Genomic DNA, 144,179 nt, shown 5'->3' on the forward strand with positions numbered 1-144,179 from the left:
CACATTGACTACATGTATCCTCAAGGGCTACCTCTAAAAGAAACTCTAGCTAACCTTCACTTGGCTGCAAACCTTTTCCATGCTACTAATCCTAAACATCCTCAACCTTCATGCACTACTATACCTAATCCAAGTACTACTCCATTCACTCTTCATTCTCCCTTATCCTTAGAAGTGGCTCCATGTCAAGAGGACTCTCAAAAAGAAAAAGCTATAAATGTCAAGAAAGATCAAGATCAAGCACCCTTTCATCTCTTTCAAGATTTTTCCCCTCCATATCCTATATCTTGTCCAGCTCCTAAGTATGATGAAGATATCACTTCCACTATCTCCCTTGAGCTTACTGAAAATTATGAGAAAAGTTCTCTTCATATGCTATCCAAGGCTACTTGTCAAGATCAAAGCATCCCCTCATGTTCTACTTCTCTACATCCACTTCAAAATTGTGCTCAAGCTTCAAGTGTTTCTATTAAAAATGTTGTTCCTATCAAAGGTACTTATGAGTCTATTGATGGCTTTGACCATGTTGCTCATTCTAAAGATGTTGATATCCCTTCCCACTATCCCTTTGCATCTTCCAAATCTATCCTTGGTCCTTATCCATCTAAGCTAAAGCATTCAAACCTTCCATCCATTTTGGGGTCTTATGTTCCTCCATCTCCTACATTCACTCCTAGCTCATTTCCTAGCTCTCCTATAATACCTCAAGATCAACAAAGACACTCATCCTTGATGAATTTTCACCCATCTATCCATCTAAACCAGTCATATCAGCCTTATTCATCCACAAATCCTAAGTCCTTTGGAAGTGAGAATAAACATAAGAATCCATTGAAAAAGAAAGATCACTATGTCCAATCTAATCGACATGTGAATGCTAAGGAGAATGCACAAAAGAGACCACAAAGGTCCACTATTCAAAAAGCTAAATCAAAGAAAATATGGGTTCCTAAACCCATTATTGAAAAAATGTGTTTTGAAGTATCCAAAGGAAAATCTAAAGCTATATGGATTCCCAAGTCTCTTTTAGAAGACTTGATTATTGAAAATACTTCAAAGTTGACATTCAAGCTTCCAAAGGCTTCCATTCCATCTTCTTCCAAAAATCTTCCTAAAAATATTCTAAAGCCTTTCACTCCACTTTTTTCCAAATCTTTTCTACCACCTCATACATCTAAATCTCAATCTATTTCATCCATGATTCCTCCATTGTTCCAATACCCTTCAAGGTGTGTGTCAATGTTGATCTTGTCCAATATTTCAACTACCCTTATGAAATCCTCCAAAGCTTACACTTACTTTCTATACATGAACTATTATCCTCAATATATTCTTCCTACTACCATTTCCCTTTCATCACCCTATCAACATCTTTGAGCATACCTTTCTATGGTCTTGGCTTATCATGACTTATCTTTTCTATAGGAGCACTATCTACATTCAAACAGCTTGAGCTCTTTATAAAAATTCAAAAGAATTTTATTTTTTTTTAAACATGAAAAAAAAAATGAAAATGTGCCTTGGTGAAAACCACTTCTTGTGGCACCTTGGTAGCAAAAGTAAAGAGAAATAAATCCATCTTATGGTGAAAACTACTTCTTGTGGCACCTTAGATAAGTACCATGATGAAAACCTGGCAAATAGGCATCATGTTTAATTCTTCCACCATCCATCTATCCCCTCTTCTCTCTTTGATCTTGACAATGTTGAGCTATCTTTGCATATTGGCTATCTTATCCACCAAATTTTCTATTGTGCTCTCCCATTCACTCATAGCCTCTATCTTGAGCTTTATTCTTATTGCTCTATCCCATTGCTATACTATCTAGTTGACCCCTTGGTCTTGATCATAATAAATGAAACATGGTTCTCATAGGTCTCTTGACATGGCTACTCTTTTGGACTACACACTTCATGCTATCTCACTTGTTGGATTCATTGCTTATTCTGCATGCTATCTTTCTCATTACTTCCATTGCTTATCCAAAACATGCTACATATGACTATTTCACCTCTTTCCCTAGCTTGGGTACTCTTGAGGAGTCAATCCTTGAGGATCACTTTCACTTGCTTCACATTCCTTTCTTATGCATCTTTGCTTATCTATCGGCTTGTTTCTCCATCGTGTCCTATACCTTGCTAGACATTGGGAGAAAATGATGTGATCTTGCTCGAGAACTAGTAATCTCTAAAACCTTCTAAAAAATCCTAAAAATCAAAAAATGTCCTGAAAAAAAGATCATCTTAGTGAAAACCTAGCAATAGGCACTTTGATGTATCACCAAAAAAATCAAAAATACAAAAATACAAAAAAATTGAAAAAAAAAGTCCTAAAAAAATCTGTCAAGTGGTGAAAACCTGGAAATAGGCGCTACTTGAAACCCTCGCACCTATGTCTATCAGTCTCAATCACCTCCTTTGCTACACATTTCCTAGCTTGGAATTGTTTCTTGTCCTCATCTTGGGGGCATAGCTACTTATCCTATTGAAGTATTCTTGTGCATTAGGGTTTCTTTGACAACTCACAAAATAGTGTTTCTCAACACTACCCCCACTAGCTTTGACATCAAGTGTTTCTCAACACTTTTCAGATAGTTTACCTACGATCTCCAATGTCACGATATTTCTCACTATCAAAATCAAATCTAGAAGAAATGGCCAAGTGACTTACACACATGCACTTTAACACTTAAACGACTGAGCTATGATGATCTTTATCTACTTTGTGTGTTGTCTATGATGATTTCTTTGCCACATGTTCTCTCCCTAATAGTCTTTCAAGGATGTCATTGACTAGAAGACTGGGGGCATGGGGCATGTCTTCTTGATTTCTGTTTGTGGGTATACTTTGTTTGTCTATAGTGTTGTAAGCATTCATGCTTGTCCTATTCAACACTTTGACTTATAAATGTATCATCCTTGACTATTTTGCAAGATCACACTTGGGGTTTATCTTGGCACTTATGCCTTGATATAGGTATAATCTTGCTAAATTAAACTTAGGGAATCTAATCACGTAGTTATCTTGACTTACATGTCTTTGATGCTTAGATTGGATTTCCACATACCTATCTGATATCGATCATATTCATATCCTCATAGTTATACTAGTGATGGTTGTATGATCTCATGATGTCCCTAATAAATGCTTAATGATGAAATTAAGAGTCTAAATGTTATGTGCTTCTTTCTGGTAAACCACTTTACATATTAGCTTGCATTTTAGGTTCATTTTCTAGCTTAGTCTTGCATTCTTGCATATGGGGAGAGCTCTCTCTTCATTTTTTCATGGACATATCGGCTAACCCCTTTCATATATTTCTTTACTTTCTTCTTGTTCATGTCTTTTCACCTTCTTAATCTTTCGCTTTATCGCTTTTCTATCTTGTCATCACATTATATAAATTTTTGACCTCTTAAATAATTTCAACGTTCTAGATTCATTTTCAAGATTGAAATCCAAATTCGAGTTCATCTTGATGGTCAAAATTGACTTTTAAAATTTTACTTTCTTCTGAGTAGTTAGCTTACCTTTTGAGGTCTAATATCTGAATCATCACTAGGGCATCTTCATTTCTTCATGTCTTCATCATTTCCATACTTCATATCTACTTCAATTCACTATTTCATGTCTAAAATCATCTTTCTACTAGATTTGACCTAATTTTACACTGTGTCCTTCATGGTCAACTCTAAGTCAAATTGGGGCATTTAATCACTTTCTTATAGTCATTCTTGGGCTCTAATCATCTATCTTTCATCTTGGACATTGCTATATTCTAAATTTTCTCATATCTAGCTACTTTCTGCTTCCTCTTACCTCATTTCGATTTCAATCCCGAGGGGACAAATATACTTTATTGCTGATTGTTACAACTATCTATTTCTTAGGAGCATTTGTTTGATCTTCTCACTTGTTCTCGATCCATCGACTTTGCTAAGTGTTAGCATTCTTCTTGAATTCTAACATCATCTTTTCCTAGTGTTCAGTACTACCACTATCAGGCTGTACATTTAGGACTTGCTATCTTTTTCTACATTTTGTTCTTCAAAATCAAATATCTATATCTATCACCGCCTACTTGGCTTTCTATTTTCTTTGACATAATGTGTTCCTAGATTGATCACGCATTAGTCAAAGAGGGGCAAATGTAATCACCTAAAAATGGTCATCTAGACTATTAGCCCCTTTTTCAACATTTTGGCTAAATTAATTTAATCATTTACCTAGACCAAATTGCTAATAATTAATTAATTTGATTATAACCTATAGTTTGACTATGCTATCCTAAGTTCATTATTTGATTAAAAGAACATGTCCCCTTTTAATTAAATAAAAGACCCCATTCTTCTAACCTACTTAAAGTGCACACATAAAGTCCTTTTTCTATTTTACAATTAAAAGAAAAGGCTTGTGAGACTTTTGTCTTATATGACAAGTCAACTTATATTCTATTGGTTGACTTGTGTATGCACATGGATCACTCCTCTTTTTGAATTCCACCGTTGATCATCCACCATCTTCATCTTGATCTCTACCGTCCATACATCTTTAAAAGGGAGAGAGCTTTCCTCCTCAATCCATCCTCATTTTTTAATATTGTTATGTTGCAAGTTTTCTAATAGGTTTCTTTGGAGCTTTGTGGAGAACTTCTCTTTCTTGTCTAAATTCTCTCATCCATGGCATTCTAGCTTAGCTTAGCTTTCATTTTTACATGTAGCTTAATCTCACATAGCTTAATAATGGTATTGTAACACTCTCATCCATGCTTAGAATAGCTACACTTTTCATATTCATTATAGTTTAATCTTTAGTTGCATTGCATTCTTGAGGAACTCCTTGGGACATTTGCATTCTTGCATCTTGTCTTTGGAACCTCTCATTGCATGGTTTACTAGCAAGAAGAGTATCTCTAAGGCTCATTTGAGAGCTTTCTTATTCTTGAAATATACTCTCTTGCACTCCGTGGATAGGGCGCTCTAAGATGGCATCCAAGCATTCCAACTCATGGAATCGTTTGGATAGAAGGGTTTAGAGTGGGACACTTTCAAGTGTACATTTTTGGCGCCCACCAAAGGACTGTAGACATACTTTTGAGAGAAATTTTACTCCCTTGGGGAATTCTTATGATGACATTTTGAGAACACTTCTTGGCAATAAGATCATCATGTTACCTAAGTCTAGCTCCTATGGAAATCCTTTCTTGGATGATTATTGTGCTTATCATCAATCTAATGACCATGCTACTTTTGATTGTATAGCTGAAACATAAAATCCAAGATCTCATTGATGATAAGATTGTTGATCTTGGAACCTCTAGTGACTCATGTGGTGAAGATACTTCTCTTGAGCAAGATTACATTAATGAACCTATGTCTAGTAGCAACTCTATTACATCTTCCACTTCTTTCAACACTCGTGCATCTCCCAACACTTCAAATCTTTCCAACATGCCTCTATCAAATAAAGAACCTAATGCTTTCCACATTGACTATGTGTATCCTCAAGGGCTATCTCTAAAAGAAACTCAAGCTAACCTTCACTTGGCTGCAAACCTTTTCCATGCTACTAATCCTAAACATCCTCAACCTTCATGCACCACTATGCCTAATCCAAGCACTACTCCATTCACTCTGCACTCTCCCTTGTCCTTAGAAGTGGCTCCATGTCAAGAGGACTGTCAAAAAGAAAAAGCTATAAATGTCAAGAAAGATCAAGATCAAGAACCCTTTCATCTCTTTCAAGATTTTTCCCCTCCATATCCTATATCTTGTCCACCCCCCAAGTATTATGAAGATACCACTTCCATTATCTCCCTTGAGCTTACTAAAAATTATGAGAAAAGTTCTCTTCCTATGCTATCCAAAGCTACTTGTCAAGATCAAAGCATCCCTTCATGTTCTACTTCTCCACATCCACTTCAAAATTGTGGTCAAGCTTCAAGTGCTTCAATTAAAAATGTTGTTCCTATGAAAGGTACTCATGAGTCTATTGATGGATTTGACCATGTTGCTCACTCTAAAGATGTTGATATCCCTTTCCAATATCCCTCTGCATCTTCTAAATCTATCCTTGGTCCTTATCCATCTAAGCTAAAGCATTCAAACCTTCCATCCATATTGGGGCCTTATGTTCCTCCATCTCCTACATTCACTCATAGCTCATTCCCTATCTCTCCTATAATACCTCAAGATCAACAAAGACACTCATCCTTGATGACTTTTCACCCATCTATACATCTAAACCAGTCATATCATCCTTATTCATCCACAAATCCCAAGTCATTTTCAAGTGAGAATAAACATAAGAATCCATTGAAAAATTAAGATCACTATGTCCCATCTAATCGATATGTGAATGCTAAGAAGGAAAATGCACAAAAGAGACTGCAAAGGTCCACTATTAAAAAAGCTAATCAAAAAAAATATGGGTTCCTAAACCCATTATTGAAGAAATCTATTTTGAAGTATCCAAAGGAAAATCTAAAGCTATATGGATTCCCAAGTCTCTTTTAAAAGACTTGAATATTCAAAATACTTCAAAGTTGACATTCAAGCTTCCAAAGGCTTCCATTCCATCTTCTTCCAAAAATCTTTCTAAAAATATTCCAAAGCCTTCCACTCCACTTTTTTCCAAATCTCTTCTACCACCTCATACATCTAAACCTCAAGCTACTTCATCCATGATTCCTCCATCATTCCAATACCCTTCAAGGTGTGTGTCAACGTTGATCTTGTCCAATATTTCAGCTACCCTCATGAAATCCTCTAAAGCTTACACTTACCTTCTATACATGAACTATTATCCTCAATATATTCTTCCTACTACCATTTCTCTTTCATCACCCTATCAACATCTTTGAGAATACCTTAGCATGGTCTTGGCTTATCATGACTTATCTTTTCTATAAGAGCACTATCTACATTCAAATAGCTTGAGCTCTTTCTGAAAATTCAAAAAAAAAAAAAAAAAAAAAAGAAGAAAAAATCCTAAAAATAAATAAAATGTCCTGAAAAAATGATCATCTTAGTGAAAGCCTCGCAATAGGCACTTTGATGTATCACCAAAAAAATCAAAAATACAAAAATACAAAAAAAATTGAAAAAAGTCCTGAAAAAATCTGTCAAGTGGTGAAAATTTGGAAACAGGTGCTACTTGAGACCCTTGCACCTCTGTCTATCAGTCTCAATCAACTATTTTGCTACACATTTCCTAGCTTGGAATTGTTTCTTGTCCTCATCTTGGGGGCACAACTACTTTTAGCCTATTGAGGTATTCTTGTGCATTAGGGTTTCTTGGACAACTCACAAAATAGTGTTTCTCAACACTTCCCCCACTTTGACATCAAGTGTTTTTCAACACTTTTCAGATAGTTTACCTACAGTCTTCGATGTTGCGATATTTTTTTCACTATCAGGATCAAGTCTTGAAGAAATGGCCAAGTGACTTACACACATGCACTTTAACACTTAAACGACTGAGCTATGCTGATCTTTATCTACTTTGTGTGATGTCTATGATGATTTCTTTACTATATGTTCCATCCCTAATAGTCTTTCAAGGATTTCATTGACTAGAAGAATGGGGGCACGGGGCATGTTTTCTTGATTTCTACTTGTGGGTATACTTTGTTTGTCTATAGTGTTGTAAACATTTGTGCTTGTCCTATTCAACACTTTGATGTATAAATGTATCATCCTTGACTATTTTGCAAGATTGCACTTGGGGTTTATCCTAGCACTTATGCCTTAATATAGGTGTAATCTTGCTAAATTAAACTTAGGGAATCTAATCACGTAGTTATCTTGACTTACATGTCTCTGATACTTAGATTGGATTTCCACATACCTATCTGATATCGATCATATTCATATCCTCATAGTTATACTAGTGATGGTTGTATGATCTCATGATGTCCCTAATAAATGCTCAATGATGAAATTAAGAGTCTAAATGTTTTGCACTTCTTGTTGGTAAACCACTTTTCATATTAGCTTTCATTTTAGGTTCATTTTCTAGCTTAGTCTTGCATTCTTGCATATGGGGAGAGCTCTCTCTTCATCTTTTTGTGGACATATCGGCTAACTCCTTTCATATATTTCTTTACTTTCTTCTTGTTCATTTCTTTTCACCTTCTTAATCTTTCACTTCATCTCTTTTCTATCTTATCATCACATTATATAAAGTTTTGACCTCTTAAATAATTTCAACGTCCTAGATTCATTTTCGAGATCAAAATCCAAATTTGAGTTCATCTTGATGGTCAAAATTGTCTTTTAAAATTCTACTTTCTTCTAAGCAATTAGCTGACCTTTTGAGGTCTAATCTCTGAATCATCACTGGGGCATCTTCATTTCTTCATGACTTCATCATTTCTATGCTTCATATCTACTTCAATTCACTGTTTCATGTCTAAAATCACCTTTCTGCTCATTTTGACCTAATTTTTATGCTATATCCTTCAAGGTCAACTCTAGTCAAACTAGGGCATTTTATCAATTTCTTATAGTCATTCTTGGGTTCTAATCATCTATCTATCATCTTGGGCATTGCTATATTCTAATTTTTTCATGTCTAGCCAATTTTTGCATCCCCTTACCTCATTTCAATTTCGATCCCGAGGGGGCAGAAATACTCTATCACTGCTTAGGAGCATTTGTTTGATCTTCTCACTTGCTCTCACTCTATCCGCTTTTCTAAGTGTTAGCATTCTTCTTGAATTCTGACATCATCTTTTCCTGGTGTTTAGTACTACCACTATCAGGTTGTACATTCAGGACTTGCTATCTATTTTTGCATTTCACTCTTCAGAATTAGACATCTATATCTACCACTGCCTACTTGGCTTCGATTTTCTTTGACATAATGTGTTCCCAGATCTATCATGCATTAGTCAAAGAGGGGCAAATGTAATCACCTAAAAATGGTCATCTAGACTATTAGCCCCCTTCTCAGCATTTTGGCTAAATTAATTTAATTATTTACCTAGACCAAATCGCTAATAATCAATTTATTTGATTATAACCTATAGTTTGACTATGCTATCATAAGTTCATTATTTGATTAAAAGAACATGTCCCCTTTTAATTAAATAAAAGACCCCATTCTTCTAACCCAATTAAAGTGCACACATAAAGTCCTTTTTCTATTTTGCAATTAAAAGAAAAGGCTTTGTGACTTTTGTCTTATATGACAAGTCAACTTATATTCTATTGGTTGACTTGTGTGTGCACATGGATCACTCCTCTTTTTGAATTCCACCATTGATCATTCACCATCTTCATCTTCATCTCTACCGTCCATACATCTTTAAAAGGGAGAGAGCTTTCCCCCTCAATCCATCCATCTTTTGAATATTGTTATGCTGCAGGTTTTCTAACAGGTTTCTTTGGAGCTTTGTGGAGAACTTCTATTTCTTGTCTACATTCTCTCATACCATAGCATTTTAGCTTAGATTCATGTTGCATGTTAGTTTAGCTTCTATTTTGCAATAATCTATCTCACATAGCTTAATATTTGGATTGTAACACTCTCATACATGTTTTAGCATAGCTGCATTTTGCATTCTCATCTTAGCTTAATCTTCATTTGCATTGCATTCTTGAGGAACTCCTTGGGACATTTGCATTCTTGCATCTTGTCTTTGGAACCTCCCATTTCATGGTTTACTAGCAAGAAGATTATCTCTAAGGCTCATCTAAGAGCCTTCTTATTCTTAAAATATACTCTCTTGCAGTCCGTGGATAGGGAGCTCTAAGCTGGCATCCAAGCATTCCAAACTCATGGAATCATTTGGATAGAAGGGTTTAGAGTGTGACACAAATCGAGTGTACAAATTGAACAACATTCATATAGATTGATTGCTAGATAAAGTGATTCATAGAGGGAAACCATGAGGGAGTCCTAAGAGATCTCAACAATACTATCTTGCATAAAGACTTCAAAATGCTAGCCCTTTCTCCACATCTTGGGAATCCTTAAATAGAAAAGTATTGCATAAAGCTTCAAATAGGAGGGGCACATGTTAGAAAATTAATGGAAGAGTACAAATATTTCCAGAGAACTACATGCATATTAAGTTTTGCATCTTACCATTATGGATAACACCAAGAGAATAATCATGAAATTTCTAGGTGCTACACACCATAGGAGTACCTTAATTCTCTTTTTCCTCTTATTGTGTCCAAAGATAAAATCTACAACCACCCATGTTGGTACAATCATTAACAATTACAACTACCTCTATAATGAATCATATTTCTTGGTGATCATCCCACGGGATCAATCAAATCTGATCTCCATCATCTTCATACTTAATTACAAATCAAATATTCATTAAAACTAAGTTTCTTGGATCACCAACCCATTCCTTTTATCGATGCCAATCTATACTGCTCTATCTTTATATTAACATTTTTCCATCCTGAGGTCAAATTATAGATGATCACCAATTCATACCCATATTTATGCATTTGATAGGTCACACCTACCATCTTTGAATTGATATATTATTACACTAGCCTAGTTGGCCAACAATATAATGATATATGATCTTATGATTAGGTGATACCCTTTATCAACCCTTTGCTTCCTTTTGAAGATGTGCCACATGTTACCCATTGATTCGCTACACCTATGTTGGCTTGCTTACTGGATCCATTAGGACACATGTTGAACTGTCACTTTGTCAGTATAGATATTGAGTATGCATCTTTCATTAGTGATAAAGAGATAACCATAGATCTTCCAGAGATCTATGACATAAAATATCACTAAATCCTCTCTATGCCCTTGGAATCTTCAACCAATGGGAATGCATCTATATGCCAACCTATTTTGACATTGCCTTTGTCATATTATGTCCCATTAACTAAATTCAAGCCCACATATCCATGTGGAAAGTGCTCACTATGTCACATAAATTAAAGTACTTGTAGCTTTCCATAAAAACATACTGAGGACCATTGATCCTAGGAAGATCTGATGGTAGAGAATCAATAATACTAAAATAACTAGGATGGGCCCACAAGTACACGTGTCATACCTTTACACCTTCGTGGCTTAAACCATGGTTTAAGAACTTAAATCTATGACCCTATAAACAAGGAGGAATCACACCATCACAATCTTGACCTTGAGTGAGACTTAACTCTATGCGACCATGCAAACACATTGCATTCTAACCATTCAACTAACCCCTTCACCCGATCATAGAATAAAATGTGACTACATCCCTTACCCCTATGAAGTCACGCCAACTATTATAACACTGATCGCATGGTTGCAGCATAAACTTATCATTTTGCCATAACTATTGTGAACCTGTGAAGACCATACATGTGACATTTTTCACCCAGTCACACCCACTTTAAGGGTTAGTATAAAAATATTAACAAACCTACACCTAGGGTGTTCATGAGGTCGTGACTTAACATATAGAGACAAAATATTTAGACAAGGCATTGATCGAAGACTTAGGGATAAAAATGGATAGGAATGCTTTCATGTATCGCTAATTTGCATGGCATTTAATGAGTTAAATATATTAGCCACCACCTTAGATGAAAAAGACTAGTTAACCTATCCATTTTGTGCATGGTGATAAAAATGGGTAACACTTTTGGTGACTTCTACTAAATGGCTACCTGCTAGACATCAAACCAGTAGCCTTACGCAATCTATTGGCCACAAAGTCACCAAGGAATGATAGTGGACTTCAAAATAGTAGTCACACATGCTCGAATACATGCATTTGGATCAATCATCACCATGGAAGGATACTGGGAATAAAGATGCTCTGTACTAGTAGATGTGCAATAGCTTGCTTGCTTAGATATTTGGAACCTTAAGAACTTATTGAAAGCATGGAAGACTACAACTAAACACACTTGTGCTAGAAAACACTTAGGGGAAACAAAATAGGGAAATATATATAGAATCTATAGGAAACTCATACCTCGAAATAGAGCTTGAGATGTATCCCATTCATAGGGATTGGTAGAATTTCTCCCTCCATAGTTAAGAGTTGGTAAGCATTGTGTTCTTTACATTTTGAGATCATGAATGACCTATTCCACATATTATCAAACTTATTATGATGGCCTAGGTTACTTTTAAGAAAATCCCATTATAGAACCAATTCTCCTTCTTTGAATAGCTTGAGTTTAGACTTCTTGTTTAACACCCTCTTGATTTTCATCTACTAGTGTTCCATTATTCGTAATGATTTACTTCTTTCTCCTTCAAGCTCCAACAACTTGGCATACCTTAACTACAAAAGATTATCCATTTCAAGGAGCATCAGATTGTCAAAAAGCTCTAATGATGAGAACTCTATAGAGATAGGTAGTTTGGCTTTTTTCCCATACACTAAAACATAAGGTAAGTTGCCCAGAATCTTCTTGGGAGTGATCCCATCAAGCCATAAGGATGATCTCAACTTGGAATGCCAGTCTCATTTATTATCTATTAAAGTATTCTTCTGTATCCTCAGTAAGTTCTTGTTTTTACTCTAATCCAAGCCATTACCCTAAGGATAATAGTTTGATTAAATATTGAGATAGACCCCATTCTTCAGTGCCTATTTAGTTATTCTTGTCCCCACAAATTCCAAGGCATTATCAGATACAATGGAGTCAGGAACTCCAAATCTCCAGATTATATCATCATAAAAAATTAGAACATAAGTCTCATTGGCCTCCTTCAAAGCTATTGCCTCTGTCCAACATGTGAAATAGTCTATGGTTGTTAGAATCCATTTGTGGCTAGAACTACAATTTGGATTTATGGGGCCCACAAAATCTATACCCCACTTCATGAATGGTTGATCAATCAAAATAGGGTGTAGGGGTAAGGCAACCAATCTTTCCTTCATAGAAAATAATGCACATTATTTACACTTTCTTGCCCAAGTGTGAACATCTTTAAATAGATTGGGCCAATAATATCTAGCCCTCATAATTTTATATGTTGTTTCTTTTGGAGAAAAGTGACCTTCTGCATCATGAAACTACTCCAAAAAAATTCTAGTATCATCATTGTCAATACATCTAAGGAAAACTCCATTCATATACTTTCTTAAAAAAAGGCCATCCTCTAATATATAAGGTACAAACTACAATCTAAAATGCCTTCTTTTGGTGATGTCAAGTGATTGAAGGCATTCTCCAGTTTGTAGAAAATGTGTCATATCCTGTAGCCAGCTTTCTTGTTGACCTTGTTGGGGAACATCTTGATTGGTTAGGATACCTTCTATTATACCATCTATGGTCTGATCCTCCTCATTAGCTATCTTCTCATATAACACTTTTCCTCTAATAATTTTGGTTACTTGAATATCCACATCATATTCCATGACCCTAGTTATCTAACCAAATCTTTTCTCATTGAGGTCCTTTCTCAACAAGCACTTTATCACACTAGGATGGGCCATCATAAGATGAATCATGTTATTAGACACTAAGTGACTGAACTGTTGTAGGCTTTTCATCACATGAAGCACATGCTTCTCAATGAAGCTATATCTCTATTCATAGTATTCTAAGCCTTTACTAAAGAAAGAAACATGATGTTCTATGTCTTGATCATTTTTTTGAATCAATAATATAGAAATTATATCCATACTATCATATGCATACAAGATGAAATCTTTTGAACAGTTAGGATTTACCAAAGTAGGAGCAGCAGATAATGCTTCCTTTATTGCCTCAAAACTATGTTTGGCTTCCTTTGACCAACTAAAAACAATGTTCTTCTTAAGCATTGAGGTCAATGGCTTCAAAAGATTAGCAATATCTGGAATGAAACATCTAACAAAGTCAATTCTTTCAATGAAACATTATAACCTCTTCTTATGATGTGGCAAAGGAAACTCTAGGATGGTTGTAACCCTTTTAGGATTAATGGTAATGCCTTGTTTGGATACAACATACCCCAATAATTTTCCATCATGGACAAAAAACACACACTTCTTTGGATTAAGAGATATACCAAATTCCCTACATCTCTCTAATATTTTCCTCAAATGTTCAATGTGATCTTTAGCATGCTTGGAGAAAACAATGATGCCATCTAGATAAAGTAGACAAATTTGTATATTTAATTGTTGAAAACTATCTCCATAACCTTTTGAAAGGTTTCCCCTACATTAGAAAAGCCAAAAGGCATCATATTATAAGCCATAATACCCCATTTGGTGGTGAATACAATCTTGAACTTGTCTTCCTTTTTAACTAGAATTTGATTATAGCCAGAATATCCATTGAGGATCAAAAGCCTTTTTAAACCTGAAACATATTGGAGCATCTTGTTGTAGATGGTAAGGGATAACGATCCTTCAATGACACTCTATTGAGGTCTCCAAATTCAACACATAGCCTTAGCTCTCCATTCATTTTTCTAGTAAGAACTAGAATTGACACCCAGCTAGTGTGTTTAATAGGAAATATTATTCCACTCTCAATGAGCTTGAAAACCTCCTTTTGCATTAAGGGCTCCAATTTCGAGTTAACAAGCCTTTGCTTCTACCTTGTGGGTTTAGAATTGGGCTCCAATTCAATAGTATGTTGGGAAAGGCATGGATCAAATCCTTCAAGATTAGCATATCCCCAAGAAAAAACATCATTATATTCTTGGAAAAGGTGAACATAAGATTGCCTCTCTTTAGTAGGAATTGCTTTGTCAAAATTAAAGTTCTTTCCCTCTACAATCTCAGGGTCCTCATAATGATCTTGCTAAACTACCAAGCTGATTTTATTCTTCTTGAATTGGTCATCAGTGTTAAAGATAGACTCTAGAGTGACCAACCCCTTGGGAAATTTATTATAACTTAGTTGTATAATCTGATCACCATATTGCTCCTTCATTTTTTGTTGATTAAATGTTGAATGTAGGTCTTCCTCAAGTAGAAAGTTCAAGATTTGTTTATCACTATTGAAGACTTTCCAGTTAACATCATTTTTAGGTATGGAGGGCCTAACCACAACTTTGATATGCTTTTGTACATCTTCTTTGCTAATATTGTCAACTATATCAAATTGTGCCCCTATAGCAGCTAATCTATCAGCATGTTGATTTAATTTTCTAGGGATATCAACTATGTTAAAAGAATGAAAGTATTCAATTATGTCCCAAACTCTTTGTTTATAGCTTTCTAACTTGTCACTTTTGGTCATGTGCAACCCTCTCACTTAGTTGACAACCAACTCACTATCTCTTGACACTTTTATGTATTTGAGACCTCTAATCCTAGCCCATTCTAATCCTTTAATTAGACCTTCATATTCAATAGTATTGTTTGTGCATGCAAAACTAAACCAAAAAGCTACATAATATGTATCTTCATTAGGTGACATCAACATTTCTCCCCCACTCGAAACATTCCTGCTTCTAGAGCCATCAAAAAATAACTCCCACACTTCATTTTGTTGTTCATCAAGATCAATAATATCCTTGACAAGGTTTGGCATTACTAATCCAATCTCTTGGAAGACATAATTCCCTAGACCAACATCTATGATATCTTCAATGATGACATCATTGGTCTATTTTGGATGGATGTTTTCTATTAACCACTCATTTAGCAAGACATCAAGGGTGTTATCAACATGGCTATTTGTGTCTTGGGAAACAAGGTGCTTTTCTTGATCAAGTGCAATACAATTGGCATTGATAGCACTAGATGTATAAGATTCAATATGGTCCTTGGCAAGTATTTCAAACTTGATTGTTACTTTGGTTCCATATCTAGTCCTAAACTAGGGTAAACTTTAAGAAACCCCCCTCCAGAAAAAGATATAAAACATTGGCAAATCTTTCATTAATTTGAAAAAACAAATTATTTTTATCAACAAATCTCTTAATTTTTTATTTTGAATATTATTTACATTGGCGATTATTTTGGAATCATAATTTTTTATTAGAAAATATTTGTGAATCTCAATAATAATAGGAAGTCTACTAATTGTCATGGAATATTACAAATCAAAATTGAACATGTTTTATCTCATGGAAATTATGAGGATAATTACATTATATTTTAAAGAAATAGTGAAAAAAAAATATTGGTGATAAATCCCTAAAGTAACTAATAATTATGATAATTATTGGTGAATTAATTTTAATTTCTTTAATAATTTATAATATTTAGGTGAATCAAATCTAATCATATATCGAATATTGTGGCAAATCTTTGAGTTTAATTTTTTTAATAAAATCAATTAATTAGTGATTTTAAATATTTAAGAACTAAATTCAATAAAAATATGGTGATTTAGGTTGCATTAAATCTTAAATTATTAGCCAAATTACTATCAAAAAAATCTAAAATTAGCCAATTTATGAATATTAGCCACTAAAACACACCTTGGTCCTAAACAACATATGTGACCAATCTACAGATAAATAGCCTCCTATTTTGGTTGTGAATTCTCTTGACTAGCAAAGGGAAAAATATGGGGGCAAATCTATCACAAATATTTTTTTGGGAATAGAAAAGGTAGGGCACGCAAGGAGTGTTAAGCTTGCATTTTTTATGATACCTAAGGTGTTAACACATGAACCATCTAATTGGACTACACCTCTTTTACAAGGGTTCACATTTTAAACCTAGTTGGTCTACTATTTTATTGGGCATGACAGAGCTCATAGCCCCACTATCCACTATATAATTATGCAACAAATTATTTCCTATAATCAATGAAACATAAAATAGTGGACGCTTAAAATCCTTACCTTGGATTTGATTTCTTTTTTTGTTGTCATCTTGAGTAGTAGCTACTTGATTTGTAAATATATCCTTCAAAGACTCATCAACAATTTGGCTTGGAACATCTATTGTCAAAGCTTCCTTCAAAAAGCTAGCTTGTCTTGGAATAGATAGAGAATCCCACATGGACATGATGATGTTCATCCTTTTCATATTTTCCACAATATTAAATGGCATAGTGGCATGCACCTTTATTTGAGCTTTAGGGACAGCAAGGTGTGCCGACTATTGTGGATGTTCTTGAGTGGCAATAGGAGTACCTCTTTGTTGCTCTTTCTTTTCTTGGACTAAGGATGAATTTTTAGGTGACACTTCTTTGTTGGCCCCTATATAATTCTCTAGGGCTATTTTCTTTGCTCTAGTATAGACACCACTTGTGATATTATCTCTATTCACACCACAATGTTCTTCTACTTGCTAGTTCATGAATGTAGTATTCATAGGAGGAACCTTTGGTTGTCTCTCAACATTAGCATTATATGTGGGTTGTCAGCTAGAAGTGCCTTGAACCATTAAGGCTTGATTCATCATTCTATTGGAGCATGTAGCCTAATTATGTTTCTAATTACAAGGGTAACACCACTTGTATTCTACCACTAAGTTATTTTGAGTAGGGACCATATCTCTGGTAGTATTTGGAAGAGGAGCAGTATTCAAAGGAATAGGATTATAATGCCTAAAAGGTATTTGATTATAGTTTTTCTTATTAGGTTGATATTGATTCTGAAACTATTGTTGAGTAGGCTGATTTGAAACTTGGTTCTGAGATTGAGGTGGCTTCCTAGCTTGATAGCCTCCTTTCTTATTATTCACCAACTCATTTGGAAGGCATTGCATGAGAATTTCAATTCTTTTATGGCTATCTCTTAGCTCTTGCAGTTCTGATGAAGGACCTATAGTTGCTACTTCTTGGCTTGGAATAACTAGTATTGAATTTAGAGGTGGTACAACTAGGGGTGAATTAAGTTGGATATCTAGATATATAGGCATTAGAGGCCTAGGGGAAATTTTACCCATTTTAATAAGACTATTCTCATTCTTATGGCTATGTCATAACCTTGTGGTAATGATTAATCTCTCATAGATTGTAGTATAATAGAGATATCACTATTCAAGTTTCTTAAATAGTACAAAAAAGAATATTCTTTTGAAGACCTTTCCTAAACTGGTATTCTACTCCATGTTCTTTGAAATCTGTAGTTGAAGTCCATCATCTACTCATAAGGATCCCATTTGATGATTGTGAGTTGCTCAACAAGAGATAGAATGTCTAACTTATCTTTAAAGTGTTTTGTTAGGACATCTCCCAATGCATCCCATAAAGTAATTGAGCCCACAACAAGGCTTTGAAACCATTGCAAATCTTTCCACTTAGATGAGGATGCAAGAAACTTCACAGCAACATCCTCCTCTATGATATGGTGTATAATGTATAACATGGTAATGTCTCTAATATGCTCAAATTTTGTTGTCTAGCCCTCTCCAATAAAGTCTAGTAATATTTTCAAGGTAGGTAGAGGAATATCATGATGTTGAACAAATAGTAGTGAGCTTCCTTGATTAAAGGAACAAAAGAAAACTATCTTTCCATTGGTTCTTGAAAACTTCTTCCTCTTGGGACAGTAACTTGCCTTACAACAATAGCAGAACTTGATGGTAGAGGAGTAGATTGGGAACCTCTCTTTTGAATGAGAGTATCCTAGATTCTTTTTAGTTGTTCTACCTCTCCTCCTAGGTGGGGATAGTTCTTTATATTCAAAACTTTTAGAGCTACTTCTTGTCTACAATTTTCTCATAAATCATGTGCACTTGTTTCTTTCCATAGTTAGAATCTCCAGATGTGTATATTCTTTAGATCTACACATGTAGATTTACTATTGCACACACCAATAACAACAAGAAAAGTAATGAGAAAAGGTAGAAACACTTTTCTCTATCTATCCCATTGGGTGTGCTGGAATTTTTATCTCTAAAAGTTGCACCTTGACTAAACCATAACTCTCATATTCAATCACTTTGAGTAACATGGAAAAACTCCTAGGTAGTGGGAAGTACCAAAGTTAGGAATAAATCTATAGGTTATAGGCTAGCTCCTCTTGATGTTTCACTAGTTTACTTCTTCAAACAGGAAAAATAAACTTGAAGGGGAAAGGGTTAAAAGGATTTCTTGAAAAGAAATACTAAAAAAGTAAAATGAGGTGATATACTAGATTGTAGGATAAAGATATTGCCGACCTAACTTGATGAAACACTTCTAGATATCTAATAAAAGCACAACATTCTAGGAAATCATTCACATATAAATATTTCACAAGAAGGATATACTTTAGACAAGGAGTTGAAGGGAATGACAACATTCACAATGTCACAATTTGAAAGAAAGTAGAGTATCTTGACTTGCAACCTATATGAATAATTTGAGACCTTTCTTGCACCTGAAACTAAGACATAACCCAAGGATTCAAAGACTAAACCACAAGAAGTTATATCTGTATGCCTAAAATGTGGGCACACTTCTATGAGTCATTATATCCAAGATTTCTCAAAAATGAGGTCTCGAATGGTGACTCATAGCTCTCTATTCATGGTTTGTAATGGAGGCCCTCAGTTTGACCTAGTTTGTGCCCATGCAAGTACACCATGAAACAAGAGATTCAAAGATCCAAATATGAATGCAAATGAAGATGAAAACTAATCTAAATGATAAAAATGCAAAACAATGCAAGAAAGGAAATGTAATAACAATGCAATACTAATATATGAAAACAAATATGGATCTAAGCTAATATGAAAATGCAAGGATGAAACTTCATGATGGAAGCCATAGAAGCATGAAAGAAGAAGACAACAAGATAGAAGTGCTCCACAAAAAGCTTTAGTATTCAAACTCTTTCAAAAATTGCTCTCCAAACCTGCAACATAACAATAGCATAATAATGGATGTATAATCATGGATCAATTGTGGATGTATAATCGTGTGGATGTATAATCATGGATTAATCATGGATCTATAGTTGTGGATGTCTAAAATGAGGAGACGACTCTCCTTATAAAGAAAAATATGGAGATGAGAGGCTTCTCACAACCAATATGGGATAATAGAGTTTGATCCATGTGAGACAAAATTCCACCAATGAGAAAAGAGGAGTATTTCAGAAGAAAGTGGAAAGAGGAAAAAGAGGACTCCCACTTAGAGATATGTGCATTTAAGTGTAGAAAAAATAAAAAAAGATTTATTTTATTTTATTTCTTTTTTCAAGTGGGTTTAATTGTCCTTTTTCATCACAAAGAGATATAAAATTGGGAATTTTATTTAATTAAAAGGAAGCAAGTTCTTTTAATTAAATAGGAAATATTTAATTATATTAAAAGAGAGGTTTTCTTTTAATTAAATGGGGACTTATTTTATTTAATTAAAAGGGAGATTTTTCATTTAATTAAATAAGACTTAGGATAAAATGATCAACCTTAAAAAAATATTGAAATAATCAAATTTGATCAAATAAATTGATTTAAATTGATTTAATGAAATATTGCAAACCATTGATTTAGAAAATTGATAAATTGAAAAATTGAATAATGGGGTCCCATAGTCTAAGAAACCATTTTAGGGTGCATAAATTTTCCCCTCTTTGACTAATGTGTGATCGATTTGGGAACACATGTAGTCAAGGAAAGAAATTGAAGTGTGAGGTTGATTTGGGATCACAAAACAACCTAGATGTGTGGTCAATTTGAGAACACATTAGGACAAAGAATAAAAATAGATTTTGGACTTCAAAAGAGTTGAGGATAAAATTGATACAACTAAATCAAGGATTAAAGTTGATAGGTACTACCCCCTCATGATCAAAATTGAAATGAGATAGAGCAGAAACAACAAATTGATAAATTTGATCAAATCAAACAAAAGATAAAGTTCTTGATGTAAGATGAAAGATATAAGAATCATAGAACTAAGGTAGATCATCAAGCATGAAACATGATGCCCCAAAGTTAAATTAGACGAAAAGAAGTGGGGTAAAATAAAATGGAAGATATAATTTTGGACGAGATGAAAAGAAATAGAAAGAAGAAAATAATTTTTTTCATAAGAAATAGAATGCTCCAAAATCAATCAACTATTTAAGATAGAAATGTTGATTGAGATCATGAAAGAAGATAAGGAAATGAAGATCAAAACATGACCACAATTGATTAAAAGTCTACAAGAAAGATGAAGGGAAAACCCTCTCAAACTCATAATGCAGCCTAAAAATGAAAACTAACATGAAGTCTAATAATGCAAGCTACATGAAAATGCAATGGTGTATTTGCAAAAGAGAAACAATAACATAGGATTTTGTATTCATCATTCATTGCAGAATGTAAAAGAGCTTATTTTCATCATTGGTTCATTATTAACAAAAACTAAAAAATTACACAATTGTCACTAGTCACAAGCACAACTATGAAGATATGAATGTGATTTATATCAAATTGGAATGTGGAAAGATTCTAACATAAACATCAAAGACATAAAGGTCAAAATGAGTTTGATGTTAGCTTGCCTAATTTAATGTAGCAAGACCATGCTCACATCAAGGCATAGATGCCAAGATGACCATATGAACTGTTGTGCAAATAGAGTCAAGGATGATGTCTCAAATCTCCTAAGTGTTTCAAGGGGACAACAAGAGACACTCTAGAGTTTCAAGACCACACCCACAAGCAAAAAATAAATAAAAACATATCCCATGCCCCAAGTCCTCTAGCTATGCATCCCAAAGAGAATTATCAGACAAGGACACTCAACAAATATCAATAATAAGTAGCACACAAAGAAAAGATCATGACATAAGTCAAGCATTAAGTGTTGCATTGAAAATTTAAGTGTGTGAACTAATACTGAGTTCCGAGGATAAGTGATGAGTCTTAAAAATGCCTTTATTTTGTTATGTTTAAGATACTTTATGATTCTCCGTTTATCCTTGTTTTAACACTTATAAGCCTATGTTTGATAAACCTTTGATGATTTATGGGGTAGAAAAACTATGTCATCTTTTGCCTAAATTATATCTAATATGCAGTATTTCATATAAATATCCAAATGTGCATTCTTATGCTTGAATTTAGTTTGATGGATGTTTATTTGCAAATATGTCTTATATCATAACTAACCTGATGATAAGGATTAAAGGATGAGCGGAAGAATCTAGAAGTTCGTTGCCAACAACATTCAAGGAGAAACGAGCATCAAGGAACAACCACGAAAAGGAAGTTATAACCACTCCAAGAAACATGGCAGCGAATAAGGAAGAGTTTTTACGAGCCATTACCTTCTCTACATTTATGTTGTAACAAGTGGATGTCGCAATTTCATTGCTCCCTCCTCAATTCCATTATCCTTCCTTTTCGCTTTTAGTTGTTCTCCTATATTCTCTCCTGAAGACTTAATTTAGGATAGTTACTTTTCTTTTATGTAATAAAGAGTAGATTCCCTATATATGTCGGGATCGACTCCTGTGTGTGAAGTTTTTTTTAGTTTTTGGTTTTGATAAGTTTTATCGAGTAAGAGAGAACACTGATTCACAGTTTGTTGCAATTTTGAATTATGTAATGACTAATTAATGAAAATGAATTAGTTCTCTTTAGTTTCTATCCTACGTTGGTAGATTAGAGAAGCCAACCAAGGGGGCCCACTTGGAAGGTGGATTAGATTAGGATAGAATAGATTCATTTTACTAAGCATTAGCAGTATTTTAAGTAAGACGTAGCTAGTTAATTCCTTCTTGTAGCATCACACTTCATGAACGTTCCTGCAGCATCTGCGAGAATAGTCTAATGGATGAGTCAAGATGGAATCTCTGTTATCTTGTCATTGTGTTTTCAACATTCATAGATTTAGTAGTTTCCTTTCCACAGCAGTAGTGTAGTTTCCTTCCTTTGCATTTTTACTTTCCTACAGCACACGCATAATGACTCATCAAGGTACCTAGAACACGTACTGTGCTGACCATTTCAAGTATACGTCCCTAGGTTGACAATCTAAATGCACCTCATGGTAGGGGAAAAGTAGTCCTTAGCTTAAATAGATTATTCCTAAGCCAGGCCTCGTGCATGACTACGGAACACCTATTGCGAGGCAGTTCATTTTTGGTGCCGTTGCCGGGGATGGTGTCAAGCTAGGAGCATTTTTGACTCATAGTTTTTAGATTAAGTTCTTTTTACCAATGTGAAAATTTTTGTTGCATGCATCGAAGAGGAAGATGACGAGATGAATATGGAAGATTTCTTCCATAAGGATCTGTTAATTTGAATGAAGAAGTTAAGTTGCCCTTTGAAGACACAAGTCCTGTTTTCCCCACAGTATCATCATCAAGAGCTAAATCCCTACATATATCTGGTCTCCAACCTTTCACTGAAATATTGACCAGTTTTCTCGATAACACTACCTCGAATCCACCAGTTGTTAATCACCCAGTGCCTAACATTCCTTTTTAGCAGCAACCTCATAATCTAGTCCCACCAGTCATGGCACAACCCACTTTTCCATTTCCACTTCCAAGTCTCATAACCAATGCCAATCTCAAGATTATACCTCCCACTGCTCTTTCGAAGTTCTATCGCCTTGCAACTGAAGACCTTGATACGTTCTTGTTTGAGTTTGACATCCTTTATCATATTTTTGACTACAACACTGATGCCCATAAGCTTAAATTATTTCCAGCCACATTGAAAGAATTAGCTTTACAATGGTTCATGGGCTTAGGAGCCAATGCAGCTATAAATTGGGATGAAATGCAAGCCTTGTTTTTGGAAAAATATAAAGAATATTGCAAAGCATCTGGCACAAGAGGAGATGATATCTTTAGGATATCATAGAAGGAGGAAGAGACATTAGAAGACTATGTTTCTCGATTTTTATATACACTACAAAAGAATCCTCAGCACACATTGTCCGAAGATTCCCAAAAACTAGTCTTTCTAAGAGGAGTGAATGAAGACTATTTGGAAGCATTAGACCTGATGGCCGGTGGAGATGTATATCAAGCTCAATGGGATGACCTCAAAAAGATATGTCAAAATTACTCAAGGTCAACCATGAAGAAAGGTCAAGGAGCCCGTTCTACGATTACAAAAGGAATTAGTCAAGGCATTTCAAAACTTGAAATATCCAATTTGTTGTCATATTTCAAACAAGACATTAGTAATGATGTCGTTACACAATTGGATACAATGACTGCAAAGAAGAAGCAAGTAGAGGCTGAGTTGTAACTAGCTGAGTACTATCCTCATTGTCGAAAGAAAAAGAAGGATTGCCACTGTAAATTGGTTGCAAGCATGGAGAACCAGCATCTTCCAACTGAATATGTAAAGATAGATGGGGATGATGAGCAAGTATTCTTTGTTGCTCAATGCCGAACATGGGCTCAACGTCAAGGTATGCCTCAAGACCCCATGCAAAATTTAAATTCATATGGTAATCAATGGAAAAATTGCAATACCCAAGGTCCTCCACAAAACCAACCCAATTGGAATAATGCTAGGCAAAATAACCCACAATAGTCTCAATGGTCTCAAAATTTCCAACAACCTTGGCCTAACCAGTAGAACCAATGGCAACCACCCCAAGGGAATTAGCAATCTCCAAACCAAGGGAATTGGAAATCTCTAAACCAATGGAAGGGATCTCAACAATGGCCTAACCAAAATACTGGTGTTCCACAATTACCCCCTCCAACTCAACAACCTACTTTAATGCCACCACCTACAAATAGTGGACTTCAAAAGAAAACATAGCTACCTGCACAGCCCATAGCCAAATCCAAATAGTAAACCACAGCAGCCCATGTATAGTATTGATATCCAGCAGTACCCTACTTATGCCCTAGATGTCGCAGATATACATTTGAGATCTGGAAGGACCTTACCAGCACCAAGGCCACCTCTTATAACTAAAGTATCAGACTCTCCTGCAGCATCAGAACCTTTGGTTGATGAACCTATTGACCCAACTAATGTTACCATACCAATTCCAGATCAACCAGTAGTAGAGCCTCCTTTTCCAGACCAACTAATACAAAAGGAACAAAGCAAGGAACAACCCTTTGACATTGTTAACCAGTTGAAGAATATGCATGTCTGAATACCTTTGTTTCAAGCTATTAAGGACATTCTTTCTTATGGAAAAGCTATAAGGGAAGCTTTTCTAAAGAAACCTGGAAGGAAGAAGAAGGATCCTACCACAATTCATGTTGTTGGACATATAGCTGATATCATGTTAGGAAGAGTGATTTCACCAAAATATTCTAACCCAGGGAGTCCAGTAGTAAGTGTCAGCATCAATGGTCAATTTGTTAAAAATGCCTTAATAGATTTGGGAGCTGCTATAAATGTGATGACTAAAGAAACCATGAAGAAGTTACAAATAGAAGGATTAAGGCCCACACCAACTATTCAGCAGCTTGCAGATAGTTCAACTGTCACTCCTGATGGAATGATAGAAAATATTGTTGTGACCTTAGATTCCCTAGAATATCCTATAGACTTCATGATTTTTTCCCCTAAAGTAAACCTATCTGGCTATCCTATCATTCTAGGTAGACCATGGTTGGCCACAGCTGATGCAAACATAAATTGCAGATCAGGGAATATGACCATATCAAATGGCCAAGCAACCAAGCAATTTGATCTATATCCTCCTACACAACCATTACCAGATTTGAGTACATCTTTTTGGCCAGATTTAGGAGATGAAGAAGAAGAGATAAATTCCATAGTACAACTTATGATGTTACATAGGAAATCTTTTCTAAAGTTGCAAGAAGAAGATTTAGTAATCCAGAGCATCCTTACCAACACCTGTGTGGTAGGAAAAGATGTGTCTGAAAGCTCTGTATTAGAATTGATTACATATGAGGAGTGTGATACAAGTTGTACTTTACTTAAGGAACCTAAAAATCTTTGTTCACTACTTCCCTATGAATTAGAAGGAAGCCCAATCTCTGAAATTGCTATGGTAGAATCCACTATTCCTATTGAACTGAGTAAAGGCCATAAATTGCATGTTAACCCCAAATTGACATCCGTACAGATGGAACAATTAAAAGAATTACTTCAGAAGCATGAGAAGACTTTTGCTTGGGATTATGATGATATGAAAGGATTAAGCCCTACATTGTGTACCCATAGGATATACATTAATGAAGGTTTTCTACCACTTTGTCAACCGCAGAGGAGGATAAATCCAAGCCTCAAAGAAATAGTCAAAACAAAATTGCAGAAACTGCTTGATGTTGGCTTTATCTATCCTATATCTGATAGTAAATGAGTATCACCGCCGGTTATAGTACCTAAGAAAGGAGGAAAATGGAGAATTTGTGTAGATTATAGGGAGTTGAATAAGGCTACTAAAAAAGATTATTTTCCTTTACCCTTCATAGATCAAGTTTTGGATACACTAGCTGGAAAAAAGTACTTCTCCTTTTTAGATGGATACAGTGGCTATAATCAAATCAGTATTGCTCCTGAAGACCAAGACAAAACTACATTTACCTTTCCATGGGGTACTTTTGCATACTCTATTTTACCATTTGGTCTTTGTAACACTCCTGCAACGTTAATGGGTTGTAATTAGTATGTTTGCTGATATATCACATGATTGTATGGAAATCTATATGGATGACTTTACAACATTTGGAATTACTTTTGAAGAAGCAATGATAAATCTTGAGAAAGTTTTGGTAAGATGTCAAGAACATAATTTGGCACTAAATAGTGAAAAGTGTTTCATGCTCATGCAAGAGGGTGTGGTACTTGGTCATTTCATATCTACTGCAGGTATACAAGTAGACCCAGCTAAAATTGAGGTAATTCAAACATTACCCATACCCACTAAATTAAAAGATATTAGATCTTTTCTGGGACATGTTGGATATTACAGGCATTTTATAAAAGACTTCAGTAAAATAGCCAGTCCCTTGTATAAGTTGCTTACAAAAGAAGCCAAATTCAAATGGACACCTGAGTGTGATAAAGCTTTCCTACAGCTTAAGAAACTTTTGACCATAGCCTCAATTTTACAAGGCCCTGATTGGAACCTACCTTTTCACATATATACAAATGCTTCTGATTATGCCATAGGAGCAGTTTTAGCACAGAAACACTCAAATCTTGAGAATGACATTTATTATATTAGTAAGAGTCTTCATGGTCCAGAACTGAATTACAAAGTGACTGAAAAAGAATTGTTAGTAGTAGTCTATGCTCTAAATAAATTTTGGCATTACGTCACAGGTTATCCTATCTATTTTCATATTGATCATGCAACAATCAAATATCTCATGAACAAACTTGCTATAACTAGTAGGTTAGCAAGATGGTTACTATTGTTACAAGAATTTGACATAGCCATAGTAGATAAGCCTAGAAAAACAAATGTTGTAGCTGATTATTTGTTAAGAATCAATCATCATGATACTGACACTACTCTGGTAGATGATGCATTTCTAGATGAACATTTGCTTCATATTGCTCTTAAAGTTCCATGGTATGCAGATATTGCTAACTACATTGCAACTAATAGGACACCAACGCATTTTTCTTATAAGGAGAGAAAGCTTCTCATACAGAAAAGCTTTCATTTCTCATGGATAGACAATTTTCTATTCTATACTGGACCTGATCAAGTTATGCGCAGATGTGTAAGAGAAGATGAGACATATGATATTTTGCATGCATTTCATAATGAGCCCTGCGGAGGACATTTTGCAGCCAAAAGAAAAACTTTCAAAATCTTAGCCACTGGTTACTATTGGCCTACCCTTCATAAAGATGCAATCAATTATACAAGGAAGTGTGACCAATGCCAAAGAATGGGTCGCCCAACCAAAACAGATGAAATGCCTCTGAACCCTCAAATGGTGTTAACACCATTTGACAAATGGGGAATGGACTTCATTGGTCCTATTGATCCTCCATCCAATGGAAAGTCTTATATTCTAGTTTTTACTGACTACCTAACCAAATGGGTTGAGATTAAGGCTATGAAACATGCCCGTGATGAAAAAGTTGCCGAATTCCTATATGAAGAGATTTTTACACGTTATGGAGTTCCTAAAGAATTGGTTACTGATCAAGGCACATAGTTTACTTCTAACCTGATTTCAAAATTGATGAAATAGTATAACATCAGGCATCGCAGATCTAGTCCTTACCATCCACAAGCCAATGGACAAACAGAAGTTACCAACCGTGAGCTAGAAAATATTCTAACTAAAACAGTCCATTTGGATCGTTGGGATTGGACTAGCCGGTTACAAGAAGATGTTTGTGCTTATAGAATAACTTGGAAAACCACTATCGAATTCACACCATTTGAGCTTTTGTATGGGAAAGTGGCAATGCTTCTAATTGAATTTGAATACAAGACTTTAAGAATAGCCTTGGCCTTAGATATTGATCTTCCTGCAGCACAAAGAGAACGTCTCATGCATCTTAATTCTTTGGATGAAATGTGCAAGACCACTTTAGAACATACTGAACTAGTGCAAAAATAGAGAAAACATTGGCATGATTCTCATATCCTCAACAAACAGTTCAAAGCTGGTGACTAGGCATTATTGTATGATTCTCGCTTTAAGGATATGCTAGGGAAGTTGCAGATGCGATGGTTAGGACCATATCAAATCATCCATGTCTTTGACAATGGAACAGTTCAACTAACCACAATTAATGATATGCCTTTCAAAATGTTGATCAATGATCATCGACTTAAACTTTACAAACAAAATCTGAGTTCATGCAACAGTTCGAACAACCGGATCCAACAACAACTCAAGTATCTCTTCCTATAGCCAAAGGTGAAAACCTTTCACCTACTCCTCTTCAACATTAATTCTAATTTGCATGTTCATAATAATAACTTTATGTTTGCATAAAGTTCATTTTCTTTTCATGATATTTCTTTCCATTCATATCTTAATCTTCCATCCACCCACCTCACTCCATTTCTTAATCTTCCATCCACTCACTTTCTACATACTTACATTTTTGTGTTTTCAATCAAATCTACACATGCTAATGGATGCATCCATTTACATTATTTCTGCCACCTTTTTTTTGGAGCATGTGACAATCCGCTTGGAAAGTATAAACATTTTCAAACTATTATTCATTTATAAGTTTGCAAATTTTGTTAATTATATCTAATACTGCATAGTCTTTATAATTACGGCATATTCCAGTCCCTAACCCATACTAGTCTGACATGTGAGGACACTTGTCATAAAATTAGCAAGGGACAGGGGAGTGTCATACTATCCAATGACATGCCTGATTAACTGTGATAATTTTCAAAAATCTTGGCATTACCCTTTATTAAGAAGAACTTTTTGCCATAAGTATGCCATGTCAAGTGTTGTAATCCCACTTTCTAAATGAATTTTTCTTTGTTCGTGCAAAATTTTTCATGCTAAGCCATGATGTGACCTATTTTTTTAAATTTTGGCATTTGAACCATGTTTTCGGATGATTTCCATGCAAATTCATGATTTACTTTTACCTAAAGTTTAATTATGGCACATAACAATTGGTTATGGCAATTAATGTTCCCAAAAAGAAGTGGTGAAGTGTCTGAGAAATAACGTAGAGTTTTGAAGTTTGCATTCAGAAAGGGAGAGGGAAACGGAGTAGCAGAAGTATCAAGAAATGGGAGGAGGTTTACAGAGAAAATAGTCGGTCGAGCACATTTTGTTGCTCTCTGATGTAGAAGCAGTAAGAAGATTCAATGCATGCGGGTGGTTAGGTTATTGTTTGAATTTAACAGCATATAATGAAGAAGTAGCTGTAGAATTCACCAAGACATTTGATGAAGGTGAAGCTTCTGTGTGGGGTTTGATAGTAATTACAATAGAAGAATGAATTACAAAAGTAACACGGTTACCTCCTGTTGGAGAGCATTATCCTAGCTCGCATGACGCTAGGTCAGCAAGGGCCCACTTCACTACCCCACATGACCCTCCATTGGATGTTACAAAGCAGGGGTGCAAGAGATTGTCTTTGCCACCTCCATACCCTGACTTAGCAATGCATGTCATCACGTATTTTACTTGTGAAGGAAGATTTTCTCACTTACATGCACACCATTTTAAGTTTCTTAGTTGTATAAGGCACAATATTTCCATGAATCTTCCAAATTTTCTGTATAATATGCTCTGTATTAGTGCGGAAGAGACTTAAAAAGGGAAGATAATTTTGTCACTCACCATGCTTTGATTAAGTTGTTAATAGAAAGGTCTCTTAGGGACATATCCCCTTTGACATGGGATGACTTTGTGAAATTTAAAACCCTACAACCCCAATTTGACCCTAGTGAACGACAGTGTGAGGAAAACGTAGTTCCCAGTAGTGAGCCTGTAGAACAAAATATTGAGGGAGTTGAAACAGAAAATGCACAAGGGATTGAACCAAAATTTGCTTCCACTCAAGAAAATGTGCCTCCACCTGAATAGGACATCCCTAGGCCCACTACTAGTCAAGCTAAAAGGAAACGGAAGTCACCAGAAGAAACCATTGCTCAACAAAAACCTAGTTCTGCAATTAAGCAACAGAAGAAAATGAAGAAGGTTCCTGCAGCAACTAATCTTGTAGCAGTGATATCGAAACAGAAAAGTAGGCAAAAGACAATAGTACAAGAAGAGACTCCTTTGCAAAGAATCCCTAGAATGAGAGGGTATATTTTTAAAAATCCTATATTGTCTAAAGCACCTGCTCCAGAGTCTCCTGTGCAAATAATTTTTGACCATTCTCCCCTTTACAATGAGATGACAGAAGCTTCTGGTATTCCTCTTGCAGCATGTGAGTAAGAAATTAATGAAACCTTAATGGATTTACCAGGTGTTTCAAGCCATGAGAATGAAGTAGTTCTTGAAAGTCATGATTCGAATACTGCCTTAGTCCCCTATAAGTCAACATGGATCAATAGTTTGGTGGAACATCTATGGCAGGAACAAAAAAAGAAAAAGAATTATGAAGAGGATAATAGTGCCATCACCTTGCAAAAACTCCTTTTCCAATTATATGGATAGCATTTATTTTTTGAAGCACTCTAGAAAGAGGAGAAGAAAAGAATGAGCAAGATCATAACATCACAAAATGAGGAGATTGAAGAATTGAAAGAACAGCTAGAAAGATAGAAAGAGTTCATGGAACATGCACTTAAATTAGCTGATCAAGCTCTTGCTTGAAAACCACCTCCTCGAGTATATGTTTTTTGTTTGGAAGAACAATATCTTTTGTTTCAGTTGATGTTAACCCTCAGAAATATAAATGCAGAATTCAAAATTGCACAAGATTTTTATGGGTTGTATCAAACCTTACCACCATGGCAGCAAAATCTATTGTGTGAGTTGTATATTCATAATTTTGTCATTCCTATAGAAACTGAGTGGAATCCTTCACTCTATATAGGAGATGTGCATTTGAAAGCTTTAATGTCATGGATGTCTAATGAGGCAAATTATGACAGATAACTAGTTAATTACAAAGATGAAGAGAGAACAAAACCTTTACCCTTGAGGGCAGAAAGTAAACAACCAGAAGAAATGCTTCAAGACTGGTTTACATTAACCTATGGGAAGAGTAATCCAGACATTAGAAAGAAGGTATTTTCTGCTAGAGCCAAAGTATATGCCGAATATGAAAACTTGCCCTACTTTGCATCCCAAAGAGCTATGACCGGAGTAAGAGGTAGATGGGCATGGTTACCTGATTCTCTCAAGAAATCAGAGCCACACAGTCCTATTAATTTGGAAGTAGCACTATATAGAGTTCCAAAATATTTAGAACTGGGAAAGCAACTAAGGCCAGAGCTATGGTGTCCTTTAACCATGCAACCTCCAATGCTTTTATGGCCCCTGTATGATATTGATGTTGACAAACTCGATAAGTTGCAGGAAGACCACAGGCAAGCAGTATGGGAAAGGACCAGAGGATTCTATTACACCTTCAAGAGCAGCAGAAAGGGAAAGACAGAAGTTGGGGAACTCAGATCTTTGACAAAGAAGTGTAATGCTTGAGGACAAGCATTAGTTTAGTAGGGGGCAGATGATGAGTCTAAAAAATGCCTTTATTTTGTTATGTTTAAGATACTTTATGATACTCCGTTTATCCTTGTTTTAACACTTATAAGCCTATGTTTGATAAACCTTTGATGATTTATGGGGTAGAAAAACTATGTCATCTTTTGCCTAAATTATATCTAATATGTAGTATTTCATATAAATATCCAAATGTGCATTCTTATGCTTGAATTTAGTTTGATGGATGTTTATTTGCAAATATGTCTTATATCATAACTAACCTGATGATAAGGATTAAAGGATGAGTGGAAGAATCTAGAAGTTCTTTGTCGACAACATTCAAGGAGAAACGAGCATCAAGGAACAACCACGAAAAGGAAGTTATAACCACTCCAGGAAACATGGCAGCGAATAAGGAGGAGTTTTTATGAGCCATTACCTTCTCTGCATTTATGTTGTAACAAGTGGATGCCATGACTTCATTGCTCCCTCCTCAATTCCGTTATCCTTCCTTTCTACTTTCAGTTGTTCTCCTATATTCTCTCCTGTGGACTTAATTTAGGATAGTTACTTTTCTATTATGTAATAAAGAGTAGATTCCCTATATATGTCGGGATCGACTCTTGTGTGTGAAGTTTTTTTTAGTTTTTGGTTTTGATAAGTTTTATCGAGTAAGAGAGAACACTGATTCACAATTTGTTGCAGTTGTGTTTTACAATTCTGAATTATTTAATGACTGATTAATGAAAATGAATTAGTTCTCTTTAGTTTCTATCCTACGTTGGTAGATTAGAGAAGCCAACCAAGGGGGCCCACTTAGAAGGTGGATTAGATTAGGATAGAATAGATTCATTTTACTAAGCATTAGCAATATTTTAAGTAAGACGTAGCTAGCTAATTCCTTCTTGTAGCATCACACTTCATGAACGTTCCTGCAGCATCTGTGAGAATAGTCTAATGAATGATTCAAGATAGAATCTCTGTTATCTTGTCATTGTGTTTTCAACATTCATAGATTTAGTAGTTTCATTTCCATAGTAGTAGTGTAGTTTCTTTCCTTTGCATTTTTACTTTCCTGCAGCACAAGCATAATGACTCATCAAGGTACCTAGTGCACATACTGTGCCGACCATTTCAAGTAGGCATCCCCGGGCTGAAAATCTAAATGCACCTCATGGTAGGGGAAAAGTAGTCCTTAGCTTGAATAGATTATTCCTAAGCTAGGCCTAGCACATGACTATGGAACACCTATTGTGAGGTGGTTCAATAAGGATCAAATGCTTGCAAGAAAAGAAGATCATATGATGAAACTGGGTAAGACCAAACCAATAAGTGTTGAAAAACACTTGATGTCAGGGATTGTATTGAAAAATACAATTCAGATGATGTTGAAAAAAACCATTTGGGAGGTGTCCTAAAGACTAATGCATCCAAGAGACCAAAGCTAATAGATTTATGCCCCCTAGACGAAGACCAATTCCAAACTAAGGTAACCAAGACAAGGCATGATGGAGAAAGGCTAAGTGTTAAGAATGCATGCTAATAAATAGGGGTGAAAAGGCCTTAAGTAGTGCCCATTTCTAGGTTTTCACCAAGGCAATTTTTTTTTTTGAATTTTTGAATTTATATTTTTTTGGAGATACATCAAAGTGCTTATTACTAAGATGAATTTTTTTAGGACATTTTCTAATTTTTAGAATTTTCACAATATATCATTTTTTTTGGATTTTTCCAGGATCAATAAATATGTACAAATAGTATACAATGCCCCCAGATAGAATAGACATCAAACTCTCAAGCAAGATCACATCGTTTAGTCCCAATGTCTAGCAAGGTGGAGGACATGATGGAGAAACAAGCTGGTGGAAGAAATGAAAGATAAGAGAATGAAGGAGAATAAAGGAAAGAAATCATTAAGGGAAAACTCCTCAACAATACCCAAGCTAGGGAAAAATTGTCATGTAAAGCACATCTGGACAAGAAATGAAAGGCCATCATACGATAATTCATGAAAGCATAATGTAAAAGTGGGAAAGATGCAATCCAAAGGAGTAGACATGTCAAGAGGCTTCATAGCATCTTATTTTACTCTTTTTTATTAGACCAAGACCAAAGGGGTAAATGGGAAAAGGATAGAAAAAGACTAGAATGAATAGAGGAAAATAGATATGAAGGATAAACATGAAAGGAATGAAAACAAGATCATCATAAGATAGCTCACAAGATAGCTGAATGTTTGTGCATAGGTCAACATTTTCAAGATCAAAAAGAGAAGATAGAATGGATGAAAGATGTAGAAGAACTACACATGATGCCTGATTGTTAGGTTTTCATCATGGTACTTACCCAAGGTGCCACAAGGGAATGGTTTTCACCAGATAAAAATTTTATTTCTCTTTACTTTTGCTACCAAGATGCCTAATTACCAGGTTTTCACCAAGGCACATTTTCAAATTTTTCATTTTTTTCTTTTTTCTTTTTTTGAATTTTTTGGAAGAATTCAAGCTTCTTAGATAATTCTCCTTGAAAATTTAAACTATGACGTGCAAAGGAGTTGAAATGATATGCTCAAAGATGTTGATAGGGAAAGGAAGATGAAAGACAAAATTAGAGGATATGGCTTCATGCAAAGTGAGTGAGATTGGAAAATGAAAATGAAGGCAAGATCAATGTCAATACACACCTTGAAGGGTGATGAGAGGATGGAGAAAATGTGAATGAAGTAATACGTGAAGGAATATGGTGAGTGAATAGAAGAGGTTGCAGTTTAGGCACATGGAATGGAAGAATGCTTTTGGAAGAAGATGAAGTGGAATTCCTTGGAAGCTTAAATATCAACTTCAATTGTTGTTCAATATTGGACTCTCTCAAGAGAGAATTTGGAATCCATATAGTTGTAGGCCTCTTTTCATTTCTTTTTGATGATTTAGAGATAATATCTTCAATGATGGATTTTGGAAACCATACTTTTCTTATAATTTTTTTCTTAGATATCTCTTTTGACTTTATGCCCACACATCGATTAGAGGAGACATGGTGGTCTTCTTTTTTATATGGCTTCTTGAATTGCTTCTTTTTCTTTTATTCAACATTTAGGTTACTTCCAAGAGACTTGGGACTTGTGGAAGAAGAAGGATGATATGACTGGTTTAGGTAAGTGGGTGGATGAAAAGGATTCAAGAATATGCATCTACATTAATCTTGAGGAAAGATAGGAGAGGGAGGGACATAAGGATCCAATATGGATGATGAATTATGAGAGTTGGGAGGGGAAAGTAAAGGGACATAAGTACCCAAGATGGAAGGAAGACATGAAGCATTTAGTATCGGTGGGGAAGGTCCAAGGATGGATGTGGAAGATGCAAAAGGGTAATCAATAATTTCATCAATGTCTATATGACAATCAAGGACATCAACATCTTTAGAGTGAGCATTAGGATTTTCAATGGGATTATCAACATCTTGAATAGGAGTAACTTCTTTGATAGGAGTACTTGAAGCTTGAGAAGACTTGGGAAGAGTAGAAAGTGGAAGGGAACATGGAGTGGTAGAACAAGAAGATGGAAGACTTTGATTTTGACAAGGATCTTTGGATAGCATAAGTATATAGTTTTTCTCTTGATTTTCAATAGGCTCAACATTGGAAGTAACAATACTATTTTTAATAACCTTAATGGAAGTATCATCTTTGGAAGGTGCAATTGTATTAAGGTAATTTTGATTATCAATAAGCTCAGTGGTGTAAGTATTAGCTTGATCTTGCTTAGGAGAAGACTTAAGACATGGTGGAATGAATGAGGAAGAGCACAAAGGATCAAAAGAACCATGAAATGGATCAAATACGTTGTGAAAATAATTGGATGACATAGAGGGTTCTTGATCTTGATCTTTCTTTATATTCTTTTCTTTATCATTATTAGAGTCCTCTTGACATGAAGCCACTCCTAAGGAGAAGGAAGGATATTGGAATTTTATGGAAGAATTTGGAATAGATGATGAAAGACTAGCTAAAGTAGGAATTATAGCACATGGAGGCTTAGGATCTTTAGGTTTAGCATTATCAAAATTATTTGCAAAAAAGTGAGGCTTAGCTTGAGTTTCTTTGAGAGATAGCCTTTGAGGATAACTAGAGGGAACCGCATGAAAAGCATTAGGATCTTTTTTGGATGAAGGATTGGTAGAAGATTTGAGAGGCTCATAATTTTTAGGGGATGTATGGATAGTAAAGGAAGTAGAAGATGGAAGGAGAGAATTAGAAGACAAAGGTTCAACATTAACATGGTCTTGGTCAAGAGTATAATCTTTATCTTCAGCATGAGGGTTCTTAGAAGAGGAACTCTTACCCCATTGTTGTTGTATTTCAGCACAAAAAAACACTTTCGCTTCATCAAAAAATGCAGATTTATCATTTAGGTATTGTTCACAAAATTTATCAATGTTGTTTTCAAGATTTGAGTCATATGGATTCTCATCAGTATCTTTTCGTGAATCATCCCCTTTAAGCACAAGCCTAAGACTAGGAGGACTTTTAGAACTTGTAGGAATATAATAGTCATCGTCATCATAATTATTATCACTATAGGAATTATAGATAGGAATATCACAATACTTTTCATGTTTTTCATTATGGTATGTCTCAATAAAAGGAATAAGACTCTTGGCAGAACTATAAGAAGAATGATATCATGAAGAAGAGGTAGGTGAAGACCTACATGAATGATATTTAGAAGAATCATGGTAAGACTTGGAATATGAAGAATGTGAATGATATTTAGAAGAATCATGATAAGACATAGAAGATGAATAATTTGAATGATATTTAGGAGAATTATGATAAGACTTAGAAGATGAAGAATGTGAATGATACTTAGAAAATCATGATAAGACTTAGAAGATGAAAAAATTGAATGATATTTAGAAGAATCATGATAAGACTTAGAAGATGAAGAATCTGAATGATATTTAGAATAATCATGATGAGACTTGGAAGATAAGGAATATTTGGAAGAAGGATATTGTGATCCGATCTTGCGTATGATCCTAGCAAGAATGTTTGATTTCTTCCCTTTTCAATAATTTTTGTCACAAGGTTAGCATCCATATATCTATTGTAGTAACAACACTTTTCAAATTCAAGAAGGAGGTCAAGTTCATTTGAACTCAAATGAGGATCCCTAACAAGATATTCAAGATATATGGTTTTAGAAGAAGAATAATCAAGCATGGAAGAAGAGAAAGGATGAATAGAAAAAGGTAGACTATATGATAATGGAAGGAAAAGAATCAAGAAGACATGAAGAAGAGGAAGAATGGAAATGGGAGATTAGAAAGACATGAAAGATAAAGAAGAAAGAAGACCAAGAATCCTTTTGTGAAATTTGATACCATTTGAGTTCATTTGAATGTTGAGAAACATGTAATAGCACTTGTAACCAACATGAAAGAAAAGGTACTAGTTGATAGGATAACCCTAAGAAACATTGGTACCAAAATAAGGTAGTAAAAGCACTCACTTGTCCAAGAAAGAGATGATAAGATAAAATATTACAATAGGCATAAACCAACACATGCCATAGAGGTGCCCACAACTTTGGGTGAATACCCTAACACATATGGACCAGGAGGATGATTTACCCAAATTTTAATTAATTGAAATTGAATTTTGATGAAAGTGGATGGACAAGATATTACTAAAATTCTCCAAGCATAATATCAAAGGATCCAAAGGTATATCTTTCTCAACAAGGATAGTCTCTAACTCACCAACTCCAAACAAGGTCAATTGTGAAATCAATGATTACTAATTCAAGAGCTCAAAGCATATGAACAAGAATAGTGTCATAGTATCAATCTAATCCCTAGAACCACTATTTTGTATGTTCTCAAAATGTTGGCCAATCACACACATAGTCCTAGAAAAAGAAATTGGGCAGTACTAAGGTTCCTAGAAATGTTCAACTCTGTAGCTTTTGCAATCTAGAGTGGGAAAAATCCAATCCCAGCGCACTAGGGTTTTGATATATTCTAAGAATTTAATCAATGAGAGATACTGAAGAGATTTAACAGCCCAAAAAAAGACTACACCCGTAAGGACTTCCCACACAAAGATATTTATATAGCAGTTGCTACTAGCACATCAAAAATGGCTATTACCGCTTGAGGTACCATCTACATGGTTGACCCAATAAAGGGAATGTCCACTATGGTTTAACCCTCTCTAATTAAGGAAGACTCACAAAGCTGTACCATATGAGGACTTGGTTTGGATTCAAGGGAACAAAGCATACTCCTCTAGCCTCTTCACCTTACCCAAACATAGCAAACAAGATTCTTTGACATGCTAATTTAAAATCACCTCACCAATTTTTTGGAAAATCCAACAAAAAACACCACCAATCTCAAAAAAAAAATTACTAATGGATGTTGAGGACAAATCTAAGTGGAATAGTGAGATAATAACAAATATCTTTCCCTACCTACAAGAGGATCAATTGTCAAGAGGAACTTCACATGTAAAGCAAGCAAATGAAACTTGGTATCTCAAGGTCTCCAAAATAGTGTTCATAGGGCCTAATTACTATGTGAAACACAAATGCATGAAAGAAAATTTAGATCCAATTTTAGAGCACCAAATGAAGTGTGAATCTATGAAAGCATGTAAAAGCACTCAAGCCAAACACATGAGAGAGTTCATTTTAATTCCAAATCTAAATATTATAGAGATCCAAAAAAATACTTGGTAATTCTTGAAATGCATTTTTTCTCTATTATACCTTTTGTTTATTCTCAAATGCTCGCTCGCAACAAACAAAGCAACAAGCAAAACAAGCAAACACAAGATATGCAATGTATATCCAACTTATGCAAAACTAGGGTTAGATCTAAAAATATAATTTTTAAAAGTGATAATAATTAGCAAATAACCCAAATGAAAGCTCACATCATTTATTGATCCACTATAAAAATTAAATGCAAGCTATTCTTTAAATACCCTTTAATTTATTGATTTGTGATCTAGTCATAAAGATTGGACCTATATGATATGAATTTGGATCTAAAACCCTAAATGCAAAAAAAAAGACCCCTATCAAAAATTGAAGAGCTTTTCAAAAATGTTAGAATTCTAAAAATATCTTTTCATTTGTGCCCTAAGGAGCCATTTTGTCAAAATAGACTAGTTTTTGCAAATCAGATTATAAAGCCCTAATATGATCTCTAAAATGGAAACGCAAATAACCAAATCTGTTTAGAATTTAGAGAGCTTTCCAAAAATGTAGACATTTCCAAAAAATTTGGTAATTTTCTCCTTAAAATAATTTTTCATTAAAAATAAAGAAAAAATTATTAAAAATTGGAATGAAGCTTGTCTGATATGTTGTCACCTTGTCAAAAAAATTTAGATTAAAATATCTAGCCATTTGGGAGATATGATCATATCTTTCAGATCTAGGGTTTTTTGTCTCCAAACAAATCTACACAAGGGGTTTAACTCAAAAATGTCTAAAACCAACAAGCAAAGGTGGGTTGCCCCATGGTGGGTGCCAAAGATGTATGCCTAAAATGTGGGCACACTTCTATGAGTCATTATATCTAAGATTGCTCAAAAATGAGGTCTTGAATGGTGGCTTATAGCTCTCTATTCATCAAGTGCAAGGGTTTGTAACGGAGGCCCTCAATTTGACCTAGTTTGTGCCCATGCAAGTACATCATGAAACAAGAGATTCAAGGATCCAAATATGAATTTATAATCGTGGATCAATCATGGATGTATAATCATGGATCAATTGTGGATGTCTAAAATGAGGAGAGGGCTCTCCCTTATAAAGGAAAATATGAAGGTGAGAGGCTTCTCACAACCAATATGGGATAATAGAGTTTGATCCATGTGAGACAAAATTAAACCAATGAGAAAAGAGGAGTATTTGAGAAGAAAGTGGAAAGAGGAAAAAGAGGACTCCCACTTAGAGATATGTGCATTTAAGTGTAAAGAAAATAAAAAAAGATTTATTTTATTTTATTTCCTTTTTCAAGTGGGTTTAATTTTCCTTTTTCATCACAAAGAGATATTTAAGTGGGAATTTTATTTAATTAAAAGGTAGCAAGTTCATTTAATTAAATATTAAATATTAAATTAAATTAAAAGAGGGGTTTTTCTCTTAATTAATTAAATGTGGATGAATTTAATTAAAAGAGAGGTTTTCTTTTAATTAAATGGGGACTTATTTTATTTAATTAAAAGGGAGATTTTATTTTAATTAAATAAGACTTAGGATTAAATGATCAACCTTTAAAAAATATTGAAATAATCAAATTTGATCAAGGAAATTGATTCAATTTAATTTAATGAAATATTACAAACCATTGATTCAAGAAATTGATAAATTAAATAATAGGGGCTCATAGTCTAGGCGACCATTTTAGGGTGCATATAATATCAAATCAATTATTGAAGCAATAAGGAGACACAATAAGGGTTCTAGGACTATTCCTTCATTCAAATCTCAAAGGTCATTGAACAACATTCATCTAGATTGACTGCCAGATAAAGTGATTTGTAGAGGACAAGCATGAGGGACTCCTAAGAGATCTCAACAATGCTATCTTGTGTAAAGACTTCAAAATGCTAGCCCTTTCTCCACATCTTGGGAATCCTTAAGTAGAAAAGGATTGCAACAAGCTTCAGATGGGAGGGGCACATGTCAGAAAATGAATGGAAGAGTACATATATTTCCAAAGAATTACATTCACATTTAAGCTTTACATCTTTCAATTATGGGTAACACTAGGAGAATAATCATGAAATTGCTCGGTGCTACATAGCATTGGAGTACCTTAATTATCTTTTGCTTCTTGTTGTGTCCAAAGATCAAATCTACAACCACCCCAATCAAACAATCATTAATAGGTACAATTACCTCTGCAATGAATCATATTTCTTGGTGATCATCCCATGGGATCAATTAAATTTGATCTACATCATCTTCATACTCAACTGCAAATTAGATATTCATTAAAACTAAGCTTCTTGGATCACCAACCCATTCCTTTTATCGATGCCAATCTACATTGCTCTATCTTTATATTAACATTTTCCCATCCTGAGGTCAAATTATAGCTAATCACCAATTCATACCCATGTTTCTACATTTGATAGGCCACATCTACCACCTTTTCATCTTTGAATCGATATATTATTGTGTTAACTTGGTTGACCCATGATATAATGATATATGATCTTATGATCAGGAGATACCCTCTATCGACCCTTTGCTTCCTTTTGAAGATGTGTCATGTGTTACCCATTGATTTGTTGCACCTATGTTGGCTTGCTTATTGGACCCATTAGGACACATGTTGAACTCTCACTTTTTTGCTATAGATATTGATCGTGTACCTTTCATTAGTGATAAAGAGATAACCATAGATCTGTCAAAGATTTACAATGAAAAATATCACTGAATCCTCTCTACATCCTTGCAATCTTTGACTAGTGGGAATGTATCCATATGCCAGGTTGTTCTAACATTTCCTTTATTGTATTGCAGCCCACCAACTAAAATCGACCCCACATATCCACATGGAAAGTGCTTGCTATGTTGCATAAATTAAAGTACTTATAACTTTCCATAATGATAGAGTGAGGACCATTGATCCTAGGAAGATCTATAGGGGAAGAATTGAAATGCTAAACTAACTAGGATGGGCCCACAAGTACATGTGTCATACCTTCACACCTCTGTGGCTTAAACCATGGTTTAAGCACTTAAATCTATGACCCTGTGAACAAGGAGGAATCACACCATCACCATCTTGACCTTGAGTTAGACTTAATTTTGTGCAACCACATGAACACACTACATTCTAACCCTTTGACTAACCCCTTTGCCTGGTTGCAGCATAAAATGTGACTACATCCCTTACCCTTGTGAAACTGTGGCAATTTCCATAACACCGATCACATGGTCACACCATAAACTGCTCATTTTTCCCTAACTATTGCAAAGCTGTGAAGAGCATGGATGTGACATCTTTCACCCAATTACACCCACTTTGATGGTTAGTCTAAAAATAGTTGCAAAGTTGTGCCAAGGGTTTTCACGAGGTCACGACTTAGGCATTGACCAAAGACTTAGGGATAAATATGGATATGTATGGTTTTGCATATCCCTGATTTTCATGGCATTTAATGAGTCAAATATATTAGCCACTACCTTAGGTTAAAATGAATGGTTAACCTATCCATTTTGCACATGGTGATAAAAATGGGTAACAATAACCAATAGATGTTCTTCCATGTGGCAGTGGTAGATTTTACCATAGATTCAATGTCTTTCATTAGCATAAGACATGTATTAAACTTTGGTGTAAGTTTCTTTTCATTTGTCTTTAATGCTTCCTTCACCTATTTTTTTCCAAGACTTGGCATAAGTTATCTTAGAGTTTTCTCACTGATATCCATAGTAGTCTTCTTTGCATTATCACATTTTGGCTTAATTTCTTGAAGGAGTGCATCTAGAACTTGCTAAGAGATCTCATCTGGTGAATACTTCCATTTTCCCAACTTGGATGAGAGAATATCTTCAATTTGGTTCTTCTCCTCAAGGTTCCTAGTTTCATATTTCAATGATTTGAAGTTGTTCATACCAAAACCTTCTTCCATCTTGTTTAATCTTTCTTGAAGTGTAGAAGTTGTCTTCTAAAAGATAATTTTCTCATCATCTTCTTCTTCTCCTAACTTCAATTTTCTTTTGGTCTTAACAAACCTTCTTGTGAACATAGTAGTAGAGGATTTGGTAGGTTTGGTTATGATAACCTTACCTTTCTTCTTGGGAGGCTCTTCCTCTTCACATTCTACTCCTTCTTCATCCAGTGCATCATCATCTTCTACATCATCTCCTTTTCCTTCTATTAGTAGGAGTGTAGGACTTTCTTCTTTAGCTTTTCTATCCTCTTCTTTACTTTTCTTACTATTTGAGGAAGCTTAATCTCAAGTTCTATTCTTGTCTTTCTCTCATCATAAGTCCCAAAATATGTAGCTTTAGGATCCACATGCTCATTTAGTAGAGCCTTTATGATAGCCTTGGTGTCATTGATGTTAACCTCATACTCTAGGTCTAACTGCCTGAGTGTATACTTTATCATAGTCCACTATGAAACATATATCATCCTTGTAATCTTCTACAAGTTTCTTGGGGATCATGAATCTATTATTCATCTTCTCTTTAAACGTTTCAAAGTAATTGTCCATGATACTATCAAAATTTTTACCCATTTTTGCTATATACTCATTTATTTGATATAAAATAGGGACATCCTTCCTCCATACTATTGCACCTTTGGAAGGGAAAAAATTATAAACAAAGAGGAATAAACAAGTAAAAAGTGATTTGAACTTACATGGTTTATTCTTTGATCCTCTTATGCTCTCCATGTTATTTTTGAGCTGATTTAACAATAACTCATTAAGGTCAAAGGACATGTTATTCTTCACAACCTTGTATGCAAGATTGACAACTTCACATGACACATTGTTTAATCTACTAGAACTATAAATCTTGTGTACAATTATATGAATTCTGAATTTCAGCTCCATGTAAGTGATTCCACTAATCTTTATTCCTCTTTTGCCCCACTCAGCAAGAGTCTTATTGGCCCATTCAACCTAACCTATGGTTTTGGTTATCTTTTCTTTATTTACCATTGGGAGCTCAATGATTCTATGAACCATTTTCTTTTTTATTTGAATGGGTTGTTCCAACCATACCCATTATGTACATGACTCAAAATATATCTCATCCATTTAACCTAGATGTATTTTGGCATGTGAGAAATATGTGTCAAGCTCTTGGCTTCCAAATGTTGATGCTCAAGTTTCAACATGCCATTCACAGACAATTTACTCAAAGTTTTATTTATTTTGAGGGTTCTAAGTTCTTGAATGGAACTATGATAAAATGATCAGATATCATGCATGATAAATACCTTAGGTGGAATTTGTGATTGTGCATCAACTAGGTCAAGTTCCTTTGCAATTGTTGGACTTAGCCTGAAATGCACGGTGCCTTATAGTTGACTCCGTGAATCAACATTTCAAAGCCTTCCTTCATTCTTCTTAAAGATGCCATGCTTGGTAGGGTTTTTGAAAAACTTCAAAAATCCTTCAACAATAAGCACTTAAATCACTTAGGGGCTCTAAGTTCTTTCTTCACAAATAGCTCTAGAAATTTACAAAGAAATAATGTCTTTGATTTCTTCCTTTTAAAAAATTTCCTTCTTTCAATCACCATTAATGCTTCCTACTTCATACTCTCTCAGTGATAGACTACCCTCCACTCAGTTTAGCTATTAATGCTTGGGAGACATTCACAACTTGGTAGACTTACCATCACTTGGTAGAGTCACTAACAACTAGCTGTCCACACATGATGTTCTAGTGTATGTTGACCTTGCTCAATAGGGTTTGTAAACTTGACCTAGCTTGGTGAGGTCTTGAATTTCTAAAATCGGTCAATGATCCTTGTGCATCTTGAATGTTGTTGTGGACCTTTTCTTCTTGCTAGCTGAAATTGATGTTAGGTTTCTTCTTCCAAAGCATAGCTCCAGTGATCTCCATAAGGAACTAAGTTGAAGTGTTTGGACCACCCAACTCATTGACTTAGGTGTCACTCACTTCATGATCTTGGTTTGCATTCTTAGGAGATTTTGGTGCCCATTACTACTTCATCTATTTTCTAATATTGTCAGCTTTGGCTTTCTTTTCATCTTCAACTCTTCCTTTTTTTATGAAGTTCTTGGCAAGATGTCCAATTTCTATACAAATAAAACATCTTCTAGTGGTGTCTTTTTTCCTCATGTGATGTTTTACACAATTTTCTCCAATGTGCCCAAATTGTCTACAGTAGTGGCATCTACACCATGTATTGTAGTGCCATCAAAATATTGCTTTCACAATCTATTTTGGTGGATTCAATTTCTTGGTTTTGCATTTAGAATATTTGTGTCCTAGCTTATTGCAACTATAGCACTTTCCTTCAAACTTAGATTTCTCCTTGCATTCACTTTCTCTATGACCATGCTTTTTTCAATTGTACCGCTTTCCATTGAATTTAGGTTTACTATTGCTCCAACATTTGTTTGATGTATGACCTATCTTACCATAGTGATTGGAAGTAGTCCTTTTGTTCTTTTGAGCTCCTTTATTAGATGATTCTCCTTCTTTTGTATAACTTAATCGTAGTTTATTTTTGTATCTATATTGATTTTATTCATTCAAATTATTCATGCTTTCTTGAGATTATCATGATGTCATTGGTTTTTTTTTTAGTGTTGAGATCATTTTGTAGTCTTTTATTCTCTAATCTTAGATTCATGAGTTCTTCATTTGCACCAGTGAGTTGATCAATAAAATTTTCTTGATGAAGGTATAGCTGATTGATTTCATTGTTCTTCTCTTTTATCTCTTCTATAGATTTTTCCTTTTGTTCCATTACTTCACATAGTCTGACTAATTAGATTTCTTGTTCTCTTTTCAGCTTTCTTACTTCTTCTTGGAGAGTAAGACTTTTCTCAAGTAGATCTTTGACTACTTCATCTAAATTATTTTCTAGATCCTCAATTCTTTCTTTAATGTAGAGATTTTCATTTGATTTTTTTGCTAGATCCTTCCTTCTTTGTAGAGATTGAGAGAGATGCTCCTTTTCTTTTCTGATATTTCCAATAGCCAATTCCAAATCCAACTTATCATTCTCAATAGCCTTTTCTAGCTTGTCTACCTCTATTGCTTCTGATATTTTCTCAAGCTGCTAAGCTTCTTCTATGACAACCAAGGAGCTCTGATACTAATTGTTGGAAATATAAGGTAAGAAAGGTTACTGAGAGGGGAGGGTGAATTAGGAACCAATAAAACTTTATCTTATTTCATCAATTAATCCTTCATATAATATTATGATCTAATTGTATGCATGAAAGAATGAAAGTAGTAAAACATTCATAAAATTTTGTCACAAGATATGGTGACCCAAAAACCTTCCAAATAGAAAGTAAAATTGGGGTGGGGATAATGCCCACAAGCTTTAGTAATACAATATAAAGTTGGCCTATTAAGGCTTACAATTGATCACTTCTGGTGATCTGCCTTGCTAGGAGCAATAAGGACTGTTAGGTCCACCTTGTGAAGGGATTTTAAAAACATACAATGAAGTAAGCACTCAATAAAGAGATTTATCAAAAGTCTTTTAAGTATACCCTATTAAAGGAGTTAATTGATACACCTATTAGAATGAACCAATGGCTGATCTCTGATCTACAACTCTGATTGTTGGTTGAGATTCCTTGTAATGTGATGATCACCTTGCTATAATAGATAAATCTTTGTTGTCCCTTGTACTTCTTGTAGCCTTCTTAATTTTCACTTTTGATCATCATATACTCTTCACACTCATTTATTTGGATATGATACAATGCATTACATATATACCAATCCAAATCATAACTTACTAGAGTTGGCTACAATACTAGTTTCATCATAGTGCACAAAGTTGGGCCAACTACTAAAACTTAGGTTTTGAAGACAAACTCGATGATGTTCTGATACTCAGCAACCATTGTCAACACTCAACATCTACTGGCACTTGGTTGACAAAGAGGCTAGGTCCATATTGATCACTTCCAAGTAGTAAGAATTTGGTTAGCTCTAGTGACTCAGTGAACACTGAGAAACTTAGCATATACTAAATTACTCCATTGACACTCTATGGCTTGATCAATACTAGATTCACATCACTAACACTATGATCTTGGCAGACACTATAGAAAATGGTTTAAAATGAATAACTTGATTAACACTATGGAGCTCGATTAACACTAGAGTTCTCATCACTTCCACTGAATAACTTGGTAGATACTACTACACTTGGTATAAACTATATATAGACTTTGAAGCTTGGTAGCAACTGCGGAACTTGGTAGCAATTGTATATTGACCTCTTGGCTTGGGAGAAACTAGAGCACTTGGTTAGCATTGTTGAATGGAAGACAAGATTGGTAGAAACTATAGAGCTTGGTATCAATGTAACCAATTGACTAAGTGTAAGTCACTAATAGACAAATTGACCTTAATGTCAACACTTAATGTATTTGTCATGCCACCTTATTCTCTATTGTTGAATCATTTTAGTGTATTGCAAGGCACTTTTCCTCATTTTATCCAATGCATTCAATTGCATAATCCTTTCCCTGTATGTTGTAATCAAATTTATGTCTAATCATAGAGAAGTCCTTAGGGTTTTATGTTCAAACTCAACTAGCATCACATTTTTCTTTCCATATACAATCTCAAAAGGTGTGAATCTTGTGGTTGTTTTCCAAGTTGTTTGGTAGGCCCAAATGGCTTCATGTAACTTGTCAGCCCAATCCTTTTCTATAAATATTCACTATTTTGGTAAGAATTACTTCACATCTATGCTAATTATCTCTACTTGACCATTTTCTTGTGGATGGTAAGGTGTTTAATTCATATGCCTTATATTTTATTCATTGAGTAAGGTTGTGATTAATGTGGAAGTAAATTGGGCTATGTGATCTACTACTTTTTCCCTAAGGACACCAAATATGCTAAATATTTATTCATAAAGGAAATCTTCCACTTTATTATCCCTAGCATGCTTTATGCCTTTGGATTCTACCCATTTTGTTACATAATTAGCACAAAAAAGGATATATGACTCACCATTGGATGATGGTTCAATAGGAGCTATAAATTCAAGTCCCCACTTATCAAAAGGGGTGACAAAAACTTGTGAAAATAAAGGAATCTCATTAGATTTGGTAGGTTTCCCCACTCTTTGACACCTATCACAATGGTTGGCTTATTTAGCAGAATCTTTATGCAATTTTGGTCAATAATAACTAGTATTTAATATCTTCATAGTTGTGTACTTGGTAGACAAATGTCCACCATAGGGTTCATCATGACATGCATGGAAGATGTCATAGACTTATTCCTCCCTTACACATCTCAATATAACTTAATTTGGTCCTATATAGAACATATAATCATTAATCTATGAAAAATTAAAACTCTTTTCAACCAACAATCACCTTTCCATGGGTGAGAAATATAGAATAGTCCTCCCTACAACCAATTAATTAGTAATATCTACATATTATGGTTTTATGACCTTTATATAAAATAAGTGTTCATTAGGAAATGTATCCTCAATGGTTTCAAGATCTCCTTGTCTTTAGATTCGAGAGAGAAAATCTACAACAACATTAGCCTTGCCAGGTTTATCCACTATTATTAAAACAAATTCTTGTATTAACAACAACCATCTTGCTAACATGCCTATGATTGAGTTTTTATTCATTAGGCATTGAATGGTTACATGATTGATATGAACAAAATAGGATAACCTATAATATAGTGTCTAAACTTTTTGATTGCATATATGACTTCTAACATCTCCTTTTATGTGATAGTAAAATTCAATTATGTGCCTTATAAATTTTTGCTTACATAGTAAATGACATGCTCAATTGAACCACTCTTCTCTCCCAAAATAGCTCCAACAACATAATTTGAGGCATCAATGTGAATATGAAAAGGTAATGACCAATCTAGCCCTAGCCCTTTTCAACTAGAGCATTTGTAAGAGTAATTTTGAGATCAAGAAAGGATTGCTCACATGTTGGTGGCCACCTAAAAGGGCCATCCTATTTAGTAGGTTACACAAGGATGGTTGGTGCAACTTGACTAAAATCCTTAATGAATCTTCTAAGATAACTGACATGATCTAAGAAAATTTTGATCTCTTTTTGTGTGAGAGGTGAAGGTATATTGGAAATTACCTAAATCTTGGGTGGATCCATTTGTATTCCTACAGTACAAATATAATGTCCCAATACAATGCCTTTTTGCATCATCATAAAAAAGTTTTATTGTTAAGAGAAATATTATAATCCTGACACCTTTGTAATACCTTGGCTAACTTATCTTAAGATTCTTTAAATGTAGAACCATACACTATGAAATCCTCCATGTAAATTTCCATGCAATAATGAGAAATATCTGCAAAGATGCTAAGAACAACCCTTTTAAAAGTTGCTAGAGCATTACATAGGCCAAAGGATAAGAATGCTAAGAAATTATACCCTTAGGGCATGTGAACATGGTCTTTTCCTAATCCTTTAATGCTATTTTTATTTAATTGTGCTGCTAAATCCATCAAGGAATGAGAAATAATTTTCACTTGATAAGTTATCCAAAACCCAATCAATAAATGGAAGGGGAAATGGTCCTTTTTAGTTGTTTCATTAAGATCTCTATAATCCACACATACTCTCCATTTACCTTCTTTCTTTGGGACAATAACCAATGGAGAGACCCATTAGCTATATAATATGGGGTAAATAAAGCTAGCATGAAGTAAATTTTGTGACTCTTCCTTAACTATTTCCTTTAAGATAGGATTAACTCTTCTTTAGGGTTGTCTAACTAACGTGGACTCACTATTAATGAATATGCTATGTGTACACTAAGAATTTTCACAAGAAACTCCTTCTCCTCACTACTGAGTTTATTGTTAATATTCAAAGTTCTCCCTTTGTCAACTTCTATGTTTATTGTTAACTAAAGCATGGACACATCAGGTAGATAGGACATCTCCACATCATGAGGAAGAATTTTAAGTAAACAATCCAAGGATGAAGAGTTTGAAATTGATGGAAGAATAAATTGCAAGGAACATGGAGTGTGGCCACATAAAGAAGCTTTCATACCATAATAGTTTTGAAGTACATTAGAGAGAACTACTTCTTCCTTGTGTTTATCAATGAATGGGTCCCATTTTATCATCATGAGATTGGCAACTGAATTGACCTCTACTTCTACTTCATAGTCTCCCAATTTTGGCCACACTATATCTTCTAATTCAAGTTGAGGTTGGGCTGGTGCATAGAGATTTAGATTTTTTATATTTTCACCATATGAAATTATCATTTTATCGAACCTACAATCTATGTAAGAAGATGATAAAATTAGTAGGTTATTCCCATGAATCTAGGGTGACTACTAGATCTTCTATCATACCATTAGGATTTATAGTAGATCTATCATGTAATTATAATACTATAGGTGTGGTTCTTAACTCAAGGTTACCTAGCTGGGTCATGACATTGTTATTTACACTAAGATCTACTAGTGAATTACTAATCTTGACTCCTTGTATCATTATCTCCACTATAGGACTACTAGGGCCAAAGTATTTTGGGATACTAAGCTTCCCAAGCATCAAATCTGATAATTTCCCTAAGACATGCATAATTTGTGGCTCTTTCTTTTTCCTTCCCTTTCTATTAATGTAGGCTTCCTTAATGGATTTTTTATAGATGGAAACTTCCTTTATGGCCTAAACTAAAGGTATTTTTCACACTTATTTTCTTTAGTTATTCAAGAAATTTAGTAGCAAAGTCATCATTCAATTACACAACTTCCTTTAGAAACCTATGTGGGAAGGGTGGTGAAGTTGTGTTTGAGCGACTAAGAATAGAAGGAATTTGGACAAGTTTTGGAGTTGGGTGTGGCTTACTAGAAGTTTTTGGATCATTCTTTTCAATTGGAATTTTAGTGATTATAGGTAGAGTAGGTGTAGGCAATACAACTCCAGACCTCAAGTTGATATTTCTAAGATTAATAGTATAGGTTGATTATTAGTTAGGATCCATAGAATAGGCTTGTCACTATTGAGTTTTTCTATCAGCATTTGGAGTAGGTTGGGTAGGTAGTTGAGTTTTCTTTGGATTGTTACCTTACTAGGAAGAAGGAGGGGGCATAATGGATTGTTACTAAGGCTATTTCAAATGCCCAACAAGCTTCGAGGATGATTATTCCATTGTTGGTTTCCCCTCCACTAGTAATTTTGTTGCTAATTACCCCATAGAGAATGTTATTGACATCTCTATAGGGGATACCATTGGTTGGAAGAAGGTTATTTCTATTTTTTTGCTATTTATTCTAAGGTAGGAGTTGGTAAGGCCATGGATTATTCAATTACTGATGATTAGACCATGGGTTATTCCAATTTGAAGCTTGAGGGCCAAAATTTTGAGGATACTAGTTTTGCCATTGATTACTATTATAAGAACCATAATTTTGAAGTGGGTCTTGAGGCATACCTCAATATTGATCTGATGGATTGCACATGAAAATGTAGAGCACCTAAATATTCTCATCAATTGCTTTAAAATCCATGGGCATTGGCTGAGTGTCCACCCTGGATAATGTCTTGCACCAATAATCCCTCTTCTTTTGTCTATAGTGGGAACAATACTTAGCTGAAATTGCCTCAAAATCCTCTTTTTCTTCTTGGCATTCATTATGCCTATCTCAATCACAAAATTATTGATAATGTCTTATTTTTAATTTGAAAAAAGATTGCAAATCTCCATTTTTTATACTTTGAAAATACTTGCCTTTGCAAGAGAAGGTCTGAATCCTATTACTTTCTTCATTATTTCTCTTGAGTAGTTCATACAAATATTTTTAATGTCTATCTAGCTACTCTAGATATGTCACCACCCACCATGAGGTCTAGTGCTTCTACACAAGTATTATTAAGGTCTTATAGGAAAATATGTTTCTATGATTCGTCATTCAATGTATATATGTTGAATGTTTTTCTGAAGACTGAACAAGAATCATGAGACATAGTCTTCCAAAGTTTCAACTTCTTATTGAGACATCTTAAAGAGATCAAATCCCCTCATATCACTCCCCTAACAATATTCCTTATACTTATCAAGAAACAAATTCTTCATGACATCCCATGTTGTAGCATCATTAACTCCTAATCCCATGAACCACTTAAGAGATGAATCTTTCAGAGTTTAGTGAAAAAACTTAAATTTATGTGCATCCATTATATAAGAGGATGTCAAACTCAAAGATGAAGGTATCAAGGCATTTAGTAATGAGGCCATAAAACTTTGGAAGGGAAAAATTAGGGATGTTCTTTGAATTATTGTTATCATGTAGGTCAAGGATATGAAAAAGAAATGTAGGTTGTGCCATCCTTGGTGGAGGAGGTGTTGGACCTCTATATGGTTGTAGCTAATAGATAACAAGTGATAAGTTATCTTGATATTTTATTTCAACAAAGAGTTCATTCAAATGCAGTGATCCTAGTGAGGATGGTGGTGAAGGAAACTTTTCCTAAGCGTCAACAAATGGGTTTTCCAATGGTTGTTCTTCTTCTCAGAAAATTTCCAACTAAAGTTTTATAATTTCCTCTATCTAAAATGGGTCATTTTTTAGAATGAAACTCTCAAGGAGGTCCCTTCTTCTATGCTATAGTGAAAGAAAATCTAGATTAGTTACAAAATTTCTAAGGATGGTAATTTTGGAAATGCAAGTATTATATCTCACAAGGTTCTTAGTTTGACACCATCCCCAGAAAAGATGACAAAAATGTAGTGTCCTAGATATAATTTATTATTGAGGAACAAATAATCCTTTACTTATGGATTTGACAACATAGCTTGCATCCAAATTAGGACTTAATACATGATTTAATCATCAACCCAGTGACATTAAACCTAAAATGGGTTAGCATGGTATATGCACTAAGTTCCTTTTTAGACATAGATTCTAACTAGATTTATCCTACTAAAATGTAAATTTTCATTCTACCCCTACTACAAGTAAATGCAATTATGTTCCTAGTGGCTTCAAGGAAAATAGACAACTTTGTGTCTCTAGTAGTTGCAAGAGCAATCATGCTAAGCTACTGTTGATAAACCACACGGAAAACATAATTTAAAATCAACTAATATTATTGATAACTAACCTATGTTACTAGAAATTAAAAATGGGCCCCTTTAGGTAGTGTTTAGATTAACACAATAGATTAACTTTATTGATAATGATTCAACAGGTACACTAGTGTATTCTCAACTAATTTTCTATTACAAAGTACATCAACTTATCATCTTTGTTCTTACTAAGAGCGAGCAAGACCCTTTTATTCAAGAGTTATTAACTATATAACTAATTGTTTCCTTGAAATAGGGAAATTTGTATTAAAGCTTATCCCTTTTGACAATGAAAAGGGATTTAATTGAGAATGAGGAAAGAGTTAGAATCACTTAAGAGAGTGAATGAGCCACTATCCTCGATTGTTGGATTCATAAAGAAATACTATTGATAGAACCATGGTGAACAATAAACCCCTCATGGAATCTTTATATGCATTCTAATAAATGAAAACTAGAGCATCAACTACTTCCTTATGTATTCCTGAAGAGTCCCTCTTTGACATAGTCCTATAGTAGTATTTAAGTAGCAACTCCATCTTGTTCTCAATTCTAGTACCTTCACATTATAACTAAAAATTCCATTATCTCAAGTTAATTCAACATGAAACCTTACCTATGATTCATCATTACATCTACATATTTACTACACATATTAGAGCTAAAGTAGTAATTCCTCATAGTGGTTATAGGATTCATAACAATAATGGCAATAGGAAGTTCTTAGGCAAATGATTTCAACATACATCCCATGATATCATCAAAACAATAAGCATTCAACCATGGCATAATAGAAAGATGTACTTATATTAGAATGGCATACTAATTATAAAAGTCCACATATTATCCAAAATTAATACTTAAAGTCTATGTAGTATCATAAAAAGGTCTTGGAAATATTCTTGAAAGTATATGAAAACCATATTATCTACTAGCCTAAGTATGCCAAAATTAGGGCTCATTACCTCACACCTAAACATATCACATTATCTTCACTTGGTGTACTAGACATCCTTGTGCATCCAACTCAAAAATCCAAATTAGAGCTCAAAATGACAATATATATGACCCATTTCACCCTTTCCAAGCTCTTATATAGGACCTCTTCTATAATGCCTTGATAGGGAATCAAAAAGGGTAAGACAATTTGATAAAATTTTGGTGAATATTTTTTTTTGAACATATTTTTCTTGCTAATTTCACTTAATCATATATGTAAAGTCCTAATAGGCTCCCTAATGTCATCTTTAAAATAATATTACTTAGTTTTATTTCTAACATTTCATCCTTACTATGTAAGTTAATCCATCTACTTATGATTTGATACATTATCTATCCTAATATCCATTTTTAAAATAGGAACTAATGCTTGAATAAATGTAATCAAATGTATCTACTAAATGTGCAATAAAGATACATTAAATAGATTCAAACCATCAACCATACATGCAAACTTAACCATCTTTTGTTTGCTAACTACTTAGATTAATCATTTGATAATGTTATGAAGAGTATGTAGTTCATTATACATTCATCTAGATATAAGGAAATATACAATGTCATGACATCATAATAACTTCATTAATATTTTGAAATAAAACAATATGCTCACATTTTCCTTTATTTCTTGTAGAGATACCCTTCACCCTTTTACATATCTTTTCAATTCATCATACACATACATATGATATTTTACCTTCTTCATGAGTTTATATTACAATATTATATAGATTTCCTCCAAAGAGATGCAACATATAAACTTCAATAATTAATCTCTAATAAATTCTCAACAAGGATCCATATAAGCCATCCATGAAAACTCAAATAGTACCTTGAAAATATTTACCACCCAACCATGTGGAGTCATAACTAGTCCACTCTACTGAGCTAGGAGATAAGACCATGATCTACACAGGTTCTAAGGTAATCTAAGGCTATACCCCAAAATCAAAGTACAAAGGTAACATAAAGCCACACAAAGAATAATACCCCAAAATAAAATCACAAGACAAATGGATAACTAGAGGCAAAAGAAGAGTTGGGATTTCAACCGCATCTAGGTGAGTGTCATCGCATTCCCCTCAAATGTCAAGTTCAACCTCCTTAACCAATGTCATCCTATTGCATCCAGACCTTATATAGAATGACATATGGTCCTAGTACTCCAATAGGGTGTATGTGGCCTTATCACAACTTTCCTTAATGTTAGGATCAACCTCTTAAACTATTGTCACCATGTTGCATGATGACATATAGTCCTAGTACACCAACAGGACAAGTGTGGCCCAATATCACTTATATTGGTTAATTTTTTAACCCAAATACCCAATAACTAATTTATTTAATTAATGTTTCCACTTGATTACAAACTCACATGTAGAGCTAACCTATTAAGGGCTCTAGTCTCTACTACATAGGATCCTCCAGTGACCACTTTTGGTTCCTAGCACCTATGGTGAACCACTCACCTAGGGATCCTACCCTTATTAAAAACACAAAACCAAAATCATAGAAAATTTAAGGGAATAGTATTCTTAGGGTCCCATGCCCCTAGTTTAAACAAAACCTTAAAATGTTATATAAGTATCACAATGCATAAATGATAAAAAAAGCTACAAATAGTATAAGCCTATACCTTTACAAGAATTTTCAATGCTAAAAATAAATGGTAAATGTCACATAACAATTTCACATGCCTTTGGTGTCTTAAACAACAATTGGGAGCATGAAAACCCAAGAAAGAGGTCAAATTGGTTTAAAAGCCCCAAATCAAGCATATATAATTACAAACCATATAATAGAAACACATAGCATGCACAAGAAACCTTGGATAAGAACACATAAAAAATAACATAATATAATATTTCATGACTCGGGTTACCACCAACCCTCTAACAAAAAATAATGTATCTTCAAAAACTAGTGGTTAAATGCCATAGGAAAATGCATAGCAATTTTCACAAATAGAAACTCAAAACATCTAAATAAACCTAGGAATTAAATATAAAATTATAGAACATCAAGAAAACATATAAATAGATCTATATTTAGTCAGACAAATAATACAATTAATAATTTCAATCTATACCTCAAGTCCTAGGAAGATTCAATGGAAGCAGGAGCAAGGAGACCCTAGAGTAAAATAAATCCACTTGAGATGCATCATTCAAACCCTCTCCACTTTCACAAATATCCATGGAAGAAAAGGAAATAAAATGGTAATAAATCCCCCTCTCAACTCATTAAAATATCATATACAGATTTCTCTTCCAAAAAGGAAAGAAACTTATAAATCCTTAAAGAATTATAATCACAAACTCTCCTTCACATATCATTATTTTTTCTCCATAAAATTATTCATAAAAAGTACAACAAATGTCTCTTCTAACTTTCAGCCATCCCTTTCCCTTTACATTTATATTTTAAACCACATATATGTGTTCTTGAATAGCTTTCATACAAATTTAGGTGAAAAGACACAACCATTTTAAATAAAAGTAATTTCCAAAATCCAAAATTGCCTTTGTTTATGTAATTAACTACCATTTTACAAGTTGTTTAGGCTTGCTTGGGGTAAATTAAGGCTATTTTAGGGCTATATAATGAATAAATGATCCAAAAATGATGTAAATACACTCTTTAGTACTTTATAACCCAGTTTTTAATGCACATCATCGAATTTATGCTCTCGTCTTATATTCTTCCACATGGGTAGCACATATTACCTTTTGCACTTGAATGCATGTTATTACACCTCTTCTAATTACTTATGCTTTTTATTTTACCTCTTTTTAATTTCTTTATTTTTATATTCTATTAGTTTCCCTTTATATATAAGTGTATAAATAAATCACTCACGTATAATTTATAACATATACAAATAATCAAATACTTTAATTATGTAACAATGTATATTTATATAGGTATATATGTTTGCATCCATATATGCATATATAAATATACCAAGAAAATATCATAGAAAATTTACCTAGAAATACATATATCCAAATCATTAACACATAATTCTCAACACTAAAATCCACCAATCAAACCATCAGAATAAATCATAAAAATATAAACCCTGGACTAGGTGACTAGATTCCTATTAAATTTCTAAGGATAAAAGGATGAAGATATGGATCATGGTTCCATCTCCTCTTTAACAAAAACTAGTTTGAGTATTTTGAGGCACACTCAAACTTATGTAACTAGGTGGATTTGATGCCTAGTACCTACATACACTTGCATCACCAATTGACAATATACATGTGCATGCACACACAATTTCACACTCCCTTTCTTGTTATACACACACACACACACACACACACACATATAGTAACAAGAAAGGAAGGAGTGTGACATCATGTAGATATCCCAAAGAAATGACTAAAACTACCTCACCCCATTTTGAAGACATGCCAAGCAAAGTAAAGATGCACACGCGCACGCACGCACACACAAACACATATAAGGCACAATGGATTAGTCAGGTTAGCATGAAAATAAAATAATTAGAATATTATAAATAAGGTAGTAAAAATATAATAATGAGTTTATAATAATATACAAATAATTATAGAAACCAACCATTTACCTAATCTCTTAAAGACATTATATAGAGAATGCAAAGCAATATCTAACATCATAAGAAATAAGGGATGTATATGATAAGTATATAAATATTTCTAAACATATAATAATATAAGTACCTCTTTGATTACCAATTTTGGTGTATATTCTTTTGTGTTAAGAATATTAGATGTTATGTTATAGTTTCACTTGTGCATGAATTTATCAAGTTGTTAAATCAAGGAGTACCAAAAGTAACCTTATCTCTGATCCTAGTCCAAGTGTACTTATACTATCTTTGAAACCCTACTAATATTAGGATAAAAGGGCTATTACACCTTCTGAGCCCCATTTCTCTATTTCCCCTTCCTGATGACACTTTTTACCTTATTCCACCTAATGTTTTCATCTTGCATTATTTTCCTCGCTACACTTTTTAAAATTTTCAAGATGTTATCTGACCTCGTATCCTCTCCTTGCTGCATTCTTGAGGGGGCATCACATAGTCCAATCCTTCTCTCCTCTATTTAAGTTTTTTCTTTAGAAATCTTCTTCATGTCATCTATTATTTAAAAACATCTTCAAAATAGTGTTGTCTCAACAATATGTTGAAGATGTGCAAAATGTAGACACCTAAATTTAATCACACAATAATGTAATTTTATTTAGTCATCTTCTAAGGAATTATTAATTAAATATTTAATATTTAATTAGTTTATGTTATTCCTTAATTAATTTATTATAATCCAGTTAATAAATTAAACAACAACCGATAGTCTGATATATTAATTGAATCCCCCTTCCTCTATTAAATTAAATAAATGCACAAGCCATTAAATTTAATCCCAAATTCCCCTATTTATTTAATTAATTAAATCTCTCTACCAAAAACTAACCCTCTAACCCAACAATTAGCCAAACCCAATTCATGTACTAATAATTCCCTTTTTAATTAAATAAATGATTTATTTGACTAACTCCACCTACCATTTTTCTAACAAATCCATCTACTAGTCACATCACCCCCCTTAATTGAGCCACCTCACCTTCTTAACTAAGTCACATCATCCCCTTATCAATGTTTGAATTCCCTCTCCAAATCACTTACACAAATCAAGAAATGATTTAAGTCTTCCTGACTCAAGCCCAAGTCTACTTTCTTTTCATATCCCCTCTCCCACCTCCAAAAACTCAAGTCTATTTCACACCACATTCAGTTAGATTATCCTCCATAAATCCTATCTCCTTAAACTCATTCTCCTTGCTACACTTGTTTCAATGTTATCAATTTGAGAAGCACAATCCATGTGCTACTTTATTCTTTCATCTTAGCCCTCTGTCATAATCTCTATTCTTACATCTTGGTCATCCATTTCCTCTACCCATGACCTATAAATTGAACCCTCAATCCTTCACAATGCATCAACCTTTTCAGTAAACTTACTATACTATTTTGAGGGCTAAATATGATCAAATAATTATTAATATACTTAAATTTCCATACATCCATCCATTATTTGCATCCATTGTTGAAGCTCAAGCAATCCATTGAGTGCATATATGTGATCATTAGACCACATCAAAGGCACCAAGGAGGCTATGAGGATTTAAAAGGCTTGCATTCCCTTGCATTTTCTTTCCCTTTTTTATAATATTTTTTGTTTTGATATATATTTGTAATGCTTGGTTTATATTCATATCCCTTACATGCTATTTCTCTTAGAATACACTAGTAACTATCACTTACACATATATGGTGCAATGGTTACATCGATATGATGTAGGAACATCTTGGGGTAGTTGGAAATCATGCATCACTCAAAACTATTTCTTTATTATTATTATTATGTTTCTATTGGACAACTTATTATGTTTTGGGCAATGATCAATCTAGTTGGCTTGCTATGTTATGTGATCCTTATGGTGTGATTATGGCATCATGGATATTGTATGTCTAGCTTCATATCTCAATATTATGTTTCTAGATGAAGTTATCTTAATATTGGTTTGGTTCTATATTTGATTTTCTTGTTCTCATGAGTGGGTTGGAAATATTTGACTTATAATAGAGATCAACATCATGCAACTAATGACACTCTATTTAATATTGTTATACATGTGTCAAACCTCCATATATATTCTTACATTGTTATGTATCAATTTGGGGTTTTTGTTATGGATTTGGGTCCTGTTATATTATTTGTGTTATGTTTCTTCAACTTGGAGATTGTTGATTAGATAAGTTGAATTGTGGCAGGAAATATTGTAAATAAGTAGGGTAGTAGTTATAGTTTAGGAGGAGCAATCAAGTAGTAATATTGGTAACAAGGAGAGCCATTATATATAATAGGGAAGATCAAGAATAAGTATTTGTCTTTAGTAAAGAGGAATGTTTGTTGAATATTTACAAGTAATATGTACTTACAAGATAACTTGATAATAATTGAATATCATATTTTCCTAATTGCCAGTGTTGTTCTTTATTTTCTTTTATCATTTTTGTTTTGTTATTTCTAGCTACAAAGTTAGATATCTCCTTTAAGGATTTATCCTTCTTTGATTGTGTCAAATGGTATCAAAGCACAAGTGTGATTCTTTTCATTTCAAATCTGACTTCTAGAGCTTGCAAAGTTATATATTTATTGTTTATGGGGTGGAAAAACTGAGGATCTATCCTATATTAAAAAAACTTACACAAGATGCTTTAGAATAGGATTTTTTTTGTGGTGTATGACAACAAAGTTTTAGCAATAGGATTAATTAGATCAAGTCCAGAGATTGTGGATACTAAAGATTATAGTTGTGGTGTGGAAAAAGGTATACCTGACCTACAACTATAGAGGATTGCACAAAAGGGACTACAAGGAGATTTGTTGGATCAGTTGAAGGACAAGTTGAATTTTTCATGGTTTGTGCATACAAATTATTTGAGGAAGATTATTTTTGTTGGTAGATTTCTTCATTGAGTTAAAGAAATCAACACGTACGATCAAATAACTAAAGATGAAGAATTTGAGAAGGAAAATCCGAAAGTTTTAAAAGATTTTTCATAGAAGAATAAATCGTAGAAAGATAGGAAAAATGATGTGGGAATTCATGAATGAGACAAGGACTAATAACTAAAATGCTTTGATTGGGTCTAGGAGAAACCTTGAGACTGAATATGAATTTCAAGAATCTATCAAACATCTCCCACTAGCTAAAGTTGAGATCCTTTTAGATGAATAAAGATTATAATTTTTTGTGGCACAAATGGGTAAGAATCATAAAATGGAAGTTTCATACTTTTTTGGCTCATTGCATCCTAGGGAATTGATAGATTAGATTAGTGAGCTAGAGGATTACTTTGAGTGTGAGGATATTAAGGATCTATACAAAGTTAGGTTAGTACAAACTAAGTTAAAGGGTCATGTTTTCTTATGGTGGAAAGAGTTACATAAAAGATAAAAAAGATAAGTGGTCCTAAGATCACTAGGTGGAGAGTAATGGTTGATAGAATTAAGGTCAAGTTCATACTAGAGGATTATGAATTGCAAATGTTAAGAAACTAAAAAATCTAAAGAAAAATAATTTGATAGTTAAGGAGTACATCAAAGATTTCTACAAGATGAAAATCAAATATGTACCTTGAGAAACATTAAGGAGAATGTGATTAGGTATGTTAATGGTTTGATAGTTAACATTAAAGATGAGTTAAGTATCCTAAGAATTTGTATAATTGTAGATGCTTATCAATATGCTATGAAGGTATAAGATAATTGAAAAGAAAACAAGTCACATCTAAGATAAGGGATAAACTAATTAGTGATAGAGACAAGTATAATCTTGTGATTGAAGAGGAACATGATAAGAAGATTCATGGAAGAGGAAGTCGAAACAAAGAGTACAAAGGTAGTTATTTCAAGTGTGGGAATGTTGGACATAGAGATTTCTATTATGGCTTCACAACACACACCCATTTTCAACCCAAAAAAGGGGACCCCCTCTTTTCTTCTATTTTAGGGGAATTTACTCTCCAAAAGAGGGCATCCTTCCAAGTATCTCAGAGAATGACCCCACTATAGTTCTAGGTCAAAAGTTTGGTTGATAGACATCATTTAAAGTGATGAAGTTATGAAGCTATTTTTTCCTTGCTAAGGGAAAAATTAGTGCACATGAGTACTAGGTGCACTTGTGCACCCTTCCAAGATGTGCTAAGTGTACCCAACCTAGAATATCTCTTTGGCGCACATTGGCTCACTAGGTGCACTAGCACACCCAAGAAGGGTGCGTTGGGAATGATCATCTAGCCCAATGCCTATGAATACAAGGCCTCTGCCCCCGCCCCCTCCCCCCCCTTGAGCACTCATTCACATTAAGTCCCCTTGAGTGCCACACATTTGAACCTTTTAGCCTACATCTCCTCTAAATACAAAACACTAAATTCAGTATTTAGTACATCTAAAACATATCTAGTGGCATGCATGGTGTACATTGTACACCTCCTATAAACAACACCAAGACCAAATTCACCCTTTCCCATAAGCTTGTGCATCTAGCGTAAGAGTGCATGAGTACAACTATGACTAGTTTTTATGTCATATTCAAGGTCATGCACTTGACACACATGGTACAATTGCACATGTACACTAGGTGTGTCATGTGTGCTAGTGCACTAAATCTAGTTTTCTCCTGGTTTTATTTTTTCTCTTTTTTTTTTTAGTCTCCCATGAGTCCAACTAAGCCAGTAAGTGTCATTTTGATTTCTTTACTATGCTATAATGATATTTGTCTCTTGTGTAGGTTAAAATGGCATCTCCATCATCCTCCATGGTGGCAAAGATCTCACTCAACCTAGTGACATTCAATTTTCAAGGTGCACCCAGGAAGTCTTGATTCATTGAAAAACACTCACCATTCCATGACACAAAATTGGGACACATATATTGGAATGTATTCTTGGTCCTATACAACAAGCCACGAGAGAGATTAGAAATGATCTCATCCTTGATATTGAGTGGGTTGGTGAAAGAAACCTCACACCCCATGTCTACATAATCCTATAAGTTGATTATGGTGCTAGCCCACTACTATGTGCTTGAGGGGAAGGTGATAAAAAACATAACTATGGAAATCATCCTAGACATCCACCCAAATAAAATTGAGAAGGTTTTTCACCTATTGGTCACAAATCAATATGAAAAGATAACTTATGACATAGTGGATAGATGGTACCAAGAATGTGAATGAGAGGACAAAGACTTGGTATAGGAAAAATACCTTCTCACTCAACCCCCTCCTAATAGAAGAACCCAAGAAAGTGGACATGACTCATGGATATATGGTCAATGATATTAATTATTGCATAGTCCTCCTAAGAAGAGTCATGAGACTCTCCTCAATGAGTCATTTGGAAACATGAATGGTTCATTTTATAGAAACCATCAAGAAAAGAGGCCTACAAATTGACTAGGTCACCCTTCTCAACAACTCTCTAGATGAATAAATCACTTCAATAAAATCATATCTAAGGTTTTCCATGGCCTCTTATATAGTCTACTTGTTGGTCACTCAACCAACTAACCATCCAAGATTGGTGAAGAGGGAAAGCATGTAGGATCCCAATGTGTGGCTTTACATAGTATACCCTTAGCTAGTAATGAAGAAGCTCCTAAAAAAGAGTCCCAAATATAGGATAGTAAATGATGATTTTGTGTTCACCATAATATTATTCCTAGAGGGATATCAGTGGAGGAACCCTCCAAAATAACTTAGATGGGTGCTTACATTATTTGATTCAATTCATTTACATACATTTGGGTAGTTGGAACCCTCCTGTGGCCTAAGAAGCTTCCTCTCTATCCATCGAATAGGTTGATACCACTAGAGATTTCTTTACAACTAGCCTCTACTTATGAGGGGTAAGGAAAATGCACAAGAAAACATGGGTATGGTTGATTACCATAGGGCCTTTCAAGGTGAAGTTGATTTGATTACCTAGTGCCTTGCCCCTACTTTGACAACATAGGGATCATCTAACATCTTGTAGGAAGGGAGTTCATAATGGCTGTAATACTTGAAGATCATTGGATGAACTGCATAGATGACTATGATGTTCAAATCATGATCTATTGTAAGATGAGTCTACAATTTTTAGAGAAGGGACTTAATCTAACTATACCCCTAAAGGTGCAGAATAAGGATAGGCCCAATGTATTGGACCCCCTCTACAATACGGCCAAGATCATTGAGGGACCCAAAATGAATGCAGAGATTGGTCAAGAGGCGTATGATGATATCCAACATTGGGTAAGGCATGTCATTCAACTAATAAAGGACTAGGTTAAGAATCCTTTCTACTTAGAGAAAATCCCTAATGCACCAACCTTAAAAAAACCTGTATGGATCAAGAAGGGTAAATGAACCAAGCTCACGGTTCCAACATATTAGAAGAATCCCCTAGTTAGGTCAAAGACCATGTACAAACATAAGTGTGAAGTGGCATACTTCTATAGTGACTGAATAAAAGGGAAGAAGAAGAGGAATTCTACTTAAGAAGAGGAGGTCCAACCAGAACAAACTCAACCTAAATAAGCCCTAGTTCAAATAGAGGCATCCCCATTAGTGCCAAAGAAGGAAAGGATGAAAATAGTGGTGGTAGAGGTGATGAAGAGGAAATTGAAGAAGAAAAGCACTCCACCCTAGATTCCTAAAACCATACCTAAAGTGAAGGGTGAAGAATAGGAGGAAGAAATTGAATATCTCCTTTTCAATAAGAGGACCCATTTAGCAAGGATTGTCAAAGAGGAAAGGAGGAGTGCAACACAAACACCCCTAGACACCCAAGCATAGCTAATTTAGCTTAAAGAGTCTACAGACCATGAACATGAAGGGTAGACTGAGTCTGTGATGGGAGATGGCTTATATGTCTTTGATATTTCAGAGCGATATTTTATGCCCACATGGACTCATTTGGAAGGACGGGTGATAAAGGATACTCCATGTAGAGAATCATTAGGTAAGGGTTGGAATCAACTACCTCCACTCTCACAAAGGTCATTAGGCATACCTCCTCCACCTTGAGGGAATCCACCATCTCCACCTCCTCCTCTGCAAGAACACAAGACCTCTCAATAGAAGTGAAACTAGAAGGAAGTCCTTTTAAAAAGAAAAAATTAAGTCTAAATTTTCATGCTCACTAAGGTGTGTTTGTGTGTTAGTGCACTAGGTACAAACGTGTGCTAGGCATGTAGGTGTGCAAGTGTACAAAACAAAGAGGTGTGCAAATTAGAAAATCATGATCCATTATCTCCCTTTTAGTAAGAATTGAGTTTCTTCCCCAAAAAATACAAATTATTGGAGCATGACCATTTCCACAACAAGTCTTATAGTGAAAAAGGGATTTCTCAAAGCTCTGCCCATTCACATTATAAATTCCATCATTCTTTTCATCCACTGCACAACCAAATACTTCCATTCCCTTCATTTCACAAAAATCTTCCCAACAACAAAGTCATCTAACACCACTTCCCCTAATGTATTTCTTTTTAAATGCTTTGGATTCACCCATCAACCTACAAGGTTGACTTTATGGCTTCCCCAAGACTCCTAAAAACTTTTGTCCAAAATTCATCTAAGGTGAGATATGAATAGAAGAAGATCACATTGAAATCTTCAAGAAAATATGTAATAGAAATAAAATTAAGCATGAAGATGTGGTCCTCTATCTATTCCCATACAATGTGGGGGAAGTTGCATTTGACTAGTACATGAATTTACTACTAGCATCCATCAAAAATTTGGCAGATTTTGAGAAGTTTTTCTTAGACCAATTCAATAAATTTATCAATATGGATATCTTGCATCACTAGCTTCTATCAATAAAAAGGGATCCGATAGAAACTATCCCTTGTTTTAAGCATCACTTTCATATGGCATACTAGAGATTAGAAATTCTCTACACAATACTACTAGAAGCTACAATTGAAATATACTCAAATTCTATTGATCAACTCATTTCCATTTTCCTAAGAAAAATTCCTACTACAAACATTGATACTTTGGAGAAAGTATTTTTTAAAACAATCTTCACTAATAAGGCAAATCCTAATTGTGGAGGGAGTATGATGGTTCCAACAAGCACCACCATGGTGGCCCCACCATCCAACATGGGCACAAATGATGCCCAACCAATACCTTCCTTTGAATTATGTACCTATACAACAAGTTCTTGAAGTCTTAGACCCTTCCATAACCTATCTAGGGTACTAGCCTCCAAAAGTAGCTTACTTCAATGAATTGGAACAAATGAGGAAAACTATATCCTAAATAACAAATGAGTTCACTCACCTTTGATTTTCACAAGGGAAAAATAACAATTTTCAATGACCTAATGTAGCCACAAACAATAATAGATATGGTCAAAACTAGTTAATGAACTTATATTCTTTCAAGAATAATACCACTAGAAATAATTTCAACTCATCATATTGCAACAATAGACTTCCTAGGAAAATCCAATAGTAGGGCACTCACCCAAATAATGGAAGTATACCAACTGATAATAATAATAATATTCATTTTTTCAAAATTAATTAGGTGGATGTAAACCAGGATGCATCTAGTGACAATACATTCTTTGGAGGAAATTAGGACATGGGCCATAACTCACATGATGCTAACAACATTCCCCCTCTTTAGTTCAACACAATGTATTGGAATCCCATGATACTCCACTTCATACAAAGCTAGAAGATTTCACTAATGAATAATTTATGTTCCCATTCAATTAAGAGGCTAAACCCAAACCTACCAAGATGTTTGCATTTTGCAATGATAACCAAAATAATTGTAATTTTTGCAACCAAAGGGAGCCACTAATTGATGGAATTTCCCTAGGGTTACAACCCAATCCTCTCGATCCATGAGAAAGAAATAATCCTATGCCTATATATGCACCAAACCAAAAGTAGCAGCTCTAGGCATAAGGAAATATGCCCACCTTGTTGAAGAATCATGTTTGGTCTATAGAAAAGTGCAATACAATTGAAGAATTGAAAATGACTAAGGAAAACATCTCAATGTATGACATGTTACAAAGTTGTCTCACCCAATGGGATGCACTTTTAAAGACCCTTGACCAAACTAAGGCATCTACCAACCTTGACACCCAAAAGAAAAAACCCCCCTATGGCAATACTATTGAAGCTATGCCAACTATGTTCAAGACAAAACATAAGTGCCTCCTTCTCTACTAAGTATTTTAATCCTTAGCAAGAATATTCTTAATTTACTTTTAAAATTAGGTTCTTCTTGCAATGACATGCTATATTTAATATCTCAAAGGTTGGGAGTCTCTCCACAACCTACTAATCGAGTGGTGATTCAGCTCAATAAGATGAAAGTAAAACTCATTAGAGTGTTGAAAGATGTACACATTCAATTGACCAAATATACCAAGATTTAGGATATCATCGACACTCATGTAGTAGACATACTTGATATGAATGACATGTTGTTGAGTAGGGAATGGATTAGATGCCTTTGAGAATGGTTTTCCATAGACTTCACCCAACTATGGTTACTATGGAAAGGACTAAATAACCAAATCAAGATTGATGCTAAGCCTAAGATAAGAAGATGATCACAAAGTATGATTCCCCTAATGATGTATTATTTCTCCAATCAGATTTGGGATCTTATAGAGTAATAGTACTTGATATGTTTTAGATAGAGAGGTCAAATGACAATCCCACTATAGGTAGGCAAGAGCCTTCTCCAAAAGATGAACTCACCACTCAATTCATTGACAACATGGTTGCCAATTTGCAATTCCTTAGAGAAGATGTAGACCCAAATATCTTACTTCTCCCTAAGTTTTTTAGGCTACACCACATAAGCCATTTCAAGTTCAAATGTTTGAGTTTTCAAGACATTTTTGTCGAGTGTTGAATCGTCTATCTCATTCCACAAATAAAAATATAACCAACCTCTTAGTAATAGATAATTAGATGACAAACAACATTCAAGAGAACACCTTAAATTATCAAAATATTAGAGTCCCCCTAGGAAATTCCAATATAGTAGAAAGTTCCTTTATGAAGGAAATTGAAGAGGATCTTAACGTATTATGAAATGACATATCTTTAGATGGTGGGGCTTTGTATTCTCCTCTTAAGGGGATAATCATTGTGCACAAAAGACAACAATTCATAAAAGGTCAAGGTTGCATTTTGGTCATTATACATCTTGAACCCCAAACTTCTAAGGTCACCAAAATAATCAAAGAAATTCAAGAGAGGAAAATAGAGAAAGTTGTTCATGTGTTAGAGATAGCTACTAAAAATGAACTGATACAAGGAAGGATGCATTGTATCTAAAAGAAGTGTTTCAAGAATTAAGTGAAAGAAAAAGTTAGAAAAAATAAATATGAGTCTAGGAAAGCCAAGAAAGAAGCAATTTGGACTCTTTGATGAATCTAATCATAAGTAAGGAGAAGGAGTTGGGATTGAGCTAATTAGTCCCAATGGTTGATCTTTCTATTTTTTCTATCACTTTTAGTTCATATGCACTAACAACATGGTAGAGTAGAAAGATCTAGTGTGAGGACTTCTTTTCACACTTGAAAATAATGTAAAAACCATCATAGTGGAAGGATATTCTCAATTGGTGATTCATCAAAATAAGGAAATTGATTCTATAATGAATAAGGTTAATAGCCTATTGCAAATGATTTTGGGACTTGATGGAGGACTTTGAGGCACTAAACATCAAATTTATCCCCAAAATTAGGAATACAATTTTTTATGCATAAGCTATCTGGTAGAGATTACTTTAGTGGCAAATCTTTGCCATTTGGTGATCCTATCTCATGGGTCAATCAATATTTGGTGAATCACATATGTAATGCAAGTCAACCACATCACTAGATATTTATACAATTTGGTTCCAAAACCCATGGTAGTTTCCCATTAGTTATCATATGATTGGCCAAAAATCTCAGTCCAATTGCCAATGTAATAGACATTTTGGATACATTTATTTTAAAATCTTCATCATCCTTTGCATGTTTTTTCTTATTGGATAATGTTCTTTCACCATTGTTATAACTAATTTTCCCTTGGGTTAGGTGATGCCTACTATTTTCCTAACATGTGTTGACCACTAGCCAAGTTTAGCCAACTATTTCCTATTGTGGGCTTGCATAGGAAGGTGTGTTTCACCTACATTTGACATTCCCACTTGTTAAACTTGTATAGTTTTCCAACCTAGATTGGACTATAAGATATTATTGTTCTACACAATTTGCTCTTTTTTGGTTTGGAGACTGGCATTTCTTATTACTGCCAAAGTTTTAGAGTGCTAAGTGCATTGCTCATTGACTCATGTACTGTGGTTTTCGTAAAAGGTCTATGATTTTTAAACTATTTTTTATGTGGTAGTGGTAGTGGTACTAATTATTTTTTACTGTCTAGTGTCTACTTGTGAGACTAGACATCTCACATGCTAAGATAGGTTTGCAAATTTTAATGGGTAGTACCATAGTACCCTTTTTATGAGAATGAATCATATTATTGTTATTATATGTAGTCTAAGTAGTCTATTGTCATAGTCTTTGACTCATCACTCTTTGAGTCTTTTGTTCAACAACTAAGTTGATTTGTTTTTTGCAGCCTTTATCAATTTGTAATGTCAAACAAGAGGGGTAACAGGGGTTCCAATAGGACCTAAAAGCCAAGAGAGGCCACCATTACCAAAATTTAGAACCATATCCACATATTTTGGTGGTGGAAATGTTTCCAACCTACAAGATTCACAAATTAGATCCCCAGTGCATATTGAAAAAGGAGATTCATCACAAGTTGGAGACCATATTGAAGAAGTTCAAGTTGGTGAACCTAATATCTCAATCAATGAAAAACTTGAACATGATTTGGAGGCACTTGCTCTAAGTAGGGAGTCACAAGCTAATATTATAGACTTGGAGTCAGTATTAGACTAGTCGGGTGAGAAAACCAAAAGTGATTCCATAAATCATGTTCATACACAAAAAGGAAAAAGAAAATTGAAAAAAAAAAAAAAGATCGATCTCACTGGGATCTATCCAAAAGGAATTTTCAATTAGAATGAGTGGAAAAGTACTCATTCATTGAACTAGTGGCCAATCCAATTAATGGTGAGCCTCCTATAGAATGCAAATGTAAGATTTGTATAGAGATAACAAAGAAGGAGAAGAGGTTGCAACTTAAACTTGATATCATAGAAAAGCATGTCAATAAAGTTTACAAAAAGGAAATTGTAGATGGAGTTGAAAAATTTGTGCTAACTTAGAAAACAAAGGACAACTACCTACATATCTAGAATACTAAAATATATGAGTTACATGAGCAATTATAGGAGAAGCATTCTACAATAAAAGGTTCCATTGAAGATTTCATTGGCAAAGAAATGGAAGCAGAAAATATGGGAAAAGTTATTCAATTAAGTGTGGTCTTCTATATTTTGAGTAGAGGGTGTCCTATGATGGACTACCTTTCAATTATTGGTTTATTGCACTTTTTTAAAGTTTGAAGGTATTTGAATAGTCACTAGTCAGTAAATAGCAGGTGGAAATGGGCTAGTTGTCTTGCATAGGTTGAAAAAGAAGATATGAAGGAAAAAAGTAAAATAGTCTATTTTCATTGCATTGTCTCTAGATAAAGTTATAGCAATTAATAATACTTCCTGGGTGTACATGGATATTTATACTATAAAAAATCTTTGTCATCAACCCTTTCTACTATCTATTGCTAAATTGAGTTGTAGTGCGACAACCAAAAATTTATATGATTTATTAAAGAGAACTCTAATTGATTGTGGAGGTATGGATAACATGGAGATTGTTGAATATTTGGTGTATGTTGGAGCAGATGGATCTTTGGTTATGCAAGGTCATAAAGGCAGTCTTTACAAAAAGATCAAGAATGATTTGGCACCCTACATCATTCCCATTCACTACATGACCCATCAAATGAATCTAGCTTTTGGAATTATTAATGATTTTGGTTGTGTAAGTAAAGTAGGATCTTTAATCAAAGAGATTTACCAATACTTTTTTCAAAGTCCAGAATGAGCTTGGGAATTTCAACACTTTTCTCAAGGACTTACTAATGGGAGGAAGCTTCTTAAAGACAATAATACCAGATGGATCTCTTTGGATGGACAAATGCATCGAGTATTCTCTGAATATCTGCCATTTCTTGGACTAATCCACTCTATGTGAGACAAATTCCCTCAGCTATATTCAAGTCTAACTAATGTTAAGATACTCTTAACTTTAATAGTTGTTCTCCCCATGCTACAGGACATGAGAAATATTATAAAAAAGTTTCAACAAAGAGCTATGTACATTGCAAAATATAATAAGCTACATAAAATGACATGTAATAGCCTAGATCTTCTATATCAATTACAACCATTAGATGAAGCGAAATTTGCAAAGTGGATAGAAATCACAGATTTGAAAAATCTTTAAAAAAATTTACATATTAATGCAAATGATGAGGTATGTGCTAGGGTATGTGGAGTTGACATACCAATGCAGTATTATGACTATGTTGACCTCAAGTCCAACCCCAATGAATCAGAACCAGAGAAGGTATTTTCATGTGTTACAAGTGAAGACTTCAAGAAGATCAAAGACTCCATGCTTGACTCTATCAAGTGAGTTTGCTACAATCTTTTGTCTAAAATTAGATTCAGATTCCCTCCAGAGGAACTACTTGAGGCAATGTCTATTGTTTTTCCTCAATATTGGTCTCTGAACTATCCCAGTGATTTTTGAAGAAGGATGACAACTTTGATTCTAAAGTAATCAATGACTTAGTAACTATAAATGGAATTTTAGATGAATCTTGATTGAGAGATCAATCATATTCTTTTTCAAACATAATGAGGGAACAATATGATCTTATGGAGAACCCAAATGAAGAGGAAGCGGTAAAAAAGCTTTGGAAAAACCTTGGTCAGAGCAATCAATTGAGAGAGTCCATTCTAGAATATTTCAAGCTTACTAATTTATGTTTGACAATGATATTGGGTTGAGTGGAGGGTGAGAGAATTTTCAATACTTTGGGCTTCTTGACATCAAAGATTAGAAACAAATTAGACAAAAATTTGGATAATTGTTTGAGGCTCTGTAATTCTAGGTATGAGGTAGATAGTTTCCCTTATGAAAAGTCTCTCAACATTTGGAGAAAAAAATGTCAAAGAAGAAGGATGACCAAAATTTCAAACCTAAGTGGTAGTGTTAGTGGTGGTGGCAGTGGTGGTGGTGAGGGTGGTGGCAGTGGTTGAATTCCTAATATTGGAAGCAATGAAGATGAAGTTGACTTTGGCATCCATACTGATAGTGAATTTGAAGAAAATACAATGATAAATGAAATGTTATATGTAATAAATGAGGATTCTGATGATAGTGATGCTGAGTTGGTCCAGGCGGAGTGACAACCATAGCAACTTCTCAACTTCAAGTTCTAAGTTCTGTGTGAGTCAAGTAGTAGACTAATAGCTCTGGTCTTACCAATTTCAATTCAAATTAATTTATGTGCTCTGGTCTTACCAATGTCTATGACTCTATCTACTAATTAATTATGTACATAGAAGTTAATTTATAACCTTCATTCATTGTCCTTTCATAGATGCTTAAACTTTTTTTTAAACATGTTGATGTTACAAACTTACATGTTGATATTTTCGTTGAAACTAGTTTTTACTTTTATAGTCTACACATGTTGAGATTTTCATTGATTCTAGTTTTAATAGAATAATACATGTGGAACTTGAGATTTTTATTCATTCTAGTTTTTAGACATTTTTTAGATTTTTATTGTTTCTAGTTTCTTTAAGAAATTGTAACATAATGCATTAATAGAATAAGCTTTCTTTAAAAGAAAATTGCATTATAATTTATAATTATAAATTAGCCTCTAATGTAATACATTTAACAATTACAACCCTTTGCAAATGACTCAATGTCAAATGACCCTAAATTCCCTTTGCAAATGACTCAATGTCAAATGATCCTGAATTCCCTTTTATAGATACAAGGGAGCAACAATAGTCGTAGATCAGCTTCTAATTGTATATATAATCAAATTATTACTACATTATGTGTGTACAATCGCATTGCCAAATTGTCAATTGTACAATTTTTTCAAGTAGGAGTAGCAACAAAATTTTCATCTATTCTATGTAGGAATAGTATGCTAGTGCCTGGCTTTCTATCTATCATGATATGTTGGCTCTTGATTCCTGTAATAATTAACATTAAACAAAGTTGAAATTAAATCCACAAATTGAAATTAAAGAGTAACAAGTAACAAAATGATTGTAGTAGTAGTACTATCACTTACTAATTTGTTGCTTCTTAGTGCTATTAGCTATGTAGTATGACTGTCACTAAACTAATAGTAACAATTTGAGAATATGACCCAGCTCCAATGATGTTCTTTAGGGTGCTCCATTTTGCATCATTTGGAAGCTCTATTTTTTTGAGGTTGTAGCTAAATAATTGTAACCTTTTCAACAATGAATACTTTGAAGTGATATTTTTATATAAATCAAAGAATTTATCTATAACTGCATTTTTTTTATAGTGGTTTGATGCAACTTGCAATTCTTTCTGGAGTGGTTTCCTCAGGCAAGTTGCCTAAATCAGAATTCATAGTGTTGTGCAACTTTTTCATGTAATCTTCTTTTCCAATGAATTTGTTGTCTAAGAAAGTTGGATTTGGTAATCCAACACATAGCAAGTTCAGTATGATATGATTCATCTTCATCAAGTCTTTGGAAGCAAATTTTAGAGCATCATCTATTTCCATTAATTGTTCATAATGGTGACAAATAGCAAAGGTCATTTCAGAGGCATCACAGTGGTTATTTATTCCTTGGTTTGCCAAATCCTTGTCACTATATTTGTGTACTTTATTCAAAATTTGTATAGGAATATTTTTTAAGGAATTGGTGAAGATACTTCTTTTACCCTCAACATCTTTTTTTTACATTTGCTTCTTTTACCCTACTTCTTTTACCCTTACTTTTACATTTTTACATTGTCTTCACTTTTTTTTACATTTGCTTTTTTTACATTACTTTATTCAAAATTTGTATAGGAAGTATTTGAAGTTGGAGAATATTTGCAGTTGCACTAGACCAAAATTTAGATTTGCATGCCTCTTAAATTACTTTTGGCATAGAACTCTTAGAAGGTTGAGATGCTTTCTTGTAGAAATTTAAGTATGTCAAAGGCTTTGATTTGTGTGACTCTAATATGTACAATGTCATAATTTGGGATGACAATTCTTGTATTAAAATATGATTCTTTGTTGTATGTTTCTTCATCTCTTTCTTAACCTCATCCCATGAATCCATGTTTTTAAACTTTTCTATCAATGGAATCTCTTGATGTTGATATTTGTTTATAGAGTTCCCATTGGCAATAAGTCTTGTTTTTATTATGTTCAGTGGATCATAAATCCAGTAACTAACAAAATCAAAGCCGAAAAATTTTACCAATTCATTTGCCACTTTGAAAGAATTTCTCTCAAATGTGAGGCCTTCTCTCACATGCGAGGCCTCCAATTACAAAAGGCATGGAAGGAAATATCATTTTCTTTTGCTATCTAGTGAAAAATCTATTTGTGCTCTCCATCTACCATACATATTCTAGTGCAAAAACCATTTCTCTAACATGCATTGGAAGTTTGCATTGTTCAACCACTGAACTATAAAACCTTAACACAGTGTAGTCTTCCATGAAGAACCAATCAACCAATTGAATTTGACTTCCTAATTGATTGCAATATTTACAAGACATAGGCAATCTAGGCATCGAAGTGCCTATAATTTTTTGGTAGATAGGTGCCAAAAAGAAGTCTACAAAATGGTTGTAGTTATTACCATACTGATAAGGAGGCTTATGGTCTATTTCCAGTGTAATAGTAACACTAGTACGAATAGTAGATGAATCTGAGTTTATTAAACCCTTAATATATGAAACTTGAAAAACTCTATCTAGTTTTTCATAAGCATGTGTTAGTTTATCCAAGTCAATGCACTCATTAAAGCTTTCTGGTTTAAACCCTAGCTCTAGGTCTAATAGAGTGAAAAAATCACTCTTAGTTATGGACAAAATTTCCTCCTAAGTGTTTTGGTTTACAATTGCCTTTCTATTTTCATCATAATTATGAGAGCATAGAATTATAATTTCAAGGCAAGGGAATACTTCTGGTATAGTGAGGTTTGCTAATCTACTAACCAAAATAGCTAGTTTATTTGTATTTGCACCAATACTTTTGTTATATTTGAAATAATTTCTCCCTTTTGTGGATATTTCCACTTATTAAACAAAGAATGTCTAATTTTGATGATTCCCAAATCTCCATGGATAATAGGATAAAAAATATCATGACATTCATTGGTGAAACCTAGGGTTTGCAGCACTTGTAGCACTTGTCTGAGTTCTATAATGTCTTTCTTTTCCTCTATGCTTGCACTCATACTAGAGGCTTTTGACATTTTTTTTCCTAGGCTTGCTACTAGTTATTATTGTTTACAAAAAACTTAAAATTCTTCTTCAAGCCCTATTTTAAAAAATTGTAAAGTGTAAACCTAAGACAGTGAGAATCAAGATTTGTATTGCTACAGTTATACTGCAAAAAAATTAAGAAAATTGAAATACCTAGAATTGAGATTCAAAATTTGATAATACTAGTGCTAGCAGATACTCAAATAATTGGCGTTGTTCAGGGTCCTGTGAGTGTGATCCTCGAGTTTTAGACTTTCAGTCTTGAGAAGAGAAATTGGAATTCAGTTAGAGTGTTTGAAAGTTGAAATTTGAAAATCCTATAGTATCAGACTCTCAAGTACTCTAAATTCTAAACTTAATAGTCTAAAAACATAAAAGGTTAATAGTTAAAAGTTAAAACGTAAGTATTAAGTAATTAATGGTTTAAAGTAGTTTACTAATAATATGTACAAAGTACATGTAAATGACATCAAGACTCAATAATGTACATGATTATAACATTAAAAAGTAATAAATAATTACATTAATATACATTTTAATTTTGAAATTTATACATTTTAAATAAATTAAATAATAAAAATTGAACTTAATAATCGATATACTTTTTGGGTAAATTTGTGTAATGTTATCGTTGTTGTCAAGAGTCATCCGGAATCATGAAATTTATCATGGACATATGTCATGATTCCAGATGTTTCTTGACAATAATGATAACATTCCCAAAATTTATCTTGGGCCATTGATCTGTCTTTTACTTAATAGTCGTGATTAACTAATAAAAAATTTAAAAGACTAAACATAATAATTATTATTATTTATTTATTTTTGATACGTAATTGGCTAAAGCCTTGATTATTTATCATTTATTTATTATTATTTGTGAAGATTAATTATTATCATATGTTAAGCATGAGTAATTTCAAACTCAAGACCTCTTGGATGAGAGGCTCATAAGTTATCATTGTATTGTAGGCTCTTTCCTCTAAACATAATTATTATTAACTAAATGATAGGCAAACACTTAATCAAGCATTGCAATGACCAGACATGTGTCACAATTCCAGATGAATGCACATGAAAAAACATACCCCAAATTGATCCAAAATTCATCTTGGGTTGTCAATATTTGTTTTAATCAATAGTTAGGAATCAAATGATGGCCATAACTATAAGAAAGTATCTTGGACTATACGTGTCCTGATTTTGGATAGTGGAATGTTCTCATAGACATGTGTCACAATTCTAGATGTTTCTTGACAACAATGATAACATTCCCAAAAGTTACTTGAAATTCATTTAGGGTCATCAATCTTTCTTTTAATCAATAGTTAGGACTTAGACATAACTATAAGAAAGATTCTTTGAGTACGTGTATCAGTTTCAGCTAGAAATAGAATTTAACTTTAAAAAAATTAAATTTGGCCCAAAATAGAGCCATGGTCATTGATCTATCGTTCATTGAATGGTCCAGATCAATTCGTGAATCATTAAACCTTTCACATAACTAATATTAATTATTTAAAATATAATTTATCTTATTGTCGCACAATGTAAATTTAAACTTAAATATCAAAGTGCAGTTACCAGTAACCAGTTGCACACGTTTAACTAAATGATTTAGTTAAAACATACAAATTATTTGAATTTCTTGACAATTTCCAAAATCCCTGATTTAGATTAGAATAAAATTAAACATGTAAAATTAATGAAATATCAAATCTTCTAAAATATAAAATTATTATTTTTTAATTGTAATCAATTATCATTCATCGATCAATAATCGACAATCGCTTGATAATGATAACTTGATTTAACAATCATAGCATTTTTACTTAATAAAAACCCTAATTTAGATTAGAATAAAATTAAACATGTAAAATTAATGAAACATCATATTTTCAAAAATATAAAATTATTATTTGTAAATTGTGATCAATTATCATTCATCGATCAATAAATTAATAATTGGCAATTGCTTGATAATGATAACTTGATTTAATAATCATAGCATTTTTACTTAATTAAAATTAATTTAGATTATAATTTATAATCAATATTTGCTAAATTGCTTCAATTTGATTATGATAAGTGATAACTTAATTTAAATTTAAATAACTAAGGCATTTTTCATTTAATCCAAAATATGATAAAAAGTTAAAAATATTATGATGATCTATTTCGATAAATTTACATTTCAAAATAGGAAGTAATGAATAAATTAATTAATATTCAATATTTTATATGAACATTTATATATAAATATTCATTTGAACTTTTTATTTTCAAATCAAACTTCAATATTATTTATTGGTCTCCCATTGGACATTAATAAATTTATCTTATCTTATACAATTTAAATTTCATGATCATTGTTCATGATTCATGAATCATGATGTTACATGTTGATGTATCATAAGTTAAACTTTAAGTTGTAACAAACTATTTTTTTATTTATTTAATATTTTTAAATATATTAATAATTGTTAAAACTATTATAACTAATAACTATTAACTTGCAAGTTTCAAAGGTTCTTACTTCTAGGTTGCTCAAGCTCCTCCCTTTGATAACATCTCAGCAACAAACTGGTTTTGTCCCAGGCAGACAAATTTTAGACTCGATAATGATGGTGCATGAAGTGATTCACTCTATGGAAGCTGGAAAAAGGGAAGGGATGTTACTTACACTAGACCTATCAAAAGCCTATGACCGAATTGATTGGTCTTTCCTAGATATGGTGCTTAAGGTTTTTGGGTTTGATGACAAAACATGTAAGCTAATTTCTCATCTGGTAACTACTTCCTCACTTGCTATTTTAGTTAATGGATCCCCCTCCAATTTTTTCAAACCTTCTCGTGGTCTTTGTTAGGGGGATCCTCTTTCGCCTATTCTCTTTATAATCTTGGCGGAATGCATGGATAGACTTATTGAGAAGAATAAGAAGGAAGGGAGAATCAAAGGTATTAAACCTTCTTGTAAAAGTGCCCCTTTTATGCATCAGCAATTTGTTCATGATACTATAATGGGAGGGGAGGCTTCTATTAAGGAGGCAAAGGAAATGAAGGACATCTTGGATACCTACTCCAAAGGGTTGGGATAGCTCATCAGCTAGGATAAGAGTTCTATTTTCTTTATCAACACTCCTGAGGACAAACAGAAGAAAATATCCAAAATTTTGGGATGTAGTGTGGGGAAGCTTCCCTCTACCTATCTTAGACTCCCTCTGGGCACGAATCCTCCTTATTCTTTTTGGAACAGCATTATGGATAGATTTAGTAAGAAGCTAGTTGGTTGGAAAGGGGCCTCTCTAAGCCAAGCTGAAAAATGCCAACTGGTTAAATCCACCCTTTAGAACTTGCTTGTTTATGCTTTGAGCCTTTTTGTGATCCTTGTGAAATTTGCTGAGAAGATGGAAGAAAATTAGAGAGACTTCTTATGGACGGGGGCTGAAAGGAATAAAAGGTATCCCCTAGTTGCTTGGGAAAAAGTTTTCCTCCCAAAGAAAAATAGAGGTCTTGGCATCAGGAAGCTAACTCACCTCAACAAGGCTCTTTTGGCTAAGAAGATATGGCGTATCTTTAGCAGAACAAGGGAATGGAGAGAAATTTTGGTAAACAAGTATATAAAGAGGCCCTCTAAATAGTTTACCCTCTTCAGTGAAGATATCCCAAGAGGATCCACTATTTGGAATGGTTTTTTAAAAGCTAGGGACCTAGCAAATTCTAGAGTCTCTTGGAAATTGGGAAATGGGGAGGATATCTAGTTCTAGTCTGATAGCTAGCTTATTCAGGGCCCTCTTATGAACAACCCTAGCTATGAGGTTTGGGTGCATGACTGCATCAACCATTTTTGACAAAAAGTTAGTAACTATAGGAACGACCCGGGATGGATAGACCTTTTCATCATCTCTAAAGATCTTAATCCTATTATGATAATGCTAAACTCTATCGCCCTAAATATATATTGCTGCCTCTAGGTATTCAGCCCTTTGGAGATTAATTGAGGTTCCTCCTTGGTCGAGGGCTTGGCTCCTTGGCCTCACTCAAAAAATTAATATGTTCTATTGGTTGGCTCTATAGGAAAAAATCCTCACCCAGGATAACCTCATTAAAAGAGGTCATATTATGCCCAATAGATGTGTGTTATGTAAAGATCAGAGGAGACCAGCAATCATTTGTTCATTCATTGCTCCTTCTCTAGGGAAGTTTGGGTTTTCCTCACCCAGGACTTGGGCTTCAGCTAGTGTGTTCCTTTTAACCTTCTAGATCTCTTATATCAATGAAAATGCATGTTCAATAGGTTTATCTTTAGGAATTAAGTTCCTAGATCCTGCCTCATTTTTGTTGGAGCATTTGGATGGAGAGAAACAATAGAATCTTCAGAGATAAAGAGGAGCTGACTATTGTGATAGGGAAGAAAATATTTTCCAACATTGAGGAAAACTATTTAGTGAGGAAAGGGGGAGATATAGAATTAGGTGGCAAAAAAAAGGAGAAGCCAAAAGACAGAAAGACGAAAAGACATAGAGCCGGATGGCTTCTCCCCCTAGAAGGATGGCATAAAGCCAACTTTGACGAAGCTTCCAAGGGAAATCTTGGCTCCTCAAGAAGTGGAGGCATAATAAGGAATGAAAATCACGATGGTATTGTGGCTTTTCCCTCCCACTAGGATTTCAAACCAACTACTTCGCGAAAGTGAATGCTACGTGTAATGCTATCAAAATGGCTTTTGAAATCAAAGTTACTAACATTTAGCTTGAAGGGGATTTGAAAAAAATTATAAAATTTATTAAAGGAAACTCTCATCCATCATGGTTGATTGCAAATCTTATTAATGAGACACGTGAAACTCTTACCAAATTAAGTAGAGTCCACGTCACTCATATATTCTGGGAAGCTAACCTGGTAGCCGACAGGTTTTCTTATATAGGGGTCAGCGCAAACCAAATAATGACATGGCATCCCAAAAATAGTTTGCTAACGGATGTCAAAAGCATGATCAAACTAGACAAGATTCAAGGAAGTACGAAGAAGATCAATGTGTAATTATGAGTATGAATGGATTAAGGGGAAAAGGTACTTCCCAAAAAGTTAGCATGGGAAATCATAATTTCTATAATTTATTACAAACTATTCAACACACTTTGTGGGTCATTTTTTGCATTTGCAATAGGAGCAACAGAAAGGTTAATTCTTTTTGCATTTTTCTCATACATAGAGGTTCCTATCAGTTACAATGCAAGGTGCATATGAGAATTAGTGTGTGCAGAGTGTAGACATGGAAGGTGAAAAGTGTAGAAAGGAGCCGATGGGTGAAATAGAGAAATGGAGGAGCAGGGAAAAAGTTTGGGAGTAGCTAGATCAGGGTGAGATTACCAGATACATTACCAAATTGCATGGATTTGATCAGGAGGTGACCAACAATATGGTTGGATCATGGAAGGATGGTAGAGTTAAGGTGAACGAGGTTTCTTTCAAGATCATTGAGGAGGTGATATTGACCATTTATGAAATCTTGATTGAGGGTTTTAAGTTCTTCAGGGACAAGAAGCTCTCGGCTAATGTTGTGCAAGATTTTGTGAAAGATGCAAAGGAACTGAAAGCCCTGAAGAAGATTGATAAGTACTATGTTCCTAATACCATGAAGAAACTATGGAGGTATGTTCTAAGATCTATAATCGAGTATATTACTTTGGACCCTAGGTTTGATTGAGCTCATACCCACCACTTTGTTCTTTTGAATCATTTTCAGCACAGTTGTAAAATTTCTTTTCCTTTTTACTTGTTAACTTCCATGAGCAAGGTGGTGGATAGCTTCAAAAAGAAGCCCACTAATAACCCTACTCTGCATGAGGGGCTCTTGCTACTTATTTATGAGCACTTTAAGGCTCAGACAATAAGAAATGCCCCTCCTCAGACAAAGAATGTGACCCCTGGAAGTTCTAGCTTCTCTTCAGACTCAGATGATATTCAAAGCTTAAGCTCTGAGGATGGAAAGATTTCTTCCGCTGGTAAAAAAGTCACCCATCAAGTCAAGAATTCACCTTCTTCCATAACCCCTAGTAGAAAAAGCCCTAGGATTCATGGGCAGAAGCAACCTATGAAGAATGAGAAGGTTGATAGCGATGATGAGGAGGATGTGGAGATGAAAGAGGAGGAAAAGGAGATGCAGGAGGATAATAAGGAAGACTGAGGAGGGAAGAAATGCAAGAGGGAGGTCCTGGAGGATGAGAGAATGTAGCAAGAACTGGATATGTTTTCGCTGCCTCTTTCTCCTATCCATATTCAAGCCCAACCTGAGGAGCAAAAAATGGATTCTGAGACCGAGGGAGGGGAGGTGCAGGCTAAAGATAGGAGGAAATTTTTGAAAAAATTTAATGTTAGGACCTCAAAAATAGGCATTTTTAGAGAGGCCATGAACCCGTAGGTCCTCATGAAAAACCAAGAAGGGTCATGGCTTGAAGAACTCATAGACCTAGAAATTGTGGCTATTTCGGATAAAGCAAGGGAAACTGGGATGAACCTCCTGAACAATGCCCGCAATAGTATGATTGATAACTTTAGATCAATCAAGTGGCTTTCCCATGAGTTGGAGGAGTTCAAAGAATAGGTGGGTCATATTGAGGAAAATAGGAATGGAGTAGATTTTGATAATAAAGATGGCCATAGTGAGAGGCTCAGTCTGGCAGAGAGAAGGATTAACAACCTCGAGATCTACAATCACAATCTCTCGAACTAGATGATTTCACTGCTAAGCTCCATTAACAACAACATCATATCTTTAACTGGCTAGATCAAAGACAGAGTTATGAAGGAAGATGAGGAAGGAAAAGATAGGGAAAAAACTAGACTAGTGGTCAACCTTGCAAAGGACAACATCAACATTGGCCACGACCAGGAGGATCAAAGGGCACACCAGCAGGAGGCTGAGGAGAACCAGATGGCCTATGAGGCTACTCAAGTCATGCAAGAGCTGGAGAGAAAGAATTAGGACTAATCCACTTCCTGTTCTTTTGTTTCTATCTCTGCCTTTTTTTGGCTTTTTGTCAGGGCTTTTGCCTTTGTTAGTTCTTATTGTTTCCATGTTTGGTCTTTTCTATGTTCTTTGTTTTTCAGCTAGGCCTTGTGCTTTTTATCAGCCTTTGAACTTGAACTCTTTTGGCTGGGCTTTTCTCTCTTATTTTCAGCCTTGTTAATGTTTTAACTCATGGGTTTTAGGGTCCCTGTAAAACTTGTTTATTTAATCAAAAACTTGCAGGTTTTGAAATTTAAAGGACATACATATACATATTTCAAATATTAATTGGATAATTTTCAATTGAATAATTTTTTACTATAAATAATTAATCAAATATGAAACTATATAGGGAATTGGGATTTTTGAAACCCTTTTTTTGTTTCTAACTTTATAACAAACTACAGTTAATTTTTTATAACAGAATCATAGTCTCTAGACTAACATTTGAATAGTGCATTGAGAAGCCAAAAATAAGTCATAGACTAACAGGAAAAATGTTACAACTATTTGAGAAGCCACAAACTATTGTTTTCATTTATTATATTTGAGATTATACATTTTACATACTACTAATCCATAATATAGATATTCAAAATAACTAATTAAATCAGCTAGATTTTACTATTTCATAATTTACATTAAAGGGAAAAGCCCACTTTGAAGAAAAAACTATCTTAAAAACATTTTTTTTTTCCAAAGGGCAAGGGTCAACTTTCAAGGACATAGGAAAGAGGGAACCAAGAAACAACAAGCATCAATAGGCTAACTTGAAACCTTCAATTAGAAAGGTCTTCAAGCCCCTCCATGAGGAATCCCTTGGAGACGATAATGTCACTGAACTCATGTAGCCATGTGAAGTTGATATCGCTAACATCGTCCAACAACAACCACTTCTTCAAAAAATCCGTCTCTAGTTGTGCCCACTTTCAATGGTGAATCAATTGGTATTGATTCATGTCGAGTAGGAAGGGATGCTTCTATACAATGCTCCCTATGTCTTACTCCCAACACTTAGCTGCTACATCTACAAAAGGGATGCCAATGTTCGATCCTAGTAACTTCTTGGCCAATACAAGAATTTTTATGTCATCTTCTAGAAAATTTTCCTTAAAAATGTTATGCAAAAATATCAAAATGTCTACTTGATTGCCTCCAAGGTTCAGAAGAGATGCAAGGAAGCGGGAGGTAATATCTGTGGACATGTAGCACCTATTCTCATTTCTTAAGAATTCATGGCCAAGGACCATGAACAAAGCATGGTAGATAAAAGGACCTATGGCATCTTCCTTACAAACCACAACAAGGACATCCTCAGGTATAATACCCAAAAAGGGCTTTTACGGACCCATTGTGGTGCATTTCAACTGAATTGGTGTATCCATGATAATTACAACCCTAAGATTCATAGAAGCTCTATAAACCAAGACTCTACAAACTGATTTGAGATTTGAGAATTTTAGAAATGATAATGAAAGAGGAATTGAAGAGACCTTTTAATGACACTTGCATTAAATTATTTGGCATTTGTGATCTTTCATATTTTTATTTCATATTCCTATTTATTTGCAAGTGTGGGAAATGTACTCACATTAATGTTAGATAGTTGGAGTTCCTGAAAAGGTGCCTGTAAATGGAATGTAATAATTATAACTATCAGTACCACATTTATTATTTTAATCTTGATTTGATGTTCACTACATTCCATTTAATGGTGTCCGTGCAAAACTTGTCATGTGTCTCTATCCCAAAGAATTTCACGCAGCTCCATGTCTTTCCAAGCAAATGGCCCCAAAATGCATCTTCTGTCATTGATCTCTAACTAATCAATAGTTGATAAAACTAACGTATTAATATTATGAAAGTGACAGTAGCCAAGTTGGTGATTACTAATGGTGACACTAATAGTGAGTCCTAACATTATTAATAATAGAAAATATTGAGTACACTAGTCAGTAGTTAGTATAGTTGGTCACTAGCCAATGGCGACACTAAGGTTATTAATATAGAAAGTACACTAGTTAGTACAATTGGTTACTAATGGTCACTAGCCAATACACTTGCAAATTTTCTTTCAAATTAAATAAATTTTTAGTTTACTACTAAAGATTAGACTAGACCATTATTATTTGTTTTCCTACAAAATAAGTAATTTGCCTCTGACATTATAGTCTCATCTTTGGCAAGGAAAAAAATAGTCATCATTTATTTATCTGTTAGCAAGAAAAAAATTAATTTTCCACATATAAAATGATTTTTGTTAGGGCAAGAAAAAAATCGCCAACAAATAATATTTTATTTCCCTGCATAGAACAAAAAAATCACCCTTGACATTAAAAATTTCCTGCCCACATAATGTTGGATTTGCCAGCATTTTAGGCATTTTTTTTCAGGGGGGTTTCTTAAAGTTATCCCTAGTGGTTAGAATAGGAATTCATATAGTTGCATTGATGTAATTTTCATACATCATAAATTTAGAAATATATATATTGGTTTTATTCTTGATCTCTTTCAAAAAATTAATTTGGAGATGTGTTGTTGCTATGACTTATATCCATTAGGAATTTTATTTTTAGAAATTTTATTGTAACATCTTGTTACCCTAACTCTATTATTTTATTTTGAACATGTGGTTAGAATAGGAATTCATATAGTTACATTTATAGATTTTGCATACATCATAAAATTGGAAATGTGTGTGTGTGTGTGTGTGTGTGTGTGTGTGTGTGTGTGTGTGTGTGTGTGTGTGTGTGTGTGTGTGTGTGTGTGTGTGTGTGTGTGTGTGTGTGTGTGTGTGTGTGTGAGAGAGAGAGAGAGAGCTTGTGGTTGCATTTCTTCAAAAGAGTTTGTGCAAATTAAAGATACCAATAAAGTCTCCTTCACAATTATCTTCAATTTAGCTACCTAGCAGGTTGAAAAAAAACCATCTAGAACCTTGGAGTTGGTTAAATTGATCATCTTTTCAACAGAAAAATTCATAAGGATTTTTGTCGTTGGCATCATACAAAATGACAAGTCAATAATTTCTAATGCACATTTTATTATAATAAGAGAAAATAGATCCTACTAGTACATGAGGACAAAGATAATAACCATAAATTTTTTGAAAGAGATGTTATGTATGAGATGAAAGAATCTTTAATATTTAGTAGAGTCACATTGAGTAAGAAGGAAGTGGAGCCTGTGTAGAGAAGGAAAATATTCCAAATTGTTTGTAAATCAGAAGGAAATTTTTTGAAATTGATAATGGATAGTGAAAGTACTAATAACCTTATAGTAGAGGAGATGGCACAAAATCTAGGATTAAGGAGACTTAAACACCCTTATCCATATAGGACAAGATGGTTTCAAGGTGACCATATGGTGGATGTGAAAGAACAATGTTGGGTAAATTTCAATAGTGAACTATACCAAAATGAGGTATTGTGTGATGTGGTTAAAGTGAGTGTTCTCCATTTTTTTATGAAGATCATAGCAGTATGATGTTGGAGATATTCATGATTTTTGAAGGAATGTTGTATCAATTATGAATAGTGACATGAAACTCGCTTTAATCCATTTGAAGGAGGAAGAAAGGAAAGCTAAGAACTTGAGTATAATGAGGACTTACACCTTAGAAGATTACACAACATCAAATTAGAAGTGATGGGTTTATGAAGGTAGCCAAAAAGATTCTTAAGGTTTTACAGTGGTTGAAGGATTTGATGAATGGATCTAAACTGGTAGAATTAAAGGTTCATAATGATTATATGATATTGCAAAAAAAAGTTATAGAAGTGGTATGGAATGAGAAAAACTATCCTAGGATTATATTAGATGTAAAGAAGATACAGAGTAGTGACAAAGGTGGAGTCAAACATCAAAACAAGAAATAGACATTGGTTGCTAACTATTGGAGAAACAAAGGAAGAATCAATTTAGTGAGTTAGATAAATAAAGAAGAGTTTATGGAAGTAGTAGTAGAGAAATACCTAATGAGGAAAGGTATATCTTTGCACTTGTTAATTTGGATATGTAACACAGCCATGTGCAAAAATGTTCGAAATTACAATTAGAATAATTGTTATGTTGTCATTGATGTCAAATCTTATTGCTGAGAAATCTTTCTATCTAATCTAACTATCATATCTATATGATTGATGAAGAGGATTTGAGAAGTTGGTCATAACAAAAGCACCCAAAGGAAAGATTGAGTAGTTATGAGAAGAAACTTAAATGGACACTTGATTAGTTGGGCTTTGATAGGATAAAGTAATTTTTTAAATCATGTTGCAAGTGTAGAAGAAAATTGTACTAAAGGCTTGAAAAGTGATCAAAGATTGATCAAATGCATAGGCTTGACTGTGCAATAGAGTAGAAGATTAAGGAACTTGAAGAAGATGTGTAGTGATGCTAATGTTAACCGAGTACTAGTAAACACTGAGTAGAAGCAATTTTGACCAAGAATCAATATTGACTAAGCATCAATATATGTGAGAAACAAAAAATTTAGTGGAGGCTGAGTGACTCAATGATGAGTGAGTGTTAGAACATACTATTAGCTAAGGGACAACATTTTGATAGTTTATGAGAAATCATAATTTCCAGCTAATAGAGTTGATTTCATGGAATATGGAAAGCATGTTGAAGATAAGGATTGATGACCTAGAACATATAAATCAAGGGAAATCATGTTTGTGCATGTCTATGTAAGGATTTACAAAGAATTTTGGAGAAGTTTCTAGAAAAGAAGATGATGAACAAGAAGGTAGATAGATTCAGTGTATGTGTTGAATCTGATCAAAACCCTAAGATCTACAGTGGTGTTTGATAAGCCTCCAAAAGGCTATCATTCTAAGTCCTTTTTATCTTGTTTTCAAATAGTTACCTTGCAAAGCACCCATGAATTTTTTTTTTTTTTATTTTTTTTTTATTTTATTTTTTAAGACATAAAGTAGAAGTACATATGGTTTAAATATGCTATGTTTTCTTGAATCCATGGATAGAAATGGTATGATGAAGTAATATTACATGCTGGTAAATATTTTCCCATTTATGTTATGTTTTGGGTAGTTTTCCTCCCGTAGCCATAGGATATTACAAGAGTGGTAATTTGAAATTTGCACCTTTTCTGTAGTATTGATGTTGAAATATATATACATATGGAGGTTCTGCGGGCATTGATTGTTTTGTAGGATTTCACTATGGATATTCAAAAGTCAATATTTAAGCACTAAGGAAGTCAACACCAACCAGATTGTTAAATTGTTGCAAGTGGAACAAATTATTTATTACTTTATGTTGTTGTAGCACACGAATGTAGCTTCCTCAACTTGCTATATTCTTGGAGAATTCATTCATGGTTAATATTTTTTCTATTTCAAACTTTATGAGTCTATAATTGATCCTCATTAATGGAACGATCTCAAATTTAGGAGGTAGCTATAGTTTCCTTTACATAATTTTTATTGTTGCTTGGAGTATAGTTTCTGAAGAAGAAGAGAATCAATTGATATTCACAGCAGTAGAGTGTGATACTATTTTTAATCAAGTATAACCTTTAAACATGAATGAATATAATACATAGTTCAAGCTTACATCTTTTATATTGATTATCTTTATGTTCACTCATCCAAGGGCACCCACTTGGTGAGTGAATTGTTCCATTAGAATAGATTTTATTTCCTTGTTATTTCCTTGTGAGATAGAATTTTGTTGCTCCTATAGCCATTCATAAAAAAATTAATGAACAGTTCTTGCAGCATAGGTGCATAGATAGCTTTACCACTTGCAGCATTTCTTAGAGATAAGTTATTGTTCCAGTTTCTAGCATAAGTTCCTTTTAGCATCACATTTTCTTTGATAGTTGTAATAACTTAAAGAAGAATTAGAGCATATACTTTGTAGTCACCATTTCAAGCTCACGCCCTCAGGTTGATAAATTAAATGAAGTTAGTGTACTATTTTAAGTAAAACACATGTTTTTGTTTGAACATGGAACCATTTTGGAAGGATGTCCAATCCTTTATTTGCTAAGATATTAAGCTAACTGGTCATTTTTGGCATTGTTGCTAGGGATGGTTTCAAACTAGTTCAACCCTGAAGTCATTATGTTAGTTTAAATTCTACATCATTTTGCATGCATAGAAGAAGTGATCTCCTAGGGAGATTTCTTCCCTCTAATATTCAAGAAAATATTTTTAATCCTAAACTTGAAGAGCCTCATAGTGAGAATAAAGAAGAGGAACCTTTTGAAAATCTATTTGCTACTGCTCAAGAATGAATACCCTCATCCTCTAACAAGTCCTTGCATTTAAATGATCTTTTTGCTGAGCCTAAATACCAAGACAATTCACTTGCCCTTGTTATCTTTCAACCACCACCTCTAGGTCCTCCTCTGAGAATGACTCAACCTCAGCCTACATTTCCTTTTCCTATCCCTCCTCAATAAGGTAATCAAAATTTGAAGAACATACCCTCTACTACACTTCCTAAGTTTTATGGCCTAATCACTGAAGACCCTAAAACTTTCTCTTTGAGTTTGGAATCCTTTGCAGAAGTTATGACTATACAAATTATGCCCACAAGTTAAAGTTATTTTTTTCCACCCTAAAGGAAGATTCTTTGAGATGGTTCATGGGGTTGGGTGCCAACGTTGTAATAGATTGGCCTATAATAAGCAATGTGTTCATCACAAAGTATAAAGAATACTGCAGGGGTAAAGATTTGAAGGGTATGATATTTTCAAAATGTCCCAAAAGGAAGATGAAACATTGGAAGACTATGTCTCACAATTCATGTTCAACCTACATCATAACACACAACACCAGCTAAATGAAGAATCAAAGAAATATTTTTTTCTGAGGGGTATAAATGATGGAAGTATTGAAGCTTTAGATCTTATGGTAGGAGGAGATATCACTTAGAAAAATTGGAATGATATGTAGAATATATGTCTGAATTATTCAAGGGCTACCATGAAGAAAGGTAGGGGACATAGAGACCTACCACAAAAGTATAATGGTGGTTCAGGAGTATCAAAGATGGAGCTATCCAATTTGCTGTTAGATTTCAAACAAGACATCATTAATGATGTGGCCACTCAACTAGACACCATGCATGTGAGAAGGAAGAAGGATGAAGTTGATGCCATGTTAGTTGAATATTGTTTTTATTGTAGAGAGAAGAAAAGAAACTGTAGATGCAAGCCTATTGCAAGCTTGGAGTCACAACCAATGCCTACTAAATTCAAAGCCATTAATGAAATGGAGAAGTGCTCTGCATTGCTCAAAAAAGTCCATGGGCTCAAATACAAGGTATGTCACAAGATCCCCTTCAAAATTACAATAGTAACAATCAACGAAAAAATTATTAGAATAATAATTGGCAACAACCCTATAAAGGTTGGCTACAACCTTAGTAGGGTTGGCAGCAACCTTAGGAGGGTTGGTAGCAACCCCAAAATTGGAATACCCAACCTAGCCAGCAAGCTCTCATGCCACCACCTCAGCAATAGGATCTAATGCCTCCTCCTATAACCACTAATGCTCCTCCTCAGAAGACTCAATTGCCAATTCAACCTAATCCTAAACCCAACAATACCAAACTACTAGCACAACAACAAAGTTATATTGTTTCCTTGAATGATATTCACTTAAGGTTAGGCACTACTCTCCCTTCACCTCAAAAGCCTATAATAACTAAAGTTGAAGATTCCCCAGATGAATAGGTGGGTCTTCTAGTTAAGCAAACCTCTCTTGTAGCCAAAGAGCCTCTATATCCTCATAGGTTAATAGAACAAGGTCAACCTATAGAGAACCAACTAGTAATTGATTTGTTCAATTAGCTGAAATAGATGACAATAAAAATACCATTACTTGATGTTATCAAGTAAGTTCTTACCTATACTAAATCCATTGAGGAAGCATGTATCAAATAGCCAAGAAGAAAGAAGAAGGATCCAAAAACTATTCATGTCTTAGGACAACTATCTAATTTAATGTTGGAGAAAGTAACTGTACCTAAATAATCTAACCCTAGAAGTCATATAGTCACTATCACCATTCATGGGATGCAAGTTCAAAATGCTTTAGTAGACCTAGGGGCATACATCAATGTCATGAAAAAGGAGATGTTGTCTCAATTACATATCATTTGTCTCAAAGAAACACCAACCATACTTCATCTTGCTGATAGTTCTACTATCAAGCTAGATGGGATGATAGAAGATGCCATAGTCACCATAAACTCTTGGGAATATCTAGTTGACTTTGTGTCCTTGCCCATGCCAAAGAAGAAAAAGAATGTTCAAAGCTTCCTAGGCCATGTCAGATATTATCAAAGATTCATCAAGAATTTCAATCAACTTGCAGCACCACTTTATAACTTGTTAAAAAGGATTTTGAATTTTCCTAATACACTAAGTGTGCTACATATTTCCTGTAACTTAAAGAAGTTCTTACAATAGCACCAATATTGAGAGGACCCAATTGGGGACTACCTTTTAACATTCATATAGAGGCCTTAAACTATGTTATAGGTGCCATGTTAGATAGAAGGTAGATTCAATTGAACATGCTATTTATTTCATCAATAAGAATTTGCAAGGTGCAAAGTTTAACTACACAGTCACTGAAAAGGAGCTACTTGTAGTTATCTATGCATTGAATAAATTTAGGCACTATATCAATGGATATGAAATATTTGTCCATATTGACCATTTTTCTATAAATTATTTGATGAATAAGTCTACAATATTCGGAAGATTGGCTCCCTAGTTGCTATTTATGCAAGAATTTGATATCACCATAATGGATAAACCTAGCAAGGCCAATGTGGTAGTTGATTTTCTCTCTCAATTGCATGTCCCTAATGATCCTACAATCATAGATGACCATTTTCTAGATGAAAATCTATTTTTTTAATCAACAAAAAATCCATGGTATGCAAATATAGCAAATCACCTAACCATAGGAAGGATGCCAGTTCACTTCTCTCCTAAAGAAATGAAGTTATTATCTAATAAATAGCTTTAACTATTCTTGGTTTGCCGTATTTATGTTCTATACTAGTCCTAATCAAGTCATGTGTCAGTACATCTAGGAAGATGACACATATGATAATTTGAGGGCATGTCATGATGAGCCTTGTGGAGGTCATTTTACAACCAAGAGGATAGCCTTTAAAATACTAACCACTAGATACTATTGGCCAAGTTTACACAAGGATGCAGCCAGACACACAAAGAAATGTGATAAGTGTCAACATATGGGCAGACCTACTAAAATTGATGAAATGCCTCTATAACCTCAAATAGTAATTGCACCCTTTGACAAATGGGGGATTGACTTTGTAGGTTCCATTGAACCCTCTTCACAAGATAAATCCTATATTTTAGTTTACACCGATTATGTGACCAAGTGGGTGGAGGCCAAACCCATGAAACATCCAAGTGATGAAAATGTTACCAAATTCCTATATGAATCTATCTTTACATAGTTTTACATAGTTTGGCATCCCTAGAGAGATGAAATCTGATTAGGGAGCTCAATTTACATCTAATCTAATAGTTTCTTTGATGAAGGAGTATATAATTTGACATGAAAAGTCATCACCCTACATCCACAACTTAATTGCCAAGCAAAGTTTACTAACAAAGAGCTAGAAGCCATTTTCACCAAAATAGTAGCACTCCATTAGAAGGATTGGGCCACACACCTTCCTAAAGCACTTTGGGCTTATAGAACTACCTAGAAATCTACAACTGGTTCCACCCCTTTTGAGCTAGTCTATGGTAATTTAGTTTTCATGCCTATGGAATTTGAATATAAAACATTAAGGACTACTCTAGAACTTGGTATGGATTTTACTATTGCACAATAGAACCAAATTTTGAGTTTAAATGGTCTTGATGAATGGCGTAGATCTGCTTCAAATAACATCAAACTCATCTACCATCAACGAAAATAGTCACATGATAATTTTATCAAAGATAAAAAGTTTGTTGTAGGAGATTAAGAACTTCTCAATGATTCAAAGTATCAACATAATCTAGGAAAGTTTCAAACTCATTGGCCAAGATCATATGAAATTGTTGTTGTATTTCCAAATAGAGTGTTCTGGTTGTCTACTATCAATCCTTTTTTATTCAAATTACTTGTAAATGGGCATCGTCTTAAACTTTACAAGAAAATTAGTCATGAAGATTTCCTATAGAAATTCCAAATTAGCAAAGATATGTTCATTCCTACAACCAAAGAGTTTGGGTTTCCTACCCCAACTTCTACTACTTCTTGACTCCATTTAAGATTTTCATAATAAACACTTTCTTCTAGAAAGTAATTTATCTTCCATACACTTCACCTCACCCTCTCTCTCTCTACCATTTTCCATTCCATCCCATCACTCCATCAATTCAGATGATCTTTTTAAAATTCTTTTCCTGTAGTGCTTGCTAGGTTTGTGCCACATAACCTTGTGCATATCTATTTTATTAATTGATTATTAGGAATTCATATTGTTTAAATTTATTACTCTTACATATCTTGGCCTGGTGGGACAGGGGTATTCATTTTTCAAATTTTCAAATCAGATGTAAACTTTAAGTTTTTGTCCTTTTGTCACATGTTTGATGACATGTATTTTCATGATTGCATCATCATGGAAATTAAAGACAATAAAAGTTGAAGCTTAACCTTTAATGATATAGTAGCAACATGTTTGGGTGGAAAACTTGTACATGAGGAAAAATTTATGAAACTTGATCCAAGGAAAGATACCATGAGATTTGTGCATTAAAAATCTTTAATTTCAAGAAGTGTGAAGTGTTTCTATGTCATTTTTATCTGTCTAAAGCATTTGTGCCATAACATTTCCAATTCTATAAATTCACCATTTTTGAGTTTTGAGAATGACATGATTCTACTATCCATAAGCAATGGGTGTATATCTCCAAAGATATGAGTCAGTTGATCATAGATTTTTATTGGGTGACACAGTTAGTTGTGAGATGTTCAAGACAAGGGGATGGCTAGATTACTATCTCGTCCTTAATGGGTTTGATGAAATAGTTTCCATTCAATTTCTAAGCACCTTGAAGGATGGATTTGCAATGATCAAGGGGCTATGAATAAAGTTTATAGAAGATGTAGTAGGTGAAGTTGAGTTACACATAGCTAGGGCACAATTTACCTTGCATATTGACCCTCTACTGGACATAGACAAGAAACATAATACTTCTAGATTTTTGTTGCCTTTGGAGTTTATCCAGACAACATTATTTATCATTAGGTACTTTACTTATGAAGAGCATTACAAGTACCTGCATTTCCTAAATTTCAAGATTTTGGCTCATCTTTGACATGACAATAGACAGGTAAACCTTCCCAATTTCTTGTTTAATATTTTGAAGAAGCAAGCTTCTTTACTACAATCAAGAAAGGATCGGTCTATCTCCCATCATGGTTTGATAAAATTAATTATGGAAAGGGAGCTAAACAAGAAATCAATTGGGACATGGGAAGAGTTTTTGTAGTTAGATGATATAGAACATAAATTGGTCAGCTCTAGAGGCTACAGTGTTGGGCAAAGGGAAAGAAATTCAACTAGTTTTTGCAAAGTTATCCCTATAACTAAAGATGTTTCTAAAGCCTCTCCCTTTAGTTCTAAGCCAACTAGGAAGAATATTTATAAAGATGATGCTCAATTTCTAGCAAGAGGAAAAGTAGAAATAAAGAAACTACTAGTAACCCTGAGAGCCCATCATCTTGTGATTTTTTGTTTGGATTTGATTCGATGTAAAAAAATTGGTCACACAATCAAATCCAGACAAAAAATCACAACATTGATGGATTGTGGAAATTTGATAGCTCTTATGGCCCATCATCTGTTAAGACCAATTCTACCATTAGGGAAGGCAAAGGAAAAGTTGTAGAACAAGAAAAGGAAAAATTAGAACAACAACTAGGTAGTGAAAGTAATGTTAATAAAACCTTGTGATCACAAGAGGAGGAAGCCTCATAAAAACTTCTTGAAGTAGCTACAGTAGAAATGACTACAAGCAAGAGGAAACAAAAGAATCCTCCATGCTTGTTTACACCCCCTACATGAAGAAGTGTGAGGTTTTTTGAAGATAATAGGGTTGTTGAATCCTTTGTTCCAATAGTTAACCTAGAGTCTTCTAAGTTTGATAAGGAACCCTCTTTAGAGGAAAAAATTCAACAAAATGTGACCATTAGTCCTAAGTGTAATAAACAGAGTCCACAACTTGAAGTTGACCTTAATGTTAACTGTGTACTTGTTGATAGTGATAAGGATTCTAAAGAGCCTAAAGTGCTTAAGGATTTTGAAGAAGATGTTGTTATGTAGGACGCTTTTGAGAATTCAAAAAATATTCATTTTGAGGATTACTCAGAGTTCAATCAAGAAATTGTTGAAGATGTAATGGAAAAACTTCATCAGGATGGACTAGAAACAGTAGTTGAAGCAACCATAAAGTTTGGTAAGGAAGAGAATGTGGTGACCACACGTGTTATAAGGAAAGAAGAATGATCCTCACCACAAAGTGTCACAAAATATCTTCGCTCAGTATCTGAATGGATAGATATTCTCAACCAAAAACCATTGCCACTACCAGATTTGTCTACACCCCTGCCTGTAGGGATCAATTTGTTTCAACAATTGTTATGGGAAAGAGCATAATGGAAGTTGGAAAAAGAAAATTGAACCATGTCAATAATGAACAAAGCTATCAGTTGAAGTAGAATGCAAACCAAAATGAATTTTTAAAGAGGAGGATTGAGAAAATCACTAGATTAATTCTTGAACTCATGGCATGTAGATCACCATCACCAGTGTATGCATTCTTTCTCAAAGAATAGTTTGTTAATTTCAAACTAACAAGAATTATGGATGGGCTAAATCCCTCCATTTCAAATCCCCATGAGTTTTATGATGCCTTCTAGTCTGCTCCAATGCCTTTGAAGAATTTTTTGTGTGAATTGTATCTACATAACTTGGTAGTACCTAATGATATAGAGTAGAACTCACTCCTTTATGTAGGAGTTATACAATTAAGAGTAGTAATGTCTTGGATGCAGAATGAGATAAGCAGGGAACATCAAGCTACACCATACAAGGATAATGAAATGACCACTCCTTTTCTCATGAGACCAGAAGTTCAAAACACTTTGTGAATATTTCTAGATTGGATTTCTACTTTAGGCAATCTTGGTGGAGCTAGTAAAGTATACCCAATAAGGGAATAAGCCTTTGTATATTGGGAGTAACATTTATCCAGTGATGTTGAAACAACAATTATTTCTTCAAGGCAAAGGTGGACACAGATGTTGCATGACCTGAAGGGAAGAGAACCCCACTCTCCTCAAAATTTAACCCTTGCTACTATCAGAGTTCCATGGTATATCAATTTGGGAAGGACTTAGCACCAATACTAGATCCCATTAAGGTATCTATTGGCCTAATTTTCTACCTACCCAAAAAATTTACAAAATATCTGTGAAAATTAGGAGGAATGTACCTAGATTGCCTAGGATTTCAAAAGAAAAGTCATTCATGTTAAAACCTTAGGGATTTATCCTTGTCTTTTTTTTTGTTAGGGTTTTGATTTTAACCTTTTGTGATAGGATACATTAAAAATCATACTTATTAGTTTATATCCCTAATTTTTTATCCTTCACTTCGGTCTATATGTCTTGCCCCTTTATAATTTTCAAGTCATGATGTTGTCACTACTTTGGTTGCTTCATAACTCATTTCCCCTACTAACTATTTTTGAAGGTGCAAAGAAGTGAAATGATTACATTTTTGGTTTGTGTGGTTTGTGGTGTGAAGAGGTGATTCAATGAATCACATGGTCATGGTTGTTTCCTAGCGGTAACATTTTGTGTTTTGATTGGGCAATCAAAGATCATGGAGGTTGTTGTAGCTTTGCAAGGAAAATTATGTGATTATATCTTATGTTGCAACTGGGTGGTGAGGTTAATCATAGGTGGTTAATTGTAATGTTGCAAGAGATTAATGGTTACCATGGTTTAGAGTTGTGATGGGGCAATGGCTTGGTTTGCATGGTCATAGGGTTTGCGTTGAGTTAAAGATTTCAAGTCACGATGCTACGACTGATTGCCACTTGTCCCAGTGGGGCCCCCTTTTTAGATCTAGGCTATATGATGGTGAGTGTTTCCTGACCATCAAATCTTCTAGGATCTATGACTGTCATATTCTCATATATTAAAGTTATAAGGTTTTTAACCAAACTAATATTATGATGTGTTGACATGTGGAAATGTTGGGGCATGCTCATAAACACAACTTACTAAAGGATGTTGTCAAAATGATTTTCTAGGTGGCATGATTTGATTCAACTTCAACATTAACTATAGTAGAAAAGGTATGCATTTTCTCAATCATCAGATCTAGGATGATCAATTATTGTCATTTTTTTTAGAATGAAGTTACTTGATGAATAACCAATGTGAGAATATGACATGAGGATATGTATCCTAACAGGCCCAAATAGTAAAGCTAGAGTAGAAGTAGACAAATCAGAAGCTGACATGTGGCACACTCTAGAAAGGATGAAAGGTCAACAAGAAATGGTAGGGTCACATTTTGAAAAAAATCAATGATATGAGTAATAAAGTAGAAATAAATTCATTTTATATCTCTTAATCAAAAAATAATTAAGATTCAAGCTCATCGCATGGTCGTAGAGGATTAACGTTAACCTAAGGTCAATGTTGTGAAATGGTGAAGCTTTAAATTGTGCATTCACACAAGTTAGTGGTTGAGTTAATGATTTCATGGAGGATTGAAGTCATCTTTTGATGGAATTTTGATCGATAAAGGCAAGTATGATTCATTTGATGTCATTCAACTGAAAAGGAATGGGTTACAATCTTACGACAATCATAAGATTGTAAAGAAAAGAAAAAGGGATATAGATGCTATGAATTCATCATGTGGTTATATGATCATATGGTCATGTGAACATAAGATTGTAGGGGTAAGAAATGCCATGGTAAAGTTAGCTTACGATCTTATGATAGTCAGAGTGTCCTGGGATCATGAAGGTAGCAATGGAGGCCCAAAACCATATGAGGATGAGATGATCATAAGATCATAGGATAAGGTGAAGCTATGATGTTGTGATGATATAGAAAGCTTAAGATGTTATGATGTTGAGATGATATGACAATGCATTCATTGTGAGATCGTAAAGGTGTGAAGCTTTCAAAGTTATGACAAAGAAAGTAACCATTGTTATGTGGTCATAATGAATGAAAGATGGAGCCATGACATACCACTAGTCTATTTCATGACATCGTAGGCATCTAAAGGTTGATTGTTGAAGCTATGATAGGACATAGTTGGTCACGATCATAAGGACATGAGATGAATGAAAATGACTTAAGATGCTATGCCAAAGGAGTGTAAACTGTGATCATAGGATCATAAGTGGCTAAAGGGTATGTTCTAATGTCACGATAACTAAGGTATCATATGGTCATATAAGCCATTTCCAAGGCTTACGATGCTGTCATAAAGGGTTATTATTTGACAATTATAAGATTGTAAAGCCAATGCTTCCCACCAATGATGATACAAAGGGCTTCTTCTTTAGTGTATCATGAGATTGTGACATCATGAGATTGGGAGTTAAAAAGGTTTAATGAATTTTCAAATATTGTGTATGTAGATCTCACTTGGTAATCAATTGGGGTTTGACCTTAGGGTGGTATAAATATTGGTATCAAAAATACAGAAATAGAGCATGGCACAAGTTAGCACCAAACAAATGAATGGGTTGATACACAAGCAACACAATTTTAATGAAGATCAAATTTTCTGATGGAGAAAGGATATGGTGGAAATCAAATAAAATTAGTTTCATGGAATGACCACCAAGAAAGAAGTAAATATTTTGAATGCAATTGAGGAATTTCACAGTTAAAGGCACTAAAGGACAAACCAAATCAAGTTGAGGGATCTTGTAGCAAGTTCCACCATATCAATTTAGTAGTAGTTGTCTTTATTTCATCTAAATAAAAAGAATGTTTTAAATGCAATATCATTGATATCTCTACATGTGTTTTCTAGTTAGAGTTCTAACATATGTCCTCTCATCTGTAGCTTGTTGCAATCCTTTATAAGTATTTCTATGATGAGGAGGAGAGGGTTCTAGTTTTATCACTGTGAGACCAATGGGGTTCCAAATTTTTGGTAAAAATCTCTTTCACTACTATGATACCACAAGGATGGTTCCAATTTGAAGGATTTTTCCATTGCTGAGATACCACTATTCTTCAGTATTTCTTTGTTATGAACAACAACATTGTAATTCCTTATAAGTAGCTAGTTAATACAATCATATGTTGCATCTTATCTAAGTTTTACATACACTTGATGTATTAGTTTCAATGAAATGAATAAAATGAACAGCCAATTTCTTAGTTTCATTATTATTCTCATCTCTTCTCTCTATAATTTGTAATGTTCTATGGTTTAGGGACAAAGAACTCAAATCCTTTTGCAGCCCCTTAAAGTTCTATGTCTTGTATGTTTTTTTCTTGAAAAAAAAGGCCAAGTAAATGCTTGATATATTTGACATGGTTGCTGGTTATTTGAGAAGGATATTTCATGAGTATGAGGTCTTTATGAACACTAATTTCTATTTGCAAGGTGGATGGATAGATCAGATATCTAAGTATATGAGTATATTTGGGTATCCATGTGTATGTTTTCACTTAGTCAATGCCCAATGGATAAGGGACTGGTCATCTTTAGGAATGCACATTTTTTTTGTTCATACCTTAGTCTTGTTGATAATCAACATCATTAATAAAATAATTTCCCTTTCATGTTGAAAGAAATATAACTCACCCTCACTTATATTATCTAGTTCATAGGCTATTTATTAGTTGTTCCATGCCTATGTCATCTGTATAAGCATTAGAATATTAAGGGTATTATCAATTTTGTTAGATTCAATTGTATGCTTCAAACACTAGTATCATATAAATGAATCTGGGGTACACCAGCCTAGGTTTTATAGAGCCTAAAGAGAAGAAGGAGATTAAATAACCTTATAATTGGCCCTAGTGTCTAAATAGGTGAATTGAAATGAGAATTAGCTGCCCCTAGATTTATGTGTTCTATTAGTAAACAGATTGTCTTTTCTCACTACACAAAACTTACTCTTTACCCAAGATTGGAAAACACAATAATGTTCACAACAGTTGAGAAAATTTCATGTTATTTTTTTTCTTTCCACATTTATAGGTACAACTCCCTTCACAAAATTTATCAATAGGTTCAAGGAAACTAACAAAAACCAATTGCACATTTTTACCAAAAAGTGCATAAGGAACTCTCACACACTCTTAAGCAGTGAGTTAACAATCAACTTATTTATTTTACAAAAATGAATGAAAAGCCCATGGTCTTTTCATTGAAGACTATTTAATTGAAAGGGAGCAAATACTAAAGTAGCTTTAAAAAAATCATGCAAAGAAATTGATGAACACAAATTGTAGGGAAACAACAATAGATATTACATATAATAAATTGTTAGTGTTCACAAAGTAATAATGACTAAACTTTCTTCAACACATAGTCATCCAAAAGAGTGTTTATATATTCTATTTGTCTATTGCTATTTCAATAATATCAAAAGAACTAACTTTATCATAGCATATTCTAACTTAATAAATTCTAATGCTTAACTAGTTCAATGCTCTAGCATTTGTAGTTTTTAACATATTCAAAAAGGCCTACATTAAAGCCCAGCCTTTTAGTTAAAATAGTTATAGTAAATAAAAATAGTTTTGAAACAATTTCAAAAAGAAACAATAGAAAGTAATTGTTCTGATTAGACTTCATCGCCAGTCTTCTCCTCTTTGCTCATAGTTTGCCTTACCAGCTTCTAGTTCCTAAAGGTGTTTGTGAACTCTTGCATCACATGAGAGTGTGGGTTCTTTAAACTCAGTAGCTTAGATCTACAAGCATCTTTTTTCCATTTGAACTCTTTGATCTTTAGACTTTTCCACGGCATGAGGTTCCTATTCAAATATAGCATGGATTTAATATTTGCTAGTGTGGTGAAATCACTAGTTGTGGGTGTGTCAGTGTCTCTAATCTTCATAATTGCATCATTGAAGCTTTTTGTCAGTGTCTCAAAATCCATATTTCCATCATCAAACTATAGAATTCCTATAGGATTTACCATGTTCATATCCTTTAAAATCTCTTCATGCATCCTGGCAATCTTATTTTCAATCGATTGCATTTCTTTAATAGCCTTCCTGTAGATTGATTCTTTCTAGCCCATATTATTTTTTAGGCTAAATAACATACAAGAATCTACGATTTTCATAGGATTCTTGCCTAGAAATCTGAGTTCCCTATGTTTCTCAATTTTGGTAATCTGAAACACAATGGCCTAACATTGATTTTAGTTAGACTCCCATCCTAGTGTAAGAGTTTGAATTTCACCCAAGAGTGTCTCCCCTTCAGCATATGTAGAACTTAAATCTAGAATAAATTTGTTGCCCTCTTTAAGGATGGAAGTTATCCAATCTTGCATTCCATCCAAAAGTAGTTTCCCTTTTTGCGTTTGTTTAACCAATTGTTGGTTGTCTACAGAATTAGGATCAAAGGATTGTGGGGTCTAAACCACTAGAAGGGCCCTGAGATTTATCAATGAATCTATGTAGGTAGCCATGGTAATTACCAATGCCTTCAGTTCCTTCTTTTCTTTACTATCCTTTTATCACTAGGTTAGCATGTGATCCACAAAGAACTTGAAAAAATGGTTACATATGCTCCTATGAATACTTTCTAATTTGATAGAAGTAATCTTAAGACCTTCAGTGTCAATATCACCAGATTTGGTTTTTGTTTATAGGTGGCTACTTCTGTTATCATTTTTCTAGTCATGGGATCTTTAATTAAATGAACATCAGTTTTTAACTTCTTCACTTTGGAGCCACAAGCTGCATACTTGGTTATAATGTCCTCTAATAGTGTAGACACTAGTTGCAAATTCCTTTTCTTGCTAACTGAGTAGGATAGCTAGGATAGAATAATAGGATTAGTAGAGATTCCTTGAGTATCTTTGGTAGGATTCATGAACCTAGGTTGGTCTGCCTTGGGGGCTTCAATCATCTGCACATCACCTTTAGTATTATCTGAGAAACCGAGACCATCACCTAGATCTTGTCCTTGGATCATCATCTTCTCCTTCTAAACTTATTGTTGCATGAGAGCCTTGAACTTGGTTTTAGATCTAGTTTGAGGAGCCATATTCTATGTAGGGTAAGGTGTTCTTTTCTTCCTACTAGGAGTCGATACACTACCTGCAATAGGAGATGAAACATGAATGTCAGAAGTTAATGGTTCAAAAAAAGAAAGTATTTTTGGATATTTTCTAGATGGTGGTTCATTGACTATTTTCATGCTTTGTTTCCTTAGCTAGTTGTCTGTATGGGTGAGGATGGATCTAGTTCATAGATTTATGTCATCCTCCTCTTCCTAATTCTAATCCACTTCCAGATGTTTTAACTCACTGGTCTCCTCTCATCTTGGTTCAACAATGTCTAAACCATCTTCAACTACTCCTAATTGAAATTTTAGTTTGAGGGAATTAATTTATTGAAGTGTTAGCCTTGAATGGTCTCTCTTTAACACTTCTTCTTCATTTTTGCAATCTTGCCACAAGTCTTCTAAATGTGGGACTATAGATGACTGACCTTTTAAGCCAAGAACTTGAGCCACAAATCTTTTACTCTCAAAATCTCCTCTTCCTTGATAAGACCCAAAACCAAAACTAAGAAAATCACTCCCTATGACTAAGGTGTTAATCATGTTGCTATAGGTTAAAGAACTGAGTTTGAAAGGAAACATTGACTCCCAATTTTCTTGAGGTAGATTATCTTTAATTATAGAAAATAATTGTTTGTAAACTTCAACCAAAACAAAATAGTCAAGTGCATAATGTGGTAGCCTCATTGGTTCATCCTCAAACCCATCTACTCTCAAATAAGTGAATTTAAGAATTTGGATGAAATAGCTTCCATAGTTTTGACACCCCATCTTTTTGAAGAAGAGGGTAGTATTGATAGACTGTTATTTCTTCACTCCAAGTTTCATGTGGGAGGGAGGTGATGTTACTGACACAAGCAATGCAATATGTGAGGTAAGAAGCCATGTAAAAATATTCCTTAGACTCCTTTGTGTGTTTGAGATGGCTTCTTAATGAACTAGCAATTACTTCAACCCAATCCATCCACTATTCTCCCTTTAAAATAATCTCTTCATACTGAAACATCCATTCTTCAAAAAGGAAAACATTAATTGAACCCTTAACCCGATGCAACAACACTATATAATCATGAATGTGTGGTTTTATATGATCTTTAGTGACTATCTTAGGCAGTCTTGAATCTCCACCATTATTAGTTTTTGTCTACTTCTTGGCTAGGATGTTATGATATTTACTTGGGCTTTCCTAATACTCGGCTAGGGACTGGATAGGAGAAAATGCAGCAAATGTGCATTCACGAAGGTGTAAAATTGAGGCAATAGTTTCCCTAGAAATAGACAACACAGATTCTCCATCCTTGTTTAAGATACTTTTACTTCTCACATCATAGTGATCAATATAAAATTGAAGCAATTCAAGGCTTAACAGGGTAGGAGGAAAAGTTACGGCTTCAATCAGGCCACTAGTCAAGATTTCCATACAACCATTCATTTCATTAGCTCACTCAAGGAAATTGGATTGCAATTTTTCTACTCTAACACCTTCTAAATTGGTATCACTAATGATGGGTCTCTTGCATTGTATAATTGAAACATTCCCAAAGAAATGCAGTACAAATTTCATCTCAAACAAAAAAAAGTAAAGCCCAAAACTGATTTTATCTTGAAAAGAACATGGATGGTAGAACAAAGAGAAGGTTTTTCTATGTTCTCACCTATAACTTTCTTAGAAAAATGATCTCTTTTCCTTTTTTCTCAGTCGCTCCTCCTTCAAATCTTTCTTTCACATAATAAACAAAGAGGAAACATATGTTCTTTTTAAAGGAAAAAGAGAATATACAGGAAAAAGTACAGCCTCATAATGAGGCATTCATGGAAAATTAGTTGTGGTTGGGTTCGCACATTTGAAATCCTTTGACAAGATCCTTTATTAAATAACTTCCCTTTGTGGCTATTTTGACAATGATCACTTTCATTTAACACCTGATCTTCTTCTCGAGCAAAGGATTTCCTCCTCATGCTTGAAATTAAGGAACACCTTTAAATTATTACCTTCTAATGTGCCAATTAATGGCTTGGGAGTTCGGAGTTTTTAGCCAAACATAATCACTTTTTTCCTATAACCCTTAGTTATAGAACCACTTCGAACTACTTTGAACCGAGATTCAAAGGGGTTCAAAAGAGTTCAAAGGAACACTTTGTAGTCTTTGGCATGGATCACCTATAAGAAGATGGTTAGTATAAATCCCTTCAGTTGAACTTCTTTGATCTACTTTGAATTGAGGTTCAAAGGGGTTCAAAGAGGTTTAGAATACATGTGATAGATATTACAGGTAATTTTGTACAATGTTTTCAATGACCAGGGAAACATGAAATAAAGGTAGGAAACTTCAATAACTGAATTGAACATGTTTAGGGAAAGCTTAGAAAAATCAAGAATAATAACAACTCAGAATAGGGCTAATAGGTTCTTTGACTAGGGACTTGGGTATGCGGAGTACATAGAGAACTTAGAACACTGGAAACAATACTAGCACAAGAAACACACCACAACGGAAAAGAAAAGAAAAAGAATGGGAAAATTAGAATGAAAAGCCAAAAATGGAGTATGTACATGATCAGGAGTCTTTAAGGGATTACATCTTTATTAAATTCAAATCCTACTTATTATAGGTAAAGGGCAGAGTTGTGCCATCTGGGTAATTTAGACAGAAAGTATTTGGATCAATAGCTTTTGAATGATAAATGGGCCTTTCCAAAGAGAATCAAATTTTCCATGTACTCCCTTAGGTTCTCTTCTTTTATCCCATAAAATAACTTCATCTCCCTTTAGGAAATTATGAGGTTGGGCTCTCATATCAAAAATTTGTTTTACCTTCATCTGATGCTCAATGATATGATCATCAAGCCTATCTCTTTCCTCTTCCAACTTGTTCAAATACATTATCCTCTTTTCTAGAAAGTCCTAGAAAAATCCATCTTCAATCACAGACTACAACTTTATAGTAGATAGCTCTAGAGGTAGGGATACTTGAGCACCTACTCTATACACTAGCTCAAATGGGGCCATGTTGATGGCTCTGTTAGGGGTGATTCGATCAGTCCACAATGCTTCATATAGCTTTTTGTGCCAATTTTGGTGATTATCAACTACCAATTTCTTCATTATAGCAAACAAGATCTTGTTACTAGATTCTACCTACCCTTTCCCTTGAGGAAAATAGCCTGAGGAATGAGCTAATGATATGCCATGTTCATAGTAGAAAAAGAACATCTCTTCAGATGAAATATAGGTTGCATTATTTGTAACTATCTTTTGAGGAACCCCAAACCTAACAAATATATATTCAAATAAGAACTCACACACCACCTGAGATTTGGCCTTCTTAGTTGGTATAGCTTACACCCACTTGGTGAATTAATTAGTAGCTATTAGTATGTACACATGCCTAGCACTAAATGGAGGATTTAATGGCCCAATAAAATCAATACACAATTGATGAAAAGGTTCCTCAATCACTATTGGTCTAAGGGGTAAAGTTGCTAACTGAGGGAAACTAGTAAAAAGTTGGCATTTTTCATAGTTTTTTACAAAAGAATAAGAATCTTTAAACATACCTAGCCTATAGAAATAGTTTCTAAGGATTTTAAAAGAAGTAACTATAGATGAAAAGTGTCCCCCACAAACATTTGACTAATATAAGTTCAATAACTTTTTCTATTGTTCCTTGTCTACACACCTTAGAAATGTTCCATCCACTCCTCTTTTGTACAATATGCCATTAGAGATTACATATTTTTCTGCCTTCAATCTAAGATTTTGTTTTTCTTTATAGCTCATATTTGGAGGGCATTCACTAAATTTCAAAAGGTATGCTACATTAGAGAACCAGGGATCCATTGAACTTATTAGCAAAATAGAGAGTGTTGTTTCAGTATTATTAGGGGGTGACTCTTTATTCTTAGCTATCAACTTGCATAAACCTCATCCTCTTACTAAGGAAGTAGGCTTGATGGTTAAATCATATTCTTGAACCTTAGTCACCCACATAGCTCTTCTATTCACCTCAATTTTCTATTGAGTCAGTATACTTTTCACTACTATCTCTAGTACATAAATGATTGAATGGGAATGCAAAATGTAGTATTTGAATTGCTTGAATGCCTTCACCACAACAAATGCATGTTTCTCCATTTGAGTATAATTTAATTCATGCCTTTTTAGGGGAATGCTCATGAAATCAATCGGGGCTTCATTATCTTTATCATCCCTTTGGGTCAAAATACTCGACAGAGTGTGTTCTGAAGCATAGGAGTACATGATAAAATCCTTTTCAAAATTTAGATTTATTAGCATGGGAGCATTCAAAATGGTTGTTTTAATGTTTTTAGAAGCTTTCTTACCTTTTTCATGCCATCTAAAAGGGTGCTTTTTGCTTATCATATTCAATAGATGCCTCACTTTTTCAAAAAATTTAGGAACAAAGTTTCTCAAAAATTTAATTTGACCAAAGAAGGATTTTAAATCACTCCTATTGGTGGGTAGAGCTAACTTTTGTATCATTTCTACCTTGTTTAGGTCAATTCTAATTCCTCTTTTTGACATGATATGCTCAAGCAATTAACCTTCTTCAATGAAGAATATGGACTTTTTAGGATTGAGGGATATATTGTGTTGTCTACACTAGCCCAGCACCACCTCCAAATCTCTCAAGTGATGCTTTCTCCATTTAGAGTATACGGTTAGGTCATCAAGGTATATTAAAATTATTTTGTCTCTCAAATCTTTAAAAGAAGAATTCATTACTCTCTGGAAAGCTACTCCTACATTGATCAAGCCAAATGGCATCTGATTGTAAGAAAAATCACCCTAAGGAGTAATGAAGGTTGTCTTGTGTTGATCTTCAAGTGCAACATTGATCTGATTGTATCCTAAATATCCATCAAGCATTAACATAACTTCTGATCTAGTAACTATTTGTAGAACATGATCCATAGTGGGGAGTGCATAATTTTCCTTAACACTAGCTTGGTTCAAATTTATGAATTCTAACAAATTCTTACTTCACCATTTTTCTTTCTCATAGGGATGATATTTTCTATCCAAGTTGAGTGATGGATTGGATAAATTATGTGATCTTTTAACATCTTCTCTACTTCTTTCAAAATAGCCTTGGATACTTTAGGATTATAATTTCTAAGCTTTTACTGAAAAGTTGCAGCTCCTGGCTTTAGAGGTATATGATGCATAACTTTCCCATTCCTGAAGTTCTTTAAGTCTTTGTATCCCTAGGTGAAAACATCTTGATATTTGGCAAGAAGTCTTGACAATCTATCTTTTTCTTTTTTAGAGCAAGTTTGGCCAATGGAAATCCATTTAGGGTTTTCTTCATCCCCAATATTGATTTTTTCATGTTCCCCCATGTCTTTGTTAGGATCATTTCCCTTTTTCGTGGTGTTATCATCCTTTCTACCAAAAACATATTCTAAAGACACCAACCCTTTTGGAATTTTGTTACCTTTTAATTGAAAAAAATCTCTTGATTTAGTTAATTCTTCCCCAACTAATTTTCCATCATTCTCTAACCCTTTGAAGAAAATATCAAAAAAAAATTTGGCACATTCAATAAAATCCCTTAACTGTGTATCATTATCAAAAACCTACCAATGATTTACATTATCTAGGACCCTAGGTCTGTAAATCATTTCAATTTTGTAAGTATCACTTTTGAATTCTAGATGTGGTAGCAATAAAGAGGGTGAAATAGCTATGGAATTAGCTTTAGTATTTTGAGAAGAAGGCACAAATTCTATAGAGAAAGCATCAAAGGATTCAATTTCATCCCAAACTAGATTCCTGTAATGTCTCAACTTATAATTTTTCATAGAAAACTACTTTCTTACCTATATAATGATGAGTTTAGCATCACCTCTCACCTTCAATTTCTTTATATTCTTTGTTTTGGCTTCCTGCAAGCCTAGGAACAATGCTTCATACTCTGTAGTATTATTTGTGTTATGAAAATCCAATTTCAAAGAGAAAGGGAATATTTCTCCCGAAGGTGACATTAGAATAACTCCTACACCTAAACTTGAATTAGAGTAGCTACCATCAAATTCCAAAATCCATAAGGTGCCCTTATGGTCTCCCATATTATCCTCCTTGAGTTATCATTAGGAAAGATGACATAATTTTCAAATTGGCACTCTTGATACAATATTTGGGCTTTTGGATTGTCTGAGCGTACTACTATGCATTTATTCTTAGGTTCTAGTTCTAGTTTTTTTCTTTCTTTCCTACTAGAATATAAGCTTCAAACTAATCCATCTTGATTTATCTGCCCATATCTTTATAGAAGGTTCTACTAAGAAACATTCCATACTAGCTAATATGTCAACTACCAAGATGGTGAGTTTCAGCCTTTTACCTAGGAAAGCATAAAGAATAGCTTTTACATATTTTACTTGACCAACTAGGGGTACTTGCTTCCCATCTATAGAATAAAAATGCCCAAAAATTTTAGTAAGATCTAAGCCAAGGGCCTTAGCAACAAGGGTAGGCATAATATTATCAGATGCTCTAGAGTCAATTATACAATTATTGAGTTTTTTCCATTTAACAATAAGGACACATACAAAGGATTAGGTTTCCTCTCGTCCATCTCAACTTCTACATCATTGACCACTGGTTTGATATGTGTAGCTTTTTCTATATGTCTTTCAGATACAAAAATTGGTTTTTCTAGGGATTTGCAATTCTTAGTTGTATGTTTAAAAAATAAGGCATTAGTAATAGGTGTCCCTTTTACATACTCAACTAACTTATCCAACACTTTAAGGTTCATTCTTAAATATTATACTAGAGAAATGGATATAGAAGAAGATTTACAAAAGTCTACAATATCAAAAGAAAGATGTACTAGAGGTTGTTCCTATCCTAGATAGAAGCTTGAAATCTATGTTCTTTGCTAGATCACTATGTACATGTTCTTTCCCTTTAGAACCTGAGGTTGTTGTGTTAGTTCCAAGATTGGGTTTCTGATTTCTTTGGTTCCTAATCATAACAATGCAGGCTAGATCTTGGAGTGTCACAAAAGCATATCCCCCTCTTTCTAAGTTAGATTCATATTCAAGAAAATAAGTATTCGCATCTTCACCTTGGATTCTTTCACTTACCATTGACAATTTAATGTGAAGGGCATCTTTAGCTAGCTAAACACATCTCAACTAGTATGTACAAGTTTTTCTATCATGGTCTATAGTCAACTAGAAAGAACACATAGTCTCTTTAGATGCCCCCTCAGTTTGTAACCCTAGTTGGGAAGCTGTTAAAAGTGGAGTTTTCCCATGACCCTGATGTTTTTGGCATCTATGAATATCTTGATAGGGGGATTGGTAAGGACCATGAGGTCTATTTTGTTTCCTTTTTAGCATGGCTTTATCATTCATCAGCCTTTGAGTGAAAGGGTCTATGGGTGTAGAAGTAGAAGCAGACTCAAAGGTGTGGACATCTCTCTTCCACTTGCTAGCAATAATGAATGCATCTTCTGATCGAAAAGCCAATCTTTTAGTAGTCACTAAATTAGAAACTACATCTTTAATTAGGTGAAAACTCACATCAGGGGGAACTACATTAACAAAGAATTTTTTTTTCCCATTTGGTCTAGAGACAGTTGAAATTCTCTCGATTAACCTATTGAACTTTGCTATGAACTCCCTCATGGGCTCGTCCATTTCCTTCTTTAATTAACTTAGTTAAAGTAAAAATGAGCATTCATTATTATGGGTCTTGAATTTGGTTTCAAACACTATTTCCATGTCATCCTAGCTAGTTATATAATGGTGGGGTAGGTGGTTAAACCAATTTGTAGCAGCATCAGTTAGCATTTGGATAAATAATCTGACAGTGATTTCTTGGGTTGGGATGCTTATAAATTCATAGGCCATGTGAAAGGAACTTAAGTGGTCATCTATAGAAATTTTACCATCCCCACTAAACTTAGGTAAGATTTTGGTTGCACCCTTGGGTAATGCAGCAGGATTGACCCCTAGGTTCAATGGGCCTATATTTTGACCCCATGATTGGTAGCACAAATTGCAATGGCTAGATGTTCAAATGAGAAGGGACCAAAGCTTTCAATGGAAGTAAAGATTGTACCAAAGGTGAGAGAGGGGAAGGCTTTGGGGGAGAACTAGGCCTATTGTAGGATTTAGTTTTCTTCTTCTTTGGGTTGTTAAAATCAAGAAGAAAACTCAAGTTTTTCAGAGCCTCAAAATTTTCATCATGAATACCCCTTTCTCTTTCTCCTCTTTTATACCTCCTTTCAACGAGGTCTTTTCTTTTTAAGGTCTTGTAAGGAGTTGAGTGAGTCTATTTACCACTACTTCTTCTTGAATTTTTGGCATTCCTCTCAAAAATTTAACATCTTCTTCTTCTCTTTCAAGCATGATCAATGCTTGTTGAAATTGTTGTTATTCTAGTTTAACGTCTAAGTAGCAGATGTTAAATCAGAGATTATGTCTTCTTGTGTGTCTTCAAATCTGAGATTAGGCTATAAAATAGGAAATATGTTATCACTCAAAAGGACCATTGTAATTCATTATTATTTTTCAAGGCCTAATCCTTTTTCAATAGGTACTCTCTCCCAATAGAGTCACAAAACATCTATTAGTGAACAAATTGTCTTTTCTCACTACACAAAACATACTTTATACCCAAGATTGGAAAATACAATAATGTTCACTTTTTCTCTCTACATTTATAGGTATAGCTCCCTTCACAAAATTTATCAATAGATTCAAGGAAACTAACAAGAACCAATTGTGCACTTTTACCAAAAAGTGCATAAGGAACTCTCAAACAATCTTAGGTGGTAAGGTAACAATCAACTTATTTATTTTACAAAAATGAATGAAAAGTCCATGTTCTTTTCATCGAGGACAATTTAATTGAAAGGGAGTAAATACTAAAGTAGCTATAAAATAATCATGCAAAGAAATTGATGAACAGAAATTGTAGAGAAACAACAACAAATATTACATACAATAAATCATCAATGTTCACAAAGTAACAATGATTAAACTACTTTAAACACCAAGTTTTAAAGCAAGATTAAAGATGATATATATATTTATTTATAAACTTTCTTCAGCACACACTCATCCAAAAGAGTGTTTATATATATTCTATCTATCTATTGCTATTTTGATTATATCAAAAGAACTAACTTTATTAGTGTATATTGTAACTTACTGAATTCTTACCCTTAACTAGTTTGATGCTCCAACATTTATGTTTTTTAACATATCCAAAAAGGACTCCATTAAATCCCAACCTTTTGGTTAAAATAGTTACAATAAATAAAAATAGTTTTGAAACAATTTCAAAAAGAAACAATGGAAAGTAACTATTCTAATCAGACTTCATCAATAGTCTTATCCTCTTCGCTCACGATTTGCCCCACTAGCTTCCAGCTCTTAAAGGTGTTTGTGAGCTCTTGCATTGCATGAGAGTGTGGGTTCTTTAATCTTAGTAGCTTAGATCTATAGGTATGTTTTTTCCATTTGAACTCTTTGATCTTTAGAATTTTCCATGGCATGAGGTTCCTATTCAAATACAGCATGGATTCAATGTTTGCTAGCGTGGTGAAATCACTGGCAGTGGGTCTGTCAATGTCTCTAATCTTCATAATTGCATCATTGAAGCTTTTTGTTAGTATCTCAGAATCCATGTTGCCATCATAAAACTATGGAATTCCTATAGGATTTACTACTTTCATATCCTTTAAAAACTCTTCATGCATCCCGAAAATCTTATTTGTAATGATTGCGTTTCTTTAATAGCCTCTCTATAGATTGATTCTTTCTAGCCCATATTATTTCTTAAGATAAATAACATATAGGAATCTATGATTTTGATATGATTCTCACCCAAAAATTTGAGTACCTTGTATTTCTCAACTTCTCTAATCTAAAATACAATGGCCTGACATCGGTTTTGGTCGAACTTCTATCCTAGTGTAAGAGTTTGAATTTCACCCAAGAGTGTCTCCCCTTCTGCATATATAGAAGTGAAATCTAGAATAAATTTATTACCCTCTTTAAGGATTGAAGTTACCCATTCCTGCATTACATCCGAATGCAGTTTTCCTTTTTGCATTTTTTAAACCAATTTTTGGGTGTCTATGGAATTAGGATCAAAGGATTGTGGGGTTTGAACCACTAGAAGGGCCCTGAGATTCATCAATGAATCTATGTAGGTAGCCATGGTCACTACCACTACCTTGAGTTCCTTCTATTATTTACTATCATTTTTTGAATGGGTTAGCATGTGATCTATAGAGAACTTGAAAAAAATGGTTACCTGTGCTCCTATTAATAGTTCCTAATTCAACAGAAGTGGCCTTAAGACCTTCAGTGTCAATATCACTAGATTTAGTTTTCTATTTATAGGTGTTATTTTTCTATTCAAGGGATCTTTAATCAAATGAGCATTACTTTTTAGCTTCTTAATTTTGGAGCCATGAGTTTCATACTTGGTTACAATGTCCTTCACTAGTGTAGACATTGGCTACAGATTCATTTTCTTGCTAACTAAGTTGGATAGCCAGGATGGAATAATAGGATTAGTAGAGATTCCTTGAGTATCTCTAGTAGGAGTCATTAACCTGGGTTGGTCTATCTTGGGGGCTTCAATAATATGTACATCACCATTAGGATTATCTGAGAAACTAAGACCATCACTTAGATCCTATCCTTGGGTCATCATCTTCTCCTTCTAAACTTCTTGTTGCATGAGAGCATCAAACTTGGTTTTAGATCTAGTTTGAGAAGTCATATTCTATATAGGGGAAGGTTTTCTTTTCTACCTACTAGGAGTCAATACACTACCTACAATAGGAGATGAAACCTGAATGTCAAAATTTAGTGGCTCAGAAAAAGAAACTATTTTTGTAGATTTTCCAGATGGTGGTTCATTTACTATTTTCATGCTTTGTCTCCCTAGCCAATTGTCATACAAGTGAGGATGGATCTAATTCTTAGATTTATTTCATCCTCCTCTTCCTGATTCCAATCCACTTCTAGTTATTTCAACTCATTGGTCTCCTCCCATCCTGGTTCAACAATGTCTGAACCATCTTCAACTACTCCTGATTGAAATTTTAGTTTGAAGGATTTAATTTTTTGAAGTGTTAGCCTTGAATGGTTTCTCTTTAACACTTGTTCATTTTTTCAATCCTACCAAAAGTCTTCTAAATGTGGGGTTGTAGATGACTAACCATTTAAGCTAGGAACTTGAGCCACAAATATTTTACTCTCAAAATCTCTTCTTCCTTGATAAGACCCAAAACCAAAACCAAGCAAATTACTCCCTATGAGTGATGCATTAATCATGTTGCTACATGTTAAAGAATTGAGTTTCATAGGAAACACTGACTCCCAATTTTATTGAGTTAGATTATCTTTAATTATAGAAAATAGTTGTTTGCAAACTTCAACCAAAACAAAACAATCAAGTGCATAATGTGGTAGCCTCATTGGTTCATCCTCAAACCCACCTACTCTAAAATAAGTGAATTTAGGAAACTAGATGAAATAGCTTCCATAGTTCTGAATCAATATTTGGGCTTTTGAGGACAATGCAGGCATGGGCATCTTTTTCAAAGCCAAGTGAACACTTTCTATGAACACATCATGTACCTTTCTAAAATTTTCTAACACCCTGTCTTTTTGAAGTAGAGGGTAATATTGATAGACTATTAATTTCTTCACTCCAAGTTTCATGTGGGAGGGAGATGATGTTACTGACATAAGCAATGCAATATGTGAGGTAAGAGGCCATGTAAAAATCTTCCTTAGGCTGCCTAGCATGTTTGAGTTAGCTTCTTAATGAACTAGCAATTACTTCAGCCCAATCCATTCACTATTCTCCCTTTAGAATAATCTCTACATACTGAAACATCTATTCTTCAAAAAGGAAAACATCAGCTAAACCCTTAACCCAATGCAATAGCACTATAAGATCATGCACATGGGATTTCATATGATCTTTTCTGACTATCTTGGATAGCCTTGAACCTCTTCCATAATTGGTTTCTATCCACTTCCTAGCTAGGATGTTATGATATTTACTTGGGCTTTCTTGATACTTGGGTAGGGACTGGATAGGAGAAAATGTAGCAAATGTGCATTCAAGAATGTGTAAAATTGAGGCAATAGTTTCCCTAGAAATAGACAACATAGATTCTCCATCCTTTTTTAAGATACTTTTACTTCTCACATCATGGTGATCAATACAAAATTGAAACAATTCAAGGCTTAACAAGGCAGGAGGAAAAGTTGCAGCTTCAATCAGGCCACTAGTCAAGATTTCCATACAACCATTCATTTCACTATCTCACTCAAGGAAATTGGATTGCAATTTTTCTACTCTAACACCTTCTAATTTGGTATCACTGATGAAGGGTCTCTTACATTCTAGACTTGAAACATTCCTAAAGAAATGTAGTATAGATTTCATCTCAAACAAAGAAAGTAAAGCCCAAAACTAATTTTATCTTGAGAAGAACATAGATGGTAGAATAAAGAGAAGGTTTTTCTATGTTCTCACCTATAACTCATTGAGAAAAATGATCTCTTTTCCTTGTCTCTCAGTCACTCCTCCTTCAAATCTTTCTTTTGCATAATAAACAAAGAGGAAGCTTTTTTTTTTTTAAGGAAAAAGAGAACATACTTGCAAAATTATGGCCTCATAATAAGGCATTCATGGAAAATCAATTGCAACTGGGTTCACACATTTGAAATCCGTTGACAAGACCCTTTATTAAATAACTTCCCTTTGCGGCTATTCTGGCAATGATCACTTTTTTCTGACACCCAATCTTCTTCTTGGGTGAATAATTTCCCATTTTAAGTCATGATGATGAATTTACTTATGCTTGAAATTAAGGTGCACCTTTAAATTATTTCCTTCTGATGTGTCAATTAATGCCTTGGGAACTGGGAGTTTTTAGCCAACCATAATCACTTTCTACCTATAAGCCTTAGTTATAGAACCACTTTGAACTACTTCAAACTGAGATTCAATGGGGTTTGAAGTAGTTCAAAGGAACACTTTGTAGTGCTTGGCATGCATTACCTGTAGGAAGATGGTTAGTATAAATCCCTTCGGTTGAACTTCTTTGAACTACTTTGAACTAAGGTTCAAAGGGGTTCAAAGAGGTTAAAAATACACAAGATATGATGGATAGCATGGGTAATTATGTACAATGTTTTTTGGTGACTGGGGAAATATGAAATAAAGGCAAAAAACTTCAATAACTAAACTAAGCATGTTTAGGGAAAGCTTAGAAAAATCAAGAATAATGGCAACTCAGAATAGGGCTAAAATGTTCTTATCACTAGGTTATTCAAAAGATGTTAATTCAAAAGCCAATAAGATGACAACTCTACTAGGGAATATTGATGGCAATAGGCCTTGTTAAATGGACAAGAATCTCTAGTTGAATTGAATATTTTAGTCCTACATCCTAGTAATGTTTTATCCAAGACAAAAATATTTTGAGAGTTGAATGAAAATTGCACTATTACTAGTCTTTCCATCATCAATCAGTTCATCTAAAGAATTATTTTCAAAGTGTTATAGTGTTTAGAGTCAAAAATGAACAATATGGTTGTTCTCTTTTTCAAGTTTGTAAATCTACGAGAGTGATTTGATGACATTCATGTTTCCTACAATTGAAAGTCTAGTTTAGATTTAGTCAAGTGACAAATTATGTTTTATTTCTCACAAGTGTGAGTGGCAACTCTACATATCTATACTAATGTTCTTAGTTGATTTCATAATATATTTTTAAGGACTTTCAATTGTATGGGTAGATCTAAAGGTTTTGATAGTTTCTTGGAAAAGAAGTTATGGATTCTTGATTAGAGTTTGAGTGTTGTTGCTTCTACTGTTATAAGAAGTTTGAATGTTAGAAAGTGAATCATGGTTGTGATTTCATTTTCCTCTTTAAGGAGGTGGCTACTCTACAAGGTTTTTATCAATGGTGTGTGAGAGTTTCATGTTCAAACCCATGCTAGATTAGTAGATTGAAAGTTTTACATCAGCACTAAATGGTATTTTTCCATGATTTTATTTTTCATGGAATGTCAAGTTTTAGAATGCTTGCCTCTATTTAGTGATTTTTAGCACTAAGGAAATAGGAAGAGTTTTTATTTTAAGATGGAGTCAGATCTTAGATTTGAGGTTAGTTTGCCAAGTTTGCAAATTTTGCAAAGATGCGTTTAATAGCATTGCTATGTTGTACAAGAAAATCCACATTAGGATTGTCAGCTTCATAAGAATTTTTGTAGGAAGTACTGTCATGCCCAAAATATAAGGGCAAAAATGCACACACTTTTTTTTTAATGCTAGAACTATGATTCAAAAGATAATATGGTTGACAGAGATTATCACAATGACTTAATAACTACGTCAAAATGACCTACTAACTTAAAAGACTTTCATCTCTTAATTACATATCTTGTTTAGCCCCAATCTAATTATGATTAAATACTACAAACCTTAAGGATGATCTAGTTAACTAGGCCCTTTTATTAAATTGATAACTTGAACGTCATTCCAATTTTAATCATTTACTTCAGGCTTAATGCCATTAATTAGCTTCTTTCAACTTCATTCTAATTACGTTTTAAAACTTTAATCCAAAATCTAAACTTAACCTTAAAATTTTCTCCAACCTACTTATAACAATCTAATTAATTTATTTATTGTTTACCATTAAAATTGATGACAAGAATAAATTCAATAAATCTATATTTTAATCTAAACTTTATCTGAACTATCATAACTTTAAGTCCATATTAAAATTGATCTATAAAGCTCACAATAGTATAAAACTAATTAATAAAATGTTAAAATTTGTTCTATTAGAAATGTTCTAGTTTCACATTTAAAACTTTTTAAATTAAAATTAATTTATTATTTTAACATCCAAACACTATTTAATAATAAAAAGCTACTCCTAATTTGAATTAGACATACATCTAAAACTAACTAAACATAAATATTAATTAGAATGAACCCTGACTAAATTAAATACTACTAAAATAAATTAACTAAAATTAAATTTTAACCTAACATAATTTAGTACTAACTAAAGATATATCAAAACTAAATTAAATACAAATTAAGATAATAGTAATCTAACTAAACTTAACATTAAGCATTTCTAGATTAAACTACACTATTCTCAAAAATTAAACAAATCTATTACTAATTTAAATAACAACTAAGTCTAAACTATCTTAAATTTAAAATCATCATAATACTAAACTAAACTAACAATCTCTAACCAACATTAAACTTACTTAACTTAAACATAATATATTAACCATATCAATAACTAACTAACATTCATTAATTGATGCTAAATCTAATTAACTAACATAATACTAATAATTAGATAGACAACTAAGTTAAATTATATAAACATTACTAAGATTTTTGAAAGTATACAATTTAATTCTTTAACAACATACCTATGAAACTATCTAACTCAAACTTTATTAGCAAAACAAATACTTAAACAATCAACATTATTAATACCTAGAGTAACAATGATAAGAACCTTTCATAAAAGGTAAAGAAAAACTTTACAAAACTTAAACTACCATAACTAAATCAAACTATACTATTATTTATCTCTAATATATTGCCACAACCCTAAAGCTCCAACTTAACACTAGATCCTAGTAAAATAATAATATAAACACTTAAAAACAACTAACAAATTTTTTTTTAAAAACAATACTAATATAATACTAAACTACCCCCCCCCCCCCCCCCAAACTCAACTCATCTAATCCCATCCATGGCAACATGCAAGGATAGCGCGCTGCCCAAGTCTGCACACTGCAAACTCGTTACCCACGTCACCTCCATCTTGCGTGACCTTCAACCAAGGACATGCGCATGGTATGAGGTTGGAAAAGGTGGGTTGGTAAAAAGGTCTGCTCAAATTTTACCACATTACTCCCCTCTTAAATGACGTGACATGCCATAAGTGGCATGAGGAGTTCATGCTGGCAGTGGATGGGTATCCATGCCTACTTTTTGGAAAGGAGAAACAAGGTAAGAGAATAAGGGGGAAATAGTATTAAGTGGGTGGGTTTTAAATTTTTTTTGATTTAATTAAAATTATAGGTATAGCAACCTAGGCTAGTACCTTGCCTCCCTAGTCACAAGGAAATTGAATGCAAAAGTTTTATGGGTGAACATGTAAACAAGACATGCAATTGAATGTTTAAATTTTAAATGTATTCAATTTATATTTTATTTTATTTAATAATGATGTTTAGTTTTAAGCCAAGGAATAATTTAGAGAATATTCTCTATGACCTTGGGGAAGATTAAAATGTTCTCCATACATTTTCCAGAGAGGGTTTTTTTGACCTGGAGATGCACATTTTTAATTGAGAGCCAATTTTGACTAAGTGTTGGCATAATTTTCTTTGCTATATATATATATATATTTTTTTTTTTTTTTTTGAATAGTTCATCTTACATCAAAGGTATATGAGCCATTTTTTTGAATCCAAGTAGATGTATAATTTCTTAATCAAATTGATTTTGTTCATAGTGAATCTTAACAATGAAAGTGATAACTCTGTGATCACAATGAAGGATTTTGATTACATTTAATACTTAGACATCAATTTGAAAACTTCAACATGACAAATTGCCTTCTATTAACATAATTGAAAACTTGGAAACTCATAATTCAAGGACATTATCTATCATTCTATTTACTCACATACATATGCCAAAAAAAATTTAAAAACACATGAGAGAATGGCAAGGAGAATTTCATAATCTTTTCCTTTCTCTATTATTCATCCTAGTTCAAGGCTCCATCGGGAAAGAACCAGTAAGAAAACTCGATGTCTTTGCCAATACATCGAAACTCAAATACAATTTACATGCTATTACAATTCAAATGAAATCTCTTCAAAATCCTTTACAAGTACTCTCTTCCAAAACCTTCAAACTTCAAGGAAACACAAGGAGAAGACAAGAGCTGACCCGGGTGAATCATCACAACATCAAGAACAATTCAAGCATACACCCCAACCCGGTTATTCACAATAGGTCCAACCATAGAACCTGACTATGGGGGAGGTGGATTTTCTCAATGGGAGACGTCAATCACTATGCCATATCATTGCCCTTTCGAGGCTAAAACTTCAAGAAATTTCATTCTTTTACAAGGCCCTTTCGAGGCTAATACCATAAGTATTTTCATTCCTTTCCATAATCAAGAATTCACAATATCAACAAGGCATGTGATGACAAGTAGGGACCCATACACCCTACCCTCTTTCCCTCCTCTCACCATGAGAGGAGACTCTACACCATTGAGGTCCAACTAAGGCCCTACCCCTGTACATGGCCACTTCTTCCCTATCCAATGGTGAGTGATTCCAAAACAATCCCCATGAAATCATCTCAAAACACAAAACATCAAGACAAGCATAAGAATGCATCAAGAACAACAAAATTCCTCCAAACCCATCCCAACACACAAGCAAGCAAAAAAAAAGAACAACACAACAACTTATACATGATTCAAGCATAGACAACATGAAGGAACAAATAAATGGAGTGAAGAATCCCTACCTTCACCAAAAGAGTTATGGCAAAAAATGGTGGTTTGAGAAGAGCTTTTCCTTTTCTTCCTTCAATCTTCCAACTTTCTCCAAATCTAGAGATTGGGTAACAACCACAAACTACTCCAAAATGCCTCTAAGTATCATCCCTTAACTCAACTAGACTTCAAGCAAACTCAAGATGGAGTTGGAGTCACCAACTCATGTAAAATGACAATCAATTTTCGTAATCCCTCAAAAATAGGGCTTTTGAGTGACCCTAAAAGTCAAACTAAGAGGCTAAGGGGGTGGAAAGTACTCCCCACCCATACCCTTACCCCTAGGGCACTCAAATTTGATTTTTTTAAGCTTTAAAGACATAATAGGAACAATTAAAAGCTAGGAGAATAATAAAATCAAATAACAACCTTTTAAAGATAGACAATGCAAGGATAGCACATTTAAACAAGGGGTTCAATTCTGTCTTTCCTTTAGGTTTCCCAGCTAAATATCCTGCACACTCATTGCACACATCAGTAGGTTCAAGAAATCACATGCATTATGAAATTTACGTATAAGAAAAAAAAACATATAAATTAGAACATCCATTTTTCTAATAGTCCATTATTTATCTACTTCTACTCGTATTTTCGACTATTAAAATTGCATAATCAAACTGTTAGTTTTGCATTCATTTACTTTATCATCATGCATGTTCGTAAAGCATTAAATGATGAAATCAAATATCTAAAAGTAAAGCATCACACATCATAAATATCATATCAATGTTCAGTGCATCAAATAATGTTCTGGCGTATCGAGTCATGAGTATCAAAATAATAATGCATCATCGGTGCTAAGATGGGTCGGGGCGAGGCCTCACAAGTACTCATGGTCTAAATGTTGAGAAATATTATCTAAATTTTAAATTAGTAATAAATAAAATAACTTTTCATTCTAGACCTGAGGAATCTTCCCTAGCTAATGTTTTCCTAGATATTATTGTGCCTAATTCAGTTAATGAGCCAACATCTATAAGATTACTAGAGCTTTTGCAAGTTGAAACATTCATTAAGAAGATGGAAAGTGATAACAATAGAATTCATTTTATATCTTCTAATGATTATGGTACATGTGTTGAAAGTCAAGGTAGTAATGAATGGAATAAATCCATATATAATGATAATCTATCTTAAAAGTGTGAAGAGATGGATTCAAGTGTTATTGAATCAGATGATTACAATCAACATGAGAAAGATGGATATTTAACTGAAAATGAGTGTTGTGACAGTGTATATGAAGTTGAAGAAATGTATAACAATAGTCGAGTTAATTCTTTCCATGATGAAAATGAGTGTAGTGAAGCTTCTAATTTTTAATATTTTACTGCTAATGTTTCTGCTACTATGAGTTCTTCATGTCATCTAGATGATAATCATAGCCAGGAGAAGATTTGTGAGGCAGACTTCTTGAGCCCTGGTGAAATTTTAGTTTTTTTAGCTTGTGATTTTGAAAAATATGTAAGTGCTTTTAAGGATGCTCATATTTTCCCTTATGATGTTTCTTTATATAGTCAAGTCACTTCCCTAAAGTTTGATTTAGAAAGAGATACAAAATCGGAACAATCTTTGTCAAATTTTGGAGGTGTATATGATAGTACTTCAAATGTCTTTGGACATGATGACTTGTTAGATGTGAGGGATGCTAGTGAAGGGAAGTTTGATGTTGTTTTAGTTTTTTCTCATGTTGGTGGTAATGCTACAATAAGTTTTGATGCTTCAAGTGATGAAGAGGAAAACAATGGGGGCTATAATTCTAATTTTGGGTTTTCTTTATGTGCTGATAAATCTTATAATGATAAGTTTAAGGTTATTTCTAATAATTTATTAGATGAGGACTATGATTATGATCAGTACATTTTAGATCAGCAATTTTAGAATAATTTTTCAAGCTTGGTGACTAACAAAAAAATTTAGTGTGAAGGAGTTTTAGCAAATGACTTGAATCTAATTTGATGATTAACAACATTGTAGATGAGGCAGAGGAATTAGATTTCATATACTCTTCACATATAGATACACAAGGTGAGTTACAATTTCTTGACATGTGCAACTTTTTGAATGGGGTGGAATATGACCACTTCATGTTTCCAATTGATAGCATGCATAAGTCTTTTGGTTTTGAAGACTCTTTATTTGATTTTTATATTCAAGGGCATGTTGATATACATTTTCATAGTGAACAAGAGGGAGAGAGTGATTCTAGTTTTTATATGTACTGAGAATAATTGTGTTTCACCTAATCTTCTAATGAGCAATTCTGATGTGTTTGGTGAAACAAGTGAAAGTGGTACTTACAACTTACCTTAGAGAGATGTAAATGAAAATCAAGTTTTTGATAGAGGTAAAAGGTTTTGGGTTGTGATGGCTTGGGGCCATCACCTTGTACAATTAGAGTCAGTTTCCTATTTCCAATAAGTTGTTCAAAGAAAGTTTTGTTTTTAGGTATGTGGTATGCTTCCTCTAGTGATTTTGAATCCTTTTCATGCCCATAAGGTGCATGCATCCCCATATAGAGCTTATGTTGGCCTTATTTTCTACCTACCCAAAAAAATTGCAAAATACCTATGAAAATCAAGAGGAATGTGCCTAGATTGCCGAGGGTTTCAAAAAAATTGTCATTCATGTTAAAACCCTAAGGATTTTTCCTTGTCTTTTATTTCATTGGGGTTTTTATTTTAACCTTTTGTGATAGAATACATTAAAAATCATGCTTATTGCTTTATGTCTCTAAGTTTTGATCCTTCACCTTGGTCTATATGTCTTGCCCCTTTATAATTTTAAGTCACAATGTTGCAACTGCTTTGGTTGCAACATCACCCCATTTCCCCTACTAACTACTTGTGGAAGTGTGAAGGAGTGAAATAGTTACATTTCAAGTTTGTGCCACTTCACAGCAATTAGGGCTTATTGCACAGTTTGTGGTGTGAAGAGGTGATTCAATGAATCACATGGTCATGGTTGTTTCCTAGCAGTAACATTTTTTGTTGCAACTAGATGATCAAAGGGCATGGTGGTTGTCATGGGTTGGTAAGGAAAATTATGTGGTTGCATCTTATGCTGCTACTAGGTGATGAGGTTAATCATAGGTGGTTGATTGTAGCGTGTTTGCAGCACCAAAAGAGATTAATGGTTACCATGGTTTAGAGTTGCCCCCTTTTTAGTTCTAAGCTATATGATGGTGAGTGTTTCCTAGATGTCAGATCTTCCAAGATCTATGGCTGTCATATTCTCATTATTGAAGTTGCAAGGTTTTTAACAAAAGAAAGAATACAACGTGCTAACACATGGAAATGGTGGCACATGCTCATAAACATGACTTTCTAAAGGATGTTCTCAGAATTATTTTCTAGATGGCATGATCTAATTCAAATTCAACATTAATTGTCATAGAAAATTTATGCATTTTCCTAATCATTAGATCTAGGATGATTGACGATTATCATATTTTTATAGAATGAAGTTTCTCGATGAATCACCAATGTGATAAAATGATGTGAGGACACGTGTCATAATGGGTCTAGATGGTTAAGCTAGAGTAGAGGTAGAAAATTAGAAGTGGACATGTGGTACACTCTGAAAAGGATGAAAGGTCAACAAGAAATGGTAAGGTCACATTTCAAAAGAGTTTAATGATATGATCGATAAAGAAAATATAAATTCATTTGATATCTCTTAATTGAAGTAGTTAAGATTCAAGCTTGTCACATGGTCATAGAGGATTATCATTAACCTAAGGCCAATACCATGAAATGGAAAAAAATTTGGATAGCACATTCACATGGGTCAATGGTTGAGTTAAGGATTGCATGAAGGGCTAAAGTCATCTTTCAATGGAATATTGATCAATAAAGGAAAGTATGATTCATTCGATGTCATTCAATGGAAAGGAATGGGTTATGATCTCACAATAGTCATAAGATCATAAAGAAAAGGAAAAGGGTCTAAGATGTTATGACTTCATCGTGTGGTTTTATGATTGTATGGGCATGCAATCATAAGATTGTAGGGGTAGGAAATGCCATGGTAAAGTCAAGTTATGATCTTACAACAGTCAGTGTGTCATGGGATCATGAAGGTAGCGATAGAGGCCCACGACCATATGAGGATGAGACGATTGTAAGATTGTAGGATAAGGTGAAGTTGCAATGTTATGATGAAGTAGAAAGCTTAAGATGTTATGATGTTGAGATGATACGATACTGCCTTCATTATGAGATCATAAAGGTTAAATGTGAAGCTTCTAAAGTTACGACAAAGAAAGTGACCATTGTCATGTGGTCATAAGGAATGAAAGATGGAGTTGTGATGTTATGCCAGTCTATTTCATGACATCATAGGGGTTTGAAGGTTGACTATCAAAGCTATGACATGGCATAGCTAACTGCAATCATAAGATTGCGAGATAAATGAAAATGAGTTAAGATGCTACACCAAAGGAGTATAAACTGCGATCGTAGATCATAAGTGGCTAAAGGGTATACTCTGATGTCATGATAACTGAGGTATCATATGGTCATATAAGCCATTTCTAAAGCTTATGATGCTATGATAAAGGGTTATTTTCTAATGATCATTAGATTGTAAAGTGAATGCTTCCCTCCAAAAATGATACTGAGGCCTTCTTTTCCAATGTATTGTGAGATTAGGGGGTTAAAAATATTCAAAAAAAATTTTAATGTTGCATATGTAGATCTCACTTGGAAATTAGCTGGGATTTGACCTTAGGGTGGCAAAAATATTGATAGCAAAATATAGAAATAGAGCATGGCAAAAGTTGGCACCAAACAAATGAATGGGTTGATGCATGAAAAGCACAGTTTTTATGAAGATTAGATTTTCTAGTGGAGTAAGGATATGGTGGAAATTAGATAAAATTATTTTTGTGGAATGGCCACCAAGAAATATTTAAATATTTTGAAGGTAGTTAAGGAATTCCATGATTAAAGGTAGTAAAGGATAAACCAAATCAAGTTGAGAACTCCTGTAGCAAGTTCCACCATGTTGATTTAGCGATTGTTTTCCTAGTTTCATCTAAATACAAAGAATGTTTTGAATGCAATATCATTGATATCTCTACATGTGTTTTCAAGTTAGAATTTTGACATGTGTCCAATCATCTATAGCCTTTTGCAATCCTTTTTAAGGATTTCCATGATGAGGAGGAGAGGGATTTAGTTCCAATTTGAAGGGTTTTTCCATTGCTATGATACCACTATTCTTCAATATTTCTCTATTATGAACAACATCATTATAATTCCTTATAAGAAACTAGTTAATAGAATCATTTGTTGTGTCTTATCTAAGTTTTGCATACACTTGGTGTATTGGTTTCAATGAAATGAATACAATGAACAACCAATTTCTTAGTTTCATTTTAATTCTTGTCTCCTATCTTTGTAATTTGCAATTTTTTGTGGTTTAGGGAAAAAGAATTCATACCCTTTTGAAACTCCTTAAAATTGTATGTCTTGTATATTTTTCTGTTGAAACAAAGAGCCAATTAAATGCTTGATATATTTGATAGGGTTGCTAGTTTTTTGAGAAGGATATCTCATGAGTATGAGATCTTTATGAACACTGATGTCTATATGCAAGGTGGATGAATAGATCAGATATCCAAGTATATGAGTATATTTGGATATCCATGTGTATATTTTAACTTAGTTAATGCCTAATGGATAAGGGATTGATCTGCTTGGGGAATGTGTGTTTTTTTTGTTCATATCTTAGTCGTAAGATTGTAAAGAAAAGAAAAAGGGCTAGAGATGCTATGACTACATTGTGTGTTTGTATGTTCATATGCTGATGTGATCATAAGATTGTAGGGGTAGGAAATTCCATGGTAAAGTTAGGTTACAATCATACAACAATTAGTGTGTTGTGGGATCATAAAGGTAGCAATGGAGGCTCACAACCATATGAGGATGAGACGATCATAATATCATAGGATAAGGTGAAGCTATGATGTTACAATGACACAAAAAGCTTAAGATGTTATGATTTTGAGATGATATGATAGTGCCTTCATTTTGAGATCATAAAGGTTAATTATGAAGCTTCCAAAGTTATGGCAAAGAAAGTAAATTTTGTCGTGTGGTTGTAATGAATGAAAGATGGAGTTTCAATGTTATGCTAATCTATTTGTGACATTGTAGGTGTCTAAAGGTTGACTGCCAAAACTATGATAAGGCATAGTTGGCCATGACTATAAGGACATGAGATGAATGAAAATGAGTTAAGATGCTACACTAGAGGAGTGCAAAACGTGATCATAGGATCATAAGTAGCTAAAGGGTATATTCTGACATCACGATAACTGAGGTATTGTAGGGTCATATAAGCCATTTCCAAGGCTTATGATGCTATGATAAAGGGTTTTTTTTTACAATGATAAGATCGTAAAGCGAATGCTTCCCTCCAAAGGTGATACAAAGGGCTTCTTCTACAATGTATCATGAGATCGTGATATCATGAGATCATGAGTTTTAAAAGGTTCAATAAATTTTCAAATTTTGCATATGTAGATATCACTTGGAAATCAACTAGAGTTTGACCTTAGGGTGGTAGAAATATTGATATCAAAATGTATAAATAGAGCACGGTATAGGTCAGCACCAAATAGATGAATGGGTTGATACATGAGCAACATAGTTTTTATGAGGATCATATTTTTTGGTGGAGTAAGGATATGGTAGAAATTAGATAAAATTAGTTTCGTGGAATGACCACCAAGAAAGAAGTAAATATTTTGAATGCAATTAAGGAATTCCATGATTATAAGCACTAAAGGAAAAACTAAATCAAGTTGAGGACTCTTGTAGCAAGTTCCACCATGTTGATTTAGCAGTTGTTGTCTTGGTTTTGTCTAAATAAAAAGAATGTTTTGAATGCAATATCATTGATATCTCTACATGTGTTTTCTAGATAGAATTCTAACATGTGTCCTCTCATCTATATCTTTTTGCAATCCTTTATAAGGATTTCCATGATGAGGAGGAGAGTGTTCTAGTTGTATCACTGTGAGACCAATGGGGTTCCAAATTTTTGGTAAAAATATATTTCACTACTATGATACCACAAGGATGGTTCCAATTTGAAGGTTTTTTCCATTGCTATGATATCATTATTCTTTAGTATTTCTCTATTATGAACAGCAACATTATAATTTGTTATAAGCAACTAGTTAATATAGTCATCTATTGTGTCTTATCTAAGTTTTGCATACACTTGGTGTATTGGTTTTAACAAAATGAATACAATGAACAGCCAATTTCTTAGTTTCATTATGATTCTCATCTCCTATCTCTATAATTTGCAATGTTTTGTGGTTTAGGGACAAAGAACTCAAACCCTTTTGTAGCCCCTTAAAGTTGTATTTCTTGTATGTTTTGTTGTTGGAACAAAGAGCCAAGTAAATGCTTGATATATTTGACATAGTTTTTGATTAGATAAACAGGTTTTACAGGGATCCTGAAACCCAATAGTTAAAACATATAAGGCTAATAATAAGCGTGAAAGCCCAACCAAAAAAGTATAAGTTCAGAGGCTGATAATAACCATAAAACCTAGCCAAAAATTAAAGTTCTGAGAAAAGACCAAGAACAAAGACAAGGATGTTTCATGAGTATGAGGTCTTTATGAACACTAATTTCTATTTGTAAGGTGGATGGGTAGATCAGATATTTGAATATATGAGTATATTTGGGTATCCATGTATATGTTTTGACTTAGTTAATACCCAATGGATAATGGACTAATCATCTTGGGGAATGCATGTTATTGTTGTTCATACATTAGTCTTGTTGATAATCAACATCATTAATTAAATATTTTCCCTTTCATGTTGAAAGAGCTAAAAGAGTCACCCTCACTTATCTTGTCTAGTTCATAGGTGATGTTATTAGCTATTCCATGCCTATGTCATCCATATAAGCATTCTAATATTAAGGGTATTGTCTACTTTGTTAGATTCAAGTGTGTGCTTTGAATACTAGTACCATATAAATGAATCTAAGGCACACTCACCTAGGTTTTATAAAGCCTGAAGAGAAGAATGATATTAAATAGCCTTAAAGTTGGTCCTAGTGTCTGAATAGATGCATTGAACATGGGAATTAGTTTCCCTAGGTGTATGTGTTCTTATCATTGGGTTATTCAAAAGTTGTTAATTCATAAGCCAACAATATCAACCTCCCATTCTCCTGCAACCACTTCTAGTAGTGAACGACAATGCAGAGGATCATGATATGATAGTAGAAGTTTGGTGATGGAAAAGGCTTAGGGAAAATCATGGATACTTAAATTATGTTAAGCATGATCCAAGGGAGAGGACAGCTAGTGATTGGTGAGTTTGGTCTAGAATCAAAAATTGCATGGTTGTTGGGGACCAGCAATAGCTCAATTGGGAGCAATGATGAGCCTCTAAAAGGCCATTGTTCTAAGTCCTTATTATCTCATTTTAAAATACTTACCTTGCAAAGAACTCATGAATTTTATGGTTTTAAGCAGATGAACTTATTGTGTGTGTGTGTGTGTGTGTGTGTGTGTGTGTGTGTGTGTGTTAAGACATGAAGTAGAAGTATGGATGGTTTAAATATACTATGTTTGCTTGAATCCATGGAAAGAAATGGTATGCAGAAGTAATATTACATGCTAATAAATATTTCCCCATCAATGCTATTTTTTGGGTAGTTTTCCTCCTATAGCCATAGGATATTGCAAGAGTGGTAATTTGAACTTTGCACCTTTTCTCTAATATTAATGATGAAATATATATAGAGGTTGTGTGTGCATTGATTGTTTTGCAAAAATTTGCTATTGATATTTAGAAGTCAACATTTTAGCACTAAGGAAGTCAACACCAACTAGGTTGCTAAACTACCACAAGTGGAACAAATTATTCATTGCTTTATGATGAAGTAATATTACATGTTGATAAATATTTCCCCATCTATGTTATGTTTTGGGTATTTTTTCACCTGTATCCATAGGATATTGCAAGAGTGGTAATTTGAACTTTGCACCTTTTCTCTAATGTTAATGATGAAAATATATATATATATATATGTAGAGGTTGTGTGTGCATTGATTTTTTTGCAAGAATTCACTGTAGATATTCAGAAGTCAACATTTTAGCATTGAGGAAGTCAACACCAACTAGGTTGCTAAACTACCACAAGTGGAACAAATTATTCATTGCTTTCTATTGTTGTGGTGCAAAAATTTAGCTTCCTCAACTTTCTATATTCTAGGAGAATTCATTCATGGTTAATGTTGTTTATGTTTCAAACTTTATGATTCTATAATTGATCCTCATTAATGGAGTGATCTCGGATTTAGGAGGTAGTTCTAGTTTCCTTTAAATAATATCTATTGTTTCTTGGAGCATAGTTTTTGAAGAAGAATAGAATCAATTGATATTCATAGTAGTAGAGTGTGACTATTTTTAATCAAGTGTAACCTTTGAGCATGAATGAATACAATACATAGTTCAAGCTTACATATTTTATCTTGATTATCTTTTTGTTCACTTATCTAACAGGGCCCACTTAGTGAGTGAACGGTTTCATAATAATAGACTTCATTTCCTTATTATTTCCTTGTGAGATAGAATTATGTGGTTGTTGCAACCATTGCTAATAGAATTGATGAACTATTCCTGCAGCATAGGTCCTTAGATAGGTTTACCATTTGCAACATTTCTTAGAGATAAGTTGTTGTTTTAGTTCCTAGCATAAGTTTCTGTATACACTAAAAATTGTCCTGAATGACTTTATTAATTTAATTAATACTAGTCACATTCCTCTACTTATTTAATTAAATTATTTTAATTAAATAAGTTCATTTTTGTCTAAGTATTTAAATTTAATTTAAATACTTCCTAGCTCTAATGTGTTGATTTTAAATTAACACATGATTCTCCACATATTCTTTTTTAAATAAATTTTATTTAAAATCCTCCATATTCCCATTAATTCTTCTAGACCTTGATTAAATTAAATTTTATTTAATTTAATCTTTATTCAAACCGCCTAAGAGTATGTGCATTCATATGAGTTGTCATCACCTCTTTTAAGCACATGTTGTCTACACCATAGGAATCTTCTACACATATGTCATTTTATCAGTCTTACCTATCTAGAATGTGAGATAAGGTGCTTAGTTGTCAGTTCTTATCCTTATCTCCTGTGCTTAGTCGTCAAATCCTTATCCTTATCTCTTAGTGTTTCTAAGCACATTCTAGATGCTTCCTCCATCCACTTTAAATAGACATCTTGTCTCAAGCATTTGACACTATGATAAGGAGACAGACATACACCATAAGAGAGGAGAAGCACGAGAAGAATGGTCTGATACTGGCTGGGTTAGGAGTCATTAGAGGTCCATTAGAATTTCTTATCATTGCATCATCATTCAGTCATTTTGATTTCTCACATCATCTAGTCTAGGCACATATTTCATCATTCTATTTGCATTCATACATCCAAGAGATTCATCCATTATTGTGTTCCTAAGAGCATACCGAACATTCACTCCATTGCAATGTTCATAATTTGAGGTTTGCATAATCTTGGTTACAATTTTATGCAACACAGTTTCTTTCAGTATTACATTTGCTTTGATAGTTGTAATTACTTAAAGAAGAATTAGAGCATATACTTTGTAGTCACCATTTCAAGCTTATGCCCCCAAGTTGATAAATTAAGTGAAGTTAGTGTACTATTTTAATTAAAAAAAATATTGTTGTCTAACCATGGAACCATTGTGGAAGGATGTCCAATCCTTTATTTGCTAAGGTATTAAGCTGACTGGTCAATGTTTAAGTGGATAAAGCTCAAAATTACCTATTTAAGGAGGTACAAGGGCTAACCTTAAGAGGGAATTGAAGGTTGGAGCAATTGTCAATGCTATTGACTAGAAAACTTAAGTAGAAGGCTAAGAAGAGTTGAGAAGAGGTGAAGTGTGATTCCTCGATTGGTTTCCAAGAGAATCAATGACTAAGATGAAAATGAAGGCCTATTAGTAAATCATCTTTTGAAATGAACTAAGATCTATATTTGCAAAGTGAGTTATATTTTTCAGATCAAAACCTGTTGTTACTTTCTAACCATTGTATCATTTTGAAATCCTTTAATCAAGGTTGGCCTAACAATCACATGTAAATCCTTTAATCAAGGTGGCATTCTAATGGAATGTTCCAATGTCCTCTACAAGGAAACTCCTAATAAGGTGATTAAATACTTTAACAAGGTCACATCTAATTATGTATTTTGTAACCTTTTGCAAGGTTGGCTCATAACATAGCTCACTTCATAAGAGTGAAAGATTGGTTACATGTTACCAGTGGTTTTTTCCAAATTGGGTTTACATTAAATCCTAGTGTCAAACCTTTTATGAATGTTATGTGTGACAATTTACTATTAATGAGTATATTCTACAATTTTGTTCTATTTAGGACAATGGACTACTTGTTTATGATTACTGAAGGTTTACTACAGAGGCTGAGCTAACAAATGTTAAGATCTGAAGTTGTTTAAGTATCTATTTGTTCAATTGGTACATCTAGACCTTGGACAACTAATTCACCCCCACTCCTCCACCCCAATTATTCTAAACACTTTAAACAATTGGTATCATAGCATTGGTTCTTATAGAGAAAAGTTTGAAGATACTTGAAGCTAAAGATCAAGATGTATAAAAGGAGGTGCCAATGTTGAACAAAGAGAAATTCCTTGCATGGAAAAGTTTGATGAGGCTACATCTAGAAGGAATTAGAGAAGGTGAAACACATTTTGTGGACAACGCATATGTGGAGATAAAAATACTCCCTTTGTCAACTCAGTAGCTGAAAGTGAAGCAAGGACATGATCAAGCTATGTTGGAGTTTGCATCAGCTCTAAGCTATGCCAATTTTGATGACATTGAACCTGAAAAAATGCTAAATAAATGTGGGGTACACTACAAACCATCTATGGAGGAGACAAGAATGTTCTGAGACAAAATTAAAGAGCTTGAGAGGTAAGTTTGATGAAATGAGAATGAAAAAATGTGAGAATATAGTCCAATATTGTGGAAGAATAAAAGAGGTTGTAAATGCTATAAAAGGAGAAAATGGAAAGATTGGTGATGAAACTATAATCAATAAGGTATTGAAAACTCTACTTCCTATGTATGCTATTAGGGTCTCTACAATACAAGAACTAAGATGTACTCTGGGTAATGACCTAACACAAGAAGATGTGATTGTAGGATTACTACTTTTGAGATGTCAAATTTTGATAACTTCACTCCTACCTCTATTGAATCTTCTTTTAAATCACAATTGGTTCTTAGTAAGAAAGGAAAAGGAAAATATGTGAATAGTGGAAGTGATACTTCTAATGATGAACTTGATGAGCTTGAAGCACTAATGGCTAGAAGACTTCCAAGAGGCAAAGGAAAATACAAAGGTAAACTTCCTATAATCTATTTTTTATGCAACAAAGTTGTTCATATTACTACAAGATGTCCTGAAAGAGAAGAAAAGGATGATAAGAGAGAAAATAGGTACAAAGGGAAGAAGTAATGACCAAGACAACATGAGAAATAAGAACTATAAAGACAAAGATAAGAAATCTTGTTACATTGTTGAAGGAGAAACTAATAATGAATCTAAAAGTAATGATGAAGCAATAGTATATGTTCCTATGAAAGGATATTCTAATGAAGATTAAAAAACTACATTAATTTCATATGTGAAAAAAAGTGATAGGTGGATAACTAATAGTGGTTGTTCAAATCACATGACTGGTGATAGAAGTAAATTTGAGAAAATGGGACCATACAAGGGTGGTTGTGTTAAATTTGATAATGATGTATCATGTCTTGTGAAAGGAAAAGGATCATTACAACTAACTAATAAGATCAAATGTGATAATTTTTATTTGGTTGAAGGACTTAACTATAACTTGTTGAGTATTTTTATAGTTAAACTAATTGGGGTACGAAATTAAATATCAATACAAAAAGGCCAAAATATTTGATGTTGAAGGTGAACTAATTGGATCAAACAAGAGGTAACTTATTCTATTTGGATTTATCTAGTGAGACATGTTTGTTTGCATAATATGAAGATATTTGGTTATGGCACGAGAGGTTATATCATGTAAATTTTAGCAATTTGGTTAGTCGAATTATACATTAGAATTATGCACTTCTCTAAACCATTCTATCCAAGGTATTCCATGAGTTGGAAAGCTTGAATTACGGCTTAGATCTCCCTAGTCAAGGAGTGAAAAGGTGTGTTCATAAGCATTACTAAGCCTTAGAGATGCAACCATTGCTAGTAAACCATTAAAAGGGAGATTCTTTAGTCAAGAGAAAGAGTTTTAGTCTCAAATAACTCTTGAATATGCAATGCAAAGATGAAACTATGCTAAAATGAGATGCACAATGCAACTATGCTAACAATATGATAGTATCACCAAGCCATGCTAATTAAAATAAGTGAACTATATTATTGTAGAAAGGAAAATAAGCTAATTCAAATGAACTAAGCTAGTATGAATATGAAAATAATGAGACAAGAAGATAGAAGTTGTCCACAAAAGGCTCCAAGAAAACTTGTAAGTAAACTTGCAACATAACAATAGCTCAAAATCAAGATCCTTAGAGAATGAGAGAGCTCTCCCTTTTAAAAATGTATGGACGGTTGAGATCAAGATGAAGAAATGAGTGATCAATGGTGGGGGTTGACTTTTAACATGATCCATGTGCAATGTTATTTCTACCAATGAGAAATAGTTGACTTTTAATTTGATACAAAGTCTTTTCTTTTAATTTTTACATAGGAAAAATACTTTATGTGTGCAAATTAGAGTGGGTTGAAAGAATGGGGTCTTTTATTTAATTAAAAGTGTACATGTTCTTTTAATTAAATATAGACTTGTGATATATACTCAAACCATAGGTTAAAATCAAATAAATTGATTTTTAGCAATTTTACCCAAGTAAATGATTAAAAAATTTAGCCAAAATGTTGAAAAAGGGGCTAATAATCTTAGTGACCATTTCTAGGTGATTACAAGCATTAGTAAGATGAAAAGAGCAAGAGGACTACCTAAAATAAAGAAACTTGATAATGCTATGTGTAAAAAATGTCAATTAGGGAAAATGACAAAGTCTGATTTCAAGAGAAACACATATTCATCTAATGGTATTTTGGAATTGGTTCATAATGACCTATGTGGACCTATTGGCATTCAAAGCTATTATGGAGACAAATATTTCATTCTATTTTTTGTTGACTACTCTAGAATGATGATTGTGATGTTTCATAAAGAAAAATATGATATTTTTCAATTATTTAAGTGGTATTTGGCCAGAGTTGAAAAGGAGATAGGAAAGAATATGAAGTGTTTGAGATCTAATAGAGGTAGATAATTTATTTCCAATGAATTTAACATGTTTTGCAATGATGGAGGAATCAAAAGGTAGATGTTAGCACCTAGGACCCCTCCTCAAAATGGAATAGCTGAAAGGAGAAATATATCAATCATGGATTGTACTAGAACATTGATGATGGAGAAAAATATGTCATAGAAATATTGGGGAGAAACTATAAGTAAAAAAATTTATACTTTGAATAGAGTGAAGGTCAAAAAAGTACAAATATTACACCTTTTGAATTATAGTATGGATATACACCTAATGTAAAGAATTTTAAATTTTTTGGAAGAAAATACTATATACTTAAGGATAATAGAAATGGAAAACTTGATGCTAAAAGTTATGAAGGCATATTTCTAGGTTATTCCACTAAGAGTAAAACTTATAAGTGTTTTAACTATAACACTAACAAAGTTGTGGAAAGTGCAAATGTGAAAGTTGATGAATATGTAGAAAAGAATGAAGTTGAAAATAATACAGGACTTCAAAACTACAATATATTCATATATGTGAATGATGGTGCTCCCAACACCCCACCTGAACAAAAGAGAAAAGCTGCAAATCTACAAGAGAATGAAAATGTCAAGTTGCGAGAGCTAATTGCCGAGTAGTAGACAATGGGTTCCAAGAAATAGAAAAATGATGTCTAGTCACAAAAAAAGGGAGTCAAACATCATGACAACATTGTCGAGCAATTTGAACATGAACTAGAACCTGAACTAGAGAGAGATAATGAGATTGAAATAATTTTTCAAGATGAACTTGTTGAAGAAGAAATAAGAGAAGAGCTTGTATTAGAAAAATATATGAGAAGACATCATGCATCTAATAAAATCATTAGAGATAAATAATTTGGTGTTATGAAAAGAAAAAGACTCAAAAGTGAAACATGTTTACTTTGTGAGTTTGAGCTCATATTTGTAAAAGATACTTTGCAAAATGAGGATTGGATACAAGCAATGAATGAAGAAATTGAGAAGATAGAAAAGAACAAAACATGGGCACTCATACCTGTACCTAAGGACAAAAATGTTATTGGAACAAAGTGTGTATTCAGGAACAAGATGAATGAAAAAGGTGAAGTCACAAGGAAAAAGGCTAGACTGGTATGCAAAGAATATACACAAGAAGAAGGAATTGACTATGGGGAAACATTTACCCAAATTGTAAGACTAGGAGTTAGCACACTACTTGCATATTCTTCTTATAAAGGATTTAAGATATACCAAATGGATGTCAAATCTACATTTTTGAATGGAATACTTAAAGAAGTTTATATTGAACAACCTAAAGGATTTTTTGATCCCAATAAGAAGAATATGGTGTGAAAGTTGCACAAGGAACTATATGCTTTAAAACAAGCCCCTAGAGCATGGTATGAAAGAGTGCATAATTATCCAGTGAAGATTGGTTTTGCAAGAGCTAATGCTAACAACAATCTATACTTGAAGACTAGTAAGAACAATGAGGTATTACTATATGAATTTTTTGTTGATGATATCATATTTGGAGGCAAGGAAGCATCATGCAAATCATTTTTTGATGAGATGAAGAAGGAATTTGAAATGTCTATGTTCGGTGAGATCAATTCTTTGTCAAATTACAAGTATATCAAGTGAAGCAAGGTTTCTTCATTACTCAATGAAAATACATCAAAGAAATATTAAAAACATTTGGAATGGAAGATTCAAGACTTTTTATTACTCATATGGCCACTGGACATAAGTTATCTATAAATCATGATTCTACTAATGTGAACCAAACATTGTATAGATCAATGATTGGAAAACTACGATTTGGTCTTCACAACAGACCTAATATTACTTTAGTAGTTGGGATAGTTGCAAGATTTTCTTTAATTCCTAATGAGAATCACATGATGGAAGTGAAAAGGATACAAAGATATTTGAAAGGAACAAAAGACTATGAATTTTATTTGAAAAATTATAAGTTTGAACTAAAAGTGTTCATTGATTATGATTGGGCAAGAAATGTTGATGGCAAAAAAAGTACAAGTGGTGGAGCATTCTTTCTAGAAAAGAGACGAGTTTCATGGACAAGGAAGAAGAAGAATTGTATTTCTGAATAATTAGTTGAAGTTGAATATGCGGTAGTAGCAGTGAATTTTTCAAATATCATATGGATAAAGCAATTGTTGAAGGTATGAAGGAGGAGATTACTAATCCAATTGTTATCTATTGTGATAATACTAGTGCTATTAACATATCAAAGAATCTTGTAATGCACACAACGAGTAAGCATATTTCTATCAAGTATCATTACTTGAGAGAGTTAGTTCAAGACAAAGAAGTGAAATTGGAGTATGTGAATACTAAGGAGAAAATAGCTAATATTTTCACTAAAGCTTTACCTAATGATTCTCATGAATTTCTAAGAGGTAAACTAGGGGTGTTACTTAAACTAAGATGGTGCTCTACATCAAATGTATTTATCAAAATATATTACAAGTTGATTCAAACAAACCTACTTTAGGAGTTGCCTAAAGTAGTAGTGGAGAAAGAAGGAAAAAATCATGTTGTATTAGTCATACACATATAATAATGATGAATATAGTACTGACATAAAGATATATACATGTAAAGATGCATGAGATAGTTAAAATGTCTTTAGCATTGTTGTCAAAGAGGTAGAGATTACCATGAAGAAGTTATGTGAGATATTGTGAAAAAGAAATACCATAAGAAATAAGGAAAACATTTAATCAATAAGAGGGAGAGATTAATAAGAATGAAAGGTGTTTCCAGCAATATAGAAGAATCTGATTGATTTCATGATCTGATATTATAAAAGAAGCATATGTGTTGCATATCATAGCTACATGGATGAGAATCAGAATAAAACTAAAGAAAGAGGTTGTTGGACACATAGATGAGAACCATAATAAAACTAAGGATATTAGTGAAGATTTGATACTATACATATAGGGATTTTTCTCAATTCAGTACATGTTTTGGATTACATCATAACTAGAAGTGTTTCCCTCGATGCCAAAGAGGAAGATTGTTGGAAACTATAATTGGAACAATTTTCATGTTGTCATTGATGAAAAATATTATTAGTGAGATAGTTTTCTATATGATCTAAGTGTCATATCTATATCATTAATGAAGAGGATTTGAGAAGTCTATCATAAAAAAATTTTAAAAAACTAGAGGAAAGATTGAGTTATGAGAAGAAACTACAATGGACACTTAATTAGTTGGGCTTTGACAAGATAAAGTGATTGTTTAAATCATGTTGCAAGTGTAGAAGACAACTGTACTAAAGCCTTGAAGAAGTGATCAAAGATTGACCAAATGCATAGGCTTGACTAAGTAACAAAGTAGAATATTAAGGAACTTGAAGAAGATGTCGAGTGATGCTAGTGTCAACTGAGTGCAAATATAAGCCGAGAAAAAATAGTATTGACCAAGCATTAATATTGACTGAGCATTAGTATATGTGTTGAACATCAAAATTAGTATTGATTGAGTAACCCAGTGATGACCAAGTGTCAAAACATAGTGTTGGCCAAGGGAAAACATTTTGATAGTTTATGAGAAATCATATTTCCAGTCAATAGAGTTGATTTCTTGGAATATGGAAAGCATGTTGAAAATAAGAATTGATGACTTGGAACATCTAAATCAAGGGAAACCATGTTTGCACATGTATATGGAAGGATTCATGAAGAAGTTTGGAGAAGTTTCTAGAAAAGAAGAGGATGAACAAGAAGGTGGATAGATACAGTGTATGTGTTGAATCTAATCAACACCCTAAGATCTATAGTGATGTTTAAGTAGAAAAAGATTAGAATTACCTATTTAAGGAGGTACAAGGGCTAACCTTAAGAGGGTGTTTAAGGTTGGAGCAGTTGTTGATTCTATTGACTATCAAACATAAGTAGAAGGTTGAGAAGAGGTGAAGTGTGATTGCTTAAAGGTTTGCCAAGAAAATCAAAGATTGAGATGACAGTGAAGGCCTATTAGTAGATCATCTTTTTAGCTGAACTGAGATCTATATTTGTAAAGTGAGTTGTATCTATTAGATCAAAATATTTTCTTACTTTTTAACCATTTTATCAATTTGAAATCCTTTAATCAATGTTGATCTAACAATCATATGTAAATACTTTAATCAAGGTGGCATTCTAAAATCCTCTAACAAGGCCACTCCTAACAGAGTGATTAAACCCTTTAACAAGGTCACATTTAATAGTGTATTTTGTAATCTTTAATAGGATTGGCTCCTAATAGAGCTCACTTCAAAAGACTAAAAGATTGGTGACATGTTATTGGTGGTTTTTTCCAAATTGGGTTTCCACATTAAATCCTAGTGTCAAAATTGTGTGGATTTTATTTCTGATGATTTATTGTCAATAAGTACATATTGCAAGTTTTTTATATTTAGGATAGTGGACTACTAGTTTATGATTACTAAAAGTTTACTATAAAGGTTGAGCTAACAAATGTTAAGATTTGAAGTTGTTTAAGTGTTTGTTTGTTCAATTGGTACATCTAGACCTTGGATAATTGATTCACCCTCCCCCCTTCTCAATTATTCTAAAAATTCTAAAGGAAGAATCAATTAGTGTGAGTTAGATAAATAAAGAAGAGGTTATGGAAGTAGTAGTAGAGCAATACCTGATGAGAAAAGGTATACTATTGGACTTGTTTGTTTGGATATGTGACACAACCATGTGAAAAAAATATACCTTAAGAATGAGAAAGACTTGTGGATCAAGAATGAGCATGGATTTATGTCTTAAATCTTGTCAGATGTTCATAATTTTCTCTTATGGAACATCTTTTATTTACTTGTTGTATCTGATTTAGGATAATCTTGGGGTCATTGGCAATCTTGCATCACCCAAACATATTTTCTTTCTATTTGTCTTTGTTTTTCTCCAATTGGATATTTTCTTATATTTTGGGTAGCAATCAATCCAGTTGACTCATTATCTTATGTGATCCTTATAATGTGATTTAGGCATCATGGAAATCCTATGTCTAAATTATTATCTCAATTTGATTTTTCCAAATAAAGTTATCTTAAGATTAATGTGGGTCTACATTTGGTTTTCCATTTCTTATGGCCAAGTTGACAATATCTGGCTTGCAATGGAGATCCAAGTCATGTAAAGCCTAATGACACATTGTTATATGTTTTTATACATGTGGCAAACCTCCTTGTGTGTTTACATGTCATGGTGTATCGAATTGGAGTTGTATTTATGGACTTGGATATTGACCTATTTTTTGTATTATATTTCTTTGTCTCAATGATTGTTGATTGGATAACTTGACTTGTGGTTGACAATCATGTATATAAGTAGGGTATTAGTTCTACTTTACAAGAAAATATCAAATAGTAAGATTGGTAACAAGAGGAGGCTAAAATGTCTTGTGTTAGTTTTGATAAAATAGCTAGTTATATTTGGCCATAGGCTAGGTATTTACATATGGATGTTAATGGAGCTTCGGGGGGTATTGCCACTATGTGGAATCTAAACTCTATGAAGGCTACTAAGGTCTAGAAGGAAAAAAAAATTATCATTAGTAATTTCCAATCTAGTAGCCAATGTTGGCAGTTGATCAATATCTATGCCTCTAATAGTAGATTTGGGAGGAAGGATACGTATGATAAACTGGCTAGGATTGAAGAAACTATAAAGGGGGAGAAATTAATGTGTATGGGAGACTTTAATACCCCCCTTTACCATTTGAAGAAGCTAGGTGGTAACAAAGAATGTCCAAAAAGTTTGCAAGATCTCAATGCCTTCATGAGTAGGTTGGACTTTATGGATGTGGAGTTGAGAGGAAACTCATATACTTGGACTAATAATAGGAAAGGGGAGGACCTTATTTAGGTTAAGCTGGATAGATTATTGGTGTCAGGGAACTAGAATAGACTAGGGAACTCCCACCCTGAGAACCTCACTAGAATTGTTTCAGACCACTCCCCTATATTATTCCATTGGGAGGATGATTTTAAGGGAAAAAAAAAACCTTTTAGATATGAAATTATGTGGCAGTCTCATCCAAAATTCAAAGAGAGAATTTAGGATTGGTGGAATATAAGGATAGATGGTACTGCAATGTATAGACTTACTCAAAAACTAGATAATAATAGGAAAAATATTAGGGTATGGGCTAAGAGTTCATTTGGTGACTTATTCAAAGTTAAAGGTGAAGTGGAGGAAAAGCTCAAAAAACTCCAAGGAGAAATTGTAGAAGGAATCAACCTGGAAAGAGAAACTCGGGAAGAGGAGGAGTATAGAAAAAAGTGGAAGAATATCCTACTGAGGGAGGAATTTTTTTGGAAACAAAGATCAAGAATTTAATGGCTTAAGGAAGGGGATAAGAACACTACTTTCTTTCATAGGTCAGCCTCAAACCATAAAAGAAGAAACACAATCAATAGGTTGAGTGATGAATGAGGAAGGGTCTTAAAAGAGTAGGAGGAGATGGGAAGACATGTGGTGGAACACTTTAGTAAAGCTTTTGTTAAAGACAACTTTTTAGGGAACCCAGTTATTAGAAGAAGCTTGATTAATTCAGTCCCACAGATACTTGGTGTGGAGGAGAATAATTAGATACTTGGCAATATCACTAAGGAGGAGGTGAAAAGTGTAGTGTTTTCTATGAAAGCTTATAAGGCTTCAGGCCCATATGGATTTCCTCCAATGTTTTTCCAGCATTTCTGGGAGATAGTTAAATCGGAATTGATTTGGGCTACTAGGGATTTTTTCAAAACCGAAAAGATGCTAAGGAGGATCAACAAAACCTTTTTTTCTTTAGTTCCTAAAATCCCTACTCCTTTGAACCTGCTTGACTTTAGAACTATAAGCTTATGTAATACTATTTATAAGATTCTTGCCAAAGTTTTGGTGAACAGAATTAAGCCTTTCTTGGAAAAAATTATTGGTTGCCCTCAAAAAGGATTTGTCTTTGGAAGACAAATATTGGATGTGGCCATAACCACACATTAGGTTATTCATTCTATGGAGAAAAGCAAAAAATTGGGGATGGCATTTAAATTGGATATTTCCAAAGCTTATGATAAGGTCAATTGGAACTTCACTCAGGATGTGCTAAAAAGAGTGAGATTTAATAATAAGATTATAAACTTGATCATGATGATGGTTGGCTTAGTGCAATATTCTGTCTTGCTTACTAGTTCCCCCTGGGGAAACTTTTTTGTGGAGAAAGGGTTATGACAGGATGATCCACTTTCCCCTTACCTCTTTATAATGGTTCCTAAAGTCTTAGGGAGGTCATTCTATAAATTAGTGAGTATGGGCTATGTCAAAGGGGTTAAACCTACTACTACTGTTGAAATTGAAGTCATGTAGTAGTTTTTTAATGATACTTTCCTATTTGGAGAATCTCCAGTAATGGAGGCAGAAGCTTGGAAGATTATATTACATAATTATGAAGAAAGTTTAGGACAGTGAGTGAATTACCACAAGAGTAAGATTTATTTCTTTAATATTGAAGCCTCATTTCAAAAGAGGATAAAGAAAATTCTAGAATGTCAATCTGCTAGCCTCCCAAATACTTATCTTGGATTACCACTCACTACTAAGGAAGTGACTAATGACTTCTGGAATATGATAGTGGAGCGAATTTAGAGGAAGCTTGCAGGGTGGAAAGGGAAGTTATTAAGCAATGCTAGAAAATTACAACTGCTCTCTGCTACTCTTTAGGGAATCCTTATTTACTTCTTATCCATTTTCAAAATTAATCATACTATGGTGGAGAAAATTGAGAGAATACAAAGGAATTTCCATTGGTCAAGGACAAAGGAGAAAAATTAATTGAGCTTAGTTAATTGGGAGGAGGTGTGTAAACCAAAGAGTAAGGGGGGGTTGGGTATAAGAAGGCTCTAGGACCTTAACAAAGCTCTCCTTACAAAAGTTGGCTGGAGACTGGCTGAAGAGAATACAGATTGGGGCAATATCATGAAAGCTAAATATTTGTCTAATACCTCCTTTAAGTGGAATCTATTTAGTAATGACCTTCCAGGAGGTTCAAAAATATGGCAGAATATTGTTAGAAATAGAATTTTATTAAGAGAAAGTTTGAGGTGGATTGTGAGGAATGGGTTTAATATCAAATTTTGGGAAGATAGGTGGATGGGTGGGAAATCACTGGTCTTCAGTGAATTCAAAAGATTAATGGAATTGCTTAAAGAAGATGTGGAGGGAAAATTTAGAGACTATATTGATCAGGGGAGTGTAAGAAGCTTTATAAGGAAGATTACTCCCAAGAGGATATTCTTCTCCTTAAGGAATTGGAAGAGTTGATAAAGGAACAGAGACTCCCCTTACTACCTTAGGAGGACACTATGGCTTGGGACTTAACTCCAAGTGGTAACTTCACTGTCAAATCAGCATACACATTCATGTTTATTAAGGACCTCTGCCAAACATTATGGCATAAGGTATGGATTACTCAATTTATTCCTAAAATTAATTTATTTTGGTGGATGGCTCAACATGGTAAAATCTTAACTTTGGACAACTTGAAAAGAAGGGATTTTTATATAACAAATCGTTGTTGTCTTTGTAAAGAAAAGGAAGAAAGTATCTTCCACCTCTTCTTAGAATGCTAGTATGCTTTAGGGATTTGGACTAAGGTCTAGGAAAGATTTGGCTTGGATTGGGTTATGAAAGATAATCTGGGATAGTTTGTGGAGAATTGGTGCTATCCCATTTATCACCCTAGATTAGTTTTTCTATGGAAAATTGTTCCACCATATGTTTGCTAGCACATATGGAAAGAAAAAAATAACAGATTATTTAGGGAGGAGAGTAAACTAGAGGAAGTGGTTTTTAATATTTTGGACAAATTGTTGAAGGAAAATTTAAGAATGGCTAAATGTAAATTGCCAAAGGAGGAACCAATTAGACATGAAGGCTTAGTTGCTGAAAGATGGGGTTGTCATGAGGATTTTTTCCTCTTTGATAACTCAAAAATGATAATGAGACAGTAGACAAGATGGAGACCCCCACCCTAATGCAGTATAAATTAAACTTTGATGGTGTTGCTAAAGGAGGTTTAGGAGCGGTTGGAGGAGTGTTGCGGGATAGGAATGGTGATGTGTTATTGGTGTATGCAGGAAAGGTGGGAAATGGAAGCAATAATTTGGCTGAGGCCATGGCACTATTATGGGGCCTTCAGCTGACTAGGGAAATGCAAATTAAGGAGCTAACCATTGAGGGGGACTCCAAGTTAATCATTGACTTTATTAATAGAGTTGCTAGACCGAGCTAGAATATTCAAGACACCATTATGGACATCAAGCAAGTCTTGAATGGAATGGAAAGTGCCCACCTGTAGCACATCTACATGGAAGGTAATAAGGCAAAAAATGCAAAAGCTTCCATGGGGTTTAATGCTATGGCAATCATGTGCTAGAGGAATTGGGTTGATCTCAACAAAGACATCAACTCATTGATAATCAAGGAAAGAGGTAGGAATAATATATGATGATGACTATAAATTTTTAAAATAGGGCCAAATTTGGCAACATGGTGATAATGTTTGCTAAATTTAACAATATATTTTTGGAAATAAAAGGAAGACGTGGTCATACAAATGGTAATCAGAGTGATTAAGAATTAAGAGAGATGTCATTTCATAATTATGATAACCCATTGCGAGTTTCAAATTACTTCCCAATTGGAAGTATGAAAGATATTATTAATCAAGCTATCAAGAATGTTGAGGTGCAAAAATTATGATTTTATACATTCACGAATCCCATAATTATCTCACATGGGATTTTGGAGCTTATCAGGCAAAGGTCTACAAATTTTATTTGCTTATTGTTCAAGGGTTTAAGGCAGAGAGTAGTTGCAGAGAGATTGTAATTGAAATGCATATTACTGAAGAAGGGGAGCCAAAAATTGGTGAAATAGAGATGGGTGGGGACTTGAATAGCCTGGAACACACAAAAATGGATAATTTTAAAGATAGGATAGCCACCTGTGTTCTTCTGAAGGAAGGGGGTTTTTTTCCCTACATGCAGTTAATGGCAGGGTATGACGAGAACTGCATGCTCTAGTTTGTTAATGGATGGAATGATAGAAAGGTCACCATTAATGGAATCACCTTCCAAGTCACTAAGGAAGTGATTGACATGGTGACTAGCCTCTCAATGAGAGGGAAAAAATGGAGAAAGGTATTAAAAAATTTTGATGAGGCCAGTATGAATAGCTTCTTTGTGGAAGATGAGGAGCCAATTCATTATAGAGGAGGGTTTAAAAGAGACAAGTTGCTTGCCCCATGGGATGATTTATGCCTAGTCCTTATGAGGTATTTTATGTTGGAGGGTAGGTTCAATGTCTACTATTACTATCATTTCCCTTTGTTAAATCATTTTAGGAATAGGGATTTCATTTCTATCCCTTTTTATCTTTATCTTTCTCTTGAGGACATGGTTGTTGATGTTAGAGAAAAAAAGAGTAAAGGTTTAAATTTTACCATAATTCATCAAGGTTTAATCTTCTACCTCTATCAATTTCACCTTTCCCTATTCCCCCCTAGGGTGGTGGTGGTGGATAACCAGTGCCACCACTAGAATTCACCCCTAAGCTCCAGTACGAGCACTAAAATTCACACCCCCCTAATCCTCCCCTAGTAGGGAAAACAAGAAAAAGAAAAAATCTGATATAACAGTAGAACAAAAGGGAAACAAGAAGATAAAAATTGAAAAATTGGTTGAGGTTGATGGAGAGGATTTAGAGGAGGAGACTAGGGGTAAGGCTAGGAGGAGATTTGGTAGGCTTACACAATCTCAGGCTAGGTGCAAACAGAAATCCATCAAAGATCTGGTTGAGGAGGTTGAGGAAGATAGTTATGAAAATAATAATGAAGGAATGGAGGAGGAATATATTTTCAACTCCAAGAAGGATGATGGAAAGGAGGAGGGAGAGAAAAAATTTAATTTGGTGGATAATACTCAGACCTAGAGGTTTGTTGGTAATGTTGTGAATACAGAGATCACCCATGT

This window comes from Cupressus sempervirens, chromosome 10 (assembly GCF_028749045.1).
Source record: "Cupressus sempervirens isolate cs-2001-9-10 chromosome 10, ASM2874904v1, whole genome shotgun sequence".
Taxonomy (NCBI): Eukaryota; Viridiplantae; Streptophyta; class Pinopsida; order Cupressales; family Cupressaceae; genus Cupressus; species Cupressus sempervirens.